Here is a 126,805-nt window from a genome sequence, read left to right on the forward strand (position 1 = left end):
GTGTTATTGAAAGTTCTTCTTACACCACTGAGATTTCACAAACTTACAGAAACTTCAACTTAATTTGCATTCTTTTGTCATTTTAATGGCTTGCTATACTTTGACTTTTTTATGACATACTATATTATGATTTATTACAAGATTCTACGTGATATTTTGATGACATACAAAATATACATTTATGGAATATACTGTGTTTATGACATACTATACTGTGATTTTTTTATGACATGCAATTTTGACGTTTTCTATGACCTACTTTACCATGACTTTATATGACATTGTTTTTATGGCATCTTCATGGCATAACACACATAATAAGTACTGTAACTTTTTATATTTTTATGACATACTATACAATGACTTTATATGACATTTTTGTTAGATACTATACTCTGTCTTTTCAGAAATGACTACAAATGTTTTTACTTTTTTCATGACATACAATACCATGTTTTTCATCTCATCTTTAGGTCAAACTATTCTAAAACGTTTTTGTTTTTTTACTACACACTATATGATATATTTGTATGTAAACTTAATCTAATCAAATTTTTCATGGCTTCTTTCAAATATGCTTTACAGTGATTTTTTCCGACACTGCAACAGTTTTTACCATGACTTTTTTATGACTAACATGTGACTTTTCATTACTTTTTTACTATGACTTTTTTTCAACATACTATTCTATGACATTCTTATGGCTTTTTCAACACACTGTACTATACATTTTTCCAGCATTCTAAATATGACATTTTCCGCACTCTATACTATGACTTTTTTCAACATACAATATTATGACTTTTATATTACTTTTTTCTCTCCTTGACATACTATACTATGACGTTTTAATAACATACTATACTATAATATTTTCCTTACTTTTTTTAGACATACTATGACATTTTTTCAACATAATTTAATATGATTTTTTTAATAATCCAAGTACTATTGTATGACATTTTTGGACAAACGATACCATGGACTTTTTTATAATATATTATGACTTTTTTTTAATATCTCATACAGTGACTATATTTGACATACTGTTATTATACATTTTTCATTGCTTCTTTCGACATACTATACTGTCTTTTTTTATGACTTTTTTTCCACATGCTTTTTTATGACCTCTTATGACTTTTTCGACATATTATATTATGACTCTTAAATGACTTTTTTCCACCTACTATATTGTGACTTCTATGACTTTATTTTACATACTTTATGATTCATTTTTCATGGCTTCTTCAACCTACTTTACAATGACTTTTTTCCCAAACATGATACTATGGCTTTCTTTTTACATGCTATACTATGACTTTTTTCCAGACTTTTAGACATACTATACTTTTTCATGACTATTTTCGACATGCTATTTCATTACTTTTTTTTTTTACAAGCTATTCTTTGACGTTTTTCAGATTTTTTTGACATACTATACTATTTTTCCACATACTACATTGTGACTTTTTTAGGATTTTTTTTCGACATAGCATTCCATGACTATATTTTTCATGACCTTCTTCAACCTACTTTGCGATGACTTTTTTCAACACACTATACTCTGACTTTTCTTTTGCATACTATACTATGACTTTTTAAACATGCTATACTGTGACTTTTTTTCTTTGCTAAGAAATCTATTAAGACTCCAGTTGATCCATAATGCTGCAGGACGTGTACTGACAAAAACTAATAAAAGAGATCATAATACTCCCAATATTAGCTTCTTTGCACTGGCCTCCTTGAATATAATTGAAGATGCTTTTGACCCACCATAAAGCCCCAAATGGCCAGGCACCATCATATCTTAAATCTTAATATATATATATATATATATATATATATATATATATATATATATATATATACACACACATATCTCTTCTAGAATGCAGGGTTACTTGTGGTTCATTGAGTCTCCAAAAGTAGAATGAGAGCCAGAGCATTCAGCTATCAAGCTCCTTTCCTGTGAAACAAACTTACAGTTTCAGTTTGGGGGCAGACACCCTCACCACATTTAGAAGTAGGCATAAAACTTTCCTCTTAAAAAATTCTAGTCAGGGCTGGCTCAGACTTGCCTTGGACCAGCCTCTTGATAGGCTGCTTTAGGCCTTGACTGCTGGGTGACTTCTTATGATACACTTAGCTGCTCTCCCTTCCTCTCCTTCTCCCTCTGTGTGCATTCATGTCCTATTAATGCATGTTACTAACATGGCATCTTTCCCAGAGTCTCTGTGCTTTCTCGCCCCACAGGTTTCCATGGATAGTGGTTATACCTGGAACGTGGTTGTGCCTGCTGTCGTTACCCTGCCTGACACCCACTGTTACTATTACTGTTATTACATTTCTATTACTGCTACTTTTACTGCTATTATGATCATTATCATGCTGTTACATCCACCGCTGTTGTTATTGTTAGTAGTATTAGTTTTTCTATTATCATTTCAGCTATTATTACTGCTACTACTGCTATTTTCATAATATGTATCATTTCTCTCATATGGATTGACTATGTTGTAATTTTATGTTGTTCATTCTGTACACACGACATCTCTTGGACTTCTGTCCATCCTGGGAGAGGGACACCTCAGTTGCTCTCCCTTAGGTTTCTTCCTTTTTCCCCCCATTAAAGGTTTTTTGGGAGTTTTTCCATATCTGATGCAAGGGATCCAAAGAGAGAGGATGTCGTGTGTTGTTCAGATTGGAAAGCCATCTGAGGAAAAAATTTTATTTGACATTTTTTTTAACTTACTACTCAATGACATTTTTTAAGACATAATATAGTATAGACCATTGTCTTTGACATTGTATACTATGTCTTTTTGATGACATTTTGATGACCTACCATACTATTATGTTATATAACATTTTCTACGACATTCTATAATATGACTTTATCATTTTATTATATTCTTGATTCTTTTACTATACTATGACTTATATTACATACTATATTATGACTTTTTAATAAAACAATGTTATACAATACCATGACTTGTTAAAGAGATTTTTCTGACATACTAAATGACTGTCTTTTTTCAAAATACTATACTATGACATTTTTTAACATACTATGACATGATTAAATTCATGGATTATTTTGACAAACTATGACTTTTTTAATAGTTTATACAATTGCTTTTTTATGACTTTTTCAACATACTATTGTATGACTTTTTTATCTCTTTTTTTGACATACTATATTATGACTTTTTTCAGCATACTATACCGATTTGTTATGGCTGTTTTCAACATGCTACACTATGACTTTTTTCCACATATTAGACTGTTGTTTTTTTAACATACTATGGTATGCCTTTTTAATTACCTAAAATGTCATACTATTTTCATACCGTGACATTTTTATGGCATACTACACTAACTTTCATGATAATTTTTTTCGGCCATACTATAGTATGAATTTTTTTATGACATATTTGATATCATACTTTACTATGACTATCATGATTTAGCAGCATACTATATGACACTTCATTACATAGTTTTCTTTACATAATTTGCTATGGCTTTTTATGGCACACTATATAAATATTTTAAGATACTTTTCATGACAAGTTCTCATTCCTAACCTGAGAGACACTATTGTACGGGGGTGCTGCAATTAGGCGCAGCTAAGTAGTCTTTTAAATGTAATCTTTTTAAAACTAAAAGCATTAAAATGGAAGGCAAATTAATAAAATAGAATTCATGCACTTTATTTCAAGTTCAGGAGCCACACAAAACATTTCGTTGGTCCGCGTACCGCTCTTTTAGAAACTATGATCTGGAGGTATTAAAAGTTTAGTTAACATCATCACAATGTGTTTAATGCATTTCCTTCCTCATTTAACATTTATAGAGCAAAAATAGTTGGCTACTTATGTAAAACATTGCTTTATAGCACTGCTTGTGGTCAAAAACTCCACAGGGTATCTTTATTGTTGACCAGGGAACGGTAAAATTGTTCTTCCTTGTAGTTGCCCGAATGAATTCCTCTGTATCTGCACAGAATTAATTTGCATTGGTTTTGTATTCAACAAACTTGAACTTCAGACCAGGTGGAAGCTGTTGTAAAGTGATATGCCTCAGTTACAGCAGCTCCTGAGGTTCAGCAGACTTGGACAACTGTCAAGCCTATACATGTCATGATGTCAGAATAAGAAGCACCCAATATGCATTGTTAAAAATGTCCAAGCCCAGGAATTAAGCTCTTGTCATTACTCAAACAGCTCCTTTTAAGAATTCCCTACAGAGAACAAATAACAGCTGTTAACACTAACCACATTCCTCCTCTTCACACAGTCAGCTATGGTGTTAACTCTGAGCTTTAAAAAGGCATGCAAAACTCAAATTGCCACCTCAGACACCACAATTTTAATAACTTATCACCAGTGAGCTGAAGTATGTTTACAAAAGGCAGGTCTGTGAATGAGTCATGCAGTTTTAGTCAAGGTGGGAAGTTTTGTCAACACTTTAAGGACAATCATGTTTGAGTGGATTAAGTTCAGAAGAGGAAGTTGATAAAAGACAGCGATGAACATACTTAGAATTTGTGGAATGTTCTGATGGAAAAGGAGGAGGAATGTTTTTGTATCAGTGAACAGAGGTAAATATCAATCAATGCCTTACTATATTCTTCCCTCCGAGTGACTTGGACATCAGGTGTCACATAAAGAAAATCATCAAAACCACAGTAACATTTATGTGATCTCCTATGAATAGGATTCTCTATATGTGTCATTTATCTCCTTAAGAGGAGTCAAGACATTTATAAGAGAGCTGTGGAAATAAGAATCACTGCAGCATGACCGTTTCTGCTATGAGCTATTTACAACAAGCATCCTCTTCCAGGAAGGGAATGTTTTACAAATAAAGTAAAGATTACTAACTGGAATGAGATAGCATGATGTGGACTTTAGTAAAGCCTCATCTTATAAATAAATGACTCAACAACCAGATATGGTACCACACCATCACAGAGTCTGGGGACGCTGAAAAAATAGACACCAAGAACAAACTATTTTTTTATCCCCACTTATGGCCTGAAAGGTTTTGACTGATGATGATGGAAATAAGTAAAATCAGAATGTATTTCAAAGAATTATTTCATTTTGTATCTGCTGCATTATAACTGCTTTCACTATTGTAACTCAATCTGAAATCTATATAAATAGGAAAAAAAGAATTTCTACAACTACAGTGCATATTTATACTCTGATATTATATACTCTAACTAGGCAAAGCAAGCAATTGAACAGGGATCCTAGACTTTCATGGGGCTCAAAGGGGCAGATATGAGAGTCAGCTGATTTGTTATTTGATTAAGGGAAAGTCTACTTGGGGATATGCATCACTACAGTAGAGTCTCAACTAAAATGATCAGAGCCTTAGTTATGCATCCACTTTACTACATATCAATGGCAAATATTGTTCATTTTCCTCAACTTCATTTATTTGAAAGCTATACTTAACATTTACTTTGAAGATAAACTCAATTCATTTACTTAAAAACTGTAATGAATATATTGTTTGAAGGAATACTGATAGTCTAAAATTAGTCTGTTTCCAGGATTATTACCAACTCAAAGGCTTGTCTGTCTTGTCTGACAGAGAAGCAAAGGCAGGAATTCCAGTTGAGTCTTCATTCATAGTAGTAGTAGTAGTAGTAGTAGTAGTGAGTTCTCAACTGGTTTCTCTGACAAAGAAGAAAAGGGATAACAAAGGATATTAATCTATCATTCCTGAGGTCAATAACTAATAATCCAACAAAGGCAATTTCACTTCAAACATGATTACTGTGTCAACTTTAGAATGGAGAATAACTTTACCACCACTGAAACTTAATCAGTGCAGCAAATAAATCCTAAACTACTAAAGCTGCCATGAATGAATTTAAACCGAAGGAAACTTACATATTAATTACACAGATACACTACTGCAGAGATGAGGCTTCCACAAGAGGCCAGCCAGATTCTTTGTTTTCAAAAGGGTTTACCACAGGTGAGCTGGATGCCTTTAATGAGTCTGAGACTCCGCCCATCCAGGAAGCAGAGAGGCAGGCAGAGGAAAGTTAGAGTGGGAGGAGACTTTTTACTTGTCTCGCTTTTAAAATAGGGTACACAAAAACACCCAACTTACACCAGCTGCAACATTAAAATTATGCTTACACATTAATACATCAAGAACAACCCAATATGCTAATATAATATAATATAACAATAACACAGTCATTCTGCCAGTGCAAGAAAAAATTGCTGTTCATATTTCTGTACTTTCACTTGAGCAATATTTCAATTGCAGGTATTTTATTTGTTTTGGAGCATTAATATTACATTGTAATATAACTAGTTTCATCCAAGTAAAGTATCTGGATATGATTCTTTTACAACTCCCAGTCTAGAAAAGCATGTAATATAGACATTAATACATGCTATTGATTGTATTATTCTTTGAATATTATTTGTTATTTCATTTTTGTATTTATTCAATAGACATTCATTTTAAATGGACAGCATTTTAAGAGATCGACATATTCATCCATCACATTTGAATATGGCCTACAGTAACCCCAATTAGGTTGTAATGTTTTGTTATTGTTATTCTTCTATTATTCCACAAGGGGGAGCTGTCATGTGAAAAAATATCTAAATACCCAATAAATATGCCCTCATAATGCAAGATTAATACATTTCAGATTACTTAAAGGTATAAATCACAGCTCAAAAGAGGTTTTACTGCTCCAAGTGCTTTGAACATGTTGAATATGAGGAATATGGAACCGTGCAGATACAGGCAGTTAGAGAACTCTTGTTCAGAGGGTTCATGTTGATTTTAATTATAATGACAGTATAAAACTGTAGGTGATATCATTTGTGGCGTAAATGTTTTATTGTATGAGGACAGTAGATTTAAAATTCCAACAAAAATGATTTCAGCCACATCACAACCCTCAGTGTTCTATTAGGTCCTTGTACAAACCTGTCGACCATCAGACTGGACAAATAAGAAAGGAGCGACAAATAAATCATCAGTCAGCCCCATCACTCCTTCACTTGAATCCTGGATCCAGGTCAACAACATTACATAATGGCGACAGAAAGGATGTTTACACTCAGATCCAATACAAGCATTCAATAATAAAGTGCATTTGGTGGAATAGGGGGCAGAAGTTTCATGTTGGAGCGAGTTAATTTATCTGCAGAATCTTCCTTCCTTTGGCCTTCCAGCTCTACACCTTACTCAACTTGTCCCTCCCCACCCTTTAATCCCCCTTTTCCATCAAATCCTGCCACTCCCAATCATTACCCCGCCCCAAAACCCCATGTAAAACACTCATGGATACTAAGAAACACTCACACACCCACCAACACTGAAAAATAAACATCATGGCATGCACAGACATTTTTATATCTGACTCAAATCAAAAGCATTTTAAAATCGCTCCCTTCTGCTTGTGCAGTGTTTGAACTGTGCCTTAATATAAAGAAAGGCAAAGAGAAGGAAGTGGGTCAAAAGTTTCAAGGTGTGGAGCATAAAATGATTCACATGGGAACCAATGACATAATAGCAAAAAACATTTAACAACAGCAAGACAGCGAGGAGCACACAGAAAGAAAGGAATATCCTGAGCCCAAGATAACCATCAACTTTACTACATAGGCCTGACACATCTCTGCGTACCATCAATAATATTAATGTTGTTGTTTGTTTAGTGTACACAAACAAATCTCCACAGTAACAGCTATCAGCAGCATCTCTACAACCACATTCACTTCAAGGAGAGCCAAGTGAGACTGTTTGCAAAGAGCCACGATGTCAGGGCATCAAAATCAGCAAAACACAAGAGTCTCTGTTTAGCCAAACGCACGCCATCCTACTCATAGAATGGCCATCATTCTTCTCAACGGCAGAGATGGTGCCACTCAAGATCTATTAGGAGACGACACTGCCAAAGTGAGCAGCCTTTGCTTCTCCAGTACCAACCCCTCAAACTCAAACCAGCCAATCAGAAAGCTACAGCACTGTAGCAGCGCCACCACCAGCAGACCCCTGGACCACCAGACTATGTTTTAACACAGTTTACATGCCGACAGTCATTTGTTATTTGTTCGAAAACGGCCATTGAATAGTTCTTTTCTGAAACACAAACCGTATTCATGCAATGTCATCTTTTTCAATCAGCAGTTATATAATATCAGTGAATTATTAATGGTTATTTAGGTTTAAAGGTTTTAAATATTCATGGAATGCGAAATGCACATGAATTATGAATGAATACAAGGAGTCAACTGTCCAGCTCTATTATAAAATGATGTATCCATGACCTCACATTTTGTCCCTCAAAGCAATCTTGTATAAATCTTAAAATGCCATTAAAAATGTCACGCCCAAATGTCTTAAGGTAATAATTGTATTGTTTAAAAAAAAAAATACATACAAAATGTATTGTGTTAATTATTCTTTAGAGAGTTCAGAGTTGCTCAGGAAGAGGAGAAACACCTGCTCGCAGCAGTTGTTCAGGCTGTTTGGGTCCTCCAGAGTCATCGCTGCATCCTCCGTCCTGCTATCTTCCTCTAAAGATGTCTGAACTCACCAACATGCTGCAGCTGGACATGGGAGGAGGTTGTAATACTTTGGCATGTTTGTTGTAGATCTTGTCAGTGCTGTTATCAATAACAGATGTCTTGTGTACACCAACACTATTATCCTCCAACACGCTACAATGTTGACATGAATATTGAGGGGTTTCCTCCATATCGCCAAGCACACGTAATTGTTAATTTGAGCGGATAGGATAAGGAGAGGATAATAGCTGAAGTGAGTTACTTTATTCTTGCTAAACAGCTGCTCTGTTCAGTTTGAGTCCCTAGCTGGCAAAGAGATTCACTTCCTTAAATTTGGAGTTCATTAACTGCTGCTGGCCTGAAGCCTAACCTGTCATTATCGCACCATGAAAAACATGTCAGGAAAAACAAATAGCTCTAATGATTTTTTCTTTGAAAATGTCAAACCACAGTCCATGCGTTGTACAAATTCCTGTAGATGAATCACATTTTGTGATCAAAATGGATGCCATGTGTTATTATGCAGTTTGATATTCTCCCTAGTGTTGCTTTCATTAACCATTTTTCCTCCCCTTAGGTCCCACAGTTCTTTGCTGTGGGTGTGTAGACGTTTTGGTTGGAGGCTATTTACTGCAGTGGCAAGTAGCGGAAATATCTGTTTATATTAGAGGTAAAGTGGTTCCACTTTTATTGCTGTTGTAAACATTTTAAGCATATTTTGTGGGCTCCGAGTATAAAAAATACCAATAAATGACAATACAATGTGTTGGGAAATGCTCTCCAAATATTTTTCTTTGCTCTTGTAACTGGAACAAAAGTTGTCACTGTTGGGTAAATTCTTGCACATATTGGATTTCATTGCATCCAAATGTTGGAGGGTCTAACTCTTTGATGTGAAGGTCATGTACCTCTGTTATTCCTGTAGTTGGCTTTAGAATAGGAATTGCTCAAAATACAAACTGTTGAAGTCATTTCTCTCCACAGCTGTAGTAAATACAGTAAGTCACAGTCAAACTAAAACATGTGCTCCACTTGGCAATTTAAAACCCAAAGGGAAAAAGATTATTTTTTCCCGCACAAAAATACAACAGTCACTCTGGACCATCCATCAACCACATAATTCTGTGTGACCTGCCTCTGATCAACTCTAAACTAGGATAACTCAAGCTGACTTCTGTGTTGCCTCCAAATGCCTGCAGCCATGGTATAAACTCCAAGAGGTGGTGTTTCCTCATTGGAACTGTGCAGGAAGTTGCATAAGTTGTGTTGTCTGTTTTTTTCTGGGATTTTTGTTAATAAGCACTTAGTCTTCATGCAAACATAACCCAGGGATAGCTTTTCTTTTCCTGCTACTGGAGATGAAACATGGATATAACACATTCAATTTAAGATAACTTCCGTCTAGTTAAAATCCAGTGTCCAGGTTTTTTATCATGGGTGGGCCAGAGAGCAATCCCTCCACCACACCTACTGCGCTGTAGCACCACTCATCTTCACTAGACCTTCAGTACACGTTCTGCTTCATATTGACTTCAGGTCGGAGCAGGCATCTGTAGGACCGGCATATACCTCAAACAAATAGTGTTCTTGAATTACCTCCACATGAAAAGCTTATTTCTAAATACAATATGTATATATTGCTGCCATCATGTGAGAACCCTCTGACCGTGTTTAATGTTCTGACTTGCAAAGTTCCTGCTCAGATACTCAAACACTGCTGTATATTATTAAATATGATTTTCAGTGTATCAAAGTTGTCATGAATTGCTGTTTTTAGCGTTTCTGATTAAACCACATCCCCTAAACCCACCTTCTCTACATCCTCCCAGTTAGTGATATCCAAGAGTGCGTTTCAATAGTAACAGCAACAACAGAGCTTTTTCACAGCAGATATTTTGACTTTTGACAGGAAAATCACAGGTTTAACTAATATAATAATTAGATTAATTTGCCTTTGTTCCTTTTAAGAATCCCAGTAAGCCATGTCACTGAGTCAGTATGAAAAATATCTGGGCCCTGGATCAGACACGAGAGAGGAATGTATCTGCAATTAATGATATAAACTACACAAGTGCTTTACCTGCTATGACATGCCAAACGAGCTTATCCTTGGAAAAAAGTCCCTTATGTCAAATACAAGATGTATGTGGCTGTGTTAGCTCCGGCTTGGCTAATTTGTCCATTAGTGGAGAAATTTTCATTTTCTACAATTCATTATATGATGTTTAAATGTCAACACTAAACTCCACCTTTAATCCAAGCGTTCTAGACCTCTAAAATTCTGCCCATTTATCTGATTCTTGCAGAGATTCAAATCACTCTGTTGTGCTCAAAGACGACTCTGAAAGATGTTTCCCTGGTTGGAAAATCCACCAAGCCAATCCCAATTTAGGAGGTGGGAACAAAATTGAAAACCTCCTTCCTGTTCCACAGCCTGAAGAAAGGTGACATAAACTGATGCAAAAAAAATCCCAAACTCTTAAATCTGCATTTTTCTTCAATTGTCACAAAAAAATTAACTGCAAGCGACTCCCACCATAACTTCTGAGTCGAGTGAAAATTACATTGGCAGGAAGAATGGACAAATTGTTCGTAAATTCTTGTGAAAACAGCTAACGTGGACAAGATAAGAAAGTTAAAGCAAAAATGCAACTCAGTTTGATGATTCCTGTTTTTATACCAAGGAAATAGTTCCTATAATAACACTTCAAAACGTGTGTTGTGAAAAAGACAACTTACTGTTGATTTTTTTTCAGTGTAATTTCCAATGCTGTAACAGGCACAAACATAATCCTATTCACCTCCATTGTATTGAGATGGAGGCAGAAATCCAAGCGGCAAATATCTGAAAATCAGACAAATCTAAACCCAAACTTTCTGCATTGGTTTTGTACAGGGTTAGGTGAGAAAATATTATTATTGTTATCAATCTGAATTTGGATGGAACTACCATATAAAAGTACAGAAATAGTATTTGTTGGGGACGATTTCCGGCTGTCACATCCCTGCTGATTTTTCCTGCCTGCCAGAGGGATCAAACTGTCTGGTCACAAGCCGTGTTGGAGCAGCTTATGTCATCACTGCTGTTCAGCACATGGGCCGCTGAGCTGCTTTATAATAGATGATTTCAGAACCTCACTTAGGGGACTGGCGTTATCGAGAAACTTTCAGATATTAGCATGACAAAGGTGTTGTGATATTATCTGCCACATTTGTAATTTGGTCGTTATCTTTCCGCACAGGGATCCCCTTATTAAAGTAGTTTATTTCCTTACTAATGGTATCTCGCATCTTAACAGTTTTATAATTGTGTTTATGTATTCATTCATTTGAAAAACGATCAGAATATTTGACACCCAAAGATTGATAGTTTAGGAGAAATGATGAACATCCGTACCTCTGAAATTATGTTTATTCAGCAGTCAATATAGAATGTTAGATAAAACATTTTTTGGCACAGTTGCTTAATGATAATAAGCTGTCCCGTTTCTATGTGGTAATCTAAATAAATATGCAAGACCATAATTTACTTCCCAAATAAATACAATATAAACTACAATAAAGATGCACCGCATCCACGCCCCACACTGCACCTCCTCAGGAAAAACAAAACAAAAACATAATTTATTGTACTTCAGGCAAACAGTTTCAATAGGTCCAACCAAACACAGATTGTCAATGGTGAAAAACTTGCTTCATAATTCACTTAAACAGCTTATTTTCAACTAAAACTCTACCAGGCAAATCAACGAGGAGGCATTTGACGGGCCAATAGAAGGCTTTACTGTGGGCTTTTGATCGTAGGTTTTATGGATGGGTGCAAACACATTTCCAGATCTAGAGTCTACGTCATAGTTTTCTGTCAGCAAGAAAAAAACATGCCACTACACATCACTAAAACCATTTTTCTCTTTCACACATGAGCCTCAGATAAGCTAAAAGTGTAAACGTTCATAAATTACACCCAGAGACAGTATCAAAGAGGTTATATCACCTGGAACTTGAGACAGTAGATGTTTATGAAAAGTTTGAGAATTCGTCATGCGTGTTGAATTGACTCGGTGTGTTTTGGCATATCTTTAAGGAACATAATTCCAGAGGATTATGGGTAATTAGAATAATGGGTTATTTGGGGAAAGTATAAAAAGACTCAAAATGACAATTTCTTTGCGTGTGATAAGTTATTCTTTGCACAGCAGATGGGATCCATTTTCATGTTCTATTACTTAAGTGAGAGAGTATTTATGTGTTTTGAAACAGGCCCTCATTGTTATTCAACACAACATCAATATACACAATAATTAAAAGTGGGTATCAAACCTGGAGCTATAGAAAAGGACTTTCTTTCCTCGTCAAATTCTTATCAATGACACGTACTCTTTTACCTGTGTAATAACACTGCAATCAGTAACAGCAATACAAGCACGGAAACAGGTCACAGAGTCATGTCCCCTGATAACAACAACTTAACACACCTTTAAGTCAACATACTTTCTGGAGACAGCTGATCACTAAACATCACTTTATGTCAATGGCCCAATAGTCTGGCAGAACCTAAAGTAAACATAGATTCATTATATGTATTTAGTTTTATTTATGGCGTTGAATTTGTTTTTAAACAATTATTTTTTGCCTGGAAGGTGATACACTGTCGCCATTAATGCCATGTAACAGCAATAGTCCAGTCCCTCACGGCTCATCTATCACATACTACTACTCAAATGTCATATCACAAACATAACGTTGCTACATTGTTGTTGCACCACAGTTTACAGTGTTACTAGACAGATAGAAAAGATAACAAAAACTTTTTTTCGTATGAACAGTCATTTTCTGCGTCTCTTTACATGGAATCCGGATAAACACCGCGCTTCCATGTGATTCGGCTCCAATTTGCTTTGACAGACGACCAAAATAAGTCAAGCCTGCCTGTCACAAAAAAGGCCGCTGTGGAGCAGCCTGAAACATATTCCCATCCTTTCCTCTCTTTCTTGAGTTTATATTCCATAGTTTGTCTTTCAACAGCATTCATGTTCAACTCTTCCAACAGAGCCAGAGAGCAGCATGAAGAAGTCCATTTCTCTGGGTCATACACACCCACAGTTCTTCGCCGAGACATTTTGTATCGTGTGATAGCGGCTCTTGTTGTCCAGGAAGGAAAAGTCCTTTTCGAAAGCGGTGGGTCGGCAGCAGGGCTTGTTGCTTACCTTGTCTTTGCGACCCTTCTTCCCGAAGCCAGTCCGTATCATGTGCTCCATGGTGATGTCATAGTTTTGCCGGTGGGCCGTGCATTTGCCGCTGCAGTAGCGCAGCATCACTGTCTCGTCGCTCTCATAGCCGAGACCCAGTTCACTCACGGTCAGCTCCAGCTCCCTCACAGAGCAGGGCTTAGGCCTCCGGGCTCTCTTAGTCCTTCGAGCCTGGTTCTCACCCAGGCTCTTCCTTCTCTTCCTGTCGAGCAAGGTTTCGACCACATGCTGAAGCTCGCCCTCTGTGAAGCTCTGGAACATCATGGAAACTGGCAGAGAGGAAGTAAATAGACAGGTGAGACAGGGGTTATCTGATTGTGGGACAATAATCAGAAGCGATTCACAGAGATAGCACAGGCTACTGTAGTTGGCAAGATGATGCAAGGTTGTGACTTGTGCAAACAGCAGAACAGTCGTTTATTTTATCTGACATAATGTCACAAACTAGTCTTATCACTATCAGCAATCAAGAGTTCAAATTCATTCAAGCATATGTAATTCGACAAATGCTACTCAATGAGGCCGTATGAAACCAAAGGGAACAAGCAGGTATGTCAGCCTCTCCTGAAGGTTAGAATGGTTCAGAGCAAGTAAACTATGAGGTGCTAACTGACTGAAGGTTATCGTGAGACATTAAAACCTGCTCTATATACAACAAAGTCAAGGTACTAAGTGTCCTGTCTGAACCCCAGGCGCCCTTTCACACGACACCTTATCTCAGACCAGACAAGGAAGGAAGACAATAACAGTTTATCTTACACTCTGAGAGGAGAGAGTTCATCTCATCTGCTGAGCGGATTCTCCGATGAGGACCACCCATCTGCCGGGACAACACCGTCGATACGGCTGACAACGGTGATGGCGGTGAGGTCATGGATGTTGATTGCGAGGATGACGTCGGTCTTGATGAGGATGAAGATGTGTACAGGTATTTTGTCTTCGGTTTGAACTGTCCGATAGTGGCCGTGTTTTTAACGCGGAGGATGGACAGGGCTGCGCCACAGAGCATGAAGGCAAAAGTAGCACCTTTCCATAACTTCATCTTAGAACGTGGAGGAGCATTGAAACTCTGTTGGGGGAGGCAAAACAGACAAACGTCAGACATGTTCAAACAGTCACACCTTCAATCATGTAAACAATCTCCTCAACTTGTCACATTAAAGCACAGAGAACAAAGGAAAAATTGTTATCTTCCGTGCCATCACATTTCTTTGACCTTCCCGTGGATCCACTTCTGTCACCAGGGCTTTTATTTTACCGTCAGTTTACTTTTTCTGATTCTGCTGTCAGCTCATTTTCACTCTAAGTGGGTTCATGATCTCTGAGCTTGACATCTCTTGCTGACATATGAGAATGTGTGTGTTTAATCGCGGCTGCCTGAAAAGGAAAAAACATAACTGCAATTTCTTATTTGAACTGAAAGCAGGCTGGATTAGTTTCGCAACCTCTTTCCCCTTAAAACCTTTTGAAAGTTTGTGTACCATTTCAAAAATACCTAACGTGAATATAAGCTTCTTCTCTTCATTTCTGAAGAAAAAATACTTTTTCTTTGCAGAGGTAAATGTTTTCGAACCATCCTTTTAGAGGAGGGAAATCCATTCCTTCCTTTACAGGAACCACACCTTTTACAATGCTATGTAGGATGAGGCCTGAGTGAACATGTGTTTGTACATCCCTATATCTTATACCGCCCCTCTCTTTCAATAGACGCTGCACCACAGCAGCCACAAAAACTCAATTTGCAGGAGTTATATCTTATGTTTTCTCTCTCAGGTTTTTGAGAAGTTTTACAACCTCATTTCTTTGTATTTTTCATATCATGTCACCAGTGAGCAAAACATTTCCCCAGAGCCGGAAATGGTATACTGGCAGTGACTAACAGCAAATCCAGACCAGTCTCACAAAGTGTTTTGCCAGACTGGATTCTGTAGTGTACGTATACGGGCTGTGTTTACAATGGGACAAAATGTCACATATCTTTGTCGAGTTTAGTATAGAAACAAAAAATCACAAAAGTTTATAAAAATTTGGTTTTCTGGTTGAACTTAACGTGTTGCAGTGAAGTAAATAAAACAAAAACGAAGAACTATATGGAAATTGAGAGTGTCTGACTGTTTTGGACACCGCAGAAGGAAAATTCAAAGACGTTGCACGCAGTGGTATAAACAGCGTATAAACAGGTATAACCAGTCCTATCAGTCAAAGCTTGACTCATCACTCATAATTCCATATGGGTTTGACATGGTAAGCTGCCTCCGCACAATGAAGGGGTAGAATGTTATTCATTTGAAAGTCAAACATTTCAGCTAACAACCTCATTTGACATAGTCGCTGTGGAGCCGCGGCTGTTGCAGAATGTTACTCAGTGTGTCTGATGTTCGTTTCTCACTGTTGTATTTAATCACCAGACATGATAGATAGAAGCCTCAATGGAAAGTCTCATTTTGTTTCTGTTGGTTCAACACCAACTCTTAACACCAGAGAACGTGCTGCTCCTGCTCTTGATTTAATAAAGTTTCAATTAAAAATGAGCCATTTTGTTTTGATATACGACCAAGAATGAGATCATTGTTTTCTTATGTTATTAATAGGTCAGTTTGGAACAATTACTCAGCCACAGAGTTAACAGTTTCACATGGCCATAATAAATCAATGTCTTTGGCCTGTTAGCTCTGTTGCTCATCTTGATAAGACAATTAGCTCGTAAAGAACAGATAAGTCCTCCGATGTCTCAGTCCCTCAAACACTGGACAAAGCCTGGTCATCAAACACTGATTTCATGTCCTGAAGACTCTTTGATTGTCATAATTACTCCACTCAGAAACACATTAGTCCCATCTGCAGTCGATTGCCGCCAATAAAAGTGACAATGAGCATTGTGTAGCTTGCTCAGATGGTCACGGATGATTAATCAGTAAAGACATTTAATATCTACCACTGGCCCCCCACTGTCATGGACATAAATATACGGATATTGATGGGGGGGAAGGGGCACCAATGTTTTTTTAGAAGAGCAACGGAAAGACATGAATGAGTAGTTCACTTCCTGAGATGACAAATGCTGCTGTTTTCCAGCAAACAGAGCAACAACGCAGAGGATATAATGGACCCCCAGAGGACTCTCCAGCAGAAGGAAAAGCCATCCTCAAACTGAGACATAAAAGTGCAGATGAGTCGCAAGGACAACTAAAACAGCTCCTACACAGACCAAACATGTCTGGCTCTCACAAAGCATCAGTGTTGATGTGCCCATGCAAGCTCCTGTGTGTGGAGGTAAGGCCACTCCAACGTGTGAGGCCCAAAACAAACGGGAAAAAAAAGATTTTATTCACAAGGAGAAAAGACAAACAAAGCTTGCAGGCATGAAAGTTCTCATTAGGATTTTGTCTTTCTAGTGAGAGTGGGAGGGAATGTGAGGTATTTAAGAAATAGTAGGCATACACCTGATGTTTACTGTCAGCCTTATGTCACCTGAAGAGCTACCAGCAGAGTGAAAACAGTCCCAGAGGATCATTAAGTTGTTTGAGGCAAACCATGAAAGTGAAATGCTTGGCCAAGAATTCCTCAGTCTGTCAAAGCCATTCCTGAGACATTATGCATTCTCCAACGCATGCATCGTACGGTTGGAGCCCGATCCTCACGCAAGCTCTTGTTGTGACTCAAAGATCGCATTATTTCAAATGACACAATAAAATTGATGTTTCCGAGGAATAATTGGGTCAGTGGCGATGGCATTGTTAAGCTGGCGGTAATGTAATTACAGCAGCATGGCACTTGTCCTCCCCTCCCTCCTATGCTAGAAGGAGACACTCAACAGAATGCCACAGCCTAAGAAAGATGAACTAGAGATCTGTCAAAATGGGGATAAGGGGCGTCTGTGGTTAACACTTTTGAATGAAGGCGGCGGACAGGGGGGGCCTTCTTGTCAGCTTGCTTGGATCTTGACCAGCGTGACATGATTACAGCGAGAGACGATCACAGAAAAGGAATGAATGAAGAGCGTCTTTGTGCTGGAAAAAAGCAGATACCAACTTTTATGTCTCACCACTCTGTAGAATTTGTTACTATACATTCCCTAAATACAGCCTGTTCTGTCTCTCTCACCCTCCCTCGCTGTGACTCACACATACCATAAACACACACCAGCAGCACTTGCATGGTTTCACTTTTCCCAAATCATAGGACACGGGCCTGAGTAGAAATCGATACAAAGTCTAACCTTCCATTGTAGTCCAGACACCCACTTCACCTCCAGGGCGCACACCCAGCAGCACCATCACATAACACTAGATAATCCAGTTTACATAATACTACTGCTTTTTGATATCTAGAAATGTCCACCAGTCTAACCATTGTGTATTTGCCTCTGCACAACCCGAGGCCTCTAGCTACAGAACATTATTACCATGCTGTGTTTTAGCTCAGCTCCACCCATGTGACCGGCTGTCTCTGCTCTACTCTGAACACACCCCATAAATACCTGTACTGAAAAGATAACAGAGGAGCACAACAAACAGCGGGAAAGGCACCTACTGTGTTGTTCCAAGAAAATAATGTGCATTAGGGAGTCCTAGAGAGGCCTTGTCTTGTCTTTTCCCTCTTAAGTGAGCATCAGGAGGCATGGGGACAGCTAGAGAGTGCTTGGGGAGGTAATAGGGACATATTCCAAAGATCAGGGCGGGATTAGCACTAATGCCTGCCGGCTTTATCTGTAGTCACGTGGGTTAACACCTGGCTGCAGTATTGGTGGTGGAGCATGGGCCTTGCTATATGTGTGTGTGTGCGTCCGTGTTAATCCATCAGACACCTCTAACTCAGGGATTAGGTCAGCATGCACGGCCCAGCACCAGCAGGCGCTTCTTCTTCTTCTACTCTTACCTCTAAAATCTGTCCTGCTTTCAGTCAGAATGATGAGGTGGAAAAGTGACGAGTTCGGCTAGTTAGATCTGTTGTGTTGGCACCAGGGTGGGCCAGAAAGGCTGTAAAATAAAGTGGATGTTCTGAGCCAGGATTGGCTGTTCTAAATCCAGCCTTGGTTCTAATGCAGCTGAAAAAGGCTTGGTTCTGTCACTCAGTAACCAAAGGATAATTAAAACAAGCCTGTTGCTTGTTAGCGAGAAAGCTGCTGTTCATTATTGAGAGGAAAAAAAAGGGGAAAACCTGTGGGTAATGCTGGAAAAACTGTGATAATTTTTACACACATTCTATAAATTCTCAACAAGATTCCTGTATCCTTTTAATCTACCGGATGAGTGGTTAAAAAGATAAAATTGTATTGTGGAGGCTCTACTATCACATTCCACGGATTTATATGGATTAATCCAGTGACCCAACAGCCGAGCACGGAATCTCACAACTCAAGCCTGTTGCTGCTGGCGTGGCGTTAATGAGGTGTGAGGGGAAGATGCACTTACAGATGCACATTTGACACCAGTCCCAATTTGTCTTCCCTTTGCTATTCCTGGAAGAGTTGAGTCAAGGTATAGTTCTGACATGCATTTAAATAGCCTTTCTAACAGACAAAGAGGCTTGGCTGGAAAACGTCAACTTGCCTCATCACTTTTGTGTGAGCCGTTAGATTGATGATTGTTGTCTTGGCTACTTTCTAAAGAAGAGTCCATAAGCTGCTATTCTTGCTGCTAATCTGTCTATGCCAGATCCTCTATTAACACAACAGCATCACCTTTAAACCCATGTTAAACACATTGATGTTACTGTTACAAAAGGTTGACTGCCATCTGGCACATGCTGAATACCACTTTTGAATATGACCTACGCGAGCAAGCACAAGCAAGTACAAACATCTGAAATATGATGACATTTTACGTGTTTATAAGCCTATGCTCTCCTCAAACTACTAACATACTAATTATTTTCATGCACGATGCATATTTTGGCAAGGATCTGACAAATGAATGCTGATGAGACGTGAGGAGTGGTGCAGGAGTTCAGCTTCCCCTTCAGTTTCCTCTAGTTATGACCACCTTTGGCAGGTTATGACAGCTGAACGGCTCAATTGACTTTAGGCTTAACCCCTAACCGGCCTCTTGTGGCTCCGCTGGATACAGTATAATCTCTAAGTATGATATGGGTTTAGTGAGAAGGGGATCATCACAGTAAAATGCCCATAGTGAGTATCATCAAGTTTGCTTCTCTCAGAATACCTTCATTATATTTTCAGATCACAAGTTCAGCAATTTGATCCAGCTCCTCTTAATTATTTAAACTGTTAAAGGTGCAGCTCTGCAAAATGTGTTGATCTCTAAAATGATGAACGCAGAGGATAATGATTATTTGAAATCACTATTTCATAACCGGTCAAAGTAGTGCTCCAACTTCTGGGGAAGGAAAGCCAGAGAGTATTAGAAGAGCAATTATGCATGGTAATGAGGTAAGCCACCATGTTGGATAAGTGACAGGAAAAGAAAATATTCCTCCCTGACAAAACAAATTTGTCTGTGTGGGCAGAGCTTTATTTAAATTCATGACAAAAATTATAATAATAATTCCTTTGTGTTGCCACATAGTGGCATGACCTTGTAAATCAATAGTAACCGTTCTGCGAACATTTCGTGACAGGCAGCTCTGCGCTATTGACATGCGGCTACAGCAAGGACCGCTTGTTGACACAGATAATCCAACGTGTGTTTTCTGCCACTCAAGCACTTGGTGAGGCATCCCTGTCGCCTTCCCCATAAGCTGCAGGCTTAAACTAACAAAAGAAGATGTGGTGTCCTTACCGTTCGGCGTGCTAATCCAGACTTAGCTGCGTGGAGTCGTCTTCAGCTGACCTCCACAGGCAAGTGCTGGCTGGGTAAGTCCATCATCATCATCACAGACAAGAAGCGAGGGTAGGACTCCTGCTTGTTCCCCAGAAAATCATCACAACTCCCTGCGCCTACAAGTCGGGGAGGTGTCCTGGCTTGAATCAGGTCCAGACTGTATTATTCTTTTATCATATTTGCATTTCCACAGAACGCTTTCAGGTTGCAAAGATCAAGATCAACATTCCTCTGGATGTAAGCGTGAGCTTCATGGCACTCAGGTTGATCCATTCAAAAAGAGGAGAGTTGAGTGTTCAGAGAAGTCCCGGACTCAGCATCGGGTTCACTTCAGAAAGCTTCTGTCATCATTCTTCAACATACAAAACTTCTTGTCTTCCTTTTTGCACAAACCTGAACCTGAAACAGATCAGAGCACAACAGTGTGATGTACAGATCTTACTGAAGCCTTAACTCTTATCCCATCTGTGGTGAAAATCCTTCCACTTGGGATCATTCTATCTCCATACGACAGCGCTGTTGGAAAGATAATGCACATCTCCTTACCCCATTTCCAGCAGCATGTCTTCTCTTGAGCTCCAGGGAGGGGATCTCTGTGGCTTGAGAAGATGGGTTAGGGTGAGGAGGGAGAGCGTGGTTATGGTAAGTGGAGCAGAGAGCTTCTCTGATGCCTCTGCCTCCTGCCTCCCCTTCTCAACTGTTGCTCCTCCTCCTCCATAGTTGTGCCTGTGGGCCGAGTCGGATTACTCCTGACATGATAATCTCCCTGGCTCTAGCTCCAGGAGCACTAAAGGATGCTTTGGCCTGAGCGAAGGCTTACATTTACCTTCTGCCGCAAGAGAGTCTGCCATCTTAAGTGGGCGATTGGTAATAGCCTCAATTGGGAAGATCAGAAGGGTCTGCTGAAGCAAGTGTTTTCCAATCTTTTAGCAGGAATTAAGAAAGTTGACAATTGGTTTAAATGGTGCTAAGACAACACTAAACCCAGTTAAATGGAATTATCACAGCAGAGTTGTATAGTACAGCCGGCTTGAGATAAAACCAGGGATGTTGTTGTTGAAAATCTCACGTTCACATCCCCTCCATTACAAACAGTATTTTAGCCGTTGAGCGGCAAATGAGGAGCAGATGGTTGTACTTTTGGAAGGTATCAGGCACTCCAGACTGCAATCTAAATAAATACCCCATCCATGGGGGAAATGCGTCAGGTGTGTGGGGTCAGTCATATATAAACAAAGGCCAACCAGTGTGAAGAAAAGTGAAGCGATGCATGAGGGAGGGAGAGATGAGGGAGACACACAAAGTCATACATGTGCTATTTGGGAGCGTACACCAGTTAAATAAATCTACCGGAACAATGTGGATTTAAACAGAAATAGATGGTTTTAGAATTGTATCCGCAGCCAAAGATGTTGAAATAAAGCAGGAAGTCAGCATCACAACAGGAAGCAAATAATTTTCTAACAAACATCCCATTCTAATGCCATGAGTCATTCTGATATCCTCGGGCCAAATTATACACAAACGCTTTGCAAAGTTCCACTAGCGAGGCGGAGATGTGGCCAACCGCTAACTTTCTAGGACTTTCTTAAATCTCCTTCATTGTTGACTGAGAGAAAAAGGGAAAGTCCAAAGGAATCTTTACCCAAGCTTTGTCTCATACCAAAAAATGTGTATTGATGGATATTCTAAGGTTGTTATCTCAGTGACCTAAAGTGTAGATTTTGTGTAAAGTTTGAAGGGACGCCAACAGAAACTCTCCTCTTCACTTAAACCCGTCAGCGCTGACCTGAAGGGTTACTCTGTGCCACAAATCACAGGAACATTTGTTCTCCTCTTCACATTGAGACTATTTTGGTTTGCAGGTGCAAATTCATCCCCCAAAAAACTAAGAAAACATGAGAATTATTACAACTAACTTGTTTGACATACCCATCATTTACTGGCAAGAGGAGACAGTGTAAATGCATAATGACTTCCAGTTAGCAGGGGATATCGTGCTTTTCTAGCCTTGAAAAGGAACTATCAGCACAGAAACATTTCCTGACATGGGGCACGAACATTTGTACTCTATACATATTGTTTACAGATGTGTTAAGTTTGCATAGACCAGCCTCCACTGTAATAAAAGACCAACAGCTGTTAATTGCTAAACCAAGTCAGAAACAATAAGTGTGAAACACTTTATCTGATCCGTATACAATGCAAAGTCTCACTCAACAGCTAAGATCTGTCATGAAGACCGTCTGACATTCAGAATATACAAGAGAAAAAAAAAAACAGCAGAGTATGTTTCCAATTTCAATATGATAGAATCCTTTACACATCGGATTGAATCTTTTTTCCACTGGGTGTGGATGAGTGAAGAAACACATTTTGTTTAGGTTTGGGCAAGATTTTAAGGAAGCCCTCAATCAGTTACACTATAAACACACCATTCCAGTCGAGGTGTCATTAGAAAGGCTGGAAATAAGGCACAAATGTTGCTACTACGCTAGTCTTGCACAATATGTGGTTTGATGATTGGACAAGTAGCCTTCAGCCAAATGTCATCTCAGAGAATGGAAAAGTACTTTTTAGAGAACCAAAATCTAAACAGGCATTTGTGAAAAAGATGCAGTCGGACAATGAGGGCTTTTTTCTGAACGTTTCATGTTGAAAGACAACACCTCTTTCTCGGAGAAAGTGGTAACAAGGTAAATCCATCCTGGCCCAAGAACAAATATACATTGCAATTTGCAGTTGTGACCAGATGAGCTAAGCCAGGAGTGCAGAGGCCACTGGGGTTTCAAAAAAAGGCCTGTGTGAATTCTTTTACTTCAGCGCTTGAACACCTCAGTTTGTGTAACAATTTGTACCTCCAGCTAATATATGTTGTACTCTATTCACATGCTTTGCAGTGTATTTACCTCCTACGCAACTACAGCTTGACAAGGACAAAGTGAGTGTTTAAAATAACACAGCTGTGGACACAGCTAAATGCTGCCCCCATCTGTCAGTTGTTTACAACTACATGTAACCCAGAGTAAAAAAATCTCTCACCAACAGAGATCCCAAAAACTTAATATAGGTTTTTTTTCGTTTAATGCAAAAATAATTTTATTTCCTTCTTCATCTCATAAGATATTTTTGCATCTTGTTGCTCCAGAAATCTGCCACTGTTACTCAGCACAGGTGGTGTTACTACTTCCAAGGCAGAGTTTGAGCTCTTCATGGTGCAGCGGCTTCCCTCTGCTGTGAAAGCCCTTGGTGCCGTCAGGGCCGTAGGGCTGACGAAGCACTCTTTGCATCAAGTAAGACGCATTCCTGTGCCGAGCCACCTTTGGGTTTAATGCACTGGCTGCAGATTTGCGACTCAGCACCCAGGGGCTCTGAGAATTCTCATTATCACAATTTCCAGAGCACCAGCTCCTCTGACTGTACTTCTGATTCCAACCGGAGAAGGACTGGCTGTTATAGCTGGTGGAGATCTGCTCAAAGGTTCTTTGCATGGAATTATCCAAGGACTTTTGAGGCTGACATGTGTCAGAAACTTTAACTGGCGCAGAGGGTTCCTCCTGGTCTGAATCCTGTGAGGTTTCAGGTGGATTTCCTGGGAAGGTGTGTCCTCAGGTTGGTCCTCGCTGTTTTCCTCTGATGGTTCGTCCTTGGTGACGTGGTGCATTGACTGGAATCCCAACAGTACAACACGCATGCCCTCACCTTTAGACTTTTTCTCCTCTGCTCTCAGGGCGTTGTGGGCCTTACGGACTTCGTCCAAATTATCAAATTTCACAACTGCACACAAATGTTGGCCGAGCTCTTTGTGACACTTGGCATAGCACTGCAGTTCCTTGGGAAGCGTTTTACCAGGATACAGGATCCAGAGTGTAGTAATACTGCCATGCTCCACGCCTTGAGGTGCTATGTCTTCTTCAGTTGTTTTCTTCATAGAAATGTTCCACGCTAGGAGGTGCTTGCTGGTGGGGGAACACAGCAGCCATTGGGGAAGCGGCTCGATCCGCCTCACTTTGGTGCATTCATCGTTCACCTCCAGAAGTTCTGAGTACTCTGCTGCTGCTTGAGTCATGTGCCAGTCTGTGGTCAGGGCCTTTATCTGTGACAAACAGCAGCAACCTCAGCTTTGTTTGCATTTTACTGGGTTGTTTTTATTCAAACCGGTGGAACGTAAACACCACAGAAAGCATACGAAATCTTGCTATTGTTGGAATCAAAATGTGATTTTTTTTTTTTTTTACCTTTTTCAAACAAGTGAGGAGCTTGAGACTGATGTAGCCATGCTTGTTCTTCTGCACAAGCTTCAGCAGGAAGCCGCCCTCTGCCAGGTAGGTGGCTTTCAGACAGCAAATCCTCCGACTGGGCTTTAATCTTCAAGCAGAGCAACTCACCTTCATGGCCTTCTTCATCATGGGCAGATTGTGCACCAACTCTACAAGAAACACACAACTCGGCATCATGATGTACAATGTAATGCAATGTAGATTAGCCAACCATATGTTTTCTAATTTCCTCATCTTATCGGATTAGTCATGGTATCTCCAAAGGATAGTGATAACAGGTCACTGAGCTGTGCTGTTTCTTAGTAAAGTAAAGACGGGTATTAAGGAGACGCAGCAGGCTTGATACAGTCAATACTACCCAATGTGGAAAAATTGCACCTGGACAGAGCTCATATCACTACAATGATGTCAGTTGGTTCTGTGGGATCCAAAACAGAAGTAGGGTAGTAGTAAAATGCTACAAGCAAAATTCCACATTCCACAATACCACCTCTACCACTAATAACAACTTAAAACAAAGTTCAAAACATGTTAAAAAAAGGCAACGCTGTCTCAAACTAACTGACATAAATATATGAACTGCAAAAATAAAGGTCCACTCAGAACAACAGAAAAAACAGCAATGTATCAGTATTATTATCACAACACAAAAGAGCAAAAAACATCATTAAAAGCATGAATTTCTGCAACGTGATTCAGAGCACAATTAAATCAAAAGAAAATTATGATATTGCTGGTCTCCCAAATACACAATATACAGAAGCACTAAAGTATAAACATCTTGAGTAATTATCCCTAAATCCAGCTCTATATTCTGTCTGTGTGCTTTTGTCCTCCTCTTCAGCATGTCACTGCAACAACAAATCCATCTGTTACCTGTTTGTTTCCATGTTTTAAATAACATCTTTGGCAAATGTTGCAATCATTACACTTAGGATAAATATACAAACCCAAACCTTTGCAGACTTTTCCTCAGAAAGAGTGATTCCAACTTTTCTTTCCTGTTATTGTTATGTGACTTTGACAGGCAGTTATTTAAGAGGCTGAGAGGGCTGCTGGTGAGAAGTAGACTGAACATATATATATATATATATACATACAAATACACACTATACTAAACAATATTTAAAAAAACTACTTCACCCTCAAAATGGACATTTTTATTTCAATTACTCACCCAGTGTTACCTTGTGTTAAACTTGTTTTTTTCTCGCATAACTCCACAGCGTATGACGAACCAAAAAATGGAGAAGAATTCTTGATGGATTGAAGTAAAACATCTGTTAAAAAACTCTCACATTCTGTAAATCCAGCATAATCCAAATCCCATTTATCCAGTTGTATACTCATTAGTTCTCAAACGCATGAATCTTCGTTTAAACCTTTCAATTTAAAACACATCTGCCTGTGCAAGTGTGAGACTAGTGTGAGAATTCGAGGTAACAGGGTGAGTAATTGAAATACAAATGATCATTTTGGGGATAAGTATAAATTTAGGGGATATATAGTGATAGTGAGCATAAATTGCTCACTATAACTAATTCCTTGTGGTTATATGGCTCCGCTAACCAGTCAAGTTGCAGCTTACATCTATATTTGTCCAAAATGTCATCACTTCATTATTTTATCCTATTAGACATTTGTGTGAAATTGTCATAATTACCATATGAATTATTGACTTACGGTCATAAATGTGTTTTGTGAGGTCACAGTGATCTTTGACCATGAAATTATAATCAGTTCATCCTTGAGCACAAGTGGATGCTTGTGCCACATGTAATAAAATGTGCTCAAGAGATTCCTGAGATTCACTCACGAGAATGGGACGGCTGTAAGGACACATCACAAAGGATACAGTGGTCATACATCAGGAACACTTTTTGGGCAGAATAAAAGTCAACATCCCTGGAAACAAAGGCAAAAGCAGACAGTTTCCTGGTTTCCCTCAGGGCGAAAGAGCAAACTTTGAAGGTTCTATCGTTTAAGAATTTAACCGTTAACATTTTGTTAACAGGACAGGATCAAGAAGTGCGTCACAAACCAAGATTTGTACAAAAACCCAATTATTTAACTTTATTAACATCAATGTTTTTTTTCATTTTCATCAACAGTTTCTTTTTAAATTCCAGTTCTTTATCAACAAATAGAAAACAGACTGTGTGTACAACAGATCGAACCCCTACAGCACTAAGCATTCACAAGGTAAAAATGAACATTTTAGTTTTTATCGCCAGCGTTTTCAAGTCCCCCTCCCTCCCACCACCGCCTCCACCACAACGTTTAGGCCTCTCGCGATTAGATGCTCCCCTCCTGCGGCTCGTGTGGGAGAAGATGTGTGCTTGAGTGGTGCGATTGGGTGAGGAGTAGTCCATTTTAATGGGTGGGGTGGGGGGTTGTGCTGTTTTTCCTCATTCAGACGGACAACCAGCTGTCAAAGATTACTATGGTAGTACAGTAGATACAACGGTGTTTCCATTAATACACACTCTAGGACAGCAGGATCTCTGCAGTGTCTCTAGGGTTGGTAGATCAGCGGAATTAATCCTTTTTAACAATATACCTTTGAAGCTGTTTATATATCTATGTGTAATTATACATATATATAATCAATATTTATAGTTCTATTTCTGTATAAAATAATATCAGGTTTCAGTCCAAAGGGCCGAGTCTCTTTCCCTCTGGTAGGAATGGTTGATTCTGTACAGGTGCCAGCGTTGTTGGCTCTACTCCGCAGCCCATATGAACCACTTCCGCTCCTTTCGGTCTGTGTGGCTCAACTCCAGCAGACTGACCAGACTAATGGGCAGCGAGGAGATGGGAGGGACTTGAAGAGCAACTTTATTCGGAAATCAGGGAGATTATTTTCTGTCAACTAACCCTTCGGGTACAAAAGTCTGTTTTCCTCAGGTAAGTTCTCCGCTGTGGAGTATGAAGGCCTCAATGCCATAGGCTTCTGATGAAAAACAAAACAAAACAACACGTAGAAATCATGTGCTTTCCACTTCTGTACACCTCTGATTTAGTCTCTTGTTAGCTAATTCACGTCTTGTTTTATAAGTAGCTACCACGTCTACAGGCCAAACTTTAGCAAGTGTGTGCTCTGAAATCAATTTTCTCAAAGTTGATTTTTTTTTTTTTTTATCCAAAACGGCAAGTGAAAAGGCAATTTTTTTGAGTTATTGAACTGAGTAAGACCAAACACAATATTTATGACACATACAATGAATAAAACAATAATGTCAGGTGACAAAAGAAATCTGACAGCAGCTCAGAGAACAGTGGTCCTCCTGTATTAGTATCTAGGAACGTGTTAAAAATACATGTCCCTTGTGCTAAAGTACCCTAAAATAAGAATAAAAACAAAAAAGTACCAATTATGAAAGTAATGCACGCCTCAGGCTGGGCAGTTTAAGACAGAAAAAAATGTCTGATGTTAAAATGATTATTAAAACAACAAATATACTAAACAATAACATTTGACATAATGAATCATAATATTGACAATAAATTTAACAAAAAAACAGAGAGAGAGTGCTCTCTTAGTGCTACCAGTAGCCTTTGACAATCAGGGAGGTTTGGCTTCGACAGAGCAGAGAGGCGAGCTGCCAATCTGCGCTGTCGCATCTGTACAAGAGTTGTCATATTTGTCATAGTCATTGTAATGTTTCCGTTATTATTTTTAAAGCAAAATCTCATGTTGTTGGATAAGTCGGCGTGGATCTCTGTGATTGGTTGAACCCCGTCGCCGGGTCTGCAAGCGCGTCCCTTTCTCCTCCACTCTGGTAGCTGCGAGGGGTCGGGTTTTTGGGGGTTCAAGTGAGTGGATGGTGGCTGAGATGGGACACTTGGCACACTCCTGAGAGGTTTGACCAGGGAGGCTGCTCGGTGGGAGTGGTTATGTTGCATAGTGGTCAAAGCTCCCCAGGTACTCCAATGCTGCCCTGTAGCACAACTGGTACTGGTCCTGGAGAAGAAAAGGAGGAGGAGGAGGACTCTCCGTAAAAAAGTCTCTAATGTATGCATGTCTGTAATATCACTGGTCATTTTATTACTCTGGTCTGCTCTGCACACACAGCATCTATTGCATGTCTGTCTGTCCTGGGAGAGCGATCCCTCCTCGGCTCAACTTTACAGGTGAGTAGTTGAGATCAAATTGAAGTTAGGAGATGGCTGTGGAAGTAGGGGGTAGGAAGTGAGGAAGCCACTTTTAAGCCCCTGGACAGATTTGCCGTTGCGGATAATGTGATCACATGTGATCTCTACTTTAACCCTTTTTGTGTGTTTTTATTTTATTTATTTATTTATTTAGGGGGGGGGGGGGGGGCCTCGAGTATGATGGTGATGTATGCTGTGCAGATGGTAAAGCCCTTTGAGGCAAATTTGTAATTTTTGATATTGGGCTTTATAAGTATAATCAACTTTATTTGACTCAATTATGGCTACATTTGTATATAGCTAACCAATATACATGGGGATTTTCATATTGAGCTTCAAGGTTTTCAGGTCACACAGCACAAGACACCAAAAAGCTGGTCATGTTCCTTTGTCACTGCAATCTCAGCAGTGAAGAGACGAATTGCATCTCACTGAAGAATTTTGCATGCAAAATAAAGAATGTAATAATGTGTGGTGAGCTTAACCAAAATGATGTTATTTTAAGTTTATTGAATCAGAAGTAATAAAGTGACTCTTCTCCTTTACTACAGCTGAAGTACTTTTGTATGATAAACAACTGAGTCACAGTAGCCTATTTGAGAAAATCAAACTTCTTCTCTTTATCATAAAATGTTTATGAACTCATTTAAATTCCCACCATGACTGTCCTCTTTAATATGCTTTTTAAGATGCCTGCCTGTTTGTGACGGAACATATTTATCAATTCTTAATTTGAGGAAAATTTGCCACTGGCCCTCTGCGATAGCACCAGATGAGTTTGCTACAGGATTTTTGAAGCACCTCTAAAACCACTGTTCAAGAAAGGACACTTACTAGATAACATCAAGTTCTCAGAGGTAAAAATATTCAATACTGACTTTGGAATACCTTCCTGTCACTGTGAGATACTGAGTATGAACAATCTCTGTTCTTACCTCTGTCTGCACCATGGCAGGCCGCTGGGTGCGAAGTGTCTTCACTGTCTGGAAGAGGTCGACCACTCCTTCGTACCTCATCCTCTCCAGCACGATGCTGAGGGTGATGAAGACTCCGGTCCTGCCAACCCCGGCACTGAAGGGCACACGCACACAGGAGTCTTTAGAACACTAAACTCTTTATGACTTTAACATTCAACATGGTAAAAAAAGGCTTCTTTTAGGAGAGCCTGAACTGTAAGCATTTAAACCTGAATTCTAATGCACTGTATGTGTGCAGTATGTCTTATACTCTTGGCTCAAACAGCATTTGGACATTAAGTACTTTGTCAATAACGACTAAATACTAAAATACCTCTCAGTATAACATAATACAGTTCAACAGCACCACAAACAACAGCCTCCTAAATGACTATAGAGTGGAATATGTGATATTCCACACAGGATGATGTTAAACGTTTTTAAGGATTGTGCAGGATTGTAAGGAAGTGCAGACAATCACCGGAAATCTGAAATTTGGTATACATTTCTGTCAATATCTCAGTTGCTTGTACTTCGTGCATGTTGAACAAAGGTTATATCATTTAAGAACTCTGCTGCTGCATCGTTATTCAAGCCTATATAGAGCTCTGAAGTAGCAGCCACACCATATGTCTCCAGATTTCTCTTAATGTTATGATTCTAAAATTCTAAAATGAATTCATGATCTTATTCACCTGCAGTGTACAGTGATTGGTCCATCCTGTCCAAACTGTTCCTTGGTTTTGTGCACTTGTCCAATGAAATCAATGAAGCCTTCTCCAGTTTTTGGCACTCCTTGCTCGGGCCAGTCAGTGAACTGGAATTGGCGGATTGTTCTGGACTGGCCGTCCTGAGGGGCAGCAAATAAGTACATTCACGAGACATACAAAAAATGTAGGTGATGCATATTGTGTGCATAATTCAGCTGAACTTTCTTCAATGCTTTTATTTATCACTATAAGCATATAACACTCTTCTGTACTTTGCAGTTTCTGCTTCACACATCTCTCTCTGCAGCCTTCACTCTAATATGCACTCAGCAACAACAACAAAAACCACAGTCGACGCCTTCGACTACCGTAACCCTGTGAGTTTTCACTGCAGTCATAAAATCATCTAATTTACACTTGAGATGCAATATGAATAAAGCTGGAGAGAAAACCAGCAGGACTTTGGCACTCCAGGACCAGGACTGACAGACACTTACTGCGAGCTGGAGTCCTAATGTAAATTTGACAGCACTGTGATGTCAGCATGTGTGAATTAAATGTTTTTCGTGCATATGAGGAATGTATTTCTGAATCTATCTCTCTTTCTATGCGCATACTGTATATATAGATGTATATGTGGAAGAAGGAGTGGGTGTGGGATTAGAGTGCAGTGCAGTGCTGTGGGCCTTCTCATGACAGTAAAGTATATTTATAGCCCATTGAAAATACTGCATCACAGGGAGTTGCAGTACTGGCCCTTGGGGATTGAAGGCTATGCTTTTCATGTATTTTCACAGTGATCTTGGAACACACATACGCACACACACAATCCATAGAGCAAGTACACTGTTGCTAAATCCGGGTAAACATGTTTGATGGTGCATTCACTTGATGTCAGCCTGTCAGGAGAAATAACACGGGATGCGTTCTGATCATCTCTACCTTGAAATCACAGCCAGTATAATTCTTAACACTTAGCAGGACTGTCAGCCTTTGTATGCAAACCTAAAATTAGGAGGGATTTGAGTTGGATAGTTGTATTTGAGGAAAATGCCAATCAATCCTCACCCACACACATGGACACATACACGAAGACACACACACACACAGACACACAAGGGCAAACCCACAGATCTTCACACCCAGAGTGAGACCAACATACCCTGGCATCTGTGACTTTGAACTCTCTGAGGATGTACTGGGGCATGTTGTACTCAGCCATTGGATCCACCACAAAGTACTGATACCTGGCTGAACGCTCTGCTGGCCAGTACTGATGGCACTTCTCCTACAAAAGACAAGGGGAGGCAAAATTTGAAGTACTTGTATTCAAAGAATCTTTTTCCAAACACATTCATGGGAATAATAGACTCTTACATAATGACTTCCATGTGTACAATTACAGGATATTATTAGTAGGTTTTCTGTAAGTTATTAGTCATTTTGAGTGATGAGAAGGTCTCTGCTTACAAAAGGAGAGATTAATCTGTGATTAATCTGAAATATTGTCCTATTAATTTATGGTGGCAAAATATTTACATCATTTGTTTGTGTTCTTAACTACAGCGATGATGTGCATGAGGGCTTTTGTTCATAAACTATAATTGATGAGAGAGTGATAAAAGCTATGCAACACAGTTAAGTGCTGTCAGAATCGCATGCATAATCACAAAAAACAGCTCAGTCAAAGATATTATGGATTTAATCAAACTGGTACAAGATGAAGGCATCATGCCTTCTTTCCTTCATTTCAAGTTTTGAGTGATAAGCTTGCTCGTTTTTTTTGCTGAAAATTAGGTGAGATTATTGATACCTCTCTCTTATCTGTCCCTTAAACATGAAGCTGGTGCCAGCAGCTGATTAGCTGAGCTTACCATAAAGACTAAAAACCATAAACTGTATATAGGAAGTGGACGTAGTCATAGTGACGTCACCCAATGGTTTGTGGGTTACAGTTTTGAAGCCCCTAGTTCGGCCATCTTGTTTTTTGGCCTTAGTCATCTTGTTGTTTGGAAACAGAAGTGACACGAGAGGGTGGGGCTAAGTACAACCGGACTCTGAATGTTACAATTAAGTTGAATTAACGAAAGGGTGAAAGCTGTAAGACGAAAACACAGACTGACCGGACAACGCTGTGGCAGCGACCTGTCAATCACAAGGTAGTCCCGCCCTAAAGCATACCCTGCTTTATCTTCTACTTGACTCTAAATGGGGACAGAATCTACCAAATGAACATCATGCTGTATTGAAGGAACTAGCTATTGAAAAGGGAGAGAATCCAAGAAGTCACTTCTGACAAAGCCAGACTATCTATTTCCCTCTTTTTCAAGTCCTGATGTTAACCTAAGTGTCTCCTGGCTCGAGCCTTATATTTAAAGATCAGATGTGAGAGTGGTATTGATTTTCTCATCTAACTCTGAGCAAGAAAACAAATACGTTGTGTTTCCCAAAAAGTGGATATTTAAGATTCACAACTTTCTTTAAGGTCACTGATTTACTACCTCGGGATCTTATGCAGTAGGTGTGTTATCACAAACTTAGAGATGTGTATCAATAGACGGTCTGCTTAAAAAAAAGTTTAAAAGAATTACTATTTAGCTCTCTTGTTAGGAAAAAGAGATTCCATTTTTCACAAAGTGTGAAGCAGTCAAGCGGTAGGGGAAGTATCATTATGCTTGGAATTATTGACAACTCTGACCCAGTAGCATAAAAGTTTCAAACCAGATGTACTCCAGTCATGGTGATAAGGAAGTTAACTTTCAACCAAAGTTATTGTTCAGGGTTGGAAGAATTAATATTTAAGCAGAATGACGCAATAGCTTAGCTGAACCGACTGAACTCAAAAACATTATACTCATTCCCTAAAATGGCCCAATGTCCTTATAAGTGCTGCACACATTCATGTAGTATGTGTTTGTGTATTACCCGTCCCATCTCTCGTAGCTTGGTGAGCATGACGACGATGGTGGAGTTGTGCTCCCACAGCATCCTCCAGAAGTCCTCGGTGGTCTCTGCCAGGGGGCCCTGTGTTGCCAGGTAGGCCTTCTGCTGTCTAAGGACACAACACCACATAGAGGAGGCACAGATTAAAAACAACACATAATAATTAAGAATTTGACGGTGCTTTTACAGCTGGTATTATAAAGCGGTATCTCAAAGCAATAACAAGAATTGGATTTAGTGATAAAGTGTGCTGTTGATGTAGAGACGGCTAAACCAACCCACAAATTTAATAACAGACAGGATAAAAGACATGCAACAAAACTGGTGTCATATAAAGTGCTCCAATACATTCAGACACAATTTTTTTTTCAACAAAATTCAAAGGCTGGCTTTTGTTCTATGAAAGCCACCATTTAGTGGACATTTATATACCAGTTGTAGGAAAGGGAATCAAAACCCATCAGGCCATGCTGCTGAAAAGCATTTAGCTGCAAATTGAATGTCCTGTTGTCCTTGCACTGTTTGTGAAAATGTTCTCTAACCTCATGCCAACAAGACAAATTCCTACACATTAAATGAACATAGCAAATAATCCCTGGCAACTATCATCACTGAGCTATTTAAGCCTGTATAGACCCTCTACATCTTCCCCCTTTCCTCTGTATAGCACCACAGAATGAGAGCGAGAGAAAGAGAGAGAGAGAGAGAGAGAGAGAGAGAGAGACAGATAAAGAGAAAGAGAGAGAGAGAGAAAGAGAGAGACAAAGAGAGAGACAGAGAGAGAGATAGAGAGACAAAGAGAGAGACAGAGAGACAGAGACAGAGAGAAAGAGAGAGACAGATATAGAGAGAGAGACAGAGAGAGAGAGAAAGAGACAGAGACAGAGAGAAAGAGAGAGACAGATATAGAGAGAGAGAGACAGAGAGAGAGAGACAGAGAGAGAGAGAGACAGAGAAAGAGAGAGAGACAGAGAGAGAGACAGAGAGAGAGAAAGAGAGAGAGAGAGAGAGAGAGAGAGAGAGAGAGAGTAGTGATATGCTCACTACACTAGAGATGAGCTCATCCACTGAGCCAAAGCAGTGCTGGTGTCCTACGTGGCTTTGGTTCAGCTGAGCAGTTTTTCTGTCAAACAGCAGGTGGCAGCAGCGCACTGATCAACAAAGTGAGATGGAGCTCCAACACAAAACCCACTCTGTGCACACACACTCTCACATGTTTGCAGCACATGTAAGTTTGCATTCAGGTGTACGTATATATGCTTGCAGTAGTTTCGCATGTATATTCAGACACGCTACTACACACACTCAGTCACACACTGAGCCACGGCTGAACAACTAATGAAGGTGCTGCAGGCAAGGCACTAATGTGGAACCGGGAGATTAGAATATGCTCAGGGCTTCGCCCGCACAAATAAAGAAACAACAGATTGGTTGAGAGGAGAGGAGATGGCATACGAGGAGGGAAAGGCAACAGAGTGAGGAATCAAATTAAAAAGATGAAAACGGGGGAAAGAGAAATGCAAAATAAAGAGAGGAGGTGTACAAAGTAGAGGGAGAGGATGTTAAGAGGAAAATGTAGAGAGGAGATGAAAAGAGTGAGCACTGCTCTCTCCAGCTGGTCATCAGAGTACAAAGTGAAACTGACTGCTGAGGAGGAGAGGAGAGGAGAGGAGAGAAAAGGAGAGGAGAGGACAGCAGAGCAGAAGAGAGGAGAGGAGAGGAGAAGAACAGAGAGGAGAGGAGAGGAGAGAAAAGGAGAAGGAAGGAGAGGAGAGGAGAGTGGAAAAAAAAGAAAATGAGGAAAGGGGGCTGTTGGAGCAGAGGCAGAAGAGAGGGAAGGGCAGAGAAGGAAAGCAAAGCTAAGCAGGGGATGAATGCTAAATTTCAAATTGATAGGGTGGACCCCTCTAACCTCCCCATAATACAGCCCCTAGCCAAAACAAAAACAATTTTAACCGTACCACACAAAACTGACTTCTCTGCACACAGTGTCCTGATGAGCGCGCTGCCAAACAGCACAAAGCACTCTCTGCATCATCCCACATGACTGCAGCGCTTGAGGACATAGCGTTTCATTTCAACCTCATTACAATGCTAAAACTCCAGCCTGCATCGGAGCATATCCAGGGCTCATAGCTGGAATCAATGGTTCGCCTCTCATTAGCTTAGCATATTATTGGCTTTTCTTGAAGACGCTGGGGTGAAGGGCACTGGAGGCCCCTGTTTAGTTTTTATTTATGGCCAGGCTTTAAAAGGGGCTTAATCACACAGTGCCGCCGGTGCACACAACAGGTCCCCACCCGGATATGTCTGTGTCTGCCATGATGTTTGGATGGAAAATTAAGAGGGCGAGTGAGAGAAGAGGGCGTGAGGAGACAGATTGAGGAGGAGAATAGTGAGAGACTGAGATAGAAAGGGGTACAAATAAAAAAAGGAAAGGGGAAAAAAAGAGAAAAGCAGAGAACACGGATGAGAAAAAAGAAAAGGGAGGGAGGGGTTTGGAAACACACTTCATTACACTACTCTCCTGCTGCAATTATGCTATTTACACAGCAACAATAGAGGGTCTGCCTCTGCGGAGCACCGTCTCATTAACAACAGAACTGGAGGAAGAGGAGGGGGTTGGGGGGTGGGGAGGGTGTTGTCTCCTTCATGGCCCGGTACGAAGCACAACCCCATATTGACTGAATGGCATTTCAGGCTCGCTAAATCCATCCCCTCGCTGTACACTTGAACGATAGAAGAGTTAGCTCTCGCTGTCTCTTCTGTGGTACTTATATAGATATAAAACAGAGAGCTGCCTTTTCATCTTCCTCCCTCCAGGAAGCAATTTGGACTCACAGAGCAGACAAGAACATGCAGTAGCTTCAGTATGAAAGTGGTAGTGGCTCAGCGGACGAGAGCCACATTGACAGAGCCGCGAGTAATTCTTGCAACTGGATACTACCCACTGCGGTCTCATCTCCAGTCCCCTCCCATGCATTTTCATCTAGTCCACTGTGAAACGCCGCTGTGTTTTAGGACAGTGATGCAATTTTTGTTGTGCTGGCTCTGTACTCCGGGACATTGGATTTGAAATGACATAATGTGTGTAAGGTTACAGTGTAGACTCTCAGGTTCAAGATTAGATCCACATCAGAGGAACCATATGGGATTATAGCCCTGTCCTAGAAGACAGAAAGTTATTGTAAAATTTGCCTTTTAACACTAAATGTGTTTGAATCTGTCACTTAAATTAGTCTCAACAAATGCTCCATTTACTTCCGTTTGAGCCGCGCTTGCTAAAAACTACAGTGCCCAGGTGTTTTGGTAAATTACCGAACCTTATGAACTATGTATTTGTGAATCGTGTTTTGAGATTTACATCTTCAGTATGAACAAATAGACTTGGAAATGAGAGCCAAAGGCAGTGTGGCATGGTGTTGAAGTTTGAAAGTATTGAGAGAGAGAGAGGACTAATGCATTGCTGGCTTTGATCTCTTCATGGCGTTTGTTAATTAGATAAATATAGAACAATGCAGTCTTGTCCTTTAAAGGTCAAAGTCAGCACTTTAAGTCGACTCATTGTCATTGTATTCATGTCAAATGTTGAGGTTGAAGTCCTTTGCATACCTGTAGCCATCAATGCAGCTGGCGTTGATGTAGTCGGAGCCCTCAACGCCACGGATGGGCTGCAGGCATACGCGGGTGGACTCAAAAGGCATGATGTTGACCAGGCGGTTCTTGAACTTGTTGCAGGGTAAGTTGGCGCTGATGAAGCGTGACGTGTGGGCTTTGGAGTTGGCCAGTCTCTGTTTAATAACCGGTTGGAAGATATCAGACAGGGGGAGAGATGGAGAGGAAAAAAATTAGTGACCTGTGACCTGCAGTAAACAAACAAGGAAGTCTGAAACGCATCCCTGTCAAGTCTCTATTTAGACTTAGACTTCAAGTTTCCTGTCAAGATAAAAGACAAATACTGCTGGCAGGTATAACTAAGTGCAACAGACTTGTCTCCCATCGAGTTCCAGAGCTTGGAGGACTGTGGGTGTGACAAGCTCAGTGCTGGCAATAGACAGAGCAGATGGACAGCACAGGAGTGTGTATGGACAGTCATGGTACTCTAGGATTTGTGTGTCTACGTTGTGGCCAGACTGTGCGGGCATGGAGGCTGTGGCCCCCACATACGCCGCAATCATTCTCTCACTCTTTCATTCTCCGTTGTTGGCAGGAGTGTAGATGCTATTATCACTTCAAACAGAATGGATCATGGTCATAAGAGGGCTAATGGCAGAGCCGCGCTGGGAGGAAAGTGTGTAATAACATCACAGTCGATGGCTATTGACAGAAGGTGCGCGTGTGCTTGTGACTGCGAGTCACCTTGAACACCAGCTGTGTGTGTTTGGGCGAGGGTCAGTCACTTTTGTAATTCTCCATGTGTAGGTGTATTATTGTGTTTGTGCGTTAATGTGAGTTTGTTCTGGTCCATTTGTCCCTGAAACATGTGTGTTCGTATGTACTGATGCAACATTCCTGTGCATTGGCTTATTTGGTGAATTAATTAATTCAAACCTCTATGTGATCACATAGCGACATCCTGAAGGTCAGAACTCTATTAGATCAGAGTGGATTGAGAATTTCTCTAATTTCTGTTAATAATTAACAAAAACTCACTTCCTGTACAGTGTTACAATGCCACCCCTGCAAACTATCCAGTGCCCTATAAATCAGATAAAGCTGTTCTGAAATGTCTTTTCTTAAGTTAAATGCTTCATTACATCCTGCGGGAGTAGATTTTTCACACTAAAAAAGTCATCAAGTAGTGCCTTAAGTAATACTTGTCTGAGGTGTGTGCTAATCAATCACCTTGAACTCCAACTCCATGGCAGTGACCGTCTCGCCGGGCGGGGGCTGGGTGAGTTTCTGGATGTGGGCATACAGGTTGCGTGCCGGAACCTCAGTGTTGCCGCATGTGGCGGCCTCCAGCAGTGCTTCGTGGATAAAGATGTACTGGTCCTCGGTCTGGACCATGTAGTTCCTCTGGGCACGCATGCACGTCACGTGGCCGTAGATGTCCACAGACTTCTCGTGCTTCATGCGCTCCAGCATGGCATCGATCACGATGAAGCAGCCGGTCCTGCCCACGCCCGCACTGATGGAGTGAGGACGGATGAAAAAATGTATTTCACAAACAGATAACTGTCTCACGTCTGTTTACACTGTATAACAAGATCCACTGATAATACAAACACATGGGTACACATCTATAGACATGACTAGCACTACAGCTCAAGGTTATCAGTGTTGAGCTGGAAATCCAAAGCACTTATAAACCACTAAGTTACAGCAATACTGAGTTGATATATCATCCTAGAGTATTTATCGTACAAGATGTAAATGAGCACTTTATTATAAAGTGTCAGTTTTCAAATGAGAATGTGAATTATTTTGTTGTGTTTGTGTTTCAAAATGCTACTTTACATTATATGAGCTAATATGCATGCATGACAAATGTTCATCTCAATGTGGTTAAAAAAGGTATGGAGATCAAAATGTTGAGATGAGTCCAGATACATTGAGAATGTGTAATGTAAGAAATAAATAAATGTGATGGTGACAATTAGCAGTTCATTTACAGTAGGCACACAGTGCGCTTGTTCTAGTCTACACCCACCTGCAGTGGACCACCATGGGCCCAGCATCTGAAGGATTGCAGGCCTTTACCCTCCGAAGGAAGGCCAGGATGGGGGTGGGGTACTCAGGCACCCCATGGTCTGGCCAGGCCATGAACTGGAACTGTCTCACCTCTCTCTTCTCACTGGAGCCATTCTGCAGGAGAGTCAGAAAAGTCAGTAACATAGAAAGGTGTAAGTTCGCAAAGACATCCTGACTTATATGTTATTGGCTGCTTTTTAAACTTGTCATGCTTGGGGAAAATGTTTTTTACAAGTTAAGTTCACACTGTTTAGATGAAAGGGAGCGGAAATTCTACAGTTGAAATTTGAAAGCATACGTGATTTAATCAGAAATGTAGCACATTTTAAGCAAAGGTCTCGAGATAATAACAGCAGTAGGTGTGGGTAAGGAGTATAATTTACACTAATTCAGCAGTTTCTCAGAAAGGGTTTCTTGGAATTGTCACAATTCCTGATAGAAACTGCTGAAGCGTTAGAAATTACAAGTAAGTAATGGAAAAAAGAAAGGGAAGAGGAGACGTAAAGGACACATCAGTCACATCATCATAGCACTGAAATATATGAATCAAAGTGAAAAACTGAAATATTTGATTGCCTTTTACAAGAGACCAACTTTTGAAAGTTAAAAAGCAGTTACAGCAGTGCAAAAAAAGTTTCCAGTTCTAATAGCCTTGATCTGTCTTCAGAAAAAATACAAAAATGCGTTCATTTTAAAATGTGACCCCAGTAATACTAAACTAAAACTCCTGATAATTTTCGGCATTAGTAAACAACATAGATAAGGGGCAGTTTGTGTAATATGGCCTTATAAAGATGAGAATGTTCTACGGTCGCATAAGGAAGACAAACCAACCGTCTCATACAAAGTGCAAAGATGTGTGCCGAAACCCAAATCAGAGACAAATCGTAACATTTTGTACATCATTGTACACATTTTCAAATCTAACAAGATTAACTTTAATGCATATATCAAATATCACCATAATCAATTGCTGTTAAAGCGCCACCTGAATTAATGTCTTCTTTGCACCAAAAGAAAAACAGCATTAGTTTCTATAATAGAACCCTAACTTCAGAGTTTTTTCATAAGGTACTCGATATGATGTTTAAAAGACAGATTGTCTTCTAGGAAAACACATTAAGATATTCATAAGCTCAGACTCGTTCAATCACCTCATTATTTAAAGTAACAATCTGATATACACCATCAGCTGTCTTCTTGTATGGTATATGGTTGAGTGCAAATGACAAGGCAGTACTGTACCTTGTAGAGGGCAAAAGTACGGACGCTGTAAGTGGCCAACTCCACAGTGTCCAGCATGGTGACCTGGATCATTCCGTAGGTCTCTGTGCCTCGCACCGGCCAGTACTGGTCACACTTCACCTGGCAGAGCAAGAGAGAGAGCACACTGTCAGGACTGAACTGCCGCTAACATCCACCACGAGGCTTGTAGGATCACACTGATTAACACGGAGGGAACATTAGAGAGGTCAGATCAAAGACTTTGTCCACTGTCTAATTCAAAATTGAATACTCAAGAGTCAGCTCCTGTATCTGCTAAAAAGTCAAGTGAATTGAGAATGTGCATGTGCATCCATGTGTGTCAGCATTTGAAGCGGGCTTCAAAAGGGCATTAAAAAGCCCACTTTGTCTTTTACCGGCCTGTGATCGTTCTCAATTAGCTAATTGTCGGGTGGTTTGCAACCCTTTGTCATGTATGCTTTTGGCGCATTTGTGATGATTGGGCACTGCATTGTGGAGGGACACGTTTCTAAAAGCCTGTTCTCTCCTGTAGTGAAAGGACAGCAGGTCCGTCCAACTGGATATGACGTATTCACTGTGAATGAGGCTTAAGATCCTTTAAACACTGGCACTGAGTGGCTTTGCTTCAGTCTGTGTATCTATGAAAATGACAAAGGAATGTAACTTTACTCCCTCTCTTTAGCTAGGATCAGTTGGCATTAGACTGGAAGAAAAAAGGACTTAAAATTGTTGACCTCTACTTAACGCAACTTTTACATGAACTCTTCCTTGTGAGATTGCTGACTGGCTGTCACGGGAGATTGGCTCTGGTTTTTGCAATAATAAGGCGTCTGTTCATTAAACGTTGGTAAAATATGTCCTTAACTACTTCTGGAGTATCTGGAGGCGATGAGTCACATCATTATCAAAACACTCTGCCCACTGATTGGTCTTGCTTCTAGCTTCTGGGCTCAGCCGATTCTCTGTGGAAGTTTTCAAGACTAAAACCTTGTTTGGAAAAACAGTCCATAACAATGTGCTCCACCTACTACACGTCTTAAATGATAAGCTGAACCCATTTTCAATCAGTCACAGGCGTTCTGAACAACAGCATGAGCTAAAAAAAAACTAAACATTTTAGAAGTGTGTGGGTAAAACTTGTCATTTCACATAATCACTACATGTCTGCTCAACTCCCTTTTTACATATAGAAACTGAGCGAACTGTCAGAATTGCAGGGACAATGACTTGCTGCTATTGATTTGGATAACATTAGAGGAAGAGATGTGCTGCTGCTAAGCTAATCATATTGATACCGTGGTACCGAGCTGACATTTGGAAGCACCGCGGCTGTCTCAGCGAGCTGGTACAAATCGACAAACAAAATGAGTTCAAATTCACCCCCTCACATTTCACCTCCCCTGGTGACATCTCCCATTCAGAGGCAGAGATAGACCTTGCAGGAGAAACTCAATTGAGTGATGGGGAACCGCTTGCAGTACAAACATATGGATTAGCAGTCACCGCCGTAATGAATATCTCTGTGCTGTTCGAGGTTGGGTGGCATATTCTCCCTCGCAAACACACATAAACAGACACACACACACACACACACACACACACACACACACACACACACACACACACACACACACACACAGACCGCAGGTTTCACTATCATCAGCTTCTGCTTTGAACCTTGCTTCTCATATGTCGTCGCCTGGCCTTTTGCAGAGGATACAGACCTCTTATCTAGACACACACACACACACACACACACACACACACACACACACACACACACACACACACACACACACACACAGACTAATACTTCTGGTCTCACTTCACATCCTGACCTTTTATGGTTTTACTAACTGGTAATGATAGCAGTGCTAGCGGAAGCTAAACTTTTCCTGCTGCCTGATCTCATCATATATGTCAAGCTCCAGTTCTGTTTGGCATCAGATGTCAGTCTGGCTGGGTGATGGAGGTTACTCACTCATCGTGTCCTTGTGCGTATGTGAGAGAGAAATAGTCAAATAGAGGATGTGAATTTATGTACAATTTATAACAGACATCCCCGAAAATGTAGCATAGCATGTGTCTAATCGGGAGTACAGTCGTCTTTCAGTTTTGTCTTATTAAACTTATTTGTCTATTCATTATCAACTTGCTACAGTTTGTCTGACGCACTCTGCTGTCTCATTTGATTGTTCAGGACAGATCCACATATTAAATAAATGTTATTTTCAGCACTGATGCAGAAACAAATTTAATCAATTCAATTCACAGTTAGATGTCTCATATTATATTGTGAAAAGTAATAGTAAATTGTGACAGTTATTAGTATCACAGACATTTCTAATTCTAATTTAACTTAAAATGTCATTAACAAAAATAATCAGAGGTTGTAATTGTGATTCATAGACATCAGCGTTCAAAGAGTAATTACACAGAAACATTTTTCCGAGCTGTGAACACATTAATATATACCGTATATGGTAATAGTATAAATGTCAGCAATGCAGATAACAACTCTACATGCGCTTTGTAGCGGGTAATTAAACACCCTCTTCTGGTTTGGAAATTCCAGCTCCGAACCGTTTAATGATGATATACTGAAGATTTAAAGGCATCCTGACAAAACACTTTTCCAACCATATTGGAGAAAGGCAGGTTTGGTTCAATACATCTCTTTCCATGGTGTTGGCAAGCCAATTGACTCTCAGATGTGTGAGGTTGGGACAGGTTGAGAGGCTGTTTCATTTCTCTCTTAAGTTCTTTTTGTTGTGGTGTGCTGATTTTGTCCTTGTGCATGTATGTGCGGCTGTGAGCCTAAGATCAAAGCAGGATGAACATGTTCATCCATCACAGAGCTCTGAAATTGCCGCTCAGATGCACTAAACATATGGGAAGGCATTTGTGAGGATGTGTATATCCTCTCTGAGATTGCCCGAAAGTGAAATAAAAAACACCTTATCAAGCATTTCCACAGACCATATCAGCAGATATTCTCCAAGGTACAAATAAATGAGCTCTTTCCAAAAAGACATAGTGTGCCCACAATTTGCCTAAATGATTGATTGCATCGATAGCTCAAAATTAAAACAGATGATGGTACATTTTGAAGGATGGTAAGTAATTTACTTGACAAAAAGCTAGCTTTTTTTTTTTTTACAGACTCACTATAGATACTGAATAGTGAACAGAGCTTCTTGTAATGATTTTCCACCCATCCCTCAAAAAAAATCAATGTCTAAGATTTTGGAAATGAACTCTTTCATTTACAATCCCTGTTACTTCCAGTATTTAGTCTGGGGACTTTCTTTCATTAGGGCACCGAGTGCACACACTAATAAAAGAATTACACACTGGCAGGGCTCCACACTGATTTAACTCCTCCATGGAGTTCATGAGCATGATTTTGTGATGGTAATTAAATAAACCCATCCCATTTTTGAATCTCAAGTTGCCCATGTGCTCCTTTTATTTTGCTTTTATTAGCTTGAATATTTTTAGGAGTGTACAGGTGTTTTTGGGAGACAATCCTCTTAACTCCAACTACAGCGTTTTCATTACAGTGCCGAGGCTTTCAAGAGCCAGATTTAGAAAGTGCAAACACGAATGAGGCACTCGATGTTTATGAAACCACGGAATGGTGTTGCAAAAATAAATATGTAGCAATCAAGTATTGAACTCTCTGAGCGGTTTCAAGTGTTTGCATGATTATGAACCTCTAAATATAACGACACTGTACATGTTCATATATGAGGGTATGCACATGTTGTCATCATATGCAAAGTTGTCATGGCAAGCAAATCGCAAGGAAAAGTTAAATGGTGAGAAGCTGTTGTGCAGTTTTACTTCACCAACAGATTTAGACGGAATTGATGGAAACGTTTTTAGAGATTGCTGAAGAGAAGCAGCGCGAAGCGATACAGTCCAAAGACAACCAAAATATCCTTTGAAGAGCTTGTGACTTTGATCAGGCTGACAAATCCTGCTTTAAAGTAAGACCGGGTGTCTATATGCCTTCCGGCTTTGTTGGGAGTAACGTTACGTCCCCAGAGTTGAGCTACATAAATATATACATATATATGTCAGGAAACTCCATTTCTGGCCACAGTTCAATTTTCAAACACTGACTGTCTGATCCGTCTGATACTGTTGACTGCAATGGCCCCGGTCACCTGTTTTCCTCCAAGTATAACAACCCCATTCATAGAGGCCACCTGTTGGTAGATTTGTCAACTAAGTAGTGGTAAAGGGTGGGGTAGCACATAAAATCAATTCATAATCTGCTGCATGCAAATGCATTTAGAGTAAAATGTATTTCTGGCTTCTATATTTACTAGTTTATGTCAAATATATTATGAGGTAGTCATTATTTATGACTTATTATTCATAATTAAATCATATATAGTGAATTCATATGTCGTTTATTATCACAAATTATATAATGAATGCGATTATATCTTTAAGTATGCACATGTCAGGGAATGAAAACATAATGAATTTTATGGAATGAAGTCAGTGATCGTCAGAGTTGTATAGTAAATGACATCCTCTCTCCTTACCCGTGACTTTTCCTCTAGTCTGGTCATCATGACGATGGTGTTGGACCTTTGCTCCCACACCATCCTCCAGAAGTCGCTCAGTGTCTCTGGCAGTGGCCCCTGTGTGGCAATGTAGGCATTCTGCTTCCTATAGCCGTCGATGTAGTTGGAATTGATGTAGTCACTTCCTGGAACGGCTTTAACAACAACAAGAAGTGTTGGTTTATTTATTTTTTATCAAATAAGCTTGCTCGGAAACAGAGATCAGATTAAAATCAGAATAATTTTCAACACATAAGTCACTTAAAATGCATGGTATTTTCTAATCTATATATTATGACCGACAGTCTGTACTGAAGCAAAAAGGGTACATGTGTTTTGTGGTTAAACGGGGGATTTCCAAAGCAGCAGCTGCAGGCATCCAAAATGTCCTTTGTACTTGTGAAGGAGGTCTCGATCGATGGCAGCCTCTGTCAATGGCTGTCTGAGGGGTTGAGTGGATACATGAGCTCTTACCGTCAACAGAGGTGAGCACCACTCTGGAGTGGTCATAGGCAATGACGTTTGCATAGCGATTCTTTGGCTTGTTGACCTCCATGTTGGAGTTCTCCCAGGTAAACTGCTGGCCTGGATCAATGGACTGTGAGAGAGGGCAGGAAAGACAAGAAACAGAAGCCAGGGGGGAGAGAGAGGGAGAGAGAGAGTGGATAGACACACAAGGAGAAGGAAAGGAAAGAGAATAGAAGCACAAAATGAGGCTCTTGAGTATTAAAGGGATAAAATGGAGCAAAACAGGAGGGTAAGGGAATAGGGCACAATTACCCTACTGTCTGCTGTCACCCATTCAACCGCAGTACACCGTGGACAACAAAGCATTTAAATGGAACATATACCAACATCGTGTCCCTTTAAAGCCACAGTGGAGCGCTACAGGTTTTATACTGTGAAGGAGATTGTGCAGACTCAAGCTATCAGCTGACAAAGTACCATGTTGCTGGCTCCCCTGCGTCCGCTGGTGCTGCATTAATGGGTTGACAATTTGCATGACATGTGATGCCTTCAATGCTAATGAAGCAGAAATATAAAGGCAACTGTTTTGGTGATTTAATTCAACAACAACAACAAAAAGCCCATCGTCCATGGATTGAGCCAACAGAGCAAACAAATTCCTCCTATTTCTAAACCCAACATGATGAAAATGGTCCTTTTAGCTGGGGAATGAGTAAAAGTTATGCTGAAGCTTGCTGGCAACCACAACCACAACCACTCATCCTCTCCCTTTAGGATGGTCCTATTGAATTACCGAATTCTGAGAAGTCACATGCATGACTGCTTACGGTAACCATGATTCTTCCCAGCCTCCCTCTTTCTGTCTTTTCTCATCTTCTATTTCTGTTGCCCTTTCCTATCTTGTATTTTTGTTTCACCCTCTCCCTTTCATCCTCTCTCTGGTTCTAACCCTTCCTTTCTTACGTCATTTGTCTCTCGGGCTAAGACGACAACAGACTGCATACCTATTGATCTGGGAAGATATGTGACGGCCTCCCATCCCTTGGCTCGATAATGTCACAGAGTCTCTTGTTATTCCGAATCGATCCCCCGGAACCATGACCACTAATTCCCCAGACCTTTCGCCTCGCAAATCCAGCAGGAGTCGACACCTTCGAAATTCCTGCACTTACTTAACATGGCTGTAGCGCTAATTTAATTATTAGGGGTTATCTAGTGTCAAAACATGACATCTCAAACCTAATAATAATTATTATTGGATAATGGATAAAATAAAGGGCACAAGGTGAGGCCTGGAGAGTGTGGAGATTAGGATCCTGGGACATTAAGTGATGAGCAAAAAAAGCCTTTTTTAAAGTGTTGTCCTGGTGTATAGTGTCCTAACCTAAGGCAGGTTTGCCTTACTATAACAATACAGATACATGCCAGTTACTTGGAAAATCTGGTACAGCAAATTGCTCTCCTACAGCAACAGTACGGTTCTAGTTCTCACTTTGTTTTCCTATGGAGTAAAGTGGCACCTACATAGGTAAAAAATATGGCATAAAGGTTATATACAAACAGCTTTTTTTCCAGAGAAAGCCATTTATGTGTTGTTTGCTTCTGAAAAAGATATGAAAAATGTGGAGTGCTCATATGAAGAAGTCTTCCACAACAGTTCCAAATTGCTCAGTACGAAGAGTCATGTGGGTATAGACCTATTGCTGCTGATGAGCTCAGCACTGCCAATTTCTCTGTCCATGCCCACCATTACAAAGAGAAAGATTTTATTTGCAGTCAAAACATGTCATATCCATTTGAGAGCTCAGTGAACTCAGCAGGCACACAAGACTGATGACAACTAGCAAACAAGTTCGGTAGAGATGGTAGAAAGAGGTGAGAAGCTAACGCCCAAGGTGTTCTCGCAGACACACTGTAAATGCTTTCAAATGAACATAATGATGCCATGATGACTGCAGCGTAATAATGCTTCCTGCGATCAGAAAAGACTGTGAGGGGGAGCTGCAGCATGCCTGATTGTCAAATTCTGCTCATTACCCAGTGGGCTCATTGCTTAGTGTGATGTGGACTGGCGTTGGTGGTAAAGGAAGTGTCAGGCCGCCTAAAACATCAGGGAGGGAAAGCGGTGAAGCTTCTGCATATTCTGTGCCTCGGGGTAAGGAGCAGTCGGCGAACGTGACTGTGACAAAGCTCCGCGAGCTCTGCCACCGTGCCTTGGCTGGCACAGAGATGGTCGGCCATCTGCCGGGCCATGGAGGGGGTCTTCCCTGGCTTGGAATGACTGGTGCGGAGAGGAATTGGGGCCGGGCTGGTTGCCTGCAGTCATACAAGCCACTTCCCTGGCTTGATTGGTTTACACTAACTCAACAGGCCGGGAGGGTGATGCGCTGGAGAGGCACTGAGCAACATAGGAAAGCACTTCATTTAGTGCAGATTTCTAGCAAGGCCTCATTATCTCCCCAGCTAGCGGTTCATTTCATGGTAAATAAGATATATCTTTTTGTATGTATTTATATCATATTATGTATGTATTTTGTTGTGCATTACAATGGCTCCTGCTTGCAGATTTCATACAGTTTCAACAGAAACCTGGCACTATAACACTCGTGAGGGTAGGATTTATTACATGGTTGTTGTATTAGAATGCATCAGTTTCAGCTGTGAGTACTAAAATTGAGAAAAACTCATGCATGAAATGTGATTAAATTCAAGGATTACTTACTTATGCAGGACAAAACACACAAACATTGGGTGTTGATGTAAGCATCATATGTTTCTAAATGTTTTTGTTTGTCATGCAGCCAACACCACTGGGTGAGTGGAAATTTAGGCACATCAAATAGATGTTATTTCTCAGTAAACAGTGGACAGGGCAGATAACAGGACAGTCAAACAGGTTTGGCCTTGCGGTGATGCTCGGGGAAAGGCCACGAGTTCACCAAAATCAGTTTAATTGGGGATGTGAAATTGCAACACACTAACACAGAGGTCTTCAACAGGGGGTCCGCGACCCCTAGGGGGTCCGCGGAGGTACTGCAGGGGGTCTGCGTAATTTTTGGTTGATTAGACAATTTTTTTTTTTTCTTGAACATGAATCTGTCCATTATTTGAATAGTTCGGTATTGTACGCAAGATAACAGGTATGTTTATGCATGGCAGTGGCACTAATAGGCCATCACTCATTTTCGTTTTCACATTTATGTTTAAAATAAAAACGTCAATTTGAATAGCTTGTATGCATGATTATCATACAAGGTATGTTTCTAAATGGCAGTGGCACGGCCACCCTACTCACTGTACCTTGCACATGTTTGAAATAAAAACATGAATATATGAACCTGTGTATTATTTGAATAGCTTAGTATTGAATTCACAATAGCAAGGTATGTTTATACATGGCACTAGGCCCAGTTTAATATAAAACACAATTTTATACAATATACTGTATATAGTGGGAGGTCCCTGCTCCATCTCTCTATCAGTTTGGGGGTCCTTGGCCTGAAAAACGTTGAAGACCTCTGCACTAACAGACAGAGGAGATCACGTAACTTTTTTGGTGAAGTTAAAAAAAAGAAAGTAACCAAATGGATCCATCAATGTGAGGAATAGAGCTGATTAGTGAAAAAAGATCGAACAATCAGAACAAATAAATAAAAGACGGCTCTTGTTTTTCTGTATTCAAGGATGCCTTCTCTCTTCATCTGGCCTTGCTTCATCCCCAAACCCACTATGTGCCACTTTAAATGCAAATTCGCTCCCTTTTTTCTGAGGAAGAACACTGACAAGAGATAATCCCTCACCAAGTTGCATTGGGGAGAGCGCCTGCAAAATAACATTCTTCGGGGAAAACATCAAGATGCACACAGATTGCTTAAGCAACTCTCCACCTGCTAGTTTTGTGACAAAGCATCTCGCAGCATTCAATGTAAGTGTTGGTTTCCTGGTGGGATTGGTAATAGAGTTGTAAAAATGACTGAAGAATGTCTGCGAAAGAAGTTGTCCATAATCCTTTTAGAATACATGCATAAGAGGCATAAACACAAAACTACCTCCCAGACACGATAACGAAGAAGCACATTTACAAGTTTGAAAGGGAGGGAAACACTGATACAGCATAAGTGCATGGCTCTTACCTCATACTCCTGGGAGAAGCGGAGGCCGTCGTTGGCCTTCAGTCGCTCTATGTGGTCAGCCAGGTCAATGACTGGAATGGGTGGGTGCTCCCTCATTCCTGGGAGAGGAAGAGGAAGAGGAAGAGGGGGGAAAAAACAAAGAAAAGAGTGAGATCTTGCTGTTCCTACATCAAACATGCACATGGACTTAGACAAACACTGGTTGGACCACAGGGTGAGTGAGGCTGCCAGTGGGACCATGAGGTGGCTGTGTAACGGTGAGTAGAGTGCACTTTGTTCAACAATGCATGAAGAGAGGGAGAGAGGAGAGAGGAGAGAGAGAGAGAGAGCACAAGTTAAAACAGGCTGGTGACATTTGGTGATATCGTCATGCTAAGTGAGGAGGACAGAGGTGGGGCTGGCACGGTGATGCACATGAGTGACTGGGTGAGCATGCTCCTGGAGGGAAGCAGGAGGCAGACATCGCTCTGACTCCACAACACTCATTTGGTGGCAGAGGTGGGATCAGAGCAAGAACCCACAAGTCTCTACAAATCAGTCACACTGTCACTTCCCAGAGAAAGAAAAAAAAAAAAAACTGACTGGTCACCAGCCAAAACTCATTTCTTTGAAAATCTCTTTCCTTACAATAGACTATCTTTCGGCCCAGCCTGGAGCGCTTGGGCTGGATTAATTTCAACCAACCCCCCCCCCCCCCCCCGCCGCTCTCTAGATTTCTCATCGCAGAGTTATTGGATGATTTATTGCTAATCTACCGACACAAATTCCCCCTGTGCCTCTGAACTTGGCAAGGCTCTGTGCTTAAACGGATTGCTGGGAACTTGCCTCATGTGTTAGAAGTTAACTGTATGTGACGCATGACGAGGCTCTAAAGTTATACACGGAGCATCATTAACCTTACATACATCCTTTGTAGTCAAACTCTTTAAAAAGGTATACATATTAACATTAGTGCCTTTGGCTGAGCGCATCTGTAAGGTCATGGGTCATGCTTTCAGATGAATGACTACAACATGCTAATTTTTGCTTTAATGCTAATGGCTGGTAACTATGGCTACTGCACGAGATGAGACCTGACCAATTACACTAATTTAATATTAAAGCACAGAGAGACCTATGAGGGCATTAACATTGATGTGTATGTGTTTGTGCGTGTTCACCCAGGTCTTTTACAGCTACGTTGTTGGGTAAATGGAGAGTGAAGCCATAGTTAACGAGGCTAATGCAAAGCAAGAGTAACTGTCCGCACTGCTCAACTATCCATGAAACCATCTAGTCCTCTGTTTCCGCACCAAAATGGTGTTGTGGGAGGTTCACAGCCAAAGAGAGGACATCGCTGCATCCTTGGAGCACCAGAGGCTACAAGCTTGTGGGCTTGTGATGTCTGTCAGGATTGCAACAGGAGAATGGGATCAGGAGCAAGTGAGAGAGGAAGAGAGACTGCATGTGTGGGAAATACACAGTAGGTGAGAGAGCAGACTAACTTGGAGTGTTGGGGCAGCGATGAGAGCTGGGACCTGTGGAGAGAGGAGAGTGAAGGAGGGAGGAAGAAGAACACTCAATCAATGGGGATGGCTCAGGATCAGACCAGGGCCAAACAGTATCTGCAAATAACCTTTCAAGCTGGTTGGAGTGTGCAAGCGGGTGGTGTTTGCTCTCTCAGGACAATTCAAGTAGTGTAGTTTAGGCTGTTAAACAGAAGTGCATACAAAGCCTGACTTTAAAACACTCCCCTGTGACCGTCAGTTTGAACTGCACCACTGAGTATAAGGCACTATATGTTTAGGAAATATTCCCTTTATTAGAACTTGTGTGTGCTTTCATTGTTTTGGCCATCATGTCGATGGAAATCGACTGTGACCGCTTTTTAATCCTAAAAGCTGTGAGTGGTTTTACGACAGGTTGTAAACAAGTTTGGACCGATGACCGTAACCACTTTATTTGGAGGTAAACGAAAAGTGAGGGCACCAGAAATGTTGGTGATATCCCCTCATTGCACATTAAAATACTCCTCTGTAAATATCTAGTGTGAATTGCACTACATGCTTTATCTGAGGTGTCAAACACAAGGGATCTCAGTTTGGTAGTTGCAAATACTATCTGAACCAGGTCTGCTGAGGATAAACCAGGTCACTTTCTCATAGAACGCCTGCTGCTGAAGTGCCAAAAGGTGCAGCCAAAGTCAGTCTAACAAACCAACATGCTGGAGACATGAGCTGCAATCGGCTAGACCACTTTACAACAATCAGAATCAGAGCAGGAATGTTCACCTTCTGTGGGTGAATCAAAGCGAGAAAGAGCTAGAGGACAAAGGAAAGGACTGTTCAATATTCGCTCAGCTCAACCTTGGAGTCTCACACGTTTTCACAAGCTAGACTCAGCCATGGTGATTCTTGATAATCATCACTCTTGAAGCAAAACAGCGAGGTGGAAAGGGAGAGAAAGAAGGAGAGAAATGTTGACGTAGAGAGTGAGAGAGTGAGAGAAAGAGAGAGAGAGATTACCCTACAAGGGGAAATGGAAGACAAAAGAGGAAAGAGGTGGAGTGGGAGGACGAGAGACCAGGACTCATTCAGAGCGGCAGCGCTGCTTAATTCCTCTGCAGGGGTTCAAAGGGGCTGTGCGTGTGTGTATCTGTGTGTACGGCAAACGAGATCTTTAATAACCCGTGAGAAGGGATACACGCACACACACAGAAAACACACAGAAAGAGCAGAAGCGCGCGTGCACCAGGGTTGACATTTTCTCTCAGCTCCATTGTTCCCTCCGCCTGGCTCACCTTGACATCAGAGGCAGCAGGACTCATTACCAGCTAGGAGGAATGAAAGGAGCTCATGGAGGGAGGAGGAGGAGCGAGGACCAGGGGAGGAAGGAGGAGATCAGGAAGAAAAAGGAAGAAGGCTGGCACCCTGACACCCCCCCCACACCGCACGTGGATGGAATGTGAATTCACTCGGCCCGACTCCATCCAGAGCTACGATGGTGAACATGATTTGTTTATTTTCTCTTACTGACCATTTTTTTGAGAACTGGTCTGATTTTAAGCCTGAGGATAAATAATAAATAAGCAAGACACAGGAATTTCACGAGGCAACATCTGCCACAAAGCCCTAATAAACAAGAGATCCATCAAAAGAACAAGAAGGCAGGCGTTCATTGCAGAAGTAGATTGCTTTTGGAAAGGCTGAAAAATCATTCCAAAATGCAATTTACACCATTTGAGAAAAAAAACTTGAAAATACATATATTAGGAAACAATATTAAAAGTAAGAATCCCTTAAGATATTTTCTTTCAGCGTAGAAGATAGGATCATCTGATCAATTTCAGGGAGGATTTTCATTTTGGAATTTCAAATTGTCAATCACAATATATATACATTTTTGTATAATTCTTTGTGAAAGAAACATTGACTGAACCTGCGCACCTGATTAAAATGCACACACTGTACTACTGTACAGACATCCACACAGTATATAACAAATATAATAAAACAGCTAACTTTTCGAACTTACCAATGTTTCTGACTAATAAATAGTGTTCATGTCAAGATCCAAGTCCTAATTACGATGAATACGATATTGTCCTAATTTCACAGTATTCAATTCCTCACACAACTAACAAGTTGTCAACATCTACCACCCATCCCATACGACATGAACCCAGAAGTTCATTGTAGAGCAGTTGCTGAGGGAAAGCAGAACAAAGAGAGTTTATTACCTGGGGTCTGGTAGTTGAGTCTTCTCATCTCCACGGGGTCAGAGGAGTTGGCCAGCAGGGAGTCTTTCACCCCACCAGAGTGGTCATCTTTGGGTAGGGGCGATGCCCGCTTCCTGAGGGGGCAAAAACAGACAGTATGGTGTCAACCACATCATACCAACACCACCTACATGCTTAATACAGGAGATGTAACCTAGCCGACAATTGCTAAAACTAACTGCAAGTGGAAATGACAAGATGATAAAGAATGACAGAAATGTTTCGTCTTTATGTTCAAAAACAAAGGACTGAAGGAAACGCGTATATTTTCACTGTGTTGCACACTCGATGAGGTTAATGGCATAGTTAGTGGTTCTCGAAAGTAGTTCGGAGGACCAGTAATTCAAGAGACACTAGGTAGGTACCAGGGCATTACCCCCATTAGTTTGCCAACTGGATTTTAATGTGTTTGAAGAAATGCCATTATTTTCCTGGAGTGGGCTAGGTTGGGTTTGTTTGCTGCTGGATAGGTGACAGCTGCTGTGTGGGAATGTGTTCATGAGCTTGTGTTTGAGTGTAGCATAGATTTAAATGTGTGATTTTTGCTGCTGTGTGTGTGTGCTAACAACACATTGTGTTTACTGGCTTTCCAGATTGAGAGAAAAACAGGCGGATGCTGTAATTAGCTCATCAGCTGGGTGGCACAACACTGGGTAATTAGACCGGTTCTGCAGCACCTGCACTGCCAGACCCGGCCTAGCTGAGTCTAGCATAGCGCAGAACAGAACAGCGCAGCTCGCACTGGCTCAGCTCAGTCGACCGTGGCTTTGTCCATCAGGCGGAGAGAGGAACAGAAAACGCAGCCTGCCTGTATTCTAATGTTCAGACAGCCAGCATCTGTTGCCATACACACACAGATGTATGTTTTCCCACCTCTCTCACTTTCACAACTACACACACTCACACGGATACAGCTGCAGAGTCACAAGCCTTCTGACTGCAAATGGAAATGGGCGGAAGGAAGCATCAGGGCGCCCTGTGGAAATTTCACATCTCATTGCACTCCATTTGTAAGTGGCGAGCGCGGGTTTTAGGCAGGAGCAAGGCCTTCTGTTGAAGCCATGCGTGGAGGGAATACATAAAGCTGGTGGTGCACACACAGTTTTAACCCGGCCCACCTCAGCCGCTGGGGCTTGGGCCTCACCGCCACCTGTTATCTTATGCTGCGGGGGCTTAAGCTAATGCTAGCAGCGTGACGGCTAATCTATGACAAGCATCTTTTCCTCTCCAGCCGAGAGCTGAGCCAGACCGTATCCGGTTTTCCCAGACATCACTGCTGGTGCTGGGCTGGACTAGGGGGAGGGGTGGAAGAGCTGGGCATCTGCAAATCTGTTCTCCATATCCCTCACCTCTCCCTCTGACCAAATCAGATGCCAATCGACATCACACTTTGGTGCTGGGCTAAAGTAAACATGGCAGCAATCTCAATGGGGTTATTCATCTTAGACTAAAAGTGAGAGTTAAGACGTGTGAGAATGTAAGTACATGCACACTTACACACACAGTGCGAGTGTGTGCGCTGTACAGGGTGCGCTTAATGAGGGTAGAACAGGGCCCTTTGTTAAGACTCCTGCCACGAGGAAGCTGGGAGAGGGGGGGGAATGGGCTAAAAGTGGAGGAGTGGGTCTCGGTGGAAAATGTCAGCTCAAAAGATGGGAACATTTCTTTTTCAGCAGTTTCCCCATCTGGCATTTCCTTCACAATGGCCCATTCAGCAGCAGGTGATGCCTTGGCATATTCAGATGAGGCCACTCCTGAAGGGGCGCGCTGACACTGGCTGGATAATGAAACACAGCACGGAGACAAACCAGGGCAGACAGGATGATCTGAGGAGGATCACTGGCAGTAGATGTGGAGCATGCACCGGTACACGGACGGGACCTGGGGGTTCCTTTAACCCCAGTTATAAAGGGCTGCAAAGTCAGCTACTTCTCATGTCTTGTAAAGTGGAACAAATCAGATTAAATCTGTTTCCTTTTATTTCTTTTTGAAGGGATGTTTTTGTGTAAAGCCAGAGCTGAGAGGAAGCTGACCCTGCAACCCCTAAAGAGCTTATGAATACCACCAATGTCACAACACAAATGAAAGGGACTTGGGTGGTGAAAGATGAGGTTGTGTCTGCTTTAACAGTGACAGTACCCACCTTTCCTGTTTGCTGCTTTCACAGAGAGCAAAAAGAGAGAGGGGCATATTAATTGTTATCAATATGGACCTTATTTCTTCTAAATCTCTACTATTTTCTGAGCTAAAACCAGTTCTTCCAAAAATGTACACGATATCTTGAGAGCACAGCAGAAAAAGTTGTCTTAATACTCGCTGGAGACTTTTAAGAATAACCTCATCATTGTTCACTGCTCATATTGGTCTTGGCGAATATGCAGGTAGCAATAACAACCAGAGCTAGAGTGTGATTATTCCTTTGCACATTTACTGCCAGTCCACAGTGAAAAGGGCACACAGCCACCTCCCCACAGTCCCTCCTGTCGATTTGTGTCGACATGGAGAAAGAACTTCCAGACAGAGGATGTGCTACTTAGCAGCGAGCTGTCTCAAGGCCTATTATTAACCAGTCTGGCAGAGATGGCGGCCACACAGCAGTCGGCAAGGCAGTGGATGGCAGGTTGGAGAATAGGTACTGTATGATGTGGAATGGCGATTTTGTAATGGTGCCATCAGGAGAAGATAGGGAGGTTGAACTCAATCAGTCAAACAATTAATTCCCCTTTGGATGGTATTTTTAAGAGTGTCCAAACCACATTGTCATTCCTACTGTCTCCTCTGTTGTTTAATACTAAACATCTCGAAGACTAGAGGTGAAAAAGACTATTTTATAATGTTGTATAATTGCTGCTTTTCTTGGTCCTTTCATTGTAGTAAAATGTTTGCTATTTGACAAAACAAGACATTTGAGCTCTAGGATACTGTGACGGACATTTCAAATTTCGGTCACAGAGGAGTGTTTTAAAGTCAAGTTTAAATTAAAAAAAATATATTTGGGAAAATAATTGTCAGATTTATTCGAAACCAAAAAGAATCGTAGGATGCAGCCTTATTTTTTTTTTTTTTTATTGACTTCTCTGTCATCTGTTTGATAAAACCCCAACATATTCAGTTTGAAGAGATATAAAAAATAGAAAAGTAGCAGTTTAGTCATAGTTTGGCTGTATGTTTATATTTGATAAATAAAACTAATGAACAAATGGTTTCGGCTCTAGTTCAATCATTATCCATTCAGCCGTACCTCCCCAGCACCTTATTGCCCTGCGTGTATCCACGGAGGGCAGCTGAAGGGCTTTTAAGAGATATTGACTGAGCTTTTAGTTAAGCCCTCTGTCGCCTTCTGTTTCTTATTTGAAATGACCAATGATGTTGGCCAAAACACATTTCTCACTCCTAACTAAGGGTTTTTGACAGCCAAGCTGTGCTTTTCATTAGGGAGGCAATGTCAGCTGCCATTTCAACTGACACTTCACATAGTGCTGTTAAAACGACCAACTGGGCCAAAAGCTTTTGGGGAGAAATGAGGATTTTCTGAAAGACAAATCAATTCGCTTTTGCTTCCTATCCCGTCACACTGTATATTATGGTAAGGAAATTGAATGTTACAGTTTGGTGTGTGTGAGCAGCATGGTGCAAGTGACAGAGGGGAGTATGTCTCATTACCATTCCTGATGCAACCAAAGGAAACCTACAACCACAAGTGTCACTGCAGTATAACCTGACACAAACACAGTGGAGAATGTCTGAGAACAGCCTCTTACTTCTTAAAGAGCAGGATGGCGATGACGATGACGATGATGAGGACCACAGCCAGCACTGGGCCCATAACCCACAACATTTCGGGTTGCTCCATCCCCTGAGGCAAAGTTGTTGTGACCTGGATTGGGTCCGAGTAGGGACTGGCTGAAAATGTCATCTGTAAGGGAAGAGAAGAGCGAAAGTGCAGGTGCATGAGAGTCAAGTCACTTCAGAGCTATAAGATGCATGCAAGGTTTTCTCTTCCTATCTAAATGTAAGGGGGTTAAGACTTCCTTAGAAGTCAAAAACAGTCCACACATCACAGGTAAATGAGATGAAATTGAAAGAACAACCATGTTAGCATGATGTCAAGGTAAATTCTATATTAAGAGTTTTTAATTATAGAGGAACCACAGGAAGTCTCCAATGATATGTACGCAGTTGGTCTCAAACAACTTTTGAATATTTTTCAAAAAGTATACTAGCTAGGTGAAGAACTGCGGGTGTTTATTTTTACACCAACATTTCCAACATACAGACTCAAGGTAAGAATTATTGTTTTTTTCATGAAGATGCTTACATTACAAAAGGATAGAGGTTATACAGTTCCCTTTCATACATTTGAGAAGTGGCAAACAATTGGCAGACAATGATAGAAAAGCTAACAAGCAGCCTCTGATATTCTTAAATTAAGAAAGAAATAAGAGAAATAATCAAAAAAGGGAAATAACAGACATTTATTATACTGTATTTTCTGTAGCTAATGTAACAATGTTGGAAACATATAAAAATATATATTATATTATATATATTATTTACTTTGATAAGGAAAGGGAATCACAATGTCTGACTGCTAATTTTTTTGTTTCGGGCACCTTGAGTGAGAACCAAGTTATTTCATGCTAGAAATAGGTAAAAAAACAAAAACATAAAGCAATCGACCGAACTCAAAAAACACTCTCCCAAAAACAATAACCATCTTGGCTAATGAAGTGTTGTTTCTATTAAAGCATTGCATAACGTTGGAGATGATGACAGAGCAAGTGCGAGACAGGAGAGTGAGAGAGGCAGAGACAGAAAGGCGGGGATGAGTGTGCATGTCCCCTGGCCGCTGAGATAAATGGGGGCACAGGAGAGGACTCATCTCTTCTTCATTAGTGTTCACACCGTGACGGAAGAGGAGGAGGAGGAGGATGTGACGGTGAGGGTGCGTTTCCACCTTGGTTGTAAATGAGACATCTCCATGCTCCTTCGTCTTCAAATGAAGGAGGGGAGGAGGGAGGGATGGGTGGAGGTGTGTGTGAGTCTGCCTCTGAGCAGTGGGTGCATGGTGACCCAGTATGGTGTATAAAAAAAAGTGTCTAAAAGAGCAGCACAAGAGCACGGAGACAGATGAGAAAGAGAAAGAGGGAGGAGTGAGGCATCTGTCATTAGTGCTCAGCGTGCCTCCTATTGAATGACGATGGGAGATGCAGGTCCTGGGGGGGGGGGGGGGTGCGGAGGGGCATGGGTGACAGATCGCAGCCCTTGAAAGGAATTGGGCTCCCAGCATGCAGAGGGAGTGGCGGGGCGGCAGGCAGCAGTAATCCGGATCATTAGCCGCACAGCAGCCAGCTCTTCGGTGCCCAGGCAGATATTAATTGGAAAGATAAGCAGAGATGAGCTCAAAGAGTCCTGCTTTCCGTCATATAGTTCTGTTATCTCTCTCACTCTTGGGCAACTGCCGGAAAAATGTACAGTATGGGTGTGTGAGTGTTACAGCATGTCTCAGTCGTGTGCGTGCAAACCAGCGCGCTCCGATATTAGGCACAGGCTCAAGATAACGCAAGTAGAAAAGTAAAAAGATTCGCATTTTTATATTACAGCAGCCATGTTTTTCATTTGTCTTCATTCACACAGATAGCCACACCAGGCTCATGAGCCCGGTTCTCTCCTGTTCTGTGTGCCTTTGGGAGGAACCTATTATCTACAAACAATGAGAATCGGCACAGCAGCGGGACACTGCTGATATGACGACGCCACAAGGCTTCCTGTTCCTTCGGGAGGGCCCAAAAAAAGGCTGTAGGATGTGGCCCTGCAGGGAATCCTGGGAAAAAAAACTTTTTTTTCCCCCCGTAGTGTAACAAATGATTGCAGCTGTGCTTTCAGTGAAGGATAAGGGAGGAAGAGCGAGAGGAGAGGGATGAACAAAAAGAGAGGGCTTTTTGTCTGTTGGTCACGGCAAAGTACTGGGATCATCCATTTGAACGGCCATAATATCTGATAAAAGCTCAGTCACGCAGCTCCTAATGCCTCGCAGAGTGCTATCACAATGGAGCGATGGTGCAGTGAAGGAATGTGTGAGCCTGAAAGTGAGTGAGTCAGAGACAGTGAGAGACATAAAAGCAACTGAATGTGTATGTGTCTTACCACTCTGAGTCAGTGAATGTGTACGTGTACAGAGCGGACATGGGCGGGTTTGTGTATGTGAGAGGCAGGGTCTGCTCCATGTACATAAAGTACCAACGAATATAATATTCAGGTGGCAGGCTTTGCCTTTTTAACCTCAGCCGACGATCGATTGAATGTGTCAATTTGCATTACGGACAAAGAGACGATTTTTGTCTTTTGTCTGCTTAAGCCGGGTGTCTGTACACAGCTGAAGATAGGTAGACATAGAAACTCCCCTCTCACATGCTGCTCAGATCTCCTTTTCAGGTTGTGAACGGAAATCAATCTGTCACTCAAATCTAAAGCTCTGTCAGATCTCAATTGATCTTTTTAGTTATGTATAACTAAAGCTGCATTAATATGTTGACAACCAAACCCAAATAGATTTCATGATCAAATTCAGAAAGTGAATAAGATATTAAATTCATATTTGACAACATTTTATTAAACCCTTTCCTTACTAAGAAGAGACATGTGTGTGAATGACTGTGATTGTGAGTATTATTACTGCATTGCAGATACTGAACACAGTATACAACTGTAAGCATTATGAGTGAATGACTGTATTTGCTTGTGACGGTACACGTGTGCCTCCACCAGTGAGAGAAAGAGAAGGTGTTTGATTGCGTGCAAAGACTGTCAACAAATGTGAGTAAAAGTGTGTGTGTGTGTGTGTGTGCATTCATGAGTTTTTCTGAGCCTTTTTTCAAGATTCTCTGAGCCTCCACGAGTGTGTGTGTGTGTGTGTGTGTGTGTGTTTGTCAAGGTAGCATCCGCTGAGAGAGTGTATGTATGATTGTAAGTGTTTGTCAGGGAGAGAGAGAGAGAGAGAGAGAGAGAGAGAGAGAGAGAGAGAGAGAGAGAGAGGGTGATGAGAGATGGTAGAGAGCGAGGAGACAGAGAAAGAGAGAGACTGAGGCAGAGGTGTTATGTAGTAGCAGTATATCGAGTCAGCTATCTGGCCCGTGGGCTGCACAGCTTCCCAAGTCAGCCGTTGCTCCGCCATCCCCTGAGCGCAGCACAGGCACATTTATTCCAACTCGTCGTTGACCCCGCAAGCTCCATGTCTCTCCAAAAGTGGCTTAAATAAGCCGCAGGGTTGAGCACCAGACAAACAAACAAACATGCAAAGACACCATTATGTATCTGCCGCTCACTCTGACTCCCCAGGGAGGCCGAGGAGCCCACACTCTCCTCACTGTTGCACGACACAGGGAACGACAGCGAGATGGGGCAGAAGGAGGGCAAGAGATGGAAACAAAAAAAATGGAGGCACAAAAAGTGAGAGGAAAAGAGTAGGCGCGAGTATGCCTTTATCTATACGGAACAGAAATGTGGCTGCAGGGCCTAGCCCTCCCTGTACGATGACCCTCTTCCTTTGTTCTGTAGTTCTCCTTTCATACTTTTTTTTCTCCTCCACTCCATCTTCCCTCACATGCCCTCTTTCCCCATTCAGCACCAGAAAGCGCACTTCTCCCTCTCTAGCTGAATACCAAACATCCAGATATCTAGAGGGATTGCTTGAGGGGGACGCCTCTAGGAGCGTCACTGACATGGCACAGTTGAACAGAGAATCCCATCGATGTTGTCTGCATTCCTACTACACTTGGTGAAAACTTGGGTTTGAATGTGCTTATACTTTCTGCTAGAATCTTGTTTTCATAATTCTTCCTTGATATTGTTTGTCAAAGCTTTTTGCATTTTGAAAGAAGCCAGTGTTCCATGTTAAGGGTGTTTTGAGCCCAGAGCACCAACAGAATTAGTGCTACAAAGCCAATTCTTGTTGAGTGAGTAGAATATAAATGCCTGAATAACACTGCAAACAGAAAACTGTGGCAAACACATTTGAACACTCCATTCTTTCGACGCTATAAGCTCACCTCTTGCTTATCAAAAGAAAAGCACACATTAGCGCAATCTCCTCCTCTGCCACCAGTTCACTTTCTTCACAGGCTGGACGGGACACGAGACAAAAACGTTGCTTTCCTCTTTTCCTCTCTCCAACACCACCCCTCCCCTCTGTCTCCCATCACACAATATTTCATGCTACCTCCTTCCCTCACTCTCTTCTTGCATTAAATGATACTGTTTATACACACCCAGCATCTATCATCCCATTTCACACTTCCCCCGGCTTGTTTATCTGCCTTGGGTGCTGGGGAGACATGAAGGCACACTCTCTTCTTCTTTCTCTCTCTCATCCCCCTTTGCCTTCCTTCCTTCTCTTCTTCCCTCCAACCACTGCTGGCTGCTCGTGGCCATTGATATACGAGGGCTTATTAAGCCCTGGCGGTCCTGTTTGATCTACGCTAAGGGAGTTTGGGTGGCGGCGAGGAAGTGTAGTAAAGACACAAGTCATTTACTTCAGTACTTGTTGTCTTATTCTCCTGGGTCTGGTGAAGATCCTGCTTGAGGCAGCTTCTGCCAACTGCTCGATCTCGCTGCGCGTTTTACCTTCTGTAGCCGGTTGTGTTTGGTAATAAACGTTTGCAAGTGCCGCATTGGGGGTGACAAAAACAAACACTGCTGTGGTATCTGAGTTTCCCAAAGAGTGTGGTTAGGGGATTTGTGCGGCGATCAATGACAGCCTGTCTTTAGTCACCTGCTCAGAATTCAGTATGTTTCCATTCAGACAAGAAACCAGGTTACAGGGAGGAATGAGGAAATCACGGTGTTCACATGCAGTGCAGTAATCTTGTTACTGAGAATCTTGTGTTTACTATATTCAGCAGGTCAGTTATCGGATTTCATTCCTATTCCCTACTGTATTTTTGAATCAAGGATGGCATCTTTTGAGGGAAATTGTGACACAATACGATGCTGCAGAATCTGAAGAAAGTTTTTCCTTTCTATGTGCGCACACAGTCTTCTGTTCAGCAGTGGATGTCAACGTCTCGTAAGTCTGACTATATATCATTATTTTTGGGTACAAGGATGCACTGCAGCGAGTGACGATCTTTTCTTTAATCCCTTTCAGAGTGACAACATCTTTGACTAGACTAAGTCACTGTCATGCACATGTGCACATTAGAACCATGTAGGACTTCATACATGGTCGATAAAAAGTGTTTTTAAAAGCAATGTAGTTCCTGTAAACCTTTAACCCAGATAAGGGATGGAAGGAATTCAGGTGTCTTGTTTGCAAGAAGTTTAAAGAACGAGATAATTGCAGAAAGGAGTCAATAACCAGGTTACTGAAGTGAAAGTAAGCACACTGATTGACTCACCGTGTGAGTGAAGCCTGATTAATGAAAGCGATTTAGTTTTAAGGTGGGAGGGTGCTACACAGTTTAAGGAGGGGGAGTACACAGAAAAAGACAAATCTTGAGCGCCGCTGATCCGAGCTGGTGTGTCTGGCAGGTGCAGTGAGAGTGTTGTGCAGCGATGGGGTTTAAGCATTTCCTTTGAAGTCAACTGTATCATGGCTGCCCACTATAGCCTCCTTTGCACCTCCCTCCCCTTCTAAGAGCGAAGGAGTGGGGGATTAGTGGGGGGTGGGGGGCTTTAGGGACATTTAAAGCAGTATTTCAAGGGAATCAGGCCTGCTTTAGAGACTCCCTAGGCCATGTGACCAGGCCTTCGTCTCCCTCTTAACTCTAGCCACAATAATCAATCTCCTCTGCTCTCTTCACGGTCAAGAAAGATAGGGAGAGGGAGAGAGACACAGAGAAGCACAAAAGAAAAAGAGCTGAGAGGGGAGAGAGAAGAGAAAGAAATAGGTGAAAAGTCTGGGATTTGGTTTCGGACATCACTCGCTCTCTCTCTCCCTCTGTGGCTGCCTGTGGCCCAGCTACTGAATATGCATGTCCCGGGAAGTGGAGGAGCCCAGAGCAATCGCAGACTCTCATCCTTCCTGCAGTGAAGTTTACCCCAGACCATCCCATGGAGAGCGGGGCCTCCGCGCTAGTGCTGTTTGACAACTGCATGGGGCCTCCACCTAAAAAGCCCTGAGTCTTGTATAAGCATTGTGAAGAGATCTGCGTGAGGCCCTGCTGGCTGCTGAAATGGCAAAGCTAGATCTCTGATGTCATTGTCGACTGATAAGGGAGTTGTCAGGACAAACTGCAATGACTTTTAGAGGCGGCCGTATTAAAGGGCAAGTGGTAGTAAAAACAACAACAGTTTGGCTTGCCTCTGCCATTTTGGAAACGATTGATGGGCAGCGTGGTTAGAGTCAGCGGAAGGGTAATTAACTGAAATAGTTTGTACGAAAAAACGAAAAGGTGACACGTACAAATATACAGAACAGGCTCAGGCAAAACTCAATTTCAAATCCTAGAGGGGCCTTTACTCAGAAATAAAAAAACTGCCTTGAGTTATGCTGTCAGTCCTTAATCAGCAAATGGAAATGTTAATTAATGCATGCGTGTGTCTCTTACATAATTAGCAGTGGTGTCAGTTCCATCGTATCTGAGCAGAGCCACGACGAAGCAGAGGTACTCCTGCGAACTGGTCAGCGGCTTGTTGTAGAAGCCGTTGTACCTCTTCTCATCACCCACGGTGAAGGTGGTCGGCAGTGAGGCCAACTTGGCAGCAATGTACGGCTTGGAGGAATCCAGGTGACGCCGGCGCCTCAGGACAGGGCCTTCACTTGACTTGAGCAGCTGTGAGAACATAGAGAGCAAAGGTTATGGTCATGTCTGGTAAACAAAGAGTCAAAGTGAGTAGGACCCTGACCTCTGATCTCCTTTATGAGAAAAAAATATTAGTAAAGGTACTAGCAAACTAACAAACATTCACACTATATATGCAGGTCTGGTTCTTAGTATGCTTCCAAATAAGAGATAATGAATCCACAAAGCTGAAATGCCCTTTGCTCAGTGATATAACTTTGCAAACAATGCAGCCAAGTTACGAAGTGAGCAATTAGCGCTTGCTCCAGCACACGATCTCAGCATGACTGCCAGCCGGCTTAATAAATGAGCAGGAGCACACAGCACTGTGCCATTGTGTTTTCAGCAGCATTTTGTTTTCTGTCAGTGATGTCTCGTGTGCTACTCCAGATGTAGCTTTATTAAATCATTATGTCGGAGGGAGGAGACAATGGCCTGCTTAATGTTTAATGACTCAGGGAGTCCCATCTCTCTCCCTCTCTTGGTCTCTTCTGCTATTTCTTCAGGGAGCTTGAACAATAGCGATCCAAACCAACGAGCCTCGCAGTTTACTTAAAAATGATGCTATTAATACTTAGGCATGTCATTTAGCTTCTATTCTCTTGGGGACAAGAAAGACCTTTATTCAATTGAATAATAAAGCAGTCATAAATCTTTATCCTCATTTGAATACCTTATGTAAAACTTTGTTTGGAGATGCCAAACCATGACTATTAGGACTAGAGAGAAAAATGTGGATAAAAGCAGTTATTCTTAATTACTGTTTTGAAATATGCTACTCGCTTAACATTTACATTAATAGCTAAATAAGATTATTCTATTTACTTTTGTGCACTTGGATTCAGCAGATGGGAACTGTCTGCAGACCTGGCGTCCAATCAGGACATTCCCCACCTGCCCGAGTGAGTCATTGTTTAAAATCTCTCTGCCCTGCCACCCCCCCCTCCCTGAGCCCAGGAGGGTAGAGCTAATTAGCTACAACCAGTGTCTTCCTACCCTGTTGGAACGGGAGATGCTATTGGTGACCCGTGACCTGGCACATTAGCATATCAGCCACCGGCTGGCACTCACCTCGTCCAGGTCCATCTCGTCTGGATTCTTCCACCGCCGGGTTGACTGAGACACCGGCACCACCACTATGTAGTACCACCTGCCAAGAAAAATAAAGCTTGTGTAAAGAGAGACTGACTGAAGCAAATACACGCTGAGATCAAAGCGGGCCAAGCGCATTAATAACACAGTCAAAACATTTAGTAAGACATACTTTCGCTGTGAGACTTGCTGGGTGGAATTCAAAACTTGAGTGGTACACAAGCGGGTCCTACCAAGGTCGAACACCAGCAGATTGGCACTGCATTCTCCAATTAATGGCTAATCACTAAAAACATCTGCCATGTAGACTGGAACAAACACTATTCCAACGAGATGAGCCTTCAGCTTATAGAGATCCCCGTAGGATTCCTTAGGTTAATAGGACCAGCTATGTGACAACTCGTGTGTGTTCTTTTACTGCTATCATTAAAAAGACCAAAAATAGAAAGACATCAGTAAGACATTTAGGAGGTTAGGGTCAAACTAAGGAGTAAGGTAACTAGTGAAGGAATGTGCTTGTGGGTACACAATGTACAAGCATCTGTGGCTGCGTTTATTTATGTGTTGGCTCTCTCTTGCTGTTTCTCTCGTGTTCTCCCCCAGCCTCTCTTCTCTCAGCTCAAAGTTTTCCCCCCACTGCGGCATTCAACCACTTGTAAAATCAGCTGCTGCTGACAGGGAAAGCAGCTGCTTCTCTCCCCTTCTCTCCAGGCCTCGACGTTGTGATTCAACAGTCAGTCAAGTCTGGGAGTGGGAGAAGACATGTATAACAAGACTCCTCATCCCCCCTCTCTCACCTACACACACAGACCTCCACTCTCCCATACACAATCGCTTGCGCTCTTTGCCTGTCAATCTGAGATGGAGCTTGGCCAGCCCCGACAGCCCTGTAATCTTTTTACCAATCAACCCTGTGCACTCCCCTACTCAGATGTGTCTGTAAGTGTGTGTCTGAAGGAAAGGCTATACTCGTCGAGGCCAGGCACAATTCTGCTCTCAGCAATTTGAGTCTAAAGATAATACAGCTCCACCTGATGTTAAAAGCCTCGATTATCATCAGCCGCTGTGTCATGAAGTTGGCTCAGATTAAAAGTTTAAGTTTTAAGTTTCAAAATAGGTTTAGTATTGATCAGATACAAGTGTGCCACTTGTGCTGCTGTTGCTGCAAGTAAGGTTGTTCAGAGTTGCAATTGAATTAGCGCCCGAATGATAACAGCTACGTGTCCGTTTAGGGGCCCATGGTCACAAACAAGCCCCAACATATTCACATTCCAAGTACAAATTCATGTGTTCATTTATTATCTTTCATTTATTATATTTATTTATTGTCTACTATTAACTGTCAATAATATATAGGTCCCTGAAAGGGGTTTACAAGACACTTAACTGATCCCTAAAAGAAAGCTTGGTCACTGTGGCAGCCAAGAATGAAAATGAAGCTACAGGACCGCTTAGGCTAATTGATCTATTCCCAGAGTCTCAGCTAGCCTGTGCACACAGTTCCAAGTGTACTGACCTGACACGTGTGGTGGTCTGGACCTTGGGCAGGTTGATGGTCATCTTGCCACCCTGAACCTGATGTGTGCTGGGCTTAGTCTGGATCAAGTCTGGGGCAGTGCGGATGGACACCTGCTGCTGCAGACCCCCAGCAATGTTGCCCCTGCTTGTCAGCACAAAAGAGTAGTCTGTGTCTGGCTGCAGCTGCGCGATCAGCTTCCTCTTCAGGTTTCCCTGCACTTCCACGCTTTGCTGATTGTACAAGATCTGTGAGCACACAAGGGAAAACTTGGAGTTAACATTAAATTCACAAAATGTAGATCCTCCAAACAAATGCAGTACTCTATTCTAACTCCCTCCAACACACATGGACAAAAGCAGCATGGTCCTACGGAGGCACCCATCTCATCTGACACCTCATCTCATGTGCTCCAATGTCACACTTGCCCATTGGTGCACAACCAATAGTTTTTTACACTTCAAATTGTATTCGCTCCATTACCGTGGGGGTGAGAATTGATATAATATAATTCTGACATATTATTACACCTCATAAATGAGCCTGAATCTGGCTTTTCAGATTTTTCAGTGCAAAGTCAATGCATCACACCCTGGTGAAAGTGTTAACAGTATATAATAGTGTGTCGCTGCAAAACAGTTACAATTATATGTAAAGAAAATCCAGTTACCATTGTTGTATTGTATTTTGGTGTTTGAAAATTAGCAAATTTACAGGTATATATATATCATAGTTTAAACGTCAACATTAAGGTAAAATCTATGTCTATGCAATTTGTGTACATGGCTGAAATCATGGTACTGACCTTGAAAGGTACTTGGGATTTGTAGTTTGTTGGCAAATCCCAGGTGAGGAGGACAGAAGTTTTCATGACGGCTTTGACACCAAAATTCAGGGTAGGAAAATCTAGAGTGGGAAAATTCTTCGATTAAAATCTCAAGTAAGACATCTTGTACACCACACATTGTAATCTCTGCGCTTAATACAATTTCACACTACTGCACAGCATATTCCAGGGCGATACCTTATGACCAAACTTGACAAGCCACAGGGGGTAGAAAGAACATCAACAATCTCATTCACGCTTGGTTATAGATCACACAAAAATAGCCTTCATCTCCCCAAGCCTGGTTCATATATTAAACCCTGTTCACAACGAGACATGCGCAACAGGCAGAGATCTTTGTGATCATCAACAAATAAACAGTATATGGCAGTGGGAGTGGCAACATGTGTCGTAAACTAGACATCTCTCACAACTCAGGTTATAAATAAGAAATCTTACATATAGAAGATTATAAAATGCATGAGGAGGTACATGCTGGGTATGCAGCAGATTTGTGTCTAATGGGTGGGAGGATGAGGAGGCATGGTAATGTGACTGTAGCGTGTAATGAGATTAGTACTCTATAAATCAATAAACACAGTGCTGTACTGTACTGAGTGGTAGATGAGAAAGACGGGGCACTGATAAAGACAGAAAAAGAGTCAGCCATACTGTTCAAAATATAAGCAGGTGATATAATGTTCCTGTATATGCTCACTTATTGTGAGCATAGGTTGCACAAGTGTATAACGATTATGTGTGCCTGTACTAAAACGTGATTCTATGTTTTCAAATCAAACATCTCTGGCATGTTTGTGTATAAATTGCAGCCATGAGTCCTACCATTGGACATGGTCCTGCTCTGAATGCTGGGGCTAAGGGGTCCCCCGCCCTTACTGGTGAACGCCTGCACCCGGATGTCGTAGGTGGTGTCAGGATTGAGGCCCTGGATAGTCATGTGCGTGTCGGCCGTGCGGTTTGTGCTGTTCTGCTGGCTGTTGATGTCCCTGTACACAACCATGTAGTATACGATCTTCCCGTTCCTTTCGGCTACCAGCGGGGGCTCCCATGTCAGCTGGGTGCTGGACTGGGTCAGTCCTGTGACTTGAAGGTTGAACGGGAAGCCCGAGGGCACGTTTTCAGGGGTGCTGATCTCCTTCACGTAGGCCTCGCCGATGCCTGCGCGGTTCCGGGCGCTGAGACGGAAGATGTAGGTGGCGCCTTTGTGCAGCCCAGTGACAGTGTAATGGTCATCGGTCTTTCTTAGCTCGCGTGAGGTGTAGGTTTCCTCATCAGTGCGCTTGTACTGCAACTGGTAGCCCATCAGCTCACCCACCATTTCCTTAGGCGGCTGCCACTGGATCAGCGCTGTGTTGCCATTGGTGGGGTTGATCATCATAGCGGGCTTGCCTGGCACTGAAAAAAAGATTGAAGTAGAAACAAAAGAATGAGTGAGAGGAGCCTATTTTTAACAACCCTTACATTAAATTTTAATAGTTCCAAATTTGGGGAAAGTTATCAGTTTTAAGCCTTAAAGATAATACCACAGTACTCTCTGTAAACACATGTCCTATGTTTTACATGAGAACCTTGATAAAAACCAACTCTGACCTGCACCAGTAGTGGTGATGACTTTAGCTTTGCTACGAGCTCCGTCTCCCTTGGTGGTGTACGCTGCTACAGTGACAGAGTAGGTGGTTTCAGAGTGCAGTCCAGCAATAATGGCCTCCTGCAAAATGGAAAAATCACAAGGTCAGAGTTTAAAAGGAATCAGTGAGTCTGAGCGGGACCGCCTCAATGGCAAAAAAAACCCAAAACAAACCAAAACAAAACCCCTCTCACACAAGCTCCTATCCCCTCAAATCACACAGCACCAAAATAAACCAAGACGAGATTTAACCCTCTGCTGTATCTACTTGTTTATTGATCAATTTGCCTATAATAGGAAACAAAATGTGAGCATTTCATAGAGAAAGGTTTTGAAGGCACACAAACAGGACCAGGAACTTTTCTTAGTCAAGAAAAACTCCTGGGCCCGATCGTAAGGCACACTCTGAACCCATTAACCAACCAACCAACCAACCAACCAACCAAATGAACAGGAACGTCACCAGTGTATCAGTGTTCATGTCTGCTGCATTGATAAGCATGACATTATACCCAGAGGAGCTTGGGATCATCACTACACTGCAGACTATAAAAACCCACAAATTGTACTCTTCTGACTGTGGGAATTATTGTAAAAACTCTTAATAAATCTTAAAGACAGACAGAAGTTACGTATTTAATTTTCTTAAGTTTAAATTATTCTTAAGTTAAATTCTTGGTATTTATCGTCCTCTGGATTCCCATGCAAGTTAGATTGAACAGTCTCAAGAACACAGACACACTAAGGTGGTCGAACAAATCAGTAACTCAACAGCAAGGAACAAACAGACAGCAGTAAAAAAAACAACAACAGCAACTGAGGTAACACACTGTTATTGGTAACCCGCTGCAGTGCTGGCACTCACTTCACCAGACTGCATCCGTCTGAACAGAAAAACAAACCCACACACGCTGGAATTAAACACTCTGAGCTTAAACAAAGCCCATATTTAAACAGACATATGTGAATTGACATACTCACTGATGCAAATATATACTGTATATAAAACACACACTAAAGTCAGCATGCACGGACAAAAAACATGTTCATGTAAACAATGATAAACGCAGACATGCGCACACTCCATACCCAGAACAAATGAATGCCTGCGGCTTGAGCACACATTGTGGAGTTGTCTGTTTGAGACTGGGGCCACTGAGAGGACGAACACACCGATGCCTACAAGCCTTCCTGCCGGAACTCTGGGCAAACTTCTCATGCTTGGAATTATTATACGGCTTTGCCATAATGATGTTTCTCTAACTAATGAAGTATTAGTTTCCTAACCATAGAAGAACCTTCAGTGGTCTCTATAAGCAGCTCTGTTTGACAATGCTTTTTACTGTCCCTCTCTTTAAGGGACATTTGGTGCTCCCATACTAGCCTTTAAGGGAGACAGGGGAGAAAATGCTAAATTACTGCATCATAAAACCATTTTAACTTTATGGAAGAAGTCTCATTACTTTAATCATACAAAATGGCTTTAACAGTCTCAGCAGTGGCAGCCGAAAAGAGATCTTTTTCCTTATTCTGGCAAGGTCAAATTGGGTCTAGTAACACTTTTGAAACTCAGCAGAAATAGAAAAAGCAAGGATTTAAAGTTTCCTTCAGAGCAAATGCTTAGAGCAGCACCAAAGGGCATTACAGAGATTATCAAGTCTACTAGTTAAAGAAATGGATTCTTCTCTACAAGCTCCCTACACTACTATCCTCGCTTGAGTAGAAAATGTCAGGGGGAAAAGGGCAGCATTGTTTAAGTAAATATATATAAGCTTCAGAAGTTATTTTTTTGCTGAAGCACATTTCAGTTGTGTTCCATTTGTGTTGATTCAAATTAAAAATAATTATCTGAAATCCTACTCTCTGTGAACATGCCATTGGTCAAAAGGAAATGCTAATGTTTTTGCTGTTGACATCTGTCTGGCGCACAGACTGCTATTGCCAAATTATGGCTGCTAAAGAAAAATAAAGACGTGTGAGCAGATGTCCTCCTCTGACAGCGTCTAGCTTTGTGTCTGTCAGGTGCTAATCAACACATTAAGAGGAGAGGAAGAGGAGGCAAGCCTGACTCATGCCATGTGGGTGTCGCTGATGGAATCTGGCCATGTTGCTGTGCAAAGAGATTTCGGTTTAACGGGCTGCTATAAAATAAATAAAATGATCTGAGCTTTTGTGAAGAAAGAAAACATCCAGTGTTGATGTATAAACAGGTGACCCAAAAAACATTTGCAGGCAGTCACTGGATTGATTAACCAGTTTTCTATGTTTTCTGTGAGAGAGGGAATTTGAACCCCAACTTGCTCAAAGTAATTGCTTAAAACAATAACCCTTTTTTTTAAACAACTTCTTTGCCCTTGTTTGAACGCTGACTACATTATTTGTTATTCTGGCAGGTTTCTATTGAATTTCTGACTAGGAACAGTAAGTGTTTCTGCATTTTTTGCTAGTGCGATACGACATCGAGGAGGTAATAAGCCATAACAAAGGGCTGCGTGACAGCCATGGAACAGCGAGCTGCCATCCAGGCAAATGAAAAGAACATGAAAGGCTGGTGGCAATCTTGGGAGATGTGTGGCGCTGATAAAACACACAGCTCCCCTACTCAGATATACATGTCATCTGGAACAGTAAGGGAGACAGCAGGTTAGGCGGGCCTGATTAATGTCAGCGTCACACTGGGATGGTGACACACAGCCTTTGACTGCACTGTACACTCGGTGATGGGGGGGGGGGAGCGCTCCATGCTCACTGCAGTAAGTGCCTCAGATCCAAGTGAATGCCTAGCTGTTACTACGAGTTTGTCTTATGGCAAAATGTTTGCGATCATCGCTGACAATAATCCTCATGCTTTGTGGTTGCAGTAGCTCCTGCAGAACATCAGTCCCGCACACATAAAAATAAACATCAGGAATCATTAGGACACACGTCTCTTGCTGTGGTTATGATGGGGTTATGATCTTTCACGAGAAATCACACCGAGTGGATTACAAGCATTACACAGAAATAAACACACACACACACACACACACACACACACACACACACACACACACATAAACCAAGCACACACAGCACCCCCAAATTGCAGAGGGGAGAATAGCCTGCCCTGCAAGACAACCCAGCAGCACACATGAGGGTTACTCACATGCTCGGTGGACTCCTCAATATTCCACTGATGGGAGAGAAGACACAGGACACAGTATGGGGAGAGAAATGAGTCAGAGACAACACAACAGGAAAAAAAGCACTTGTCTTTTTTTCACTCAGAGACTGATGATTGTTGGTGTCAACATGCAGGAGAAAAAACACAGAGGGAGAGATTGTGATGGAAGTGAATGGGTGAAAAAAGAAAGAAATGAAGACAGGTTGAGTGGCATCAAACAAATTGTGAAGCCAAGTTGAGCAATGGTTGAGAAATTCATTATTGTTTACGATGCACTGCCTTGTTTCTCATTTGCCTATGAATCCAATAATAAAAAATAAAAAAACGCTCTCTTCCTTAATCACAGAAAACAACTCTTCAGTATGATAAGTATCTCACGGTGGACATAAAGCATAAAATATGCAGAATCTCTGAAGCATTTCCTCTTTTCAGAAATGGAGGTAGAGCCTTTTATTCATTATATTTCAATATGTTTTCAAAATGTTCTCCTTGCTCACTGTGCTTGGCCAAGTGATTCCCGAGGGAAGTGAAAGCCCATTCTGTGCCGCGGGGCTCCGTCGGTGCCGAGCGTGAAATCCTATTACCAGTGCTGCTATGCTAGCCCTGTGACATCAAACCCCATCGATGCAGAACGCAACTGCTGGTGTTTACCAGCAACTCGCAACACAGTTCAGCTCCTGCAGGGGAGTTCACTGATGGGTGGTTTGGCTGACAAGGGGCAGGAAAGAAGACACTGGTGACACTGATGTGGGACAAAATGGAGAGGAAGCTGGGCTGAGGAAGAGAGGTGGGTGAGGGTGGTGGCGGCAAGCAATTACATCTGGACATTAAGACCACATTAAGAGTCATCAGTCAAATATCAAGACATTAAAAGATGAGTTAACTTTTAAGTTGACTTTTCTGCAGCTGAAAGTTTGAAAAGAAGATGACCCTGGGAGGCCCTAAACCACAATCTACTGCATTCATTTATTACATTTTTTCTTGTAGAAATGTTATTATGCCTATGCTTAGTTTAATGTAGACCACCAATACAGGCCTGGGAAATGAAATTTCACTCGCAATATTGGCAAGAAATACTGCATTTAGATATTTTCTTCAAGTGGTTCAGCCCTTGAGGCAGTTATGTTTCTCAAAACTTTAGCAAATAAAACCAAATATATATGTTTTAGCTAGCATCTAGCATTAGAGGTAATTGATAAAATGTATTGTTTTGTAATTTAGGTGAACTGGTCCTTTATGAAGAAGAAAATGAAGTTTATACAGTAGAATAATGATTTCAAGACAAGCAGTGTTGCCTGCTTTCCTGCTTTCCTATCTTCCCCTTCTGGCCTCTCCAGACTCTCTCAAAACAAAGGGAGTGAGCCTCACACACCGCTGATTCATTGTGCACTGGAGACGTGTTCATCATCCTCCATTGACTGTTGCCATATGAAAAGACAAAAGACCAAAGTTCTCCGCCCTCCTCCCTTCGGATGGGTCTTTATCAACAACCTGCTAACTGAAGCATAAGGCAAAACCTTTGTAGGGTCCCAGTTGCGACTGGTCGAGACACTTGCATAAAAAAATGCTGCCTCATGCTCCCCTGATGTAGCGGGGCACTAAAGAGGACCATTTAAGAACAGCTGCTACTTAACTCCATGAACAACGGTTTGCGGCGTGCCTAATTGCTTAATTTGTTTACCGTCGACTCCACTCAGTATGTCAACAGAGCAGCGAACACATTAAGGTTCGCAAGAGTTCCTATCTCATCTTGGGCCTAATCCCTTTCTATCGCAACTGCTTTTTGCTTTCTGCTTAAATCCATGGGAGAATTATAAATTATCCCCCATTTTTATTTCGAATGCCAACGCAAGCTGAAAACACATCATTGCTGATAAGCGTCGTTTGTGAAAACGGAGCGGTATAATTTGCAGGCGAGTGAATGCAAATGTGATGACATGGGCTGAGATGTGTGGCTATAAAAATGGGAACGAGGGGGGAACGAGTGATGTGGAAGAGAAGGAGCTGTCATGATTGATGGAGTGAAACGGGCTGAGGTGCTTCTTTTCTCTTTTTTTTCCGATTCACATTCAACTCCAATCTGAGGCAGTGAAGGCCGTGGACGCAGTGAGGCATTGCCTCGCTCGCTCGCTTCCACACACAAACGCACACACACCACGAAAACGCATGACTGGTCAAACAAAATGAACCTGGAAAAGCAGTGCTGAATAAAGGCAAACTTGTGCAAAAAATGTATAGATACACAAACAGTGGCTAATGGCTTCAAACTCAATCAATATATATATATGTATTTTATAGATGGCTATATAAACACACGGGCCTATAGGTTGCTGTGAGTACACAAGGATAGAGCAGGCTATGTGGTGTGGAGTTGCCCACTCAGGTTCAGGCCACTTTCCTAATAGAAACATGGTTAGAAAGGGGTTGATAACATCACACTGTTAACATGGCCTCTGGTTTAAATTTAGCAGGGAAATGAGGGCGCTGTGTGGGCTCCTGCTTGAAAAGAAAAGAGGCGCTTTAACAGCCCACGCACAGGCAGGCTCTCCTAGTTCTCCCCCCAGCGTTTCAGCTAACCCTGAGAGAGGGTGAAGAGGAGAGAAGGAGCCAGAAACAGAGAGACAAAGACAAGGTGAGGGGTCACAGCGATTTTTGACAGCATCTGCAAGCCAAAAAATCTGCTTAGATTTGTGATTGAAGCCTAAGGTGAGCTTGTGCTATGTTGTGAGAGCTCTTGAAAATGTTTTTTTTTTCCTCCTGGCAGGCTTACTGTGCATTCAATGCAGGTGAAAGGGTGGATATGGAACTGATTTCACAACACATTAGGTAAATTCTTGAGGAAAAACACTGGAAGAAAATTGTTTGTTTGTTTTTTTCTTCCTGTTACTCTTCATCAATTACAGGTGTGCATTTGTGGGATTTGCATGAGTCTAGGATGAGTCATGAACTCTTCTCAGCCAGCTGGAACGCCTACTGCAAGGTTGATCTAACAGCGAGCATGTCTGCTCATGTTATCTGCGCTGCTTTTTCCACTTGTTGTTGAGTTACGAGAATGAAAAGAAGTGTGAGAAAATGAGGGATTGTTCTAAAAACCAGTTGAGCGGACATAGACAAGGGAGCGTCTGCTGACTGTGTGGTCTTTAATGACGTCCGGGCAGGTCCTTGCAGGTTGGCTACTTGGCGCTGTCTCATAGAAAACAATCCGTTGAGATGACTCAATCAAGGGTAACCAACCTGCACGCAAGCCTCTGGTAATTACTCAACCGGCTTCTCAGGCAGGAAGGGTGCAAAAAGAGGACACGAGAGGAAGAGAAAAGGAAACAATAGGAGGAGGTTGGAGAAATTCAGGTTTCTGCCAGGGAGGGAAAGGTGAGTTTAAGAGGTGTCCTGGAGATCAAACTGGAACATGAGAGCTATCCTGAGCGCCAAATTGCAGCGTGTCTTCGTGTTTATTGTGTGAACCTGGCACAAATGAGACATGGCGGGGAGTATTGTTTGCACAACAAGTAGGGTCGTGTTCAGTTCAGCATTCATAACGCAAGATAAAGTCACGCTACACATGTCCAAAACACTTCCAGGAAGACAAGAAGCCCCCATGTTTTTGTCTTCTTTCAGATCAAACGATGCGGTCCTGACTGTCAAGCGCTCTACTTCACAGTCACATAAAAAAGGAACCATCAACAGCAGCTGCCAGGAAATACTGCTGTGAAACAAAGGCGTTGGGTTGTGTTTGGGAGTTGAGGGTGGACCATTTAGCCAGAGCCTAACTTGCAGTTATTCTCAGCTCTAACTGGCCATACTGACCTTAATGTTAATTCGATACTATAAAGTCGTATGAGAGATGTGCCACTTGGGTCGCTTGACAACCACACAAAAAATACTCATTATGTATTTATCACTGAATGCCCGGTTACACTACTGGGATCAACAAGCTCCTACTTAGCCTCACTTGGTATGTGGCACATCGGACAAGGTGACTTTGACAGCGCTTCCTCTTCTGTAATGATAAGACTGTAGACAGCGGAGTGTTTGCCAAAGCAAATTAGGGTTAATACCCCACTCAAGGGCATCGCAGTGTACACTGCCTGGGAACTGAACCAGCAACCTGTTGGTCTCCCTAAATACGGGTGCAAAGCATTTATTGGCAAATGCTGCTCAGAGACTCATGCGAGGCTGTCCTGATTTTTTTAGTGGTGTTCCTGCGGCCAGGGAGCGCTTACTTGTTCAAATGAGATGTTCATGTGTTGGGCCATCGGGGGTGCGAGTGAATGCGTGTTCGCGCAAATGTTACTCCCGGCAAACAATCAGAAGGAGGCTCTTAAGCTGGTCTCTCCTCTCCCGAAGAGAGGGAAGAAGTGAGAGTGGGGTTTTTGGTTTTAAAATATTCATGAATCTCTGAATCCCTCTTAAGGATTACAATCTCTCATTCATTTCATGGTGTCACATAGCTTTGGGCGATTCGGAGCAGCCTGCATTAATGTGTTAAGGGCGGTGTCGGGAAAATAACTCTAATTTATAAACATGGTAACAAGGCAGTGCATATGTGTTACTGCTAAAACCCGCAAAGAGAGGTGCATTGATCCCTCTAAGCCCCGTCCTGATGTAACACATATAAAATATTTAATAGCTATTACTGTAGAATTAGAATGGATCTTGTTACGACAGCTAATCCAAAGCTCTGGGAGCAGGGTACCAATTTAGAGTCAAATGTCACATGTGGAAAAAGATGAAAAAAAGGGGGGGGGGGGGTACTGCAGTCGACAGAAGGAGAATTCCATGTGTGTCACCCAGTATGGGGGAAATGAAGTGTGAATACGGGAGCGGTGGAGAATGAAAATAATGGGAAATGAACATAAGACAGCTATCGACAGTGAAAGGGAGACAGAGAGAGACTGAACAGGAGTAAGACATCTTCCAGTACCTGTGCCTCTGGCAAAGCAACGTCCATGATGTTAGGCTGGCCTCGCGGTTCACCGTTTTCAAGCCGAGAGAAAATTACTTGGTAGCCACGGATTTGGCCATGCTGCTTCCCCTGTATGGGTGGCTTCCAGGTAACCCGGATTGCTGTGGAGTTTACGGCCTCAACCTCGAGCTTCCTGGGGGGTGCTCCAGGCACTGGAAACCAGGGAAAAAAAGGAGCGGGGGGGGGGGGGGGTTGCAAGAGTAAGACAGAAAGAGAGAGACAGACGGGGTGAGAGAGAGGGGGAGGGAGTAATGAGTCAAAATATGCTGAGTTTGTGATTTTCCTCACTTGACTGTGTTTTGTGATGAGGAGCCAAAAACTATCACAATAATGACTCCTGAGTTTTTTTTTTTATAGACTTGAGTGCTCTGTTGAAGGAAATTATGCTAGATCTGGCCAAGAATCTAAATTATCTCCACTCAGCTTAGACATTCTATATCTACCATGTCCCAAAAACACCCTACGCCAGACTGCATGTGGTCTAGCGGTGTCTGTAATGCCCTTAATTTCTGTATGAAATTAGCAGTGTTGCAGCAACCTTCAAACACATTAATTATAAAGGACTCTCTTAGGAGCAGCCACTCTCTATCAAACTGCAAACAAAACGAGGAATGAGTGAGAAAAAGAGGCAGGAGCTACAGAAAGGAGAGGGAGAGTTCTGCTCCACTTCTATTCCTTGAACCAGAAGAAAAGAAAACAAGAGGGAATTTAAACAGTGAAAACACAGGAATGAGGTGCAGAGCGTGGGCCCGTGGGTGACGAGCCTTTAACCTGCCATAGATGTAGAAGTCTTAAAAGAGAAGGTGACCCACTCTCCCACCACTATCGTCTCATTAACTCAAAATTGATTAACAAGACAGAGAGAAATGTGCAGAAGAGGCTGAAGATAGTGACGGAAGATAGTGACAGGCAGCCCCAAGCAAAAGAGTCTGAGAGCACTCTGCTAAAGGGGAGGTGTCAACCTACCATCCTCTTTGGTCCTTATCCTCACTGGGGCACTCTCAGGGCCCGGGCCCACATCAGTGTGTGCCCTCACCCACACCTGATACTCAGTCCACTTCTCCAGGCCATCCAGCACATGGCTAGTGGCGTCTGCGCCGATGTCCACCACCACATGGCGCTCCGTGTCCTCCCCAGCCAGGGCCTGGTAGCTGACTGTGTAGCGCACGATGGCGCCGTGGCGGCTAGCGGCGGGCGGCGCCACCCAACTCACCTTGAGGCTGGTGGAGCTCAGGCTGACCAGATGTACATCCTGAGGGGGGGCGGATGGGGCTGCAGGGGGAGGGGAGCACAACTACATGGACGGGGGCACGGATCAAGCAAACCAAAAAAATAAACACAGGCAAACACAAGGCAAAACTATGGAAGCTTTTTGTACAGGAGAGAATAAGTAAGTGTAAATGTAATATTCAAAGTGTAATATATTTGAGTTTCACCACCTACAGTGTGTATAAAAAATTAAGCTACATATGAAAAGTGAAAGCATAATTTTCTTGCTCATCTGACACCATTGAGCGGATTTTTGTATAAATTTATTGCACTGCATATTTATTATTTAAATGAAAGACTAAACAGGGGCAGACATTACACATTAAGCCTGGAAAATGAAAAGTGTTGAAAGTGGCATTAGTCTTTGCAGTGAAAATGTTTATGCTTATTTGTTGCCCTGTAAAGAAAGTGTCTTTGTCTTTTTCCCAGATCTTTCTGAGAGACCTGATATCAGGGTCCAGCCAACCTATTCCATGTTATGGATATGTCATCTACCTTGTAATGAAAGTCTATTTCTGAGCTGGTGGAAACACAAATAATTAGCACTCATACTGTAGGTGATACTGTTAGTTTGAATATTACATTTTTATTTTTTATTATACTGAATACAAAGAAGCTTCCATACTAAAGAAGATGCTGCCTCCGGACTGAGAGATTGGCTGCAAAAACACATTACCAGGCAACTGCTGAAGCTGTGTTTGGAACTGCATTTATGCGAGAGGCCATGAAACTACAGGGTGGGATGAACAGAATATAAAATGTGCCAAATTTGTACAAGGTTATGTTTTTATAAAGACGTAATTTGTCCCAAACTGCCCTCTCTGCTGCCTCTCACAGCACGCCGAGGGAGCAATAAACTGGCCATAGATGTGTGAGTGTGTGAACAAGTGCTTGACAGTGTTGACTGGTGTTCACACATTGATGCAGAAGCTCTGGGCTTCAAAGTGTTTGTCAGACACTGCTCAGTGCTGCAGCTGAGATACACTGGACTGTCAAGTCATACATAAAGCCATCATTTGATAATCAATACGGTCATGAACATCCTGGATATTGTCAACATCTGGTTTATAGCCACCACAATGGAAAACAATATTGATGTAATATTTCAAAACCATTGGATTTGAATGATTGCAATCGAACCGGCAATGTTGTAGCAATACGGTTCTAGTATTAAAACTACTGTCCAAAAGGATGTCAACGTTATATTTAATGTCAGGCATTATATAAGGCATTATATTCTTTCCACCACACCCTGCTATGTTTTATAATCACTAACTCCTCTGGCATGTCCCAGTACATGTAGAAGCAGAAATAACAGAGTTAGAGTAATAAGATTACTGCAATAAATAAGATTATTTACAACAGCCACAGTATAAAATATATGTAAGCTCTCAAGTCCAGAGGTAAAATCAGAAAACCAATAAACTATTTTAAAATAGGGAACAAGAACAATGAAATCAAACACAATAGCATTCATACGTTTCGTGCATCTAACTCAATCACAGACTTGTTCAACTCTACAACAAAAAAACCTATTCAAAAGAAAATAAAACAAACCAAGAAAAAAAAAGACAAGGTGTTCTTACAAATCATGCCCATGATTTTTTTTTTTTAATAAGCAGAGCAATGAACAGTTCCCTCAAATATGAATCCAATAGAACAATGGCATAACGTGAAACTCCACCTCTCCAAAACATTGAAGCTTAACAGAAGAGAAGTCTCCTCAGGTGGTCCCTGATCCACAAGCGAGTGGACAGGAAGCTACAGAGACCTAACAGCATGTGTATTACAAAACAAGGTGACAGACTGAATCAAAGTAATGCCGCTGATTTGCAGAACAAATTGTGATATTGAGGTCCTGATGAAAAATATGCTGGATTAAAGTCAAATTGGATGACTTTAAAGCAAGACAAAGAGTTGGGCTTTAAATAGAGATTGAATTATAGATGAACACAATAAAATATCTCAACCTCTCCTTCCTCCAAATGATAAAGCTCGATATAAAATACTTTTACTGCTGCAGTGTTTAACCACTGTAAATGAGATAATTTCCCGTTCTGTTGTAGGTAAAGCGTCATGCAACTGTCAAGTCCTTAGCTGAGTAACAGAGTTGGAGTGTTTCATCATATATAAACAGCTGAGTTATGTTCATTGCTCTGAATCTTTAAAAAATGATACTAACCATTTCAATGCAGCACTAGAAAATGTCACACTTTCCCTCTGCCATTTGCCTCAGAACTCTCTCAAGGCTGCTGCTTATTTCATGCACACCATCCTCCTGCCGCATGAAATCCAAATTCTGTTCTCCAAATGATGTGTCCTTGTGACTCCTGCTGTCAAGAGGCCCAAGGACACAGACTCATCACCACTCGCGATCTCAATTGACAGTTATATAACTCTGTGGTTGTCGGAGGGGTGAGCTCTTCAATGATTCTGTCTGTCCTCATAGGGAAAGATTTCACAAAGAGATATCAATACCTTCTGACCAGTCTGTTGAAGTCTCTTCTTTATTTCTAGACTATTGCTGGGGGAAACATTACACATCCGTGTGAGCTAAAATTAAGTCAAAATCGGAACTTCCTTGACTGTTCTCCACTGTGTTTTGTCCACCACAGCCAGATAGCATAGCAAGGCTCTACAGTGCAGCATTCTGCAGCACATGTGAGTGTGTGAATGTGCGCAGCACAAATCAGCTGTTACTAATTAACGTTAATTCCATGAGTAACTTGATGGCAGACAAACCTAACATGTCTGTTGTAGGATTTGTGTGCTCTGTGCAAGCTAGTGTCTGTACTATAGACTGTATATAAGAATGTCTGTACTCCTAAAATATCAAAGATCTTTTGTGAGGACAGAAGCTCCACTCTGTAACCCCTCTGAACAACCGCGAGTGTTTCTGTACTTCCAACAACTCCAACAGAGTAACGCGTCTTCTCTCTAGCAGATCGGGTCGTATCAGTTTCGTGATTCACATCCTTCCAGTTAAACTTCATTCATTTCATAGATACAACTTAAAAATTAAAGTGAATTAAATGTGAACCTTTTGTTTTTAATTAGTTCTATGCAGGGCAAAGGCAAGGCACACTGAAACACTTGAATACTAGCCTCCTGGGTGAGGTGGTACAAGCATAATGCCACCACAGCAAAAATCAGCTGGCAGAGAGTGACATTTTGAGTGCTGGCACTGTAAAAGCATATAATGAAAAAAAAAATCACAGCACAGCTCACAAATGTGGGAACAAGACACATATAACGTACCTTTGACACTGAACTCAGGGCCTGCCCTCAGATAGATGGACAGGAGGGTTAGTGTTGGTGACGGGGGAGGTGGTGGAAGCGTGAGGCTGACCGGGTTGTGCTGCACTGTCAGCATTTTATGCGGAAATTGACTTGACATTCAAGTTGCCAATGCAGCCTGATTTTAGCTCGATGAAACTCAACTTTCTCCTGCCTAAACCTAAACCTGCTTCAGCCGGCTGTCGGTGACCGTTGCTTTACAAAACCGCTTGGTTAGTGGACAACAAGGAGGTCAGACAACAGAGAGAAACCATAGACTTACTGGACTGGGCGGTGCGAGCCTTGATGGGCTGAGTATAGACGCCTAAACCCATCTCAGAGCGGGCTGCCAGGGAGAAGTGGTACAAGGTGTCAGGCTTTAGACCATCCACGGCATAGGAACCGGCTGGGTTGAAGGTCACATGTATCTGGAGGGTTTCACACACAGAAAGATGCCAATTATTAAAGTCAAACACGGTTACATAAGTCTTTTCCTGTGTTGAGCCACTGGGGTAGTATTTGTTGTATCGTTAAAGCCTAGACTGTTGTCTCTCCTTTCTACATGCCTTCAAAGCCAAATGTGAGAGCAACTTGTTCTTTACAACTGGTGCAGTAGTCCAGCAGAGGTAAACAAAGGGCCACAACACAGAGAGACAGAGCAGAACTTTGCTGTCCGTTACTATAGTGAATCTTTCTCATTGCTTCAGCCAAGGCTTCCCATTCAGAGAAATTACATCATAAAGAGAAAACTAGGTCATACAATAGTTATAACTGCATGTTGATGTTCTAACCTTGTTCTCTGAGCCGTCCTCCCAGTACTGCAGCTCATACTTAGTGATGGGGTCCTGCACGGGCCACAGCCATGTTAGCATTATGCGGCTGTCCAGCTCGGCTTCAGCCTCAAAGCTGGACGGCTGGGCAGGGACTGGGTACACAGGGGTGAGAGGACAGAGGTTGAAGAATTAAAGAAGAAAAAAGGCACATTACTAAAGCTTAATGTTCTCCAGTGTCAGCAGCAATAACCTCCTCCAAAACAATGAGTGTATGGGACGGCGTTTGCATGGCAATAGCCTTATGAGCCCTTTCACACGAGCTGTAGGTACACACATAATTGAAATTGATCAATTTTAAAATTTTTGGAAAAAAAAGGCAAAATAAAATTTGATTCAATGTTGTCTCAATTATGAAGGTTGCTACGGAGTTCTTAACCCAATGGACGTTGACTTTAATTTTATATACACACACAAACCACACGATCACATTCTTTATAAATAAAATGTGTTTTGAACTAACTACACAACTAAACTACTAAACGGACAAATAAATGAATAAATAATGAAAACGGGAACACTGAAGACAACGTCTAGACCAGGTAGAATCAGCGTATGATCGCCTTGTTGTTGACCGACTACATCATTTATTGCACCATTCAATAGCTGAGAGTTTAAGAAACACCAGGGATGATTGTGAAGCAATTCAATATTAATTCTAATTTTAGGGGAGACACTGATCTTCTCAACCCCCTCTCAGCTGGGGTGAAGTTGTTGTGGAAGCTTTTAACAGACCTTGGTCAATTCAGAGTGTCTTTTCAAAGTCTCTTTTCTTTCAATAGTTGCTGGAGGCCTGCATGGTCTTTGTGTTTTATAGACTTCTGCCCAGGGGTCCAATGTCACTGGCGCGAAACGCTAACCACTCCCATCAATAAAACTCTTTGGTATCATTCTTTTCTTTTTATGGAATTAGAATTAAGATAGAAGATAGTGACCATAAAAAATGGGTTTGTCCCCAAGTATTCTTCCTTGAGTTTCTGCTTGTCTGTCTTTAGTCAGAAATCAGAATTCTCTGTCAGAATGTAGAGCCAAATAAAATACGTAAGCTAATACATACCTGACTTAAGCTGCTACCTTGTCTAGTATTATATGTCAGCATAATTGGTGGTGGTTACACAACCGGCACAAGCAAAATGTCAAATTGCACATGAACATATACACATTAATTAACACACAGAGAAAATCACAGTGCTTTGCTGCTCACCTCCTTGCTGGGTTTTCACTTGCAGGATGTCAGAAGGTGGCCCGTCACCTACCGAGGTGAAGCCCAGCACCCTGAGGCTGTAGGTGATATCAGGAGTCAGGCCTGAGATGGTAGTCAGACTGCTGTCATCGGTGTTGTGTTTCTGCCAAGCGCTGAGCGGAGCCGTCAGGTCTGAGCTGTAGTAGACCCGGTAGCCCCTGATTTGCCCGTTGGGTTCCTCCGGCGGTTCCCACTGTACCAGCATTGTGCTGGCACTCAGCATGCGCGCTTGGACGTGCAGAGGTGGCGAGGAGGGGGCCTGTTCACCGGTGCGCGTCTCCACAGGGTCGCTGTGAGGCCCACGGCCAATGTTGTTGACAGCCATGACGCGAAACTCATACTCGGAGTAGGGGCTAAGTCCACCAATGCTGTATCGGGTCGTGGCCACACCTTCCACTTCCTGGAAGCCATTGTCTGAGGACTTGGCTTTGTACTGGATCATGTAGTAGGAGACGGGTTCTGGGTTTCCAGAGTCCCAGGTGAGAGTCACACTGGTAGCCGTGGTCTCGGTCACGATGAGGGAGGTGGGGGGCTTTGGCAAGGCTGAGGAGAGAGAAGCGGGGTATTAGCTTTGATATCGAGAATGGACTTTTAGTATGTGTGGCTAATTTGAGAGAAATTGGATATCTGACGCATTTAATACCATGATTCTCAAAATGTAGGCACAATACAGCTAAAATCAGCTCTCATAGAAAAAAAAGGCATGGCTGATCATGTAATTCTCTGTTCTGTAACTCGTAGCACTGAAATGATTGTTTCATAAGCTAATCCTCATAGTGCTGTCAGCAGCCATTATTCCCAAATGAATAGAAAAGCTAGACTGAAATCCCAATTTTGTGTTTTATAACCGGCCTGGTCACGACTGACAATTCAAGAAAATGACAAGAGTGGTTCCTGTTGTGACTGTATAACGAATACAAACAAAACAGAGAGTCTTCATAATGGCTTCCTTGAAGACGGGGTTTGTATTGCTGTGGTCCTTCTAAATCACTGCGTATCGATCAGTTGAGTGGAAATTGGGATCAATACAGACGACAAATTATAAGAGAGGCTGCGACAGGTAGACAACACACTTGCATTACAAGTAAGTAAGTTACATACACACAAGCCACATTCACACTTCAATACAGAAAATAAGGAAACACAAAGAAAGAGACACATAGCAGCCCTGACATTAACGGTCATTGACATAAAGACTTCAAACAGCTAAAGACTTTCATTTTAAACTCAAAGTATCAACAAAATACCGGCCAAAGGCGGCACAAGGGCAGCGGTGATTATGTGCAAAAGTTTCAAAGGCCCTTTGAAAGTAGTTTTTCCTTGTTTTATAATATTTCATCATCAGATCAGTGGGTGACTCAAATGAACAGCAAAAGCAACACAGTTCGTCACAGCAACAACCTCCCACATAAATACAGCAGCAGACAGAACAACAAGTCCGAACCCTTACCTTTGACAGTGACCTGAGCAGTGGCTTCTATCATGCCCAGAGAGGAGATGGCCACACAGGTGTAGTTGGCCGACTCACGGATGTTGGTGACCTCCAGCACGTTGCGTCCCAAAGGCATCTCCTCCTCCTTCGTCAGCTCCACCTGGCCCATCGTCCACTTGACGTAGGGCATCGGCGAGCCCACTGCCACACACGTCAGGTTGACGCTGCCGCCTGGCATCACCTCTTGATTGGTGGGTGGAATTGAGAATCTGGGTGGGACTCTTCGCACTAAAGGGAGGAAGAGAGGCAGAAAATGTTGAATAGGTAAGATAATGTCAGATGAATATGACAGTTTTATGATAGTTCATGAATGGTCTTGCCCCATGGCAAGGCTAAAAGCTAACTCAGGGAAGCAAAATCGAATGGAGGGCTGATCGCTTTTGTCCTAATGTGCAGGCAAGCACAATGGGAATAATAGGTCTGTTACAAAATGGCTCTGGAAATTTACAATAAAACTTTGAGGGGGTGTTTTATCCTCTAGCCTACAAAAGGGGATATAATCAAAAAATAGCCCTGAGACTATGTCTGGCCCTCTTTTGTCAGAGTGTCAAATGGTAGCGAGAGTTGCATCATTGAGAGACCCCGTGGAGATGGCATTGTTTGATTTCTCCTCCCGCTCCCTCTCTCTGGCTCCTTCTGCTCAGCCCGTCTTTCTCCCTCTCTTTGTGCAGTTCTGATATGCAGATAGGCTGACATTAAAAAGGGTTCCCATGGAGACTAGAAGGGCCCGTTGACGTCGCCAGGGACAAGGCAAACACCGATGCAGCAGCTCCATGCAATACTGAAAAGCTGGCCCAGAATAAACAGGCAGCCAGCATTTACATATGACTTGTTTTCTGTCTAAATAAAGATACACAAGAAATTCCTGCCATATTAACACCCTTCAGATCTTTTTTCTGGTAACTTTTGGCAACCATAACAAACTTATCCGCTTGATATGGCAAAGAAAACTTATCTTCAGAGTGTTATGTAAACATCCATCAGTGTCAGACCTGCCGAACATTTTCATATAAGTGCTGAATGTAGGAAAGAGGAGCTGTGACTTCTTCAACCTTGATTATGGAGAAAGTGAAGCCCAGCCACATATTTAGCTCCGTAGTGAGGACCCATTATTGCTATCCCACGACTGCTGGCCGCATGTATTCAAAACACTACAGCATGAAACTGTCCCTGCTGAATTTATACTGCCTGTTTCCCCTAATGGACTACAACATCTCTGTGTCTCACTGGAAAAAAAAAAACCCTTGACTGTAATTGCTCTTTTGCACCGGTCTCCATGAAAATGGATTTTCAAATGTGAGCCTACCTCCACTTTCCCATTGCCCCCCCCCCCCCCCCCCCCCCCCCCAAATCTAATTTGAACCAGAACGTTGTTATAGCTATGCTTGTTATTCCCCTCATTATATGGTGAAATGGAAAAAACACAAAAACACTTCTTGAGATTCCAGTCAGGAGAACGCTGGATCTCTGGACTGGACCATAAGAACGGGGATCTGGTTCACATTCATTTGAATTTTCCCAAAAATAATTGAGGTGCCATATATAGACCTGCTGCTATTTTTATTTATTTTTTAATCAATACAGTCATGTGGGCTTAAACTACCTGGCTCAATATCTCATAAAAACAATAATATCCCAATTCTGAGTTTGTTTTTGTTTCATACCAATAACCAGATAAATCAAAACATTGCAGTTTGTTTTATATGAACTAACCTTTTCAGAGGGTGTGTGGCAAACAAAAAAATCAATTCAACACTGGGAACAGTTAAGAGGTCAGCAAAGGTCTAGCACAGAGTAATGATGACCGTTTCATATTAATAATAATATTAAAGTTTACAAAATGACTCAAGAGGGCACAGCTTTAGTGAGTTTCTACATTATAAAGGAAGGTTTCATGCAGGAAAAAAGTGACACACATAACAGTCCAGAAAGATTTACATCAGCCGTGACATCTGCTTACTGAGGTCCACGAGCATAAGGCTGATTTTTACATGAAAACACGGGACGGGCTTAGTAGTGTTACCAGCCTGGGAACAGGACAGGGACGACATTCTCAAGCAACGCATGCACAGGAGCTGAGGAAAGATACTGGACGGGATCACAAGCCTGAGTACGCTGGAAGAGGAAGATAAAGGAAGGACTTGGTCCAATTTTCACATATTTTTTGACTGAACATCTGATTTCCAGTATGACTAATGCACAACAGACTTAACTTGGAGTATTTAGAGGAAAAAAGGTGTTAGTGTTCCACTCATGTCGGTAACCACCTGTGTCTTCTCACGCAAATGTAACATTCTCAAAGTGCTGCTAATTTTCACAAGATATGTGTATAAAAAGAGAAACCCGAGAGGAGCAGTCCTAATGTAAGACCATTAAGCTCAAAGTATCTGTTATTCTTTCATGATTCCATAGACTAAACAGTGCTGAGAGCAGTCAGTCAATGGGGCCTGTGTATATTGAACACTTAATGTTGTGAATAATTCATGGCGTGCGGTTAAGTTTGGAGAGGTGCTGTGGAACAAAATGACTAGAGGGCAGGTAATTGTTATCGATTCCCCTGAAGCCTCTCTCCTGTTGAGAGCGGCGTGGAGAGACGGGCTCCGGGACTCTATCAAAACCACAAAATAAGCCCCGTCTCCACTCTGCATGCCTGCTTGCTGGATACCTATAAATTTAACTGCCTTGACAAAGTGCCCAAGGATAGCAGAACCTGTCCAGTCAATCAATATCTGAGCAAACTGGCACAGAGTCAGCAGGCTCCCAGGCTTCCTGGCAGCATCACTGGGCTATGCTGCTGCCATAATGGCTGATCATCCCCCCTGTCAGCACACTGCCAGCTCATTCTTAAATATTCTATAGGTCAGCTCTTTGAGCAGCAGTATTTTGCAGATGGTACAAGTGAAGAGATAATTTCCAAAACATTAACTCCTCTCTCTTAGACAATGTCATTGTCATCATCCATTAACTCTAAAACAGAGGTTCAGTCAATAAATGTGTGGACAACATAATAAACGTATGAATGACTTGTTTGCAGCAGGGCCTCCTAATGAAATATCACATGAAGACGAGCTGGATGTCCGTCTTCTCATTAGGCTAACATGTGCCTCCTATCCCATCCTTCAGATACTCGGTAGAGGATGCCCATGGCTGTAAAATAGACATAATCCCCTGAGAATGGCTTTGTCAGATGTGATACCCATGTCCCTCTGTTGGAGAGGAGGGGTGTTGCTGCCTAAATACCTGACAAATCCGGTTGCCACCTGAATACCGGTGTAATCCATCACACACCTCTGATGGGCCTACATAGGCGGATGGAAAGTCTGAAGGTGAAAGGAGCTGTAGTTTTTGGTGGATGTGGTTGACATTAACAATATGGGTGCGGTTGGGAAGAATACCCGCTACATTACAAAACAGAGGTCTAATAATGGCTTACGCAAACTTCACAGGGACTCCTTGTGTGTCTTGGCAAGGCAAATCGAAACACGGTATGGGGGAGTGGCGCTGGAAGTCATGCAAGAACTATTCAGGGATTCATGCAGTCAAGAATAGACAAAACGACACATTTACATCGGATGGATCAGGGAGAGCTATAATGAAAATGTTTGTTTTTCAGGGAAGGGATATCGGTGTCTTCATTAGAGGGTCTAAAAAGGATGGTTTACCTCACCTACAATCCGTATCAAATTGAAGGGAGGGGATTAAAAGTGAAAATGACCAACCTTCACGCTGATCTGTTTGTGGATGAAGTGATTTGATGGAGGTGAGCGATGGAATGAAAAGACACAAAGTGGAGAGGAAGACAACGCAGTGAAACAGAACAGTGTTTCCGCAGACACAGTGGAGGTTAGTGACATGGTACAGATAGAATGCATACATACAGTAACACGGAGGGAAACTCACTCTTTAGTATCTTCATCATTTGGTATTGCAATTATTAAACTGCATTGACACATCTATAATTTTAAATCAAAATAGGTGTAAAACATTTAAAGAAATATGACTTTGGTTTGACACACTGTGACATTATTGTGCAGTCAAATCTATTTGATTTAGACTGAAAGGGCATTTCTGATCTCAAGAGTACTCACTGATGTAAAGGACACTAGATGTGCTCCTGTCCCCACTCCTTTTCTTCATAAAATTGAGCTGAATTGATCGTTTTGTAAGTTACCCTCCGTGACACACAGACACACACACACACTGAACAGTATGAAGATATTTTGGTTAGAGAAAAGCCAGACTGCAGCACTTTATCCTCTGTGACATATTGACGTTTCACATGGATATATGAAGGAGTGCCGGCAGACAGAAGCTGACATCGCTACTCCATTGAGGGATAAACACTTGATAAACGAGCGCTCATGCACAATCACAGGACGCTTGTGATTCTGCCTACGTTGATGCCGTCCACCTTTAGAGGAGGGTCACCAAACGTGACCCACAGCAAACAAGGTGCACAGCTGGACACATACACACACACACACACACACACACACACACACACACACACACTCTCTTAATGTATGATAAGTGGAAGGACATAAATAGATGCACAGACAGGAAAGGAAAAAAACATCCATGAGCAGACTCCCCCCCCCCCCGCTCCTCCACCGTTCTCTGGCGGCTCTAAAATGTCAAGACAAAGGTGTTGACGGTGGTGCTAGCAGTATGTTTGTGGACCTGCAGACAGGAATTGGATCAGGTAGCTACGATGTGTGGAAAAAAACAGAAACACATTCGCAGACACAAAGCACTAACCCATAACAAGCCATTTAATGCGAGTCTGACAGGTGTGCCTGTATGTGTGTGTGTGTGTGTGTGTGTGTGTGTGTGTGGGTATGTGGGCGGGTGTTGGAGGGGGTTGATCGAGAATAACACCACAAATCGTTTTCCCTTGGTAATCTTTTTATGTCACCTTCAAATAGTGGTTATTACGTTACTGACATTTCAAGGCTACAAAGTACTCTTCTAACCAGGAAGGGTTGAATTCTTAGCAGGCGCTGAATTTAATCACGTGATAGAGTCTTATTATTTCCTAAAAGTTCAAAAAATTAAATTGAAAAGCTACAATATTTTGAACATCACAAAGGATTGAGAATTGTAACATTGTATTCATTTATAATAATAATAATAATAATAATAATAATAAACTTAATTTGTTCGTTATTCAAAGTATAATTTGAACTGCTACACATCAGCACTGTAAAAACTGTTTTTGAATGACATTTTTGCTCCCAAAGCTTCTTATGTTTACATGTTTGAAAGTGTGATGTAAGTCCCCAAATCTCCCCTCTAGTGTCTGGAAATAAAAAAGAAACAAACATACAACCTACAACAGGAAAGGAAGAGAGGCATGTCAAAGGCCACTTGTCTTGAGTCCCTCAAGTTTTAAACCCAATCAAGCAGCCCTGTGATTGCACCGCCCCGGGTCTCGTCTCTTACAGCAGTAACAAAGAAGGAGTGAAAACATGGCTAGAGCCTTTGTTCTCCATTCCAGACAAGTACACTTTTAAAAGGTTACGGTTGGTTTGATTTCTATCTCTCCACTAGTGTTGTGAGCCTGGCAAAAAAGTTAGTGTCGGGGCCAACGGGTTGACAGCTACCTGGGTGGTGTTACAGACAAGCTGGGCCCGGGGCCCCTGCTGGCGCCACGCCACACAACTACTGTAATTACCTCTGTGGGGGGAAAAAAGCTGCGTTTGCACCTGTGACAGACATGCCCTGATTAATAGACGAGATTTGGGTCCCTTCCTCGCCTTTGCTGTTTGGCTGACTCCCTCCCCCTGTCAAGATTTACTTTAAGATCTAAACCTTCTGAAGCCCACAGTGCTTATTTAATCTGTAAATGTGATGCCGCTGTGGTCCTTGAGGATGGTTTTACATCTGATTCCTGTAATCCAGGAGGATGTTCTGACTGTTGGAAATTCTTTTTTTTTTTCTTGAATACGGATTTTAAACATTATTAGAGAACATTTTAGTGAGAGAATTTCTTGTTCAGAAAATAGTACTCTAAATTCAGTTTAACATTTCCCAAGCAGTGTAATGTTTTTGCCTTGAGTATAAGGGAAACACTAATTTACTTATATTATCTGATGGATGAAAAGAGACAATGGAATCACTCTCTCATGAAATAGCCAGTATGATCCAGTACTGTATATGCTTTTAACACAATTATGAAGTGATAGCCGAATTATTAAGTGTGTCTCTTTCTTACCCTGACACTTTCACTCCCGCCCTCCCTTCTCCACCCACACTAACAACTGGAGCAGCTATTCTGTTTCATGTACATCAGACATGGTGGTGTTATCCGCAGGGGCTGACCTAGACTACTCTCTCTCCTATACCAGCTCTTTCCGGGACGGGTACAATGCTGCCCTCGCCCTGCATTAGTCTGCTCACGGAGACACCACAACAAAAACAAACCCTGAAACTCCAGACCCCTCCATGCCTTTAGGAGCTCTGGGTTGTGCGGGGGGAATAATGGAGCCTTTCGATACAGTCAAAATAAAAAAGAAAGGAGGTCTGGCACGGCTTTCAATGCCAGCAAAGGAAATGGTTTCAATGCAGCTGTTTTCACAGAAACTGCACCTGGTCGAATTCGCAGAAAAACAGGAGGTTGAGGTTAGTTTATAGGTATGAGACAAATGCCAAGGCAAGGATAATGGTTAGAGAAGTGGTTGAAGAAAAGAAAAATAGAGAAACAGTGGCATAAATGTGGTCATCGAATGAGGAAATTACATGACGATCAAAGACGTTTCCCACAGGTGTTTTCACTTACTCTACTCAGGTTGAAGGTGGACAGAATATGCTGAAAATTACACCAATAAGAAATACAGAACAGGAGTAATTCGTCCCACCCTGGCAGGTGCAACCAAGCTACTAGGAGAGTGAAAAAGATGCTCATCGCTCGCACACTCCTACATTCTCCTGAGAGGAGTTCTAATCATGCACAATAACTGAAATCTCTTGTGTGGCTCTACCATTGGATGAATTGTGTCGCAGAAAGGGCAGAAAGAGATATAAAGATGCACGGTTGCTGGTGAGTAAAACATTTAGAATTTAGAATGAACATTTAGAATGAAACAGACAAGTGTTTAAAGGGGTTCATGGCTGTTTTGTGGTTTGCAAATACTTGAGACAACAGAAAAGACAGATGAATTCAAGAATTGAGGGAGACATTTGACTTTACCTCGAACGTAGAGATTGGCAGGAGCGGAGTAACGGGTCCCAGCGCTGTTCATGGCAACGCATTCATATTTCCCTTGGTCCGACTCCTCGCTGTTCTCAATTTGCAGAGCTCCTGCGTAGAGGATTAACAAATTTAGCCGTCTTGACAGTTGCGGAATATAAAATGTAATTTGGCATGAAACCACAGCAGATATCTGTAGAGTGACTCGCTAGAGAGCCTGTAGTCAACTAGTCTCACCCAGTTCATGCGTAATTAAGTCCCTCGGACATGGACGCAGTTTTGTCAAGAAAATGCTTGTAACAACACAAGTGTTTAGCTCAAATGGCAGTTTTAATGAAACTGCTAACAGAATATTAGCCTCGTCGTGTTAAGGAGAAAAAAAAGACCATGACTGAGGGTCAATTAAACATCTGAATAACCTGTCACAACCATCCAAGTCTGATTAGGCCTTCTGGTTGTGAATTGACAAGCCAAAGAGTTTAGTGTCATGGAGGGATATCTACAGATTTTAGGACAAGGCTAAGCTAACCTGCAGAATAACCACAGCAAAAGCAGAAGAATGGACAATATCTAATGGTAATATCTGAAAAATGAATCAACCTGCTGCTTAATATCAACAACTGTGCAATAATCTGTGTTTTACACAGTTTTAACCAAAGGATTTGGTACAAAAAACAGTTAGGGGCATCAATTTAAATGTCACCAGATTTAACCAAACTGAGTGAGTAAAAGGTAAACTGATGATGTAACTGTTTGTCAAAGCCATTATTTTCTTCATGGCTTACGATTTTGCTGCAAAGCAACCGCCAGTAACTTTTCTTCAATCTTTGTTAAGTACACATTTAGCTGTAAGGTCATAATTGTGTTCTTTCATTACCAACTATTTCACCATGTCTCACCGCAGCCCTCAGGGGAAACGCTCTTTTGCCAGATGGCTCAGATTAGTATTCACAGTCCCAAGAAGCTGTAGTCATCAGATAGAAGGCTAACATGTTGATCTAACAAAGCATGAAAGCCCAGGAGACCTGTCTTTGTGTGCTCATTTTGACAACTCATGTCCTTGCAAATGGCTTGACAGATGAGACAAGTTGTAATTGTAACAGCAGAAAAACTTACCTGCATCCCACAATTCAACACATACATGTTTAAAAACAAAACTACTTTTCTCAGCAGTACATATGTATGTCACAAGCGAGTGATAACATTTATCATGTCTCCAAAACAGCATGGTACTAGCATGAAAGGCAGCCAGCCACCATGCAGTTTGAAACTGACAAAAAATACTCAGCATAAGATGATGTCAGGATACATATTTCGTTCACATCATGCAGTATGAGATGAATGCAACAAACAGGTTCACCACCAACCTAAGAGGACTCGAATCGAGACGAGGCCAAAAAAAGAGAGGAGTGTAACAGGGCGGGGCGGTAACATGTGATTAAATCACCTCAGATCTCATGACAACATATCTCTCCAAGGTGTTTGCTCTGCACGCTGAGCTCATCGCTGTCTGATTCAGCACTGACATGCGCCTGCATACTAATGCCGGTGTCACCAATCTGTCAATCTGCCCGTTCTCCCATGGGAGGAAACAGTGTGACGACTACAGGAATGTAGAAGGTTACTGCTATGGCAGTTGTCAGAGGTGCAGCACTAAACCCCTTCAATTACTTCCAACTACTCAAACACTGGTAGATCTTCTGCAAGCTCATTTCAGTGTTTACAAGTTACAGAAGCTACATGAGGGGCCATAGAGGCAGTCATGAGGCCGCCTTAATTCCTAAATAGTTAAACGTCTAATTGAATATGGGTTGTATTAGGAGCCAAGGACGCACAGACAGTGAGACAGACAGCTGGTAAATGCAAATATATTCAGCTTGCCCCAGACGTCCAGCATTTACACCACTGTTGTCGAACGGAAATCCAGCTTTCACTCTGGGGAAAAGCACATGATTACCATAAAAAGGGGTTTGAAGCTTCCACCTTAACAATCTAAATCAGGCCTCCTGTTCTCATGCTGGGGGGCAATGCTGCATAGGCTGTATGCAAATGCAGCCATTTCAGTTTACATTGAGGCTGCATAGAGGAGGCAGGTAGATCCTCTCGTGGCCACAGTGGCCTTTAGTTTAAAATGCAACTCCTCACCCCTTTTTAGCTGAAAAGCCAGACGAGAGGCTGAAGCCAAGAGATGTTTCTGTGTAAGTGCGTGCATGTGTGTGTGTGTGTGTGTGTGTGTGTGCTCATAAATGTGGCTCATTTCTAACAGTCTAAGAGGACTCTTGAAAAAGCCAATTTACAAGATAACACCTTGGACTTTGCATTTCCATTCTCCTGACATGTGGGTTGGGGATCATTTGTTTGTTAGGGAGCAGACAGCAGACAGACATGTTGGGAGGAGACGAAGGGGGGAAGTGGAAGAGGGTGGGTTGTCTCGAACACCACAGATGAACCTGGTGATGTGGCGTTTTGGGGGAAATGCAGGGATCTGATGTGAATGTGAGGGAATGGTGTGGATGTGACATTTTCCAACACACTTTATCATCCTTACCTCTAATTGGTGTACCACCTAGGTGGGAGTAATTTTGATGCAAACAGGGTTGAGAGATCGGTTAGTAATCCACTTATAGTGGGAGAGAAAAACATGGCTTCTGACAGGCCACAGTTAATAAACAAACGGATACAGGGTAGAAGCCACTTGAATGCAATGTGACGAAGTTCAATGTACTTAATCAATGCTATGAAGCAAGTATACACCGTGGACTGTACTTGTTGTCTGTAAATAACCACAGCCTTGGAGAACATTTTGAAATATAATCCTGCTACTTTTGTATTTGCAGACAACAGCTACAGCCGCATTTTTGTAACATTAAAATAGTATGCAATTCAAGCAAATTCTTTTATTGAGCGTTCTAATTTAAGATGGCATTACTCTTTGTACAGAGTGCATTTGTGCAGAAAGCAGTTAGTAAAATGGGCAAGAGAAAATTAATGAAAGTTATACAGAAAAAATAGAATGATGCACAGCAAAAAGTATTCAGGTCAGAGGTATTAAATTAAAGTTAGTATCTCTACAGAGTGAATGAGTTGGATGGTGTGAATAGATAGACCAAATGTGTCATGGTGCTCACTAAAAATCGAGCAAATGTTTTTGCAATAGGAGGAACTGGGTCTCTGCCTTTTCTGTTAAACTGTGGCAGCAAATGAATGTGCTTTTTTCCACCATCGCAAAATTGGCCTCATTTTAGGTCATGAGCAGTAAATGTAAATCCTGATGCGGCAGCAGATGATGTCACGAAAAGGGTGGTGGATAAAAATAATTGTTAGTCTGAGGGCATTATATACCAGCATATTTTCAGGCACTATTTCTATTTGTGAGAAAGAAAGCTAATTCAAAGTTTGTTGCTAGAAGAAATAAATAAATACATTTAATAATCATACTTTTTGGGCACAATTTGATCCACGTTATAAAAACATCATCTAACAATTAAGGAGTTGTGTTATTATTTCATTTGTGAGAAATCTGTATCTAATTTAGGGTGTGCTTGTTGCAGGGCCGCATTCTAATATTGCAACATGGACAGTCCAAGTGAACATGCTCCAGTGACCTCTATTCGGCTTCCACTGGGCAGCTCAAGTGCCAGGCTTTTTCTAGAGTAGCTCTCATCTTTAATCTTCCGAGCCTCAGACCTGCAGCCTGGCCTGACACTGTAAGTGAGGCAGATTTAGTAAGGAGTCACAAATCTGGTCAAAAGCCACTAATCTTTACACCTTGCACATTTCCCATCTGATCCAGGTCAGGCAAGCACTGCTTATTTATCAAGTGGACTGCTACTGTGAACAAAGAGCATCTCATACTTATTTTATTTTTTTTGCAAAGTTTGAATCCATGCTAATGCATCATCGGCTGGCCTCGTTGTCACCCAGCTGCATGTTTAAAAGGGGATTAAGGATTATTTAATATGGTGAAAATTCTCTTTCTGAACTTTGGACGGTTACAAGCTCATGTGTCACTGTCAAAAATTCCGACTTCTGTGTAACTTTATAAGTGGCTGCAGCTGTGGGGAGTAACATTCAATAAGAACTCAGCTAAGGTGACAAACTTTGAGTAAAACTTTCCTTTGTGATGAAAGAGAATGTATGAAGTCCTACATGACACCGAAGGCCTTTTTGTGTTTTCACATCATCCTCATCAGTATGTCATGGAGAGTAACACCTTGAAGAAATTAAATCAGATAAAATCCAATTGTACCTGAACGAAGCTGTTTAATGCGTCCGTTGCTGCTGCTGATGTCCACAGGAAGCATGTCCTTGAACCATGATATCTCTGGGTCCGGGTTTCCGCTAGCAGCACACAGCATGGTGGCAGTTCTGGTCCTTTCAACCACCTTCAGCTGGGGACCCATATCGATGGTGGGGAAGCCATGGGGGACCTGGTTCTCTGCAAATTTGCAAAGGCAAATTTTTAGTATATCCAAAGCCACACGGAGCAATAAATTAGGTGGAGAAAAAAACAACAGGAGGAAAAACGTGTTTACGAAAAGATTCTGACAGAGTATAGAGCTCCCAATTGCTGCGAGAGGCATTGAGTGCATCAAAGCTGTTGAGCTGGCAAGGACAGAGAAGAGAATGAAAGAGAGCAAATACATTTCAGGTGTTACAGGCCAAACTAATCAGAAAGCACAAACACACACACACAATTTGTGCAAGAGCAGAATATACTACAGTGGAATTGAAAATCTGGTATGATTTGGATTTCAAATTTGGTTGAATAGAAAAAGCTCTGATTGATTATCATAGCCGGCGTATTACCCGGCACAGGGAGTCTCAGGTTGAGACAGAGGAAGGATTGCAATCTGTCTTTGGGCACCCATGCATAAATGATCCGCCTTAGGCTTAGCAAGCTAAACAAACCTATTTGAATAATCCAACTCATCATAATGAATGTAACAGCATATCCATGACAACACCTAAAGTAGAAGCCTTAAAGCACAAGTTATTCTAATATGAAAGACTGATCTCAAATATACACTGACATCACATCATAAGATTAACAAAATAAGAACAATATATTGCTACGTTACAATGATAAGCTAACTAGGAACACTTTGGCAATTGTTTCCCTCTGAGTCTTCTCTGTTATTCAGATTAAACAATGTGATATCATATATTAAATATATGTGATATCCCACTATGAGTGAATGTTTGTTGGTGGCTAAACAGTAACAGAATTCTTATCTTAAAAATAAATGACCCAAATCATTTTCCTGTTTTGTAATGGTTTTGCGATCCACATTTGGTGTCTTTGATGAAATATAAAACCCTAACCCTAACATGGCCTAATTGTGCTGCAGATCCTGAATCAGACCCACTTCCCACCTGCCCTCCTAATAAACCCTAATTTAACCTCTGGACAGCGTTAATAAAGAGGAAACACAATGGCCCTCGAGAGGTCTTATTATCAGCTTGCTCTTAAACTTGTAATCTCTTTTATCTTTTCCCCTCATATGTAGATGTGTCCCTGAGGCCAAAGTGCTAAAATGGAATCCTTCCAACAGTGCTAATGATTGTTACTCCTGTCTTTGGTTCACCATGAGGAGATATCTAACTGCAGGTTAATACTAAGCCAACAATAGTTGGTCTGCAGGGATGAAAATGAATACCGGACAAGAGATTTGGCTTTATAGGGAAGTTGAGGACATAGCATCCAGAACAGAATTACCGTGTCACAAAAATAAAACTGAATGGTCCACTAACTAACTAAAGAAAATAATGATTACAATGTATTCCAGAGAATTTGTGTTATGATAGGTGAGGAGAACAAAAACAAGTCATCTTGGCGCACGGTATTTAATCTCAAACTACCGCCCCGGACTGGTCAACCATGTAAGACTGTGATTGCAACAGTGTGGATGTATGACAGAGAGAGAGAGAGAGAGAGAGAGAGAGAGAGAGCGAGAGAGATAGAGAGGCAGAGAGACAGAGAGAGAGAGAGAGAGAGAGAGAGAGAGAGAGAGAGAGAGAGAGAGAGAGAGAGAGCATTTTCTGCAAACTTCCCTAATTAATTAAGACATGAACAGTTTGTTGTTCGCTCTAGACTCAGACACAAAACAAATATCTTCTGCTACACTGTCTACTGTGAGCTGTGTGACAATAGGTACACGGTTGTCTCATATCAGTCATCAGCTGTGACAAGAACAATACGCAGTACAATCTCTCTATGTAGGAATACCCAAACTATAAGCATGGGGTGGCAGGACGTGATTCTCCAAATGCACCGTTGAACTACATTTACTCCACTCAAAGTATTATTGGTGCAATTGGTCTACCCTCTTAAGAAGACATTAATAACATGGACATATGTTTTGATTTGATTGTCTCTAAGATTACATTAGCAAGAAGGCCGTCTAATTTAAGATGGAGCCGAAGGGAGGCACTGAGTAGGATTTTCCATTTCACTTAGCTTGTCTGAGTCAAAAATCCATATGTAAACATATATTGCTGGAGCATGAATAGGTGCATGGGTGTTGTACTTTGTTCTGATCCCCAGTAGAGCAGTTGTTCCTGCTTTCACCCTTGTGTTTGGCTTGTAGCCTGGATCGTCTCAAATTCAGATGTAGTTGACAGATCTCTGCATGGCCTCTGCTCTTTCTGGTGAGGCTTACTTCCTGTCTAACGATATAGGATTTGTTCTCAGACATCGCAACCGAAATCGGGATACCTCCACAAAACAGACAACTACAGCACATTGAAATAATACTGTACAATTTGTCATTGTATGAATAACGGTAACAGTAGCACCCGGTGTTCCTTTGTGGTTTGCTCTCTCTAACCTTCAAAGAGAAAGAGAATAGAAAAGGTAGGGATGTACGTACACGTGTAGACACACAGCACAATGTTGAAGCTGCAATCGTTTCCTAAATGAGGGTTTATTTAGAAGAAACAAACATTTAAAATGGACAGTTTGGTGGACAAAGATGGACAAAATAATACTCCTTTGCTATTTCTTTGCCTCCTTACAGAGGCTGCCTGTTAATTTAAAATCCTGATATGTGTTCATAAGGTATTAAATGTTTTTTAAGTGTTATGGGAACAGGGCCTTCTCTATCACTGCCCCAAAACTAAGAAATTCTCTTCCGCCCACAATCCGATTCGAGAGTCATCTTAACACACACTTTTAACTGTGCCTATATTAACATCGCTCCATAAGACTCTGTAGTGTCTGTGTTGTCATTGTGGGCTCTGTGTAACCTTGTGACTTTACTACACTCAATATACTCATGTATACATTTGTAAATCCATTGATTGAGAGTAGTTGTGCGCTAATGTATTCAAAATCTCAATAGATTTCAGGTTGTTGGTTGATCTATAATCAAGCGTGGTGATGTCTGGTAGACAGACTTCAATACACTGATTCCAGATGTCCGTGTGTTCCTATTGTATATGTAACACATGGTTGGGGCCCCCAAATCTCTTCACTTCTCAGCCAGAAAATGATGAAGCTTCCCTCTAGGTCTAGTACAACGTAACTATATGGTGGAAACCAATCGATTCAATGAGGCATGACACTGATCCTGTCAATCACACCTAGCAGTTACCCCAGGGTTAGTACTGAGGAGGACTGAGAAGTCTGTCATACCATATTATAAGGTGAACTTCCAAAGATTTGTTCTATTTCATCCAAAATATACCTGCAGCAACTTCAAGATTTGTAAAATTTCCCACAGAAAGAAGTGTCTTGCCATACCAGGGAGTAAAGCTATATATATATAGATCATAGTGCTTTGTGGAACTATGCTTTTCACTGAATATCAGCATTGGATATTTTTGACCAAACGCTCTTATATTAATTCCTGTAGAATATTTATGATTTAGATTATTGGCAAAGGTTCCTGGCTTGTGAACAATGCTAATTATTGGTAAAACAGGGTGAAAGATGCTGTTTTATTGCGGTGAATGGCAGGTGAATAGTTATCACAACTGGCGCACATTTTTTTTCACAGTATATCTGAGAAGTGGAGTACACAGAGTGGCTTCCCATGGCATGTTAAAACCATGTTAAAAGAAAAGATAATACATGTCTGTAATATTAAGATTTGAGCAGGACCTATAACGGTTTTTAGCTTTTGCCACTAAAGATAAGAGGTAAAGCTTCACTTAATTTATGTTCCATTATGCTGTTGTGCTCTCAAGGGCCAGGCTGCAGAATGAAGCTGAATCTTTAACACCTTGCCTCTGGAGCCTATCCCTGTGATTCTACTCTCAAAAAGCACATTCTTTAATGTGACATACTATACAATGTCACATTATATGATTATGTTTTTTAAATGTCATGGATGACTTAGTTAAGCTTAATAACCTTAAAATAATCATAAATAACTTTGTAACGTTAGAAAAGCTCTTTTAAAAGGTTTAACAGTTAATTATTTAAATTTGGTTAGAATGTTAACGTAGTGCTCAGAATGAAAAGGTTAAATTTCTTTAATACTTGTAACATCATGCAGCCCGCATCTAATATAGCTTTCTGAAGTTGTCTTTAGGTAAAAAAAAAAGAAAACAAGAATAAATGAAAGTTGTATCTATATGTACACATACTTATAAAAGATTTTATAAAAGAGCTCTCGTTGTCTTTTCCTTCTACTGCAACTCCTGCGGCTGGCCTAGTCTGCCAACGTGTCATCCAGGGAAGACAAAGACATACTCAGTTCAGTTCAGTCTTTTCTAATTTGAAAGGAGGGGAAATATGAAGAGTATCCAATAAATTGGTGCAGGCAATGCAGGTTGATGTTTGTCAAAAGGACATTTCTAATAAAAAAAGGCCCTGGCAGGAAAACGCAAGTAAGGCAAAAAAATGATGCGATAATGTCCCGCAGACGATCCAACGGAGGCTGATTTATAGCTGTATGCACATTTATACGACTGCTGGTGTGTCTGTGTCACTCTACAATTACTCTGCCAACCAGTCATGATGCAGCTAACATCCATGTCTGTCCAAAATGTCATCATGTCATTATTTCATCCAATTAAACAATTGTGTGACATCATCTAAATTAGCATATACATTTTTGAGTTATGGCCAAAATTGTGTTTTTGTGAGGTAACAGTGACCTTTGACCACCAAATTCTAATCAGTTCATCCTTGAGCTCAAGTGGACGTTTGTGCCAAATTTGAAGAAATTCCCTCCAGGTGTTCTTGAAACCTCACGTATGGTGCGGATGGACGTATGTACGTACATGCAGACGGACGGCAGACAACACTTCAGGGAGGCATAGAAATTCTAATGTCGACGCCATTATTCATTCTGCAAACTTAACAAGTGGAAATTATGTTTCCCATACATTGCTGAAAAAACCCCCCAAAAAAAACCTGTTATCCAAATCATTGTGCTGCTGCTGATATATAATATGTTGTAGTAGTCCAATCTGTCTTGGAGCAGTGGTATTTATTGTGATGCAGTTGTTGGAACAAAAAGTAGTAGAAACGCCCTGGATTTGCAAATGAGTAAGGCCAGAGGCTGATATGCGTCAGATGTAAATCCAGGTACGCATGAACTGGTTCCGTCATGATGTGAAAAACAAGGAACATTGTTTCTTCAACAGCTGTTTATCACGCACAGAGGCGTACTGCAAATGGAACAGCTGAGCAGATTAACTTGTTTACGGTGGTTATAGCAGTACGGTGGAAAAGAGGGCAGGAGGGGAAGATTTTCTGTGGTTTTCTGGAGTATACTCAATTAGGATAGCAGTGGGGGCCTTGCCTATACACAAAAGGCATTGGGAAACATTAGCAATATCATTTGTAAAGAGAAAATTACTAAGGTAATTAGTTCAATTAAGACAACATGATACAGTGATCATGAACCACTGTGTAAGGAGGTGTGCCTCTGCTGCAGTAACAGCCACAGGCAGGTGAGGTAAGATTCAGATGAGGGAGGAGGGAGGAAATGAAGTAAAGAGGAGAGGAGAGCAGGGGAGGAGGAGAGGGGGCAGGGGGGAGGGGTGCATGCCAACCTCCTGCCAGCTCCAATTACCAGTGTGAGTGGAGCGTGGCAGCTAGGGCGATGGGTCTAATCAGAGCCCCGCTGAAAGAGACCCGTCCCTGTCCTACCGTCCCACTGGGAGGCTGCTGGAGCTCAATCCGACACTAACATCAGCTAGCGTTTTTCCCTCAACCCAAACATACTCATCTCAATGGGGGAAAACACTCCAGACACCCCAGTTCCTCCTTAACAGGGGAGCCCTGACACAGTGGCACAGGATACAACAGTTCTGCATCAGTATGTCCTAGTCTCCTTCCTACTTACTCTCTCATGTGCTGCTATGAATGTTTTAAGGGAGACTTACCCCAGACTACAGTCCCTTCAGAGAACATGCAGTCAGGAAACATACGGCGAGGAGTATTCATGCTAAAAACATTGCTACAACATGACCAGGAGTTGTGCGCATACTTGCAAGCTCTCCCATACCATCTTGCCTCATTCTGTATCAATAGGTAATCTAATTCAGCATCAAGGTGCTCCATCAAAAAGGAAGGTGATACGGCGAGCCTTTCTTAAGTTCCTCAGCTTATACGTCTGCGCTGATCTCAATTCGAGCAAGAAAAATAAAAGGCCTTATGATCTCCACGTGTGCCTTTTGCCAATTGATGGATGACAACAATTAAAGGTGATGTCTCCTTTGATAGTGCGAACAAAAGGACCACAGTGACAGCAACACAGCCACTTGCCTCATGAAATATTACTGCTCTAAAATCTACCCTTTTAAACATACAGCAGCGCACTGTCTTTATAGGTAGAAAAAAAGGGCTTTGTCCACTTCTATGTAGGCCGTTTGGGTATTTTCAAATGCCTGCGTGTGGGAATGAGCAGCATTAAGCTCTTAACTGATGGCTACTGTAAATGTTTGAAAGAGGTTATATTTGTTGGAAAACTACTAAGATTACAGTCTCAGTGTTTCCTGTGTTTACTCGATGAAGCCTTTATTATTCACCTTTCTGCTAGCCCAACCTGTGAGGGAAAGTAAATATAGTACAATAAGTGTTGTCTGCGCCTCAGCTGGTCTTGAGTCAATATGGCAGTGAAAAGCAGACGAGCCAGAGTGCAGAAACAAAGCACACGGCCTGCGGCTGTTTCCAGCCAAGAACATCGTCGAGACAGACATTTGCATCTGCCGGAGACACAGAAGTGTGTGAGGCGTGTCAGAGGCAGCAGGAGGTGCAAACGGAAAAGCCAACAGTTCAACTGAAAGAGCTCTATGAATAGTTGGATGGTGCTCAAAATATTCGGTAAGTTCATTTGGAAAATGTAAAAAGAAAAGAAAAAAAAAAAGTGCATTTGATTTATGACCAGCTGCACAGTGGAGCACCGTTTCTGGGTTCAGACCTGCCGACATGCTTTCATGTCTGGAATCTGCATGTTCCTCCGTGCCTTTGTGGGCTTCTCCTGGTTTTGCCCCTCTAAATACACGACACGCCTACGGGCTGGAAGTAGCTGGAGGTGTGTCTGTCTCTATGTGTCAGCCCTGTGATTGACTGGCAAACTGTCCAGAGAGTAGCCCACCTCTGGCCCCGATGTCAGCCGAGACCGGTTCCAGCTCCCTGTGACCTTCGAGGGAAACACAGTGATGGATGGATTCATGAGGAAAGCAAAGGTGGTGGTGGTGGTGGTGGTGGTGGTGGTGGTATCACACTCTGTTGGACAGTGATAATGGAAAAAAAACCCATCTCGAGATAACAGCCTTTCCATCGTTTCAGCTATTGCTAATTAACGTTTCCTGTGTTTCGGTCAACTCTCCCCTTGTATGTGTCTGATAAGTATAGTAGTACTTGCAGGTGTTTCTCTCTGAAATCCTGTGACATTCAGGCAGCGACTAATAAGGCCCACAGAATAAGGCAGACACACTCGACTGGTATTCATGTAACTGCCTCTGCGCTTTTGACTTGCAAAACAACGGAGGGTAAGGAGTTTTCTCACATGTTCTGCCACGAAGGGCATGTCAGCAGGACCCTCCTGCTCTTCAGAGAAATACTAGCTGGCAGAGCTCCCACTGCAGAGGTCTCCTCAGAAGGGAAGACAAGGCACACCCCGACATCAAAGACCCAGCGAGGAGGCCATTGATGTAATACTGTTGTAATGACACGAAAATGCTTAAAAATAAATAAAAAAAACTCCATGGAACTGGAGGCAAATGTACAATGTCCACTGAAATGAGCATTGAAATACGTCTCAACATCTTGTCAAGCCTGTTGTCTCTGGCACGCTATCTCTTTGACCAGGTGTTATGGCAGTTGCTATGGAGATAGTAGTGCATCAAACAAATATTGCTCAGGATGAATGAACTGCACGCACAGACACACCTGCGCTCAACGGACCGTGACAGAAATACAGCCATAACAAAAGCACGCTTAATGCCGTTGTTAGCGCCCTCGGTGCTACATTCTGGTGGTTTGCAACACGACGCTGTTATCCTGCTGTTTATCTGAGTGTACTTGAAGTAAAAAAGAGTCTAATGCATGCCATGACCTTTGAAATAATACACTTTTTTGTCTGGCAGAGCAGAACATTTGGCCTTACTTCCTCGCCTACAGGCAGATAATCAATAACAGTCATCTAATTCCCCCCCAAACTCCTTTCTTTCCTTCCTTCCCTCCCTCTCTTTTTATCATCTCCCTCTCCTCCACTTTCCTATTCATCTCTACTTCTCCCTTTTTCTCCTATCTGATATCATACTTGCACTGTTGTCAGTATGATCTACAGCCCTGCCAGATGCCCTCCGCCTGTTATTTATGCTGCGGCGCACCAGTTAGTACATAACCGTGGCCTCCGACCATTACTGCAACCCGAGGGTGGTCTTCTGAATTCACATGGTTCTGCTGACCAAGTCACCTTGTGGGACAAGCACTGCTGCACAGAATCACATCCTCCATTAACTACGCTGTATGAGTAGCACAGCTGTAGGCTTTGCTTTCGAGATTACAGCTCTACTTCTTGCCTTGTGGTCATACCAACAGGAGTTTGATTAAAGACCTTTCAGATTGTAGTATTACGGAGTACACGGTTTGTGGTTTACTACGCGTTTTAATGACACTGCCTCCAACATGGAAAACGCAAGAATTCATGGTAAATGTCTGTGGTAATAAGATGTGGCTAATAAGACAGGATATTCCTCCAGGTGTCTCGCGGGGGAAAAAGAACAAGGACAGGACCAAAAATCAGGAAGCGTGACGGTTAATGAAACCGGTCTACAAAAGGAAGCAGAGCGGCGGTTTGCAAATAAATGAATTAATTGATCCTCTCCACAACTCAAATTAATCATCGGCAGAGCTTTATTGTGACATGTTTAGTGTAATTACAGCAGATAGGGATGGCTTTTATGAGTTCTGAGAACGGCAGTGGATGTAGTGGAATGTGGCAGGTTCTGTTAATTAAATCCTCACTGACTGGCCTCCTGTGACAGCCTTTACTTATTCTCTCGGTCTGAGATAATGAACAATACACAGAGCCTGTGAGTCAACGTCGACAGCTTCAACTTTGTTTTGGTTTGCAGAACTGATGGGTGTTCAGAAATATCACACTGTGGCGTGACCTATTAACTGCTCAACTCAAAAGAGGCAAATGCAATAATTTAATCTGTGCTGTCCCACAAAGAGGCCATTGGTGGCTGCTGCTATTCTGTGGTTATACTGAATTAGCTTGCAGCTATGACTGTTTTAGGAGATCTACATATTATCAGGTTCAAAGTAAAAACAAATACCTAAGGCTTATATTTCACTGACCATTCCTTTTTTTTTTTTATTCCTCTAGGTGCAATCTTGGTTCTAACCTCACCATAGTTTCATCATATATGAGGAACAAGTAAGTGCATCAAACTAGTTGGTGAGCTTGCCCTCACACTGTGAGTGTTAAGGAGGGCAGTTCCGAATCGGAAAATGCCTGCTCAGTCAACCTACCCTTGCAATAAAAAAAAAAGGCTAAAAATATTGATGCTGATGTAATGCATGCAAAATCAACAGTGCCTTTGACAGCTGTAAGCAGACCGATCAACTACAACCTTGAAAAAAAAAAAAAACACAGCTCAGCAGCTCAGAGAAAATGGGACTATGCCTCTTAAACATGAGGAAAATGTCAAGCTTAAGGCCAAGCTATAAGGCTGATAGTGAGACAAGCTGTTCTCCACAGCCTTCTATGGCCCAGTGGGTAAGCCAAGAGGGCCTGGTGTGTAAATGTGTGAGGAAAAAGGGGTCAGGGTGAAAGGACTCCCATTAGCCAGCTCATTGAGTGTAGGTATTAGAACCCCCCTGACATGCAGTGGGCCCATCCATCCATAGCCAGTCAGGGCCTGGGGAGCCGTTTGCTCACTGGCCCGCAGAGCTTTAAGGTGGACCTTGCTCTTTACCTGCTGAGGTTTAGACCCAGGCCGTCATTGTTAACAAATAAAGGAATGTCAGACGGGGCTTTTACTTGTGAGCACTGTGTGTTGTTTTTACTTTATTATTCCCATACAGAGACAGACACTTGTGCAGCATATATAAATATAATACCATAAAACAAAATAGTTATATATCACATTTTGCTAAGATCGTATCAGTGTTGTGTTACCATGGTATATTTTGAAATGATGTGTTGTACTAAGGGTGGGGACGACATTAGAAACGCTATTAATAATGAATGCGCTTCAACACAACGCCATCAAATACTGTGGCCTGAAATGACCATAGTTGTAAATCAATTGGCAGGGCTTTGTTGGAAAACAATTTAATTTAGATTAATTGTCTTCCGGGATTTCTGCTTTTCCTGCTGTGTTGTCTAATCTTTTTGGATGATTCATGACAATCTTCTATACAAAACCAACCAAAACAATATGCAATACACTATGAGCTAGGGCTAATAATATGAAGCAATTGTTAGAAATCTATTAAATCAAAAGTTATTATACTCTTGGGTCTACCGAGTTCTGTGCATTTTTTATTGAAATTTGTCATTTCAGCCCACTTCTGATTTACATTGTTATGCTTTTTCCTGCGCCGTGAGGAGGGAGTTAAATGTGCTAGACCTATTAACAACTGTTGAATTACAGAAAATGCAGAACAGTTACAAGGGTGGGGGGAGAGGTTGAACCACGGCCGAGCATAGAACACTTTTAGCGAAAGTAAGAAAAACAGCGTGAAGTAATGAAGAAATCGATTCGACACTGTAACTGTCTGCAGGGCTCAGAGTGCTCAGGTGTAAGTATGCATTTGCCTTGCATTTGACCCTTCAAATAGCAATTGGATTCGGGAGCACATTTGTGAGTGACAGTTTCCATCGCCCTATGCGTTCATTCGGTGAGGCTGCATATATTTCTGGAAAAATAATATTGGATCCTCACATTCAGATGCTCGACTGTCTCTCCCTGCTGGCCTCTTGTCTGGTTCAGAGTGAAACCAATAAAAAAAACCGCCAGGGCTCAGATAATCATGAGCAAGTGGATGCAAACGTGGGGATGAACACAAGAAGGAATCAATCCCAGGAAAAACTGCCCCTAACACTCTAATGGAGGAAGCAGAGCGTCACACTGTATACGATACACGCATGGTGAAACACTATTGATAATCACATCGGTCATGCTCTCACAAGTCTTCAGTGAAATCTGTAATTGAATAATGAAAGCCTGTTTCAGCTGTTTGTGGCAGATATTTAACAGCAGATGTCAATTGACGGATATCCCTGTCTGTTCCAGACAATGCGCAGACATCAAAGGACGCGCATGTCTTGTCACATCTCCAATATCTTCTGATGCCCAGAGACAAAATCCAGATAAGGAGTTCTACATGTCCTGACGATCAACAGTGGCCATGACTTCCCATTTTTAAACAGTGACAGGTTGCAGCTCTGCTCTGAATAAAATGACAGCAGAAGCAACAACCGGAACAACCATGCAACACGAGCTGAGCTGTTCCTGTTTTTTCTCCACCGGGGTCTTTGCAAAAAAAGCGGTATCTATCTCTCACACAGGTGTTACTGTTATTGTGTCCACCCACCCTGTGTATGTGACTTTACACAAGAGACAACAAAGATAACTTTAACTACACATCATTAGTTCCTCATTGAATGGTTTTCATGCCTTTCCCAAAAGACTGGAGTTGACATCATCATCATCAATGCAGCAGATCATCTACATTCATTTTGCAATTTTTTTTGTTTCTTAGAGTTTAAGCAAATGTGTTCTTTGCGGTAAAAGTGAGAAGCTCTGACACTTCAAAACATTCTTTGAACACCACTGGCCCTCTTAAACTGGGATAAGTACGTCCCAGCATTTCCTTAACACCTTTCAGGATGTTGAGTTCCACCAAAGAAGTTATGGGATAAATGAGAGAAATGTAAATCCGCTCCGCGAGTCATTAGGACAGGCTGCAGATGTGTTTTGAGGTTTTAATACAAATTACATGCTTTGAACAATTCAGAAAGTGGTGGGAAGCAGGCAAAGCTGTAATGATCAAGTGACTTTGAAAGAGCCGCTCTAACTCACCACCAGTGCCGAAAAACAAAAACACAAAAACACATAGACTCTAAGTTATCCCTATACAACTAAAGCTCTGGCTCTCTTGGTTCTACCAACCACTTTTTAAAATGTTATGTTAACTCATTGACCTCGTTCTCTCTCCCTCTATCCCTTCAGGCGATAGACACGATCAGCACTGACGCCGCAGACGAACCAGACGCTGCGGTCTTTACAGACACAGCTTGCCAAAAGCATTGAGCAATTGATGGACAAGTACAAATGATAAAAATGTTGCCTCAAAGCAAGAACGACTCCATCCAGATGTCTAGGCTACGTAGAAAAGGGAAACTGTAGTCCGGTGTCAAACAAATCTCACGGACGGATCAATTAACCGGTGTTAAAAATCGATCTATCTATTGATCATACCCCATTCATATTAAATAGTTTAAATTAAAACAGAAGATAATGTCTGATAATGAGAATAAACCATTATAAAGGTGTACATCTTTTTGGAAATCTGCTTCCCGGTTGTTTTTAATATTTTTAATGATAATTTATTGATCACACAGAAAGACTAGCAGAAGGTCAGAAGTACAACAAGCTGGCAGAGATTAGAGGGTTAGTGTCCTGTTCAAGGACACTCCAGCAAAGTTGCTTCTAATTAAAGCCCCAAAATCTCAACAAACCAACTCGTCTGCATTCCTCTGCATAAAGAATGTAGAACAAATGCTTGATTGGTTAAAATTTATTTTAATATTATTCATTAGGTTTTTCACGGCTGAAAACAAGTTCATGTTTGTAGTCTTTATTTAATTCTCTGTGCATTCTGGTGTGCTAAATGGGGACTACAATACAAGTGCTACAGCCCTGACTAAAGCTCTCTGTCCCCCCCTTCAAATGCCCAAGTCCTTGAAAGTGAGGATGTGAGGATGTAGATTGGGTGGCCAGGAGGGTGATTCCACTCTGCCATATTGTGTGAGTCCTTGGGAGAAGCATGCATAGACAGATGCAGTTTGTATCTGTCAGGCTGGATATGATCTACGACGCTGGGCCTCCAGCCAGCAGATGGTGGGAGAAATTAAATCTGTGACACAGACCGACACAATGGAGCTCAGAAATACAGTAGGGGGGGTACACCTGTAGTTCGCTGTGTACGTGTGTGTGTGTGTGTGTGTGTGTGTATCTCTGTGTGTCCCTGAATGGTTTAGTGTGCGTGCAAGTTTGCTCTTCTGTATTCACACAGCATGTTATGACAAAATACAGCCCTGCCCACGAAGACAGAAGTCAAACCTGTTCCACTGAACGCAAACTTTCACACCCTGCATCATTCTGATCAACAACCCGCAGACATGAACTGACCACTTACTTTCGTCCACAACATGAGGGAACAGCTGTTCAAATTGCAGCTTGAACATTACAGAAACCAACCAGCATTCACGAAGAGAATCAGAGAGAGAGGGAAAAAGTAATGGGAATAGCAGTTACACAACAGACCTTATTTTGGTCATTGTGGGTGATTTGAATAGCGCGAAGGAGAGGATTAAGTTGTCGGAGAAGCGGGGCTCGGTATTAAATCATTCCGATATAGCTTCTGTATTTATCTTGCCTGGGAAGAGGCGCAATGCGATTTCTATGCCGTTCATCCAGTGAGGTTTGTTGTCCGCACTTGCTTGGCTCCTGAGATATTTATTACTGGCATTGTGTCGCAGTCATTTTTTGCCTCTGCACAGGGGAATATAATGCATGCCAAGCAAATAAAGGCCTTTTTCTAACCAGTGAGGCAGTAATTTGTTTACTGTCACCAAACACAGGGCCACTAAATACATTCAACACAGTAAAGCTGGGACACTGTACTGAATTCCATCTTGAAACGTTTTGAACTGTGTGCAGAAACCGACTGGTTTTTAACACTGCTGTATAATTATAATCCCAATCTTAAAATTAGAGAGGCATAACATGGACTCATAGGCGCTGTATGACTCCAGAGTAAGATGTTTGGCGTGTTTTCACCAAGCATACAGCTAGTTTTTTGAACACTTGCATATTTCTTATTTGACCTTTCCAAAACATTTTTTCCTCTCTACATTTTGTGTTGAGAAACGCACTGCCGGGGAACAAAGGTGTGCAGCTGGCCTGAAGGACGACCTTTCTAATTCTCGCTCTGACGGCGGAGTTTTCCGGTAATGATGGGACTTTTGATCTGGTACCGTCAGATAACAGTCCTTTTTTTTCCCACAGACAGGTCCGCTGTCTCCCAAAGGACAAGAGAATCCAGCACAGCAGAAAAATCAACAGAACATGCCCGAGCGTCTGCTCACACTTGAGGAACGTTCTCGACTCGCATGCAGCTCTGCAGATACCCGCTTGACATTTTAATTCTGGTTTTAACTTTTTATTGGAGAGGAATTTTGCTGAAACTGTTGAAAATTGGAGGGCGAGCAGATAAGGGCGACGACTTCCACTTTCCCACGGCTTGATATGACATTTGATTAATACAAATGAATACAACCACTTTGGCTGGAGATAAGATTCCCAGCTTTAAGCGTTTTGTTTTGGAAATACAGAACTAATGCAGAGCAAACAGCAATGTGAGCCATTTTATTCTCACACCATAAACGGAAATAAGAGCAGCATTCATGTTTTTACAGTGCTTTTTCTTTGTGATATGTGACCTGCTATTGAATGTTTGTGTTGAAAGGCCTTACCAAGTATATAGCTGATTTGTTTTCATTTGTAAAATATGCATTATTATTTATATGTTACGAGTCAGTTGCTGCAGGCTTTTCCCAGGACCTGCCAATGTTGTAATTCCCTGGTTCCTCATAGAGGCCGATTAAAACATGTACCTTTAAGGATTTTGCTCAAGAATTTGGCTCCGGTTTTTGGAAAAAAAAATTCTCAGGTTCCAATTTTGAAAACAGCCACTCTATTCATTGCCCCACAGAGCCTCATCAGTTTTATCATCACCGGTAATGTCAAGGCATGGTTTTGACACCACCTTTGTCATTTCCTGATCTGAGTCATTGCATTTTACATTTGACATGCTCATCAAATGCTAACAGCTATGAAAATATGAAAGATTGCCTCGACATGGAGAAGTGGCAGCACACTGCATTTAAGACTGATGTCGGGAGCTGAGGTGTCTTCTCTGCCCCGCAGTAGTTTATTTCATACATCAGCCAGACAAGCACCATTTACCTGAACATTCACTGAGGCAGTTCCATTCAAGGTCAAAATATTCGGCATCGTTACCCAAGTAATGAGTCAGTGTTCCCTCTGGTCATCTCTTTATACTACCCCACAGCTTAAAAGCCACACTGTCCACTATATTATACAGAGAGAGAGAGAGAGAGAGAGAGAGAGAGAGAGAGAGAGAGAGAGAGAGAGAGAGAGAGAGAGATAGAACAGAGAAAGTTATAGAAACAATAAGGCAGAAACCAAAATGAAAGAGGAGATGAGAATTGGGAATGAGAGACCGACAGCGATAATATTTCTCACACCTCCCCCTCTTGTCTGCATCGTTATTATTTACCCATACAAAGTCAGACCTGCACATAACTGACTGACTTGCTCTCTCTTACGCACACGCTGTCTAGGCAGGATAGTACTTTTGGAAAGTCATTTTGCATGTCGGCCATTATTCAAAACATCACAGTGAGAAAAAGATGATTACAGCCAAGGATCTTCAGATTTTGACTTACGACAGTGTGACAACAATAAGAGAATACAACTCCGTTCCTACCGCTGTATGCATGCGTCTCTCTCTCACACACACACACACACACACACACACACACACACACACACACACACACACACACACACACACACACACACACAATGAGGGATGGCTGAGCTGACTTTGGGCCCATGTGTAAGTCTCAGTGGTGTGACCTCTCGGGCGGGGGCGTGAGAACCGCCACGAACAAAGAGCAGGGCTGTTACAGCGTGACAGAATTACTGAGTGACTCGGGACTCATGACCGCAAAAGTGCTAAAGCCCAAATTCGGCTCTGGTGTGAAAACATGCCTTTGCAACTCCCAACAGGTGAGCGGCACACTCAACTATACAGCCACAACCACGACTCAGGTTCAGAAAAAAAACGGGCGCCATTGGTTGGACTCCAGACATAACATCCACAGTGGACAGAACTCCAAAAACAGATGACATGCATATTCATTTCTATACAACTGGTAACATTCATCTCTGTCATTATTTGACAGCCTTTGACCCAGTCACTGACTCAGAAAGTGAATTAACTGCCAGTGAAGTCAACTTCAAATGTTGTGTTTCTATGCAAAAACAAAATCCCTCGAAGGGCATTCTTGAAGACTGCTGGTGTTTCCTTCATTGAGAAGTTGGCAGTACTGACACAATATTGTATTAGGCTAAAAGAAAAAGTGATCCAGACGCTATAATGCACTTCTGAACCGTGGTATTTTATTAATACAGCCTACCTTTGATAAAAGTGAAAGCACGTGTAAAGCTGCACCGATATGACCGTCATAATCCATATTTTGGAGGATTGGCATAACAAAATAAAGAGCCAGTATATGAAAGAATCATAATTAATGCTCGACCTTCCTTTGCTCTGCTAAAACCTGTAATCCAGATCGACTTAGTGGTATAATGACTTCACCATTCTCACTGCCTCTCCGGATGAGGCTGCTCAACGTATTCTGACAAGTTCATGTGGATGCAAAGTCACATGTACTTTAACTCATGCGGAAAGTGTGGACCTTTTCTTTTGGAATGCAAAAACAGGAAGTTTATGCTTATGGAGTCATTTGTTCAACCTTTATTTAGGGACGGTTGACATGTTTTTAGGCAATGCATAACTTGAGTTTTCTGCCCAGGACAGCTACACTCCTCTCTTATTGGTCAGTGGGCAGCTTTACTGCTTCTGTGCCTTGCTCAAGGGCACCACAATGACTGTAATGAAATCATTGAAAGTTTACAAAAAGCTCAGCTGGTTTCTTTTTTCGCTTTCTCCAGATTTTTTTTATCCTCAATTGATTCCAAACAGCAACATTCTTATGTGACACCGACTGCTACAACCTCCAGGCCACCACCGCCCCATTAAGGAGGAGGATCATTAGTCCCCGTCTGTTTGGTGCTGCCCGAGTGTTTTCTTGCGTACTGGCTGCTGATATGAACTTGATGTATCGCTAGGCTACAAACAATAACCTAAAAATAGAGCCGAGCTGACAACATTGCTCCGTAAGTGTGTGTCTTTGTACCGAGTGTGCTTGTGTAAGTGAATATGCATGATTCTGTGTGTGTGCGGTTGTACGGTTTCTGTGCTCGTGTGCATGTATGAACAGGCTCAGAGTTGTCCAGCACATCCTCAGGGTGCTGGATGAGCAGAGGGGTTATTTTGATTAAATATGATGTGTGGTTCTGTTCACTACCAGCCTCTGTAAGAACAAGGAACTACTTCAGAGGTTAGAACAAAAAGCAGAACCATTTATTTAAGGAGTGTACTCCTTTATTACATTCAAAAGATTTTCCTCCATTTGTAATTTGATGTATTTTAATACATCAATAATTCAACTATAATGTAAACTATATGTTTAACTAATAAACCTAATTACATAAATTCCAATTATTTACATTAGACAATCTGTATAAAGATATTTTTGAACGACAACCGGTGGAAACACTTCACAAGATCACAGCAACCACCATTATATATAAGCGCATATGTTTTGGAATAGAATCCATAGGCTACTTCCAGCAGATGCAAAACAACTTGGCAACGTTCTAATAAAGTCCTAGTTTGGAATTCTCTTCACCTTGCTAAATGTTCTACGAAGAAGCCATTCGTTTACTTTGGCTGTCTGCCACTTCCCTCGGAACATGCAGCGTGAAACCGGCTTGCTTGAGCTTGTAGGCTGAGAGCAGCTGTCCACGGCTTTTTCTTTATGAACCTACATTGTTTGGGTTTGTCAGACCAAAACAATGAGCTTACAGTGGCTCACCTCTGCACAGAGGTGCCAATTCAGGAGTTGATTGCTAGCGGAATCATCAACACTGGCGACCCTTTTTTATGTCGTCCCTCGATTTATTATTATCAAAAAGAAGATTGATTAATGCAGCTTTAATTAGGCGTGTATAAAAAAGAAAAAGTGATAACTCTTGGTGATGCTGTCATGGTTAAAGGTCTGGTTTCCCTGCTGTAAATGTATGCAGTGAATGTGTACTAGTACAGCCCAATAGATAAAAGCATCCATCATAAGCTATGTGTCTAAATCGTACTTGACTCCGGGTCGAGCAGCTACAACACTGAGCACGGGATCACAGAGAGAGGATGACTTCATGCAAAGCACGTCTGCTGGTGAGAAGAGTTGCTCAACGTTGAGTAAGACTGTTGCCGTCTTTCTCATAATCTCATTTCATTGATGTGACGTTAGTGCAGTTTGTTTGTGCAGCATTCCTCACCATACAGTGCAAAATAAGAGCTTTCTTTCAGGAGAAAAGTCCCTTCGGGAAGATTACGCAAGACGATGATATCATCAAATCAGCGTGGACAGAGGAGAAAAAGAAGGAAGGGAGGGTGTAAGAAAGATGGGATTCAAACGGGGGATGGAGAGGCCGTATTCGAATGAGAGGGGGTCTGCTTTAATGCCAGTGTAATGGCTACGGACGGCTTTAATCTTCCCGCTGCCAAGCTCTGGAGCTTTTTTTTTTTTTTGAAAGTTTCTAATGAAATCAACTCCTGCTGTGACTAGCACCCACATGACAAAATTACAATCAATTAAGGAGGAAATCCATGTTCACAGTTCAGTGATGTGGAAGGCTGCGCAGGGAGAGGTGCATAAATCACATACATAACTCTATAGGCGAGAAGGGGAAAGAGGTCCACGAGGTCAGAGTAGCCTGTAGGCATGGAGGGCAGCTCGTTATGTGTAGACAAGCTAACAAACATTACATATTCATGTAGAGCATTTTTCTTAAAGTTCTTTGGAAAAGCAGGGAAACGCTGACATGTACACGTATATTTAATTTTTCATTTTAAGGCTTTTGATAAGGCAATTTACAATTTTTTAATTAATTAAGGGGTTACTTTGATGTTTTCGGACAAGACTGACTAACTCCTTGAGATGAGGAGACAAATTAAATATAGTATTATAGCCAATAAATGGCAAATATTTCTTACGGTATAATTAGATTCCAGGTCACACATGAATTGCTTAACTGTATTCTATCTTATTTAAAAATGCATTCCTTGCATTTTTTTTTTTCTGACCATGTGGAGTTTACATTAAGATTGATCTGCTCCTCCATGACACCAATACCAGGAATCCTCAGCGTTTGAAAACGTTTATGTATGAATTATTAAGCTAAACACTCATACTGGCTTTGGGATGTATTGGAATAAAAGCTTTAAAAACCAGCAGAAGCAGCAGGAAAGGGAGGAGGGGTGAAAGAAAAGAGTAAGAGCAAAAGCAAGATGGAGAAAGAAACCAAGCGAGAAAAAAAAAAGACTTATCTTACCTTCAAGCACTGTAAGCTTGGCACTGGTGTTGATCTCGCCAGCACTGTTGGTGGCTGTGCACTCGTAAATGGCTTCGTCTCTGTGTGTGCGCAGTGGCTGGATCCGCAGTACGGAGCCCGAGCCGTCATCAAACTCAATCACCTACGAGAGCCACAGCAAAGCAAAAGGGCAGGAATGGGGTTTTTTTGGGGACTTTATTGCAACGTATAAATAACATTTGTTTGGACGGGTTTTCTTTTTCTGATGTGAGAGAAGAAAAAACGTTTGCAGCATTATCAGTTTCTAAAAGTATATTTTCATGTTGTGGCGCAAAAATGTAGACTTTTCAGAAGTAAAATATATAAGTCTGTTCTCGCTAAAAAAAGCCAAACTTTCCTCTTAAATACAAAAGAGAGACCACTACGATCTTTAAAGAGAATGGTATTATTAAAAGATATCCCAAAACGCTGTGGTGTACAGCAGCACCACAACAGGTTTCATATCAAGGAATACCAACCAGGAGTATAATAGCACCCCCGGCTGCAACAACTACATTATGCTACAGAGGAAAGACTGGTCAGAAACAGTGTGAGTTCCCACGTACGGCACTTTCTTCTGTTTCGCATGGGTTCAAAAAAGGGAGGGGAAATACATCAAGTAATACATCAAGGGGGTGTATGGCTAGCAGCGGTGGAGCTGAGAACCAGGAGGGGAAGGATGAGGGTGTGAAAGAGATGAAGAAGACTGTATAAATCAAGATGGAAGGAGATTAAAGAGCAGGGAGGCCTGTCTGGTCTCGCTTTCAGAAGAGGAGAGCTGGTGTGATGCTCAATAATAGGGCAATTGATTGCGTGCGCTGTGCGAGTGTGTGCTTTGTGTAAACACTGTGAGTGTGCATGCGTGCGTGGGTGTGTCTGTGTTAATGAGAGAGGGTTGGAAAAGGCAGACTGAAGCCCACGCCTGTAATATCTCACATCACGTGTGTTGTGTTTGTGCCCGGTGTATTTATGTTGTTGTTATTAATATATTGTGTGTACACGTGGGTGTGTGTGCGAGTGTTCACAGATCTGGGAGTCACGCGTGAGTGCTCACCTCAAAGCGCTGAGAGCTGACTTTCTTGCCTTTCTTCATCCAGGTGATTCTGGGTTTGGGCTCCCCGGTGGCCAGGCACACAAACGACGCAACTCCTCCCGAGATGCCTGTCTGGTCCTCTGGGGATTTGACGAAACTTGGCACGCCTGAGGAAGCCGGAGCAAAGAGGGTAGAGGGAGACGGAAAGTGATAAAAAAAAAAGAAGGAGGGAGGGAAAGAGGCAAGGGAGAAGCAGAGCAGAAGGGAGGGGGAGAGAAGAAGGTGATGTTAGTGCCTACTGCCAGTGACATTTCCATGTGAAACTTGGTTATTTATGGGTATCATTTTCTCCACACAAAGGCTAAAACGACAAAACCCACACTGTTGCCGCTCACACCTGCAGCTCAGTCACGGGAGAAACATCCAGTCTTTGTGTGCCCGCCTGTCACTGTATCCTGCTCAATTCCTCACCTCTGCTTTTACACGCCATTTGAAACCGAAAAGTTTGTCAACCGAAAACAATGAAGTCGCAGTTCTAACTTTTGAACATGAGGGATTGCATTAAACCCAATGGATAAAACAAGATAAGCAGACAAACTCCTGCTCTTCTACAAAAAAACAAATGACAGAGAAAGAACAGCAAGATGAGGGTAAATTAGACACTGTGAGAGTTTATCAGGTTTTTTTCCATTCTTTGTTTTATGAGGCATTAAACCCGGTTGGCATGTCCTAAAATCCAAACAAGGCTACTACTATGTTGTGATTCTGAAACCTCACTGTGACGTCCTACATAAAGTCTGTTTACAACAACACAACGGACTACCTTGGTGAACACCTATTGACTTCCCCTGTTTGCCTTCAGGGTGTTTTTACCAAGCGCCACACCCAACATCATTGTGAGCAGGACAATGGAGTGTGTGTGTGTGTGTGTGTGTGTGTGTGTGTGTGTGTGTGTGTGTGTGTGTGTGTGTGTGTGTGTGTGTGTGTGTGTCAGCGACAGCCTGTCTAAGTTGACATGATGCTACAATGAGCGCACCTTAGCTCCACGCTATAGCCGCCGTGCTTTATGCTTTATTTACCGCCTCAGACGTGCATAATACGTGTCTGACACAATGTCCTCATTACCAGCTCCGTCAGCTCATGTTTCATCTCCAGAGTCATTAAAGAGGGAGGTGGGGGAACACCTAAACCGCCGTGGTGACGAGCAGACGGCCCCGCGGAGACGCGCACAATGGGGTGAATCATTACGCTGTATACACAGAGGAGACGCCAGCCTTCTCCCTCCGAGGACACGCTGGGGAAAATCCAGCAGTGGCTGCCACCGTTCCTTTCTGTTTTATGTGTTCTAATATAACTTTGGGGGGGGGGGGGGGGGGGGGGGACAACACCTTGAATCTTTCTGATATGGATGAGGACTTCAGTGAGCATACTCTCCAGGTCTACCTGTTGCATCGTCAACCTCTGCCCTCACTTGGTGAGAGAGAGGTGGTGGCGTCTGTCGCAGCAGCATACAATAAAATATCAACCGAACCGAAAGCATGCAGGCAGAGAAGTGTGCGTGGATACGTGACACGTTAATGTGGGGTGATTTTACACATTTAAATGCAGATGAGTGGAGGTACTAGCAGCTGTCTCAATATTTGTACTATCTGACAAGGTTGGGAGTCACAAGGGGTTTCAGTCAGCCTTACAGATAACAGCAGTTGCACTAGTAAACATTTATATATCAGTCAAACATGAGTCGATACCTTAATACTGCTCTGTACACTTCACATGGGAGACGGTACCGTCTCTTCACCGCTTTAAAAAGAATATTGTAGGAATCTATCTGATGTTATTTACTCTTGAAATAATACATTTTATGACCTGTTTTTTTTTTTTTGGGAGCGAGTCACTGTCAAATACCTGTCACATTAGCAAAAGAGATGAAAGATAACACGGTTCTTTGCTTGAAAAAAAAACAATGACGATAAGCCAACAAGGACAAAAACACAATCAAATCCACAGCATTTTACATAACACTGAAGTGTGCTGTAGTGCAGTGTGAGTAGTGTGTGAGGAGGTAGTTATGCGCGCTTGGCGATACACCGTAATCCGACACAAGCATACATCCATCTGTGACCTGTGACTCCTTCATAGTACCTAAACCCACCTGACATTTGAATGGTATTTTCGTCCTCCCAGGGACGAGACGTGGACCGCCAGCGAGCAGCACTAAATCGCTTTCAGTAGCGTCGCAATGGGACCGTGACACACGCAGGCAGCAGCAGGAGAGCCGTGCTAATGATTCAAACCTGATAAGAGTGTATGCCCCAGCATGCATCTGTGCGTGCTTGGGTGGCGAGAGTTGGAATCTTCGAGACCTGATTATCACCGTTCCGAAGAGTTGCTGCTAACATCTGTCCATAGCGGCCCCGCTTAAGTTGTGAGGGCTTTCCACGCTGTTGCTGAGACGGAGGATCAGGCCGCATTAAACAGTTCTCTGCAAATGCCTCAAAATGAAAGGACGTAAGCTCATGTATATGCCAAAAAACATGTAAGTGAAGGAACCACTGGATCTTAGAAATCACAAGGATTTTTTGGGGATAAGTGGAAGAAAAGGGGAAACTGGCCCTCGCTGAGCTTTTCCTGTATTAAGCTTCTTAAAAACGCTTCCCCTGAATTGTGATAGTTAACCTTTGACTAAAAGGGGAACATTCGAAGCTGTCCATCGTTAATCCAGATCTCACCAAGTATTCCATCGCAGAATCTCAAAAAGGTCTCACAGACGGGGTTAACAGTTGCCCTGATACACTCGAAAGGGCAGAAGCATATATTTTTGGAGCGAGCACAGTTCCTCCATCTCTCTGCCACTACTGACGGGTGAGGATATCAAACTGCTGGGTTCGTCAGTTCTTTTCTTAGAGAGACAAAATCCAGACTCGACCCTTTTATTCCTCTGCCTGTGTCCCATTTTCCTGGCTGTCAGGCACTTGTCACATGAGCACAATGGCAGGGACGAGGTGGAAAACACATAAACCTACCTATGCAAATCCTTCTCTCAGCCAGTGACTGCGAGCTTTGAGCTGCACTTTTGCTCAGCTTTGATACATCACATTGAAAACTCCTATCTTGACACTCGAGGCTTTAACGTGTGCACTCTCCTCGCTGGCATGTGTAGGAAGTGCTGCCACAACTGTCAGGCCCGGTGTTGGTTGCAAGGTGCCACAATTTCAGGGTTGAGGTTATCGACTCATAAATACTTCATATTTACCACATTTTGTTTTTTTCGCGCAAACACGATGAATGCGCTGCTCTAATTACTGAGGCTATCATGTAAACACCTCAGCTGGGTTATAAAAATCAAAGCAGATAAACATTGCTTGGATTACAAGTCAATCATTCGATGTCGGGGTTATAATTACCAAATTAATGCATCAGAAAGATCAAAAAGTGATCCACATGCAAAACAGTGTTGCTGTACACAACAGCAGCATGGTTGGTGGTGGTGGTGGTGGGCAAAACATTGTTAGTAGAGCAAAAAGGCTTTCATGTTACAACTAATGAATGGAATAAGTTAATCAAAGCAAAAAAAAAACAGCCCACACAAGTGAAAACCTTATTTTGTGGGACTAATAAGGTGTTTCTTGTATGCAACCACACACACCGACGTGACTATCAAACAAATCATAGAGTTATTAGGGAAATTAATGCAAACCCTTTTAACGCCTAATGTTCAAAAGCGTCACACAAAGTGTTAGCTTAGTCTAGCTCTACAGTTGTTAGTAATAAATTGTCACATTTAGCAATTATGCTGTAGCGTGTACACAAAGCAGGTGTATTCTCCCTCATAATCACACGCATGCATATCTGTGCTCGACTGACTTGAAATGTAAATGTGAGGGCAGGCTATTGTGAATATCTGCATAGATATCAGCTTTAGACAGTACTGAGGCTGCTGATTGCTCTGTGTAGGGGGATTAAACAGCTCCTCTCAGTAAATCTAATACCTGCAGCAGTATTTTCTGAGGTCTGAGGTCATTAGAGAGATAAAAAGGAACGGGGGGGTTCTCAAACTCCAGTACTGCTACAGGTGTTTTAATTCTCACTAGATAGATCTGAAGGTTTTGGGAAGGGTAATCAGGAACATCTGTAAATGTACCGCAGACAACTTTCTCAAGGACAGCACAAGAAATTGGGTTGGATAAATAAACTCATACGAGTCATATTTCACTAGAACAGAGCGTTTAGGAAACTGGATAAAATGGAAAGTGGTTTACTCAAATATTGTTTTAAGACAGAACTGTATGGTATACTTCCTGGGCAGCTTTACAGTTTTCTCTTTCATCCTTGTCAGGGGCCTCAGAGCTTGTAATAAATGCAGAGACAGCAGGGAGAGTCGCGTAAATGGCACTTGTGTGGCTAACAATTAGTGTATTCCCAAGCCAGCCACAGGGCCCGATGAGAATTACTCTGCGGTGTAGAGTATCAGGGATCGATACACACGCGGCAGAGGGAAAACCATTAATTCTTATTAATAATGGATTAGCAGGTTATCATTTTCATGAGGCAACACTTAGTGGAAATTTGTCTAATGGCATCAGCACTGGTTGTATTAATGGAACACTTCCATTAAGGCCTTTTTCGGGCCATTAGCAGGCAACTTATTTGCAATTAATTCCATATAAAGCTGCCTCCCCTGCAAGTTATTTACCCCAATAAAGTCAACTGCACTTCAGGCTGTTTGTTTAAACCAATAAACATCATGTTTGCTATCTGCGCTTCTCTTTTACAGCTGAACACCACGCTTTGAGCATTGTGTTATTGTTTTCCCCCCCAAATGACAGTACATGTTAGAATGTATCAGACTGAATTATATGAAGCAGGGTTAGCCTCCCCTTGGTCCATGTATCTAAGGTCAACTTGATTTATTTTTATTATCTCAATTTAAAATGTTATCTCTAATCTGTGAAATTGAGTTCACATTAGAGATAGCAGAGCAGCTGATATTGTGCAATGCACAGCACAGCAGTCCACCAGCTCCTCTACTATAGTTCCGCTCACTGTGAACTAGATAAATACATATTCTGTGTATATAATATACAGATTAAGGTGAGTGAGACATAGTATAAATGTTTTTAGCTCAGATAATCAGGCCTTAATCTTTAGTATAAATGTATAGAGATACAAAGGTTTAGTATTTTCACCTCACATCCTGGTTTCAAACTAGGACCTGTATGGTTGGTGTTTTCTTATTTCCCCACACATTTGAACAGGTTTTTGCTGGATAGTCCAGTTTTGTTGCACTACCCACTCCCACTCATTGACAGTCAGTTCACACTGCATTCACTCGTCATAACAGAAACCCCCCAAAAAAGAAAGAATGATAGCGTAGTGGCGGAAGATTGATGGAGCTTTTAAAGCTTTATCAGAACTTCAGTGAAATCGCAAGAGCAACACCATTCATCATCGCTGAGATACTGTACTCAAGACAAAATATCGAAACCTATAGAAGAGAAAGGGAAAAAGAAAAACATCAAACTTTCAATACCCTGGTGGACCATGAAGACGGGCTTTCTATCAGGCCTTCCAGCCTTCAGTGAATTATTCAAGACAGCGGAGAAGAACAAGAACTCTAAGTGCAATTACCCATCACTCCTCTCCTCCCAGTGTGAGCAGCATTAATGTAATGGCTTTCATCTTCTCAAGCCGATTATAAACGAAGGAGGCATCTCTCAAGTCTGCTCTCTCTCTCTTCTTATCTGTCAGTCAATAAATGACATTTGAAGAAAAAAAACAATGTGCTTTGGTGACCAATGCCTGGAGTGGACATTTAAAATGAGCCTTTTGAATGACATGCGAGGATAAATGCTTCAGTGTGCACTTTTTGATGGCGATGGTGAGGAGATGAGTGTTATTTGTTATCACACAATTGAGAATTACTTGGGGTTAGAGATGGAACGATACAGGATTAAATCACAGGTCACGGGAAAAAAAACAAAAACACTCACAGTAAGTTGATCATGGTGAATTTTCCATTATTGGGATAATCGTGAATATAGTCATGAGTGTCGTGAAAAAAAGCTGTCTAGCTCACTATCATGGTAGAGAAGTGAAAAATAGGTGATTTAAAATTTACAGGAAAAAGAACTACGAACACAATGTTGTTATTTTTTTAGGCATCCTATATTTGTGCAAGGGACCCCATGATTTATGATTACCTGAACTAAGATTGTTTGTTTTTCACTAAAATAGGGTTTTAACAGACATTAGATAAAGCGAGACACTAATGTCTAATGTTATACTTTCGTAAGAATACACTCATTTTGCTGCCCTATTGCATAAGGAAAAATATGCTATTTTAATGAAAAAGATGGTTATACAATGAGGGCAAAGAACACTTATTTTTACAGTTCCTCTTCTTGATGCTAACACCCATAATGCATTGCTGGTTGGAGACTGACCATATCATTATCTGAGTGGATGGTCTGCCACACAATGGCAACAATGCAAATGTGAAATGCTAAATCACTCCTTGTCTCCAATGTCCAGGATGTTAATGAAGTATGTGGCCCTAACCTACAAGACAAGCCAGCTAACGTCTTGGCTGCACAGCTCATCTGCATGAACCCTGAGGCTACATCACCGCCGACGTTCATTTCATTCACTTGATGAAACATTGTCATTTGCCCTCTCATGAAACTAAGCGTTTCTTCCATTCTGAAACTGTGAAGGACTGACTGACTGTGGGTAACACAATACGAAGAAGGAAAAGCACATTCTGAATGCAGCTTGAATATGCAATAAAGCATATAGCATGACATCTTTGTAATGGAAATCCAAGCTACTCTGTAAAGTTGCTGTGGGAATACGAGAGGAGATTCGAGGCAAATGATTCGGGGGGGGTTTGTTAATGCAGCTGGGTGAAGTCCAATGGTCACCTTGGCTCGGACCCTGAAATTAATAGACCAGTGTGGAGAAAATGTTAAGTGTGTTAAGTGATCCCGGGAGGGGGTGGGTTGGGGGGGTTCGCCGCTGAGATGGATCCTAGCTTCTCCCATTTTGGGGTTGGCTCGTCATCCATCACCACGCACCCCCGTGCGACCCCACTAACCTCATTAATTTGCCTCCCCTAGATTAGCCCTCCCTCAGAGACCACAAAGAGCCCCGACCATTGTTCTCATCGACTCACCCACACGGCCCTGAGGTCTCAAGTAATTCAACTTTCCACTAGGCAAAATTGAGGGAGAAATTAAATGATCTTACTGTGGGGACATAGAACAACAGAGAAATGCTGGCTTTACTCCAGCAGGCTCTTTGTTGCATCCCTTATGATTTGGCATCTTTGAAAAGCTAAGGTGACCATTTACACATGGAAAAAGAAAGCTTTATGCTGCAACATGTCCGTTGGCTGATTGGGGTGAGTTGCCTTTAAGTACATCTTGGAGGATGCTCCAACAGTGAACAATACTTGTGCCTGTACATTGCTATATTATGTCCAATTTAATGCCAGCCATCTTGAATTTCCCCAATCTCAACAACAGCTGTATGGGCACAAATCACATCCTCATCAACCCTTCAAAATCTCTGGTAATATTGGATTATTTCAAATCAAAGTAGCAAAACGTTGAGTAAGACTGTAATAGTTAACAATGGGGAATTCACGTGTCTTTTGCCAATACAGCCATCGTTATGAACAAAGACTTTAAATGTCTTTCTCCATCTGTCCTTTTCCGGAAGGACACTTTCTTGTGGTTCTTGTCGTCCTGTGGCATTGCCCAACCCGGGACACAGCAGAGGGTTTGGGTGACTGCCTCTGGCTCTGCTGTTGAGCTCCCTAATTAAACTATTAATCTCACATCATTAACCCCCGACGACCCTTTCCTCAGTCCATTCTGACATTGCTGCACTGGCTTATGAAAACAACGTTCCATCAAATCTCCCCAACCTCTAAAGTGCAGGTTATCTTGCAGGTGTTTTTTTCATACATACACTTCTTTCTCGGAGTGCATTGTTTAGTTCTCCCTCCACTTCGTCCTCTCTCCATGTGCCTGTCTGTAGGATGTGTGTGGACCACAGCTGTGCGCTAACTGCATTACTCTCCAAGTGGCTCTCCAAGGTGGATATGGTTACTTTTAATTAAAAAAGAATCAATTTCTATCCCTGTCAGTTTTTGAACTGGGTGACCATATGGACACTAAAAAATACAATCCAATTTCTAGTCGCCCCCCGTCCCGTCTGGCCACCCCTCTCCAAACCACTTTGGCACTTCAATCACATTAGTCCACTGTAGGAACTTTATAAATTGTCAAATCAATCAATGGCGCTTGTCTTGTGGGTTATTCTTTTAAGATATTGGTATTACCTGTATATTTACCATTATAACTTCTTAGTAGTTTATACATTGGTCAATAAAGAAACACAATAGCTCAAAAAAATCATCCATTAACACTAACAAACTATAATTAATCGATTGGTGGTACGTGGGGGGGACATAAATAAGACCATCAAAGGTTTTGGCATGCGGTTTGACGTAAAAAGTCCCTTTCAACTTATTAAGTTAATTATGGCCCCATTGTAATCCTCCTGCCACTGGGAGGAGTGAAAGCAGCAGGCTTGGACACAAAGGCCTCGGTGGTCTTGTTCACTCACACTAAAAGCCACCCAAGATTATAACGTGAGAGGAACGAGAAGAGACACATACATCAAAAGCTTATTAAAGCCAATGAAATAACTCACAATGGCAGCACTACAAAAAGATAACCATTACATTTATGTGCTGGGTATGTATGCCTTTGAGGCTGACCTTGTGGGCCGGTGGCCTGGTGTGTAGCAGGAGGCCGTTCAGAGAGCCAGTTGATTAGGCCGAGCTCCACGGGGATCGATGAGACGTCTGCGATCAGTACTCAGAGTAATCGCCCCGTATCGCATGCCGACTCAGTGACGATATGAGATGAACGGTGTTACAGGGCTCCTACATTCATATGGCTGC

At 42.0% G+C, this 126,805-nt stretch overlaps 2 protein-coding genes and 1 pseudogene across 3 annotated transcripts; all 3 read right to left on the bottom strand.

Moving 5' to 3' along the window:
* Positions 1 to 12,061: 12,061 nt before the first annotated feature.
* LOC137865891 (neurturin) lies at positions 12,062 to 20,650 on the bottom strand. Of its 2 annotated transcripts, XM_068701441.1 has the most exons (3): positions 20,560 to 20,650; positions 14,579 to 14,888; positions 12,062 to 14,088 (listed from the first exon to the last, which is right to left on the bottom strand). In XM_068701441.1, the coding sequence occupies exons 2-3, from the start codon at positions 14,859 to 14,861 to the stop codon at positions 13,658 to 13,660; spliced, it is 714 nt and encodes a 237-aa protein (XP_068557542.1). In that variant the 5' UTR covers positions 14,862 to 14,888; positions 20,560 to 20,650; the 3' UTR covers positions 12,062 to 13,657. The 2 variants fall into 2 exon arrangements, with proteins under 2 accessions (XP_068557542.1, XP_068557541.1); XM_068701440.1 differs by lacking the exon at positions 20,560 to 20,650 and having other exon boundaries at positions 14,579 to 14,988.
* Positions 20,651 to 23,762: 3,112 nt separating this feature from the next.
* On the bottom strand, positions 23,763 to 25,274 carry LOC137892602 (la-related protein 6-like; annotated as a pseudogene).
* A 1,666-nt stretch (positions 25,275 to 26,940) lies between these two features.
* LOC137892443 (receptor-type tyrosine-protein phosphatase F) lies at positions 26,941 to 117,995 on the bottom strand. Its single transcript, XM_068737563.1, has 33 exons — positions 117,856 to 117,995; positions 116,784 to 116,925; positions 97,060 to 97,248; positions 92,811 to 92,921; positions 85,580 to 85,849; positions 84,091 to 84,672; positions 82,848 to 82,981; positions 82,340 to 82,484; positions 78,478 to 78,783; positions 77,470 to 77,663; positions 72,531 to 72,557; positions 69,349 to 69,466; positions 68,581 to 69,153; positions 67,717 to 67,817; positions 66,912 to 67,159; positions 65,375 to 65,453; positions 64,070 to 64,294; positions 57,284 to 57,438; positions 55,666 to 55,680; positions 53,484 to 53,596; positions 51,250 to 51,282; positions 49,766 to 49,863; positions 45,639 to 45,762; positions 45,144 to 45,319; positions 40,585 to 40,704; positions 39,299 to 39,453; positions 38,491 to 38,776; positions 37,258 to 37,436; positions 33,628 to 33,754; positions 31,865 to 31,990; positions 30,688 to 30,842; positions 29,972 to 30,107; positions 26,941 to 28,845 (listed from the first exon to the last, which is right to left on the bottom strand). The coding sequence occupies exons 1-33, from the start codon at positions 117,892 to 117,894 to the stop codon at positions 28,777 to 28,779; spliced, it is 5,550 nt and encodes a 1,849-aa protein (XP_068593664.1). The 5' UTR covers positions 117,895 to 117,995; the 3' UTR covers positions 26,941 to 28,776.
* Between the last annotated feature and the right edge of the window lie 8,810 nt (positions 117,996 to 126,805).

The sequence above is a fragment of the Cebidichthys violaceus genome, unplaced genomic scaffold, assembly GCF_023349555.1.
Source record: "Cebidichthys violaceus isolate CVI_PGR_0920_01 unplaced genomic scaffold, fCebVio1.0.p SCAF_8, whole genome shotgun sequence".
NCBI classification, from domain to species: Eukaryota; Metazoa; Chordata; class Actinopteri; order Perciformes; family Stichaeidae; genus Cebidichthys; species Cebidichthys violaceus.

Excerpts from the sequence above, each read along its gene's own strand:
- LOC137865891 (XM_068701440.1), bottom strand. The coding sequence starts at position 14,924 with ATGTCTGACGTTTGTCTGTTTTGCCTCCCCCAACAGAGTTTCAATGCT. Across the intron at positions 14,089-14,578 it reads GAACTCTCTCCTCTCAGAGT|TTTCCATGATGTTCCAGAGC; the intron begins GTAAGATAAACT and ends CCTCTCTGCCAG.
- LOC137892443 (XM_068737563.1), bottom strand. The coding sequence starts at position 117,894 with ATGAAGAAAGGCAAGAAAGTCAGCTCTCAGCGCTTTGAG. Across the intron at positions 45,320-45,638 it reads GGTGCTCACCTCTGTTGACG|CCGTTCCAGGAAGTGACTAC; the intron begins GTAAGAGCTCAT and ends TTGTTGTTAAAG. Across the intron at positions 30,108-30,687 it reads CCAATCACTGTACACTGCAG|TGCCGGGGTTGGCAGGACCG; the intron begins GTGAATAAGATC and ends TGTGCCCTTCAG.